At 40.7% G+C, this 144,179-nt stretch overlaps 3 long non-coding RNA genes across 5 annotated transcripts; 2 read left to right on the forward strand and 1 right to left on the reverse strand.

Annotated features, from left to right (window-relative positions):
- Positions 1-10,005: 10,005 nt before the first annotated feature.
- LOC124545415 lies at positions 10,006-37,264 on the reverse strand. Of its 2 annotated transcripts, none has more exons than XR_006967619.1 (3): positions 37,199-37,264; positions 35,640-35,746; positions 10,006-10,120 (listed from the first exon to the last, which is right to left on the reverse strand). It is a non-coding gene; the product is annotated as an uncharacterized LOC124545415 (long non-coding RNA). The 2 variants fall into 2 exon arrangements; XR_006967620.1 differs by lacking the exon at positions 37,199-37,264 and adding an exon at positions 36,752-36,846.
- Positions 23,230-23,982, forward strand: LOC124545416. The gene is made up of 3 exons (XR_006967621.1): positions 23,230-23,421; positions 23,532-23,728; positions 23,847-23,982. It is a non-coding gene; the product is annotated as an uncharacterized LOC124545416 (long non-coding RNA).
- On the forward strand, positions 36,897-118,836 carry LOC124545414. 2 transcript variants are annotated; one of them, XR_006967618.1, is made up of 3 exons: positions 36,897-37,114; positions 52,889-53,116; positions 118,468-118,836. It is a non-coding gene; the product is annotated as an uncharacterized LOC124545414 (long non-coding RNA). The 2 variants fall into 2 exon arrangements; XR_006967617.1 differs by having other exon boundaries at positions 52,899-53,116.
- Positions 118,837-144,179: the final 25,343 nt, after the last annotated feature.

Consider the following 144,179-nt stretch of genomic DNA (forward strand, 5'->3'; position numbering starts at 1 on the left):
TTCGAAAATCCGCCTCGGTAGCTGAGTGGACGCCGGTATGGTAGCTCAGCATGTTCGGTCAGAGCGTTTACCTACCCTCTGTAATAAAAAAACTGAGTGAACGGATCAACGAACGAGCTGAACGAGTGTCATCGTACGTCCGCCACGAACAAATTCAACGAACAATACAGAACAAAATAAGATAACGAAAAAAAAATAGTGGCCAGTGCGGCCGAATGCTGTGCAAAGGCGCCCGGGCTCGATTCCCTGCTGGGTACGAGATTTTCTCCACTCAGGGCCTGGGTGTTGTGTTGTCTTCATCATCACATCATCCCTATCGACGCACAAGTCGCTGAAGTGGCGTCAAATCAAAATACTTGCACCAGGCGACCAGTCTTCCCGACAGGAGGCCCTAGCCACACGATATTTCACTTAATTTTCGTTCCAACATTATGAATTACCTCGAGTAAAACGATCTGTCAGAACAGATGCAGGAAATACCATTCTTGACAAGCACAACTAGATCTTTATTCTCGCGAAATAGTGAGTGCTATTGACAGGGAGCCTCAAGTTGTTTCTATATTCCTAGATTCCCAAATGGCTTTTGACACAGTTCCTCACAAGCTGTTTTTAAACAAATTGCGTGCCTGTAGAGTATCGTATCTGTTCTGTGACTGGATTCATCATTTACTATCACAAATATCACAATTCGTAGTAATTGATGGAAAGTGATCGAGTAAAACAGAAGTGATATCTGGGATCACCCAAGGAGGTCTTACAGGCCATCTGCTGTTCCCTATCTATATAAAAGGATTAAGAGACGATCTCAGCAGCCCTCTTAGATTGTTTGCAGATTGTGCTTCATTTAACGTCAAGTAAAGTAATCAAAGGAACAAAACTATTTGCAAAGTGATTTATACAAGATATCTGTATGCTGAAAAAAGTGGCAATTGATCCTAAATAAAGAAAAGTGTGAGGTCATCCACATGACTACCAAAATGAATCTGTTAAATTTTGGATGCACGATGTTACTGTGAATTCAACTACGGGTCTAGGAAATGCAATTATGAAAAACTTAAATTGGAATGATCATATAGACAATGTAGTGGGGAAGGCAAACCAAAAACTGTGTTTTCTGGGCAGAACACTTGGAAGACGAAACAGGTCTAGTAAAGAGGCTGCATACACTGCACCTGTCCACCCCTGTACGAATATTGCTTTGCAGTATTGGATCCGTACTAGATAGCACTGATGGAGGATATTGGAAAAGTCAAAACAAGGGAACCTCATTTCGTACTATCGCAAAGTAGGGGAGAGAGTGTCATGGATATGATATTCGAGAGTAGTAGGAGAAGGGTGGCGTCAGTGCATTTGGTTAATGTGGTTTGTCTAAATCAGGGGCAAGGATGCACTCAGGGGCAAACTGATTGTTCTCCTATGACTAACAGGTCACTAACCTACTGTTCTGCTAACAGGATCCTTCCTTTTGATTCACAGGCCCTTAACCTATTGTTTCCCGGCAGCTCCACCGAGTCCTCCCCAAAAACCCTCAGGAAACCCCCAACCCATCCCCTCCCCCTCGGCCGGCCAGAGTGGCCGTGCAGTTCTAGGCGCTACAGTCTTGAGCCGAGCGACCGCTACGGTCGCAGGTTCGAATCCTGCCTCGGGCATGGATTGTGTGATGTCCTTAGGTTAGTTAGGTTTCATTCGTTCTAAGTTCTAGGCGACTGATGACCTCAGAAGTTAAGTCGCATAGTGCTCAGAGCCATTTGAAGCTCGCTGATGCAGGTACACTTTTAGCTCCCAGTTATTCGAATAGCCTCCTCTCATTCTTATCAATTGACTGACTACTTAATTAAACTGATCAATTAATTAACCTCTCCCCCTCTGGTAAACCCCCACATCCCTCCTTCCCCCTCTCCCTGCTCCACCCACAGCTGGAAATTGATGGCTCTGCGGCAGAGAGAAACGATCTCATAACAGGAAATTCAAGGGTATATTCTTTATTTATAAGAAATTCTGTTTGCGGGGTTGGATTTCTCTTGCTCATTGTTCTCTGCTGTTTGGGAAGATGCAGGTCTTGTAGGAAGTATTTCATCAAATGCTTTCCTCATTTTTTTTCCAATCATGCAAGGAATACTGTCATGAAACACTTACGACATGTAATTACACTGGTAAAAATTTTTCAATCGCGAAGCATGAACCATCCACTGGACCACGCAGAATGCCACCGCACGCACTGCCAGCAGTCAGGGTGCACTGGCAGCCCCTGCAAACGCGGCGAAACAAGTGTTTTCCTAGCCACCAAAGCTGATGCATGGCTTTCATAGCTGCAGGTCCAGTACCGATCGAGATGTTTGCATAGAGGCTCACCCTCACAGATGCAGCTAACAGGTTGTCAGTGTTACACTGACGTCACACGTCTATGTAAATAACACCCAAGTCTCCCTCTGGATATACTCTAGAAATCTGATGCAATGTATTCAGAAAACTTTTACGAAAATATCCCAGAACAACACAGGTTGCATTGTTCCTAGAGATCCTTACAGGATAGCCCATTCGTCACGTGTTACGATGTACTGCCTTCAACAAATATCTCAGAAATGGTAAACATTCTCACCGCTGAAAGCCTTCATCATGTCTGTGCATGGTTGCGAAAAAATCATTTATCATAAAAGCATTCTTGTTATTTGGGAAGAGAGCACTGTCAAAGAACAGATGGGAAATTCAGATGTGGATTTAACTTAATAATTAAAAATCAAATTGGACACCATTAAAACTACATCTAATAAAAATAAGGAAAGAGTTGTTTTCTGTATCTAAAAGTGTATGCTAAAGTGAATGAAGATTTGGTACAAGAATATCTGCTTCTCTTGTTCGCTAATCTACCAAAAATCCAAAGATATCTCCTAAATACAATGATCCATGGGCATGTATTTCAGATGTGGAAAGTGGGTAGCTGATGACCTTGAAAAGTAGTTGAAACTAGGTAGCTGAAAGTATAGTGAGCCCCTTTTCGTACCTATATGAAGAATTTAGCTGTCAATGCAATATGGCGCCCTGTACAAAACAGGTTTGCCACTGAAAGTCTCGTCTGCAGAAGAGAATGGCAAACAGTGCTGCCACACCGGCAGTAATTTGGCGGTTGAATTCAGGAAGAGCTAACCAGAATGCTCCATTCATTCACAAGAATTCCTTTGTGCTGGGACACACTAGCCTCTACAGACTGGTTCAAACGAGATGGGGGCAAGGTATCTACTTAAAGTTCTGAGAGTAATGTGATGTCTTGTTTGTTCAAGTGTTCAAAGACAGGATGAAGCATACCATCCATCCCTGGCAGGATTGTGGCGTTAGGACAACTCCACTGTAGGTCAGAGCTTCGAATTCTGTTTGTGAAATTGTTCTGAATTTCCCATCTTTGCTTAGACAGTGCTCTCTTACCAAACAACAAGAATGCGTTTATAATAAACGGAGTTTTCGCAACTACGCACAGCCGTAATGAAGGCTTTTAGTGGTGAGAACGTTTACCATGTCTGAGACGTATTTTGAAGGCAGGGCAGCGTAACACATGATGAACAGGCTGTCCCATTAGGATCGGTAGAAAGAATGCAACTTGTGTTATTCTGGGATATTTTCATAAACAGAGGGAGACTTGGCTGTTATTTACATAGACATGTGACGTCAGTATAACACTGTCAGCCTTTTAGCTGCACCTGCAAGGGTGAGCCGCACCTATGAGAGCTATGCGTCAGCCATGGTGGGTAGGAAAGCAATTGCTTCGACAGGGATTTCTCATGTGTCAAGTATAAGAGGGCTGCCACCATCTCATGCTTGTGGGACCTAAACAGACACCTGCACATGGCCCGGCAGCTGATAGCCACATCGTTGCTTTGTGGGGCTGCCAGTACACCCTGACTCCTGGCAGTGTGTGTGGTGGCGTTGTGTGCAGTCCAGTAGACAGCACATGGTTCGTGTTTGAAAGATTTTTACCAGTATAATTACGTGTCATAAGTGTTTGATGATGACATTCCTCGCACAATCGGAATAAAAAAAGTAAATCAATCAATGTGATTACTCCAGAATGAGATTTTCACTCTGCAGTGGAGTGTGCGCTGATACGAAACTTCCTGGTAGATTAAAACTGTGTGCCGGACCGAGACTCGAACTCGGGAGTTCGAGTCTCGGTCCGGCACACAGTTTTAATCTGCCAGGAAGTTTCAATGTGATTACTTCTTGCACGGCCTGCATCTTTCCTAACAGCAGAGAACAACGAACGAGAGAAATCCAACCGCACAAACAGATTTTTTTATAAATAAACAATATACCCTTGAATTTCCTGTTATGAGGTCCTTCCTCTCCATCGCAGAGCCACCAATTTTCCGGTAGGGGAAGGGTGGGGAGGGGGGGGGCTGGAGGGATGGGGATGTTTACCAGAGAGGTAGGACTAATTGATCGGTTTAACTAAGTAGTCAATGATATTGAGAAGAATGAGAGGGGACTATTCAAATAACTCAGAGCTGCAAGTGTACCTGTCTCAGTGAGGGGAGGGGGTGGGTTGGAGGTTTCCTGAGGGCTCAGAGGGGAGGAGAGGGAGAGGTGGGGAACAATCTGTTAAGGAACTGTCAATCAAAAGGAAGGATCATGTTAGTAAAACACTAGGCTAATGACCTGTCAGTACAACAGGTTGATCCTGAGTGCCTACTAGCCTCTGATGCAGGCAATCCACACTAACAAAATGCACAGACACGGCTCTTGGCCTACTATTTTTGAGTTGGGGTGACAACCAGTAAAACAATAGCATTTTTCATTGCAGTGAAAATTTCCCATGACATTTCAATATACTGTGTTCTGCTACAAGTGCGAGAATATTTTGTGAACACCCACATTCATAGGGAGAAATGATCATTGTAATAAAATAAGGTCATCAGAGCTTGCACAGAAAGATTGAAATGTTCGTTTTTACCATGTGCTCTTAGTGAGTGGAACGGTAGAGAAATAGTGTGAAGGAGGTTCGATGAACCATCTGTCAAGCACTTCAGTGTGAATTGGAGAGCAATTATATAGATATATATGTCGGATGTCATTTGAGGTGAATAGAGGGTTAAGGTTCTAGCAAACAATGATAGTTTACTTCTTCTTTTCTGTTTAGTGAAGAAAGTGTTCCGACTCTAAATATCGTTCAGTCGACCAAACTTCAGTCTATAGTCTTCCTTCCTTGAAGCAACAATGGAAGGATCGTTGATATTGCGCATCCCTGAGAGCGCTGTCCAAATAATCAATCTCCCTTATTTATTTCCACGCATCGGAAAAAGAGATACTGACTGGGATTCATTTCACATGTGGCGAAGTATCAGATGCTAAGGGGAACTGTTCCTACAAAAACTGTTGAATAAAGAAATAAAGACACTTAACCTAAGTCCCACTGACTGCTGTGGCTTGAATTGTTACCTTGAATAAAATAAATATCTGTCTCCAAGATCAAATCTTTTCCCAAACTGGTTCCTACGAGGTTACTGACAAAAATTTATTTAAAATAACGTTTGTCTGGGAGAGATGAACAAGTCACATAAGACACAACCCTGGGGAAACGAGATCTACATAAATGTTAATTATTTTGCCATAGGTATCTTAGGATGTAGGTAGGTGCTTAAATATACAAATATACAGTATGCTGAACTGTTTTAGATTTTTCTCATGCGTAGTATTAACGTGTCTCACATATAGGCCAACTTCTACAGCTTTTACAATTAAATTTTACTTTCATTTTCAAATCTTCTGTTAATTACTAAAAGCCCTTAAAATATGTAAACGTTTATAAATCGGAAGGGACGATGGTTAAGGTACAGCTGGAAGAGTGGTTTGAGTTTTGTACTTGACAAAACAGTTGGAGGTGTGGAAGTCCTTCCCAGTGTATGAACAGGCGCTGACAAGAGAGGTGGCAGCCTCTTTGCTGCAGGAGCTCCTCATAACACAGACGGCAGACAGCAGAAGCAGATAGCAGGGCCGTACCAGAACAAGGCTGGCCACACAGCCTGCTCATACAGATAGTGACACGGAAACACTTGTCGCATGCACTGTAACACACTCTGACTGTCTTGCGTTTACTGCAGTATACAGTCTAATATTTAAACTTCTCATGTTTCAGGTTCCTCTGGTGGACCTGTATCGTCCTGGATCGGTAAGACCCATTTTAGCTTTTTACTTTTACTTTACATTATCCATAGATATTTCTAAGTACTTTGCCTGGTCACAGGTAAAGTACATTCCTTTTGATTACATTCCTTTCATCATCAAAATTAAACGAGTATGTGGACTTACTCTGAGGCCCCAAATCCCTGACTGTACCAGATGTCAAAGAAATGATGATATGTTCCAGGATGATGTAGGCTTCAGGACTCCAGAATGTGGTTTAGGCCACTACTGGGAAGGGATATCTTCTTCACATACATTTGCAGCAATCCTTGTGTATATACAAGTGCTGTATCATATGAATTTGTCTAGTGCAGAGGGTTGTAATGAAGCTGTGTAGAGTGTAGAGGTGACTTTGTGTCCTTGATGGTCAAAGAGGAAGTGACAGCAGATATCACAGCTAACTCCTTCTTCTCCAGTATCAAACCAGAGGGCAATAAACATGATGTCACAATATGACCAACGAACCACAACTGACACTTTTGTACCCAGTAATTCAACATGTCTCTGCAGAATGCCTGGGCATTGAAACCAGGGCGCAGACATATAGTCTGGTGACCAGAGAGTATGCAAGACTATGTCTGAACATCAGTCTGATGGAAACCTATGGAAACATCTCGTATCATTAGGAATTATACGGAAAAGTCATAGACTGAACGCCTACACATCCTGTTCATAGCTACAGCCGCAGAGGCTGGTTCCAAAGGCGTGTCCAAATTCTCTGAATCTTCATGTATGTAACGTCTATATAGGCAACATTTATAAAATTATTAACAACTTTTTGTCTTTTTGGCCCCGGTTTATTTTCCAGAGAAACACAAATACGTCATACAGTTTTATTTGGAATGAAAAGCTCCTACGTGGAAATGAGCTATACAGATCTCTACCTGCCCTGTGGTCCTCCCGCCCACTGCTGGATGGAGTGTCATTGTATCTTTAAAAACAATGCTTCGTCTAACAGATAGAAGATTCTGCGAAGTCGAACTGCTACCACAACTGGAGTAGATCAGCTGGAGTTATCTCCAAGACATAGACATCTCGCTCGATGCTCTCCCAGGTGTACTTAATAGGACCAGTGTCATATGATATGAAAACTTACACAAGTGGCCTCATGTGTGGGGAGTGTTCCTCAAAGCATTCACACTTAACTGACAAAAGTAATGAATTGGACTCCTGAAACTACAAGTCAACACTGGGCGCTAAAGGTGGTGAAACAGATTTACGCACTTATAATCAAACAGTAGGTTAAGGTACTGATGGCCGGGAGAAGATGATAGTAGTGCATCAAACACCTCTTTTCATCCTGCGTACTGAACATGTGGCTTGAATGAATTTGATCACTGCCATTGGCGTGCACCAACTTATATCGTGACACGTTACTCCTGATGTGTATTTTCCAAGCTTATAAGGCAAATATTCTTCCGATCTCCAACACTTCGACCACTGTCGGCAATTCAGAGTACACTTCACACCTCTTGATAAGATAGTTGGGACTGAGCGAGGTGGTGCTGTGGTCAGACACTGGACTTGCATTTGACAATACAGAAGTTCCAGCTCCATCCCTCACAAACCTGTCTTGGGGTTTCTGTGATGTCCCTAAATAGCTTACGGTAAATTTCTAGATGATTCCCTCAGAAAGAAAGCAACCAGTTTCCTTACCTGTCCATCCCCATCCTTTCCCAATCCAGCCTTGTGCCCAACCTGCAGCACTCTTAGCATCAAGGGGACATAGAACCATAACATTTTTCTTGTGCCCACAGCAATTTCGGTGCTTGTTTTGTGCAGCGAGTGTAGGTACACATGTGGAGCGATGAATTGTCTGCCACAGGGATATGGCGATATGGCTGTTGGCAGGATGCTGTCGTCCAGCATTAAAATGGCTAATAGTCGCTGCATTATTATCCATCAATCCACAGTCACAAGCCACGACAGTTGACAATAACAAATTACAGTATAAATACAGTGTTCACATGTGGACGAAAGGCTGTAGAGGTAGTGATTTTTCTTGAATCGGTGCTGTGTCCTCACAACATTGGCTAAATGGTGACATATGTACTGATATCACAGATCCTATGCCATGTATGCTCTTCTGTTCAGTGTATCCCAACCATGGGTGCCAAGACGAGTGGTATGATTTATTTTGCTGTGTCCAGAGAGTAAGTTTGAATGGAGTGTCATTCTGTGGACCCAAGATGGCAGACAGCCCAGATATGTGACTGCTGTGAGTGCCACTGTGGTCGAGCTAGTATCGAGCATGTATGGTGGTATAATGAGTCAGCTGCAACTAGAGGAACCAGCAATGTCTTCCAGCACAATCACCAATTTTTATGAGGCGAATAAGCCTACAGCGAAGAACCGGCGGCCAAAATGTCATGGTGGCCAATGTGTCCATACCGTGGGGTGGACCTGAAGATGTTGGAGTTACTGAGCAGCTACATGGAGACGAATGTGCAGGTTCTGGGCAGAATTGTTCCTGAGGAACTCAAGAATTTGATGCACTACACTTCTGTCACCTGAATGTCACTACAGTCTGTGAGGGGCATGGCCGCTGTGTGGACACAACAACTTGGTGGAGTGGTTGGTGCCTGTTCACAGCCAGATGGACAGTGATCCCAGTTGAGGCAGAGAACCTGGCTTCGGCATATCAAGAGGAGCACTAACTGAGAACTTTTGCAGCTGACAGTTGCATGCTGGTGACTTTGTGGTTGGTACAGTGTATCGTGTGGTATACTAGCTGTACATTGGGTACATCTGATAGCAAAAGCGTTCCACTTGCAAGTCTGTGGTTGTTGTGTGACAAGGTGTGGTTGGTTATTGATTGCACATAGAAGTGTGTGTGTGTGTGCAGTGAGTGAGAGCACTTTAGTTTGTTAACTACATGATGTGAGTGTGATTAATTGTTTTGATCCTAAAATGTCAGCTTAAATTATGCTGTGAACATAACTCTCTTGTTGAGAGAGCTGCTGTGCAAATGAACCTTTACAGAGCATAATGTGTAGTTCGTTGTGGTATTATATGGTGACAGTGTTGGTAGTAAACAAATACGCAGTTTTGTGTTATGATCCTAGTTAGGTAATAGTGTGTTTTTATATTCTGTCTTTTGCTACTGAAGTTGTCTCACATATAATTACTCGTTATGTGCCAAGCATTGTAAATTTTTGTCATTGTTAGCTGTGTACGATTGTCCTAAGGTAAGGTTATTTGATGGAAGATACTTTTTATTGGTTGTTTGGAGCCCAGTGTTGGGATCTTTATAGGCTACAGAAATATCTTACTTAAGGAAACTGTATTTCTAGTCTGTTGATGTTAAACAAAATAAATTGAGTCCCACACGTACACAGCTCTCAGTCCAAACGCCACTTCATCTAAATCCTAGGCCACACATGTGACTCACTTTTTTCTTCAATAGCATGTGTCAACACAAGTAATCTGGAAGGCAAGCGTTAAAAATTCCAACCACTGTTAAGGAATGCTTCGTCAAGATATAACGCTAGCAAACAGTCCTAGAACTAGAGTGGAAGAACCTTAGGGAAACTAGTCTGAGAACAAGCTAGGCCAAAGACATTCTTCAAAATTAGGCAGAGCACTAAGAGCTTTTGTTAGCTGTGCTAATCTAATGAGCATGACTCTCTTTTTTATTACCAGGGTGTCCATAGTAGTGGAAGTTGTAGAAACGTTAGTCAATGTGCAGTCTGGTCATATACTGAAGCATGTTTCTCGTCCTTGCAGCAAGTCTGATGAACGGGTAGCGAAGAACGAAGATTGGTCTGGGCCACCTGCTGCACCACCACCACCACCACCACCACCAGCAGCAGCAGCAGCAGCAGCAGCAGAGGAGGGTGTTGCAAGAGAGATGTCCGTGGACACCCTGAGCCTTGTCGCTGGTAAGTGGGGCAACTTCTTGTATGCAATTTAGTAGGCGCCGCTACTTCCTGCACACCTGTACCACACCCTGGAAAAGTCACAAACGTTCATGTGAGGCAAGCACTGTACTGTTTAGACCCAATCCTGTGACCTAGCCTTTGCTTCAGTCTGCAGAATTTTGCCAGCGAATGCAAAAATTATGGAAACCGTTTTGAGGAACTTCAGAAGTTTCATCCAAAGTCTATGATCGTATATAGCTATAGGTCTCAGAACTCTAGTTGGCTTCATGGAGCTGTGAAGGTTAGATAGATTCTTACACTTTTCTGTGCCGAATAAGCGCTTCTGATGAGGTTTCCTCGATACCTCTGTCTGAGTAAAGAACTTATTCGGCAGATGATAAAATTGTCGCAGGTTCTTTTTTTGTGCTCCGGTTTTGACCCAAGCACATAGTGAATTAAATCAGAAACGAGCTTTGGTTAATGCGATAGCAAAAGTATAGTCAACCGCCCCACATTAAGTAGCATATGATTTTTGTGCCAATCTTAATGAAGTTCTGCCACTTCAATCATTAGCAAAACGGTATTCACCATTTTCGCAAAACTACTGTTTTAAGTTCACTTTTTTTTCTCCAGGGAGTAGTGATTGATCCATGGCTAACCTACAGAAATTCATCTTTGCTGAGAGACCTGTGAACTGACTTTGAGCTTTTTAAATGCACTTTTGAAGTTTCTCCTTAGGGCATTTCGCTTCTACATTCGCAACATTGAACACCCATTTCGAAACTGGTTCTTAAGATAAAAATTCATTTCCTGCGAGATGTCTACCTTTCTTTCTTTCTTTATTTATTTATTCCTTTATAGTATTTTGATTCCCCCCCTCCCCCCAGAAGGGGGGCAGGCTGGCAGCAGCATAATACGCCGCTCTGCAGATTACAGATAAATTTAAAAAACATAATTAGATGATATAACAGTATAAAGAGGTGATAAAATGGTGACTGTTTAAAACTTGTACATGGCAAAAAAGTTGTGAAGAAAAATAAAAAGCAAAGAGGTCAGTGAGGCTGATTAAAAACGCTTAGGAAACAGACAGGCACAATTAAAAAACATGGTGACAGTCTGGTTTCTGTTCACAACACTTTAAAAAGGGGACGTACAACACTGAACACTCATGGAAAATACTGCACTATAGAGTACAATGGCATATGGGTATGGAGTGGTGGGGGTCGGGGGGGGGGGGCAAATAAGGGGGAGGGGGAAGCCAATAGAGGAAGAGGGCACAGAAAAAGGGGGGGGGGGGGGCCGAGCAGGGCGGGCGCGACAAAGGAGTTGGGAAGACAGTGATATCTACCATTCCATCAAACTGTAGAATCTTAATGCAGTACTCTTCCACTGCGATATCAACAGTTAGGTCGACAGATAGTTGACAAAGCACATATTTAACAAAATCACCTCCAAACTGACTACAAATTATATTGCCTGAAAATAAATAAATTAATTAATGAAGCACCCAGAAGACTTGGCTGGATGTCAAGTGTGACTTTGTATACCTGTACACCATCGATGGTAAGTAAACGATTAGAGTGGCAGTTCTCTGTGACTGGTAGAATGGCCCACCAGAGTGCCCTAGTGTTAGAAATCTTACAGACATAGCTACATACAGGCATTGTATTAAATCCAATGGCGACATGTGAAAATTTGTGTTGGACCAGAACTCGAATCCGGATGCTTCACTTCTCTATAGCAGTTCCTTTAATCACTTAAGGCACCTGAGCACAGCTCCTGCCCTGCCCAAATTCCTACATGCCACACACTACAGATGTAGTGTCCTCTGTCCATTATCACCCATCACATGAGTCGCACAAGTATTCAGACAAGTAAGTGCATCCCCACAGAAGATATTATTTTGAGGTGTCTGTTCTTTTGGATATGTTAGAAAGAACAGACACCGTACATACATACTTGCATTACTGTTGTTCATATTTAGTGTTGTTACTAGGCCTGGTAAAATTATAAGAGGCAAAACAGTGTCAACATTAAGTGATGACTGTGAAGGGCACAGAGACTCTGTGAACTGATGTGAAACGGAGTTATAGCGCCTGACAGAGATTCAAAGAGTCCTCATGGCAGGTGTAAGTTTTTGAAACATTCAGATGTGACAGTGGCCCGGTGGTGGACTGCAAGGGAATATGAATGTGAATAAAATGTGTGTGAAATCTTATGGGACTTAACTGCTAAGGTCATCTGTCCCTAAGCTTACACACTACTTAACCTAACTTATCCTAAGGAGAAACACACACACCCATGCCCGAGGGAGGACTCCCACCTCCACCAGGACCAGCCACACAGTCCATGACTGCAGCGCCTTAGACCGCTCGGCTAATCCTGCATGGCAGGGAATATGAGGGCAGGCATACTCATCATCATGATTCCAATGAAACACTTATGATTACACCACAAGGGAGATTCTCCTTATTGTGCACAAAACATATTGTAACCCTTAGATATCCTTGCCTGCTATCTGAGAACAGTTAATGGACTCCCTCTACATTCTGTGTCATCCTGCAACATTGGTCAGAGACAACCAGCAGCCAGACTAGGGGATTACTATGCCATGTGTGGGCTGGCATTAACACTACAACACAAAAGGCTGCATTTGGAGTATTACTGTATGATTCTTCCAGTGTAGGGAAAAATCGGGTATCACTTCCGGTCATGGCTGGTATTGACCAAGGGAACTCTGACAGCACAATAGTATGTCACTTACATCCTGCATTTTCATATGGTGCCTTCTATGAGACAGTATCATGGCGCCATTTTTCAAGAGGACAACGATCGCCCACATGCAACATGCGTCCCCATCAGCTCTCTGTGTTATGTTTAGTTATTAGCTCTGTACCCACTAGAATATATGAGACATCATCTCGTACGCCATCTCAATCCCAGTGAAACTATCCAGGATATCAAGGACCAGTTACATCAGCTGTGGACTAGCTAGCTTGTGTCAGGACTGGGTCAACAGTTTTATGACACAATTCTGTACTGAACCAATACATGCACCCAGTCCAGTAATCTGGCAACCCCTTAAAATTAACCCACAAGAGGTGCACTCCTTTGTCTAGAGTTGAGATATTTACGGCGAAGTCTTAGGATGCTCTTGCTCGCACTGTTTCATGGTTTACTCTCATCGCAGGCAGCTGGGGTACACTGATTCCATACCGGAGGGGGGAGAGGGGGTTATGGGGTGGTGGCAGGAAAGTAATCCGGCCATCCCATAAAATTAACCATGACAGTTCTGTACTAAACACTGCCAACCCTGTGCATGATGCAGAACAAAGGCAGTCTCAAAAGAAGAAGAAGTAATTAATGAATAAAAGTGAAAAATTCATATTCATGAAAAGTCAGTTGTCAAAATGAAAAGATGTAAGGACAGAAACGTCTTCTGAAATGTTACTTTCACTGTCAATTGATGCTGAAAGAAGCCAATTGCATTTACACATGCAAATACTTTCATTTCCAAATAAGTTCTTGTTAGTTCCCTTTCTATAAATATTCATCACAGAGGAACTAACACCATTGATAAAATTTACTGTTTTAGATACACTTCCTCCAATGGCCCGAAACAATATTTTTGTCCCTTTTTGCAGGTAGGATAAATAGTCATCCTAATTGGACTAACATGGTTGAGAGGTTAGCGAAATAAGAGATTATCAGGAGCAGTCAAGAGTACGATGAGATCCAGAACATGTCATCTGTAATCGAAATAAAATGAAGCATTAAGACACAAACGGATAACATCTTCCTCTATCAGAGGACATCGCTGTAGTGGAGTCCAAGTTGCACTGTTTGACTAAAATAGAGAAATGCCCAGAAAAGGCGGAGGAGACAAAATGAAATTTCATGAGTTGAGAGGATACATGATGCTATTTCAGTGATTAACACACTGAGTCAAAATTACTTCATTTATCAGAAAGATGCTGAAATCCCTCCTGCCTGGATGCATGATCTAAATTGGTTAGAAAGGGTTTCTCCTGAGGTATCCCAACCCACAACAATTGTAATCGAACTTGGTATTCTGGATACAGGAATGACGACGTCGTTGATGTTCGAACTGGTCTAAATCATGCACCATCAGAGATAGATCTAGGGATCTTGCAGGCCATAGGGGTATCTCAGTTACGCAGACAGGATATATGTCCATGTGTAGATAGGCATTGTGCTGTTAAAAAAATGCAACATGATACTGTCACATGAGAGATAATGCATGATAGTGCAGCATGTCCATGTCAAACCAGTGTGCCATCACAGTTCAGTTAATCTCTACCAGCCATGTCCTGAAATGATATCTGATAGCTCCTCTCAATATGAGACCAGGTGCAAACAAATTGTGTCTATCCAAACCAGTGGATGAATGGGACCACTCCCCATGCCGCCACCACACTCGTTGACCATAGTCGTCAGGGTAACGTAGAACAACGATTTATTGCTGAACTCAGTGCAAAGCCATTCGTGAGCAGTCTGTACTTCCCAGTCATGGCATCACTCCAGATGGATCCATTTGTGTTGTAGTGTAAACAGTAGCCTACGCATGTGTGTGTGTGTGTGTGTGTGTGTGTGTGTGTGTGTGTGTGTGTGTGTGTGTGTGTGTGTTCAATTTTAAACCAATGTGACATCTTGACACTGCATCATTTGATCATCCAACCCAATGGACGCCCATTGTGAGGCTACCTTCAGTCCAGTCAGGAGCTGGTAATGCTGTCTCTCATGTGTACGCAGCATATCAATGTCATTTACAGTGACCACTCAACATTTGAAGCTGTTCACGTTTCTTATATATCCTACCAGTTCTGGTACAACACCAAACATGAACACCACTAACACAGTTTGGTGGCCATTCTGTCTTAGAGAATTGCTACACAAATTTTTTAGAAATACGTGGATTCCGAATGAGATTTTCACTCTGCAGAGGAGTGTGCGCTAATATGAAACTTCAAGACTTCGAGTCTTCGTCCGGCACACAGTTTTAATCTGTCAGGAAGTTTTAAATGCATGGATTGTGTGAACATAGACGCAGTTACATTGTTATCTGACCATGGTTTCTGGGAGTTTCACTCTTTTTTTATAAGGCAGTGGATATACGACAACTCCACATGTATACTAGGTGAACTATAGTGCAAGGTGCTTATGAAGAGTTGGCACTTCTAAAATTCAAGCAATAACAATTTAAACCACATGTTTACATAACTAGGAGAGTGGGCTCACTATATCGCAATACAGAGTGTGAGATGACGTTAACCACATCGTGTTTGCCTACCAGCAGCGACGGAAATACGGAACATGCATACTACTTCATCAGATTCTGTATGTGGGATACAAGAGACCTTCCACCATCTCACCGCTTCTGCCTGATACCGATGTCATTGCCTTGAACCTATTATCGAGCATCCTCATTGCAGACAATATGGAAATAAGACAGTTATTCCTCAAAAAAAAAAATAAACCCACTGTGATGACCTATGCAGTCAGCAACTCTGAAATTAATGTGTGTTTGTGTGTGTGTGTGTGTGTGTGTGTGTGTGTGTGTGTGTGTGTGTGTGTGTGTGTGAGAGATAGTGTAGTCGAGGGATGAAAATTTTCTGAACTTATGCTGCAAAGATAGAACTGCTTGTATGGTGTGTTGGATGGCTGTATGACTGTCTTAACCAGCATAAAATAAAATAAAATTTACAGCAATGGATAAAATGCTTACTATCCACTCTCCAAAACACTACAAAATTGCTCCACCACTGCTCAGCATGTAACACAAGAACTAAGCTATTTGCTGTAGATACTCACGCGACATTTGTGTTTTGATCATAATAACATTTTACCTGATGTTTTCTACACTGTAAACTTACAGCTCTCTTGGTGTAAACAGTTGAGATTAAATTTACTGCACAGCTAACTAATCAGTTTTGTAAATTTTATTGTGTTCTTACACCAGTTTATATTTCTTACCTTTGTAAACAAGGGTGCATTTTCATGAAAGTTAATCTTTTTCTTTACAGTGCACTCAGGCATGTCAGATATACAGGAATTTGTTTTGCCCGAAGTGGAGCCGGCATTCTGCTCGCTGGAGGTTGAGCATGAGAAGTAGACTGGTTAGTATACAATCAACACTGCTGTGATATTGCGTTCATAAACTTGTTTATATTGTTTTAGCTCTGTCAATTTGGGTACATTTTGATAAACTTTATCCCTTTTGTTCGCAGCCTTCTCAAGCATGTTAGCCGGGAGTGTGCCAATTTTGGCCCCAAAGAACACCTCTTCTGCACACTCCACAATACGGCCCGCAGGGCCAGCACAACTCAGACCTGTAGGCCGTGAAGAAGCTGGATTTAGTCCAGAGCAGCAAGTATTCCGCTCACCACGCGAAACGCCATTCAGGCTAGAGCACAATAACTAGGATGGTGAGTATATGATCCAGTCTGCTTGATATTTTGTACACATACTTGTTTATATTTTTTACCCCTATCGATATGGGTACATCATGATAACATGTAACCTTTTTGTTCACAGTCTACGCATTCCTGCTGGACAGAAGAGTGACTATACTGACCCAGAGCAGCAAGTGTTGTGCTGAATAAACAAAACACCCTTCAGGACCAAGCACTGGTCTGGGCTGTTGGCCTGAAAGGATCAGACTACAGCGTGGAGCAGCAAGTCTTCTCAAGCATGTTAGCCGGGAGTGTGCCAATTTTGGCCCCAAGGAACACCTGTTCTGCACACTCCACAATACGGCCCGCAGGGCCAGCACTACTCAGACCTGTAGGCCGGGAAGAAGCTGGATTTAGTCCAGAGCAGCAAGCATTCCGCTCACCACACGAAACGCCATTCAGACTAGAGCACAATAACTAGGATGGTGAGTATATGATCCAGTCTGCTTGATATTTTGTACACATACTTGTTTATATTTTTTACCCCTATCGATATGGGTACATCATGATAACATGTAACCTTTTTGTTCACAGTCTACGCATTCCTGCTGGACAGAAGAGTGACTATACTGACCCAGAGCAGCAAGTGTTGTGCTGAATAAACAAAACACCCTTCAGGACCAAGCACTGGTCTGGGCTGTTGGCCTGAAAGGATCAGACTACAGCGTGGAGCAGCAAGTCTTCTCAAGCATGTTAGCCGGGAGTGTGCCAATTTTGGCCCCAAGGAACACCTGTTCTGCACACTCCACAATACGGCCCGCAGGGCCAGCACTACTCAGACCTGTAGGCCGGGAAGAAGCTGGATTTAGTCCAGAGCAGCAAGCATTCCGCTCACCACACGAAACGCCATTCAGACTAGAGCACATTAAGTAGGATGGTGAGTATATGATCCAGTCTGCTTGATATTTTGTACACACACTTGTTTATATTTTTTACCCCTATCGATACGGGTACATCTTGATAACATGTAACCTTTTTGTTCACAGTCTACGCATTCCTGCTGGACAGAAGAGTGACTATACTGGCCCAGAGCAGCAAGTGTTGTGCTGTCTAAACAAAACACCCTTCAGGACCAAGCACTGGTCTGGGCTGTTGGCCTGAAAGGATCTGACTATAGCGTGGAGCAGCAAGTCTTCTCAAGCATGTTAGCCGGGAGTGTGCCAATTTTGGCCCCAAGGAACACCTGTTCTGCACACTCCACAATACGGCCCGCAGGGCCAGCACTACTCAGACCTGTAGGCCGGGAAGAAGCTGGATTTAGTCCAGAGCAGCAAGCATTCCGCTCACCACACGAAACGCCATTCAGACTAGAGCACATTAAGTAGGATGGTGAGTATATGATCCAGTCTGCTTGATATTTTGTACACACACTTGTTTATATTTTTTACCCCTATCGATACGGGTACATCTTGATAACATGTAACCTTTTTGTTCACAGTCTACGCATTCCTACTGGACAGAAGAGTGACTATACTGGCCCAGAGCAGACAGTGTTGTGCTGTCTAAACAAAACACCCTTCAGGACCAAGCACTGGTCTGGGCTGTTGGCCTGAAAGGATCTGACTATAGCGTGGAGCAGCAAGTCTTCTCAAGCATGTTAGCCGGGAGTGTGCCAATTTTGGCCCCAAGGAACACCTGTTCTGCACACTCCACAATACGGCCCGCAGGGCCAGCACTACTCAGACCTGTAGGCCGGGAAGAAGCTGGATTTAGTCCAGAGCAGCAAGCATTCCGCTCACCACACGAAACGCCATTCAGACTAGAGCACATTAAGTAGGATGGTGAGTATATGATCCAGTCTGCTTGATATTTTGTACACACACTTGTTTATATTTTTTACCCCTATCGATACGGGTACATCTTGATAACATGTAACCTTTTTGTTCACAGTCTACGCATTCCTGCTGGACAGAAGAGTGACTATACTGGCCCAGAGCAGACAGTGTTGTGCTGTCTAAACAAAACACCCTTCAGGACCAAGCACTGGTCTGGGCTGTTGGCCTGAAAGGATCTGACTACAGCGTGGAGCAGCAAGTCTTCTCAAGCATGTTAGCCGGGAGTGTGCCAATTTTGGCCCCAAGGAACACCTGTTCTGCACACTCCACAATACGGCCCGCAGGGCCAGCACTACTCAGACCTGTAGGCCGGGAAGAAGCTGGATTTAGTCCAGAGCAGCAAGCATTCCGCTCACCACACGAAACGCCATTCAGACTAGAGCACATTAAGTAGGATGGTGAGTATATGATCCAGTCTGCTTGATATTTTGTACACACACTTGTTTATATTTTTTACCCCTATCGATACGGGTACATCTTGATAACATGTAACCTTTTTGTTCACAGTCTACGCATTCCTGCTGGACAGAAGAGTGACTATACTGGCCCAGAGCAGACAGTGTTGTGCTGTCTAAACAAAACACCCTTCAGGACCAAGCACTGGTCTGGGCTGTTGGCCTGAAAGGATCTGACTACAGCGTGGAGCAGCAAGTCTTCTCAAGCATGTTAGCCGGGAGTGTGCCAATTTTGGCCCCAAGGAACACCTGTTCTGCACACTCCACAATACGGCCCGCAGGGCCAGCACTACTCAGACCTGTAGGCCGGGAAGAAGCTGGATTTAGTCCAGAGCAGCAAGCATTCCGCTCACCACACGAAACGCCATTCAGACTAGAGCACATTAAGTAGGATGGTGAGTATATGATCCAGTCTGCTTGATATTTTGTACACACACTTGTTTATATTTTTTACCCCTATCGATACGGGTACATCTTGATAACATGTAACCTTTTTGTTCACAGTCTACGCATTCCTGCTGGACAGAAGAGTGACTATACTGGCCCAGAGCAGCAAGTGTTGTGCTGTCTAAACAAAACACCCTTCAGGACCAAGCACTGGTCTGGGCTGTTGGCCTGAAAGGATCTGACTATAGCGTGGAGCAGCAAGTCTTCTCAAGCATGTTAGCCGGGAGTGTGCCAATTTTGGCCCCAAGGAACACCTGTTCTGCACACTCCACAATACGGCCCGCAGGGCCAGCACTACTCAGACCTGTAGGCCGGGAAGAAGCTGGATTTAGTCCAGAGCAGCAAGCATTCCGCTCACCACACGAAACGCCATTCAGACTAGAGCACATTAAGTAGGATGGTGAGTATATGATCCAGTCTGCTTGATATTTTGTACACACACTTGTTTATATTTTTTACCCCTATCGATACGGGTACATCTTGATAACATGTAACCTTTTTGTTCACAGTCTACGCATTCCTACTGGACAGAAGAGTGACTATACTGGCCCAGAGCAGACAGTGTTGTGCTGTCTAAACAAAACACCCTTCAGGACCAAGCACTGGTCTGGGCTGTTGGCCTGAAAGGATCTGACTATAGCGTGGAGCAGCAAGTCTTCTCAAGCATGTTAGCCGGGAGTGTGCCAATTTTGGCCCCAAGGAACACCTGTTCTGCACACTCCACAATACGGCCCGCAGGGCCAGCACTACTCAGACCTGTAGGCCGGGAAGAAGCTGGATTTAGTCCAGAGCAGCAAGCATTCCGCTCACCACACGAAACGCCATTCAGACTAGAGCACATTAAGTAGGATGGTGAGTATATGATCCAGTCTGCTTGATATTTTGTACACACACTTGTTTATATTTTTTACCCCTATCGATACGGGTACATCTTGATAACATGTAACCTTTTTGTTCACAGTCTACGCATTCCTGCTGGACAGAAGAGTGACTATACTGGCCCAGAGCAGACAGTGTTGTGCTGTCTAAACAAAACACCCTTCAGGACCAAGCACTGGTCTGGGCTGTTGGCCTGAAAGGATCTGACTACAGCGTGGAGCAGCAAGTCTTCTCAAGCATGTTAGCCGGGAGTGTGCCAATTTTGGCCCCAAGGAACACCTGTTCTGCACACTCCACAATACGGCCCGCAGGGCCAGCACTACTCAGACCTGTAGGCCGGGAAGAAGCTGGATTTAGTCCAGAGCAGCAAGCATTCCGCTCACCACACGAAACGCCATTCAGACTAGAGCACATTAAGTAGGATGGTGAGTATATGATCCAGTCTGCTTGATATTTTGTACACACACTTGTTTATATTTTTTACCCCTATCGATACGGGTACATCTTGATAACATGTAACCTTTTTGTTCACAGTCTACGCATTCCTACTGGACAGAAGAGTGACTATACTGGCCCAGAGCAGACAGTGTTGTGCTGTCTAAACAAAACACCCTTCAGGACCAAGCACTGGTCTGGGCTGTTGGCCTGAAAGGATCTGACTATAGCGTGGAGCAGCAAGTCTTCTCAAGCATGTTAGCCGGGAGTGTGCCAATTTTGGCCCCAAGGAACACCTGTTCTGCACACTCCACAATACGGCCCGCAGGGCCAGCACTACTCAGACCTGTAGGCCGGGAAGAAGCTGGATTTAGTCCAGAGCAGCAAGCATTCCGCTCACCACACGAAACGCCATTCAGACTAGAGCACATTAAGTAGGATGGTGAGTATATGATCCAGTCTGCTTGATATTTTGTACACACACTTGTTTATATTTTTTACCCCTATCGATACGGGTACATCTTGATAACATGTAACCTTTTTGTTCACAGTCTACGCATTCCTGCTGGACAGAAGAGTGACTATACTGGCCCAGAGCAGACAGTGTTGTGCTGTCTAAACAAAACACCCTTCAGGACCAAGCACTGGTCTGGGCTGTTGGCCTGAAAGGATCTGACTACAGCGTGGAGCAGCAAGTCTTCTCAAGCATGTTAGCCGGGAGTGTGCCAATTTTGGCCCCAAGGAACACCTGTTCTGCACACTCCACAATACGGCCCGCAGGGCCAGCACTACTCAGACCTGTAGGCCGGGAAGAAGCTGGATTTAGTCCAGAGCAGCAAGCATTCCGCTCACCACACGAAACGCCATTCAGACTAGAGCACATTAAGTAGGATGGTGAGTATATGATCCAGTCTGCTTGATATTTTGTACACACACTTGTTTATATTTTTTACCCCTATCGATACGGGTACATCTTGATAACATGTAACCTTTTTGTTCACAGTCTACGCATTCCTGCTGGACAGAAGAGTGACTATACTGGCCCAGAGCAGCAAGTGTTGTGCTGTCTAAACAAAACACCCTTCAGGACCAAGCACTGGTCTGGGCTGTTGGCCTGAAAGGATCTGACTATAGCGTGGAGCAGCAAGTCTTCTCAAGCATGTTAGCCGGGAGTGTGCCAATTTTGGCCCCAAGGAACACCTGTTCTGCACACTCCACAATACGGCCCGCAGGGCCAGCACTACTCAGACCTGTAGGCCGGGAAGAAGCTGGATTTAGTCCAGAGCAGCAAGCATTCCGCTCACCACACGAAATGCCATTCAGACTAGAGCGCAATAAGTAGGATGGTGAGTATATGATCCAGTCCGCTTGATATTTTGTACACACACTTGTTTATATTTTTTACCCCTATCGATATGGGTACATCTTGATAACATGTAACCTTTTTGTTCACAGTCTACGCATTCCTGCTGGACAGAAGAGTGACTATACTGGCCCAGAGCAGACAGTGTTGTGCTGTCTAAACAAAACACCCTTCAGGACCAAGCACTGGTCTGGGCTGTTGGCCTGAAAAGATCTGACTATAGCGTGGAGCAGCAAGTCTTCTCAAGCATGTTAGCCGGAAGTGTGCCAATTTTGGTCCCAAGGAACACCTGTTCTGCACACTCCACAATACGGCCCGCAGGGCCAGCACTACTCAGACCTGTAGGCCGGGAAGAAGCTGGATTTAGTCCAGAGCAGCAAGCATTCCGCTCACCACACGAAATGCCATTCAGACTAGAGCGCAATAAGTAGGATGGTGAGTATATGATCCAGTCCGCTTGATATTTTGTACACACACTTGTTTATATTTTTTACCCCTATCGATATGGGTACATCTTGATAACATGTAACCTTTTTGTTCACAGTCTACGCATTCCTGCTGGACAGAAGAGTGACTATACTGGCCCAGAGCAGCAAGTGTTGTGCTGTCTAAACAAAACACCCTTCAGGACCAAGCACTGGTCTGGGCTGTTGGCCTGAAAGGATCTGACTATAGCGTGGAGCAGCAAGTCTTCTCAAGCATGTTAGCCGGGAGTGTGCCAATTTTGGCCCCAAGGAACACCTGTTCTGCACACTCCACAATACGGTCCGCAGGGCCAGCACTACTCAGACCTATAGGCCGGGAAGAAGCTGGATTTAGTCCAGAGCAGCAACCATTCCGCTCACCACACGAAACACCATTCAGACTAGAGCACAATAAGTAGGATGGTGAGTATATGATCCAGTCTGCTTGATATTTTGTACACACACTTGTTTATATTTTTTACCCCTATCGATATGGGTACATCTTGATAACATGTAACCTTTTTGTTCACAGTCTACGCATTCCTGCTGGACAGAAGAGTGACTATACTGGCCCAGAGCAGCAAGTGTTGTGCTGTCTAAACAAAACACCCTTCAGGACCAAGCACTGGTCTGGGCTGTTGGCCTGAAAGGATCTGACTATAGCGTGGAGCAGCAATAGTTCTGCTCGCCATGCAAAACGGCCTTCGAAATTGACCAAAGGAGCTTAAATGGTGAGTATACAATCCAGTGTCCTGTGATAATGTCTTCTTACACTGGTTTATATTTTTCACATTGATCAACTGGGGTTTATTTTCTTGAAACATAGTTTTGTTGTTCACAGTTACTCAGGCCTGTTTGCTGGCAGTGTGCTGATTTTGGCCCAAAGCAGAAACTGTTCTGAACACTTGACAAAACGGCATTCAGAGCCAACCACTACTCAGATCTATTGTCCGTGAAGAAGCTGATTTCAGCCCACAGCAGGAAGCATTCTGGTCACCAGGCAAGATTGTGTTCAGACTCGACAACAGGAAGTAGGATGGTGAGTACATGATCCAGTCTGCTTGATATTTTGTTCACACACTTGTTTATATTTTTTACCTCTAACTACGTGGGTACATTTTGATAAAAAGTAACCGTTTTTGTTCACAGTCTACTCAAGCCTGCTGGCTGGAGGGCGACTATATTGGTCCAGGGCAGCAGGTATTCTGCTCGCTAACAAAACAGCCTTCATGGCCAAGTACTACTCAGGCCTGGTGACTAGAAAGGAGCTGAATTTGGCGCAGAGTAGCAACCATTCTGCTCACTAGATAAAACAGTCTTCAAACTCGAGCGCAAGAGATGGGACTGTGAGTACATGTTTCAGTCCGTTGTGATACTGTGATCTTATATTCTTCTGCAATTTTACCATGATCTATAAATATACACTTTTATGAAATGTAACCAGTTTCTTCACTGTCTAATCAGGCCTACTTGGCGGCGAGGAGCATTTTGGTCCAGAACAGCAACTACCCTTCTAGCTAGACAAATTGGCCTTCGGTGTCTACTACTACTCAGAAATGTTGGCCGGGAAGGAGCTAATTTTACCTTGCAGAAATCAGCATTCCGCGCACCATGCAGAACGGCCTTCAGCCTCGAGAACAAGGAGAATGGTGAGTATATGTTCCAATCTACTACGATTTTGCGATCTTACACTTGGTGATTTATTTACCTTCATCGACAACAGTGCAGTTTGATGAAACTTAATGCTTTCATTCACAGTGTACTTAGACGTGTTGGGTGGGAAAGACTTTTTGTTGACTCCAGAGCACACACAGATTAGTGTCAACGTCTTCCCAACTACGTTGGACTATTCTTATTTCCTCCCATATCACCATTCTACATTTCTAACACTAACATGCGATCACACATCTTAGTAAGCACCTGTAGACCATTCCGTTTTTTGTTTCTCATTGCTTAACTTTTCAGTTCGGGCTAAACCTACAGAGTTGCTCATTCACAAATTTGGTCCGTTTTTCACCACAGTTAGCGATGTTACAGATAGAAATACTTCATTACAACCTTTTCTCTCTCAGATTGTCACTTTGTGAAAGCCACACTAATAGACACAAACCGTTATTTACCGGTAACTTCCGACTGTTGTTTGTGTTAGCTACCTGTGTTCTACTGATCAACAACATTCATTGAAATTTCAACTTAAACTGTAACAAAGTTGACCTTCTCTCGGTTATTTTGTGAACATAGTTTATCAATTTGATGTTAATACAAATAAATACATTGGACTGCACTGAGAGAAAGAACCAAGGCAATACACAGCACGGTAACGTATTTCGGAACAACTTGCATGTGACGGTAACCGACGATCTAACAGGAGTGCAGGATTTCATTGTCGTAGAACTACGTTGAGTGACTGCGAGCCTTAAGTTGGGAGAGAAACTTATGTGGATACAAAACAATCCCATTGTGTCATATTTATTTACTCGTAGATAACCTTAAAATCCCTTTGATGTTGTGCCATGTAGCTCTTAGGAAAGTTTTGGACTCTGCCTTCACACGATTTCTTCAGAACAAAAATCACACCAACAACCTAGACTCAACCACACGGCCATCTTCGACATCTTGTTACAACAATGAGCCAGTATACCAATGAAGCCCTCAACCCACTGACCGACAGTTGGTTGAGTCATGATGTATGACCTCCCATATGCTTTGTTCACTTAAACTACCTCCATCTAAGTCTGTAGATATTGCCACCAGGAAAAATAAATATTGAAACGGCAACTAAAAAGATTGCCTATGTGATTGAATCTATTTAGTCTTATTTAATATGAAATGGGCAAATAGCATATGATGTAACCATGGCGGATTATAGTCCGAAGTAGGTCCGACATCAGCCAGGTCCCAAGGCGCTTTCTTCCATTCAATGGCCTGTCTGTCTTACTTAGTACTTTTGAGGCTGCTGTGACATCAGGCAAGCCACTTTATCAATTATTTGTCTATAAAAACTGCAGTGTCCCATATTGGTTTCTCCAGTGGATACTCTTTAGCAGCACTCTCTGAAAAATTTTCACTTCATCTTTATTGTCTTAAAATGCGTTTTTCGGAAGTAGTATTTTTTTTCCTTTGTCGTCCATTCCTTGGACTCGTCCGTTCGCTGATTTCCAAGGGATATCTGCCCTCAAAAATTCAGTCTTACGAATTGTTTGTGCCTTAGCGAAACCTTGTGTCAGCTCTCCGAAACTTTCTGCAACTATGCTCTCCTGCCTGCCCTAATGACATGGTGCCCTTGTCCCCCCTTCCCCCTCCCTTTCCTCTCAATGCAACAATGGTACCTTCTTCCTTTCAGGTGGTCCTACAAATTCTAATTTCAGTGCTTAGTTGAAATTGATATATCTTGAGATCTAACACTCAAATCACAAAGCATGTTTTCACAAGGCCCTCTCTAATCAAATTGTATGTACATCATCCTGTGATTGCATATACTAATCACTCTCCTTCATTATTTTAATTTATCTACAGATTAGCTATGAGTGTGCTGAGCATGCAAGAATCTACCTCTGCCATGTCTCAACCTTCTCATATTGTTTTTGAAACATTCATGAGCACTGAATATCGGTACATGATAAACTTCACTTTCCTTTATTTCTACGACATGTAGGTATATTTCATTTTCTCACATTTTCTCCTGCCCCCAACTGGTCACAGCATTCAATTCTGGCCTTTTCATGTCCTTTGCAAGTCTTACCAGTTTTTAGAACTCCCCCCCACCCCCACCCCCAACTTTTAACACTATATATTTTAAAGAAAACATGCACTGATAGTTACATCATTTTATTTGTCATGAGGATACATATATAAAATTTTTAAGTTAATTCTAATACAACAAATTTCAGTAAGAGTATCTCTTTATGCTATGTATGTAGTGTTATCACAGTTACTTTGTCGTACCACTTAACACTTCACATCTAACTTCACCACACAGTTTCACATGCTAGTGCTGGTGTGTTAACCTATAAGATATGAGGTAAGTGGTTATGATCCTCCACCTTGAAATCTAACCTTAGGCATGGGACAAAAGAGAGTATTGCTGTCCACCATGTCTCCCATGACACCTTCTTCCTCATCAACACCATGGTCCACTCCAATCCCTACTCCAGAGCCATCTTTCTCTAATGTGAGATAAGTTCATAAATCTCAGAATATAAGCCTCACAATGACACCTGAAGGCCACCATTTTCCACACCATGTAACAAAGTTTGTAATCTAACTACACACAGATTAATTTGTTACACTACTTTTTCCAAATATTTTCAGAATAATTTTAGTCATGACTTCAGTGATGGAAGCTTACCATTATTACTCATAATGATTTACTCTGTCCAAGGAATACCACTCATGACTCCATAGACTTTTCCCTGTCCATTATTGTACTTTTTTGGTTTTCGTACACTGAAAATCATACTTTCTTGATTGCATTTGCTACATTTACTAAATCATTGTACCTTTTTATATTTATACTTCTAAGTCCACCTTTTCTGGTGCTCCACACTGCCCAGTCTCTTATTTCCTTAGCCAATTACATAAAATATACAGATCACACACCTGTTTGTGACACAAATCACTAATCTTCTTAACATCAGATTCTTGCCCTCGTGTATATTACACATTCCGCACTGTTACCTTAGTTCCAAGTTACAGTTCTATTATATTTATTCCTCTTGTAACCTATTTAACTTAAAACATAAAGACACTTTTCATACTTGTATATCACAGAGCGTTACTTCCAATATCATGGTTTACCCAGAATTTGGTCTTGTTTTCACTTCATGTCCCTCTTGTTATTTTCTCTGTATTTCAAAACTCTATTCACACTGTTCTACTTTCAGGATTTTACGTTTATCATGATATCTTCATGACATCCTGTATCCAACCATTGACTTACTTCACATATTCTCTTGCATTTCAGTAACTTCCTCACTTCTCAGTTGCCTCTATGTACATACTGAAGACTACCAGCAATAGATTAAACAAAAGGGGAAGAGAATAGAACAAGGAAAGAATGCATTGTTCTACCCAGCTCAAGTACGCACAGTCGCCTCGCTGTGAAGTTTCCCATAGAGCAGCAACCCTCATACCCTTTTTAATGTGCCTCATCTACCATCCCTTCGTCAACTTTCCACGCATCTGTTTCTGGTCCTCCTTCCAGAGGATAACTCTTAAGTCCTTTTTCTGCTTCCCTTTGAACTCTAAAACGATATAAACTTATATTTCATACTTCTTTTTCGTTAGAACCTTTGGTCTTACTTGGAAGTTCAAAATTTCCCAGAAATGGCTCCTTTTGCTACAAAAATTGTGTTACTACTGCCTTTTCCTAACTAGACTCTGCGTGAACAGGCACCATGAAGTTCTAGCGGTACCGACTGGGCGCCATGTCATCCTCAGCCCACAGGCGTCACTGAATGCGGATGTGGAGGGGCATGTGGTCAGCACATCACACCACTGACCGTTAGTCAGTTTACATGACTGGAGCTGCCACTTCTCCATCAAGTAGCTCCTCAGTTTACCTCACAAGGGCTGAGTACACCCCACTTACCAACAGTGCTCGGCAGACCGAATGGTCACCCATTCAAGTCATAGCCCTGTCTGACAGCGTTTAACTTCGCTGATCTGATGACTGCCTTTTACTGCATGCTGAGGTTTTGTTAGAAAACGAATATTTGCATACTTGGAAATACACATGGTTTATTAGGTACTGGTTCAACACAAAGCACATACAACAACAACAACAACAACATACAGAGAAACCACACACAGGTGCGTATTACCAACCACTGAACATGAAATACTGACTTTAGTTATTTAGCTATTAAAGAACACCAAAGATGTGAAACACATTAACGCTCTTCCTTATTTAATAACTTGCGAAGTCTACTCTTATTACATAAATACTGATATCTAATGTAAAACAGTGGCTTTTTTAGTATATCAGCAAGTTGTTATACAGTGTCTACTTTTGCAACTGTGATTTCATAAGCGTCGACTAGTTCACGGACAAAGAAATGCCTTATATGAATATGCTTCATTCTTCAGTGAAACTCAGGATTCTGGGCAAGCCAGATAGCAGTTTTGTTGTCAGCCTGCAGAACTGGTGTTGCCTCCAATTGGTCCATTTCTGTCAGAAGCTTCTTGATCCAGACAATTTCCCAACCAGCTTCACTGGCAGTCACAACCTCAGCTTCAGTTGTGGCTATGGCAACAGAAGATTGCCTTTGACTAATCCAGGAAATAGGTGCCCCAAAGTACAGACAAAGGACACCATATGTTGAGAGCCCAGAGCCAAGATCACCTCCAATGTGGTCAGCACCACTAGAACACTCTAAAACCTGCTTCTTAGAATTGTTTTTATATAAAAGTCCATAATTTGTTGTGTTTCTCAAGTATCGTAAGATTCGTTTAGCTTTCACTACATCACAATCTGTTGATTTCATGATACAACACTGGCAGCATATGCAATGTCAGGACATCTCCCACACATCAGAAACATCAGTGCTCCAACAGCTTGGCTGTATGGAAATTCAGAGTTACGAGGACTTTCTTCTGTATCATTGTCAATTATAATGGGTGTAGTTACAGCCTTGCAGTTCTTCATGTTGAAATGCTCTGGTATTTTCCTGTGTAATGAGTCTGACTTACACATACAGTTCCACATTCTTGTTGGTCAATTTCCAGACCTAAGAATAATGATGCAGGCACTGAAGTAATTTTAAACTCTTCTCTTAAATCACTGACAATGTCTTCAAGTTCCTGTTCACTGTGAGCTGCAATCAGACTGTCATCAACATAAAGCACAAGGAATATTTTCTTACAGCCTTACTGTCTCACGAAAAGACAAGGATCAGCTTCACTCCTCAGAAAGCCCAATTTAGTGAGATGATTACTGAACTTCTCATTCCAGCAATGCGGAGCCTGTTTCAGTCCATATAGACTTTTCTTCAAGTGACATGCTCTCCCAGACCCATCATCACATCCTTGAGGTTGTTGCATATAAATGGTTTCTTTTAAATCATAATAAAGAAAAGCAGTTGAAACATCAATTTGTAAAAGTTTCATGCTCTCACTTGCAGCAACACTTAGTAGTGCTCGAATGGTAGACAGTCTAGCCACAGTACTGAAAGTCTGGCCATAGTCAACTCCTTTCTGCTGCGAATTACCCTTAATCACCAATCTTGCCTTGAATTTATTGACTGAGCCATCAGCATTTGTTTTGACTTTATACACCCATCTATCAGGAATGGACCTCTTTGCATATGGTAGGTCAACCACAACCCATGTTCTATTTTCTTGAAGAGCTTTTATTTCAGAATCCATAGCTTCCTTCTAGATATCGTGATGAACAGACTTCATGGCATCGCTGTCTGTTTCTGGCTCTTGGAAAGATAGTGAGAGGTACATTACATAATCATTAAATTTTTGTGGAGGTCTGAGGGTTAACCAATCACGCAGACATGGTAAAGCTTCTCCACTTGTGGCTTCCTGATCTTCCTCCTGAGGGTCTTCATCTACATCCGAGGAACTGCCATCCTCTTCACTTTCACTATCAATACCATTGGTCTTCAGTCTGAGGTGCTGGATCCTGATGATTGAAAACATTCACTGGAAGAGTTGAACTTTTCTCATTCTTCAGTGGCCTCTCCTCAAAGATGACATCTCATGACCTAATGAGTTTGCACACCTCTCCACAATAAATTATGTAACCCTCATTGTGATCATATCCAATGAAGACACCTTTCAGTGCTTTTCGGTCCATGTTCCTCCTCTGTTGTTTTGGAATATGAGCATAGCAGGTGGAGCCTATCACCTGCGGATGTTTCACTCTTGGCTTCTTTCCATACCACAATTCATATGGAGCCGTTACTACAATACTGGAAGGCCCTGTTCAGATAGAATGTAGGTTGTGGTGTTCACCATCTCTGCCCAAAGTTCCTGTGGAATGTTTGAATGTGCATGCATTATGGCTCTGGCAGTTTCCACAACTGTGCAGTTCTCTCTTTCACTGCACCCATTTTGTTCTGGAGTGTAAGGCATTGTGAGGCGTTGAATTACACCCTCTTTGTGAAGAATCTCTTTTGCTTGTTTGTTGTCAAATTCTTTCCCATGACCACTCAGAAGTTCCTTGGTGGTATGCCCAGGAGCTTTTGCTTCAGCTATGAACTGCCTTAACTTTTCTGCAACTCCAGACTTTTCTTGTATGAAATGTGTTGCCCTAAACTTTGTATAATCATCTTCGAAAAGAATAAAATACCGGTGCCCTGACACAGAAGGTACTTGAAACGGAACACATACATCAGCGTGAATAAGTTCATCTGGTTCTGCTGTCCTCTTTCTGTTGCCAAATGGTAAACGATGAGCCTTGCCATAAATACAGCCTTCACAAAGTTCACTGTCCATTTCCACCTCAATATTTAATTCGCTACAAAGTACAGACTTCACATCGCGCTTGTATAGTTTCCGAATCTTTCGTGATAAAGCTGCAGCGTATTGTCTCTGCTAGTGGTGTTAACTTCGCTGAGGGAGCTAGGTTTCACATTTCTTACAGCAAGTTTAAAAAGGCCTACAAAGCGATCGCTGTCACCTACCAATCTAGTGACATTATCAATCTTAAGATGACAAATTTCTGCGCTTGATGTGAATATACTTTCTGGACGTTTATTCTGTGCTGCAAGAACAGAGAATAAATTCTTGTGAATCTGAGGTACATGCCATACATCTGTTAAGGTAATTCTGTTCCAGTTTCCTCCAACTGCTGCTTCATTGTCTATTGAACCTTTTCCAATAGCTTCAGTAATGTCACCATTAGCTATAGTAACTGAGAGTTTTGTTAGAAAAGGCTGAAATGTTTTGAAACAATTCCTATCATATGTAATATGACTTGTTGCACCATTGTCTATATACCAGTCCTCATTTCTACATTCAGAGTTCATCACAGAAGATGTCACAGAAAGAAGTAGCATATTTGTATCTGTGGTAGCTGGTTTTGGAGATTTGCCATCCACTGCCAGCTTTCAGCACACTTTAATTATATGGTTGGGCTTGTTGCAGTAATTACATATTAATTTCTTTTTCTCCATTGGATTTACTTGCTGAAATGACAGACTTAATGAGTCTGTAGTGAGGGCTTCTTGTTTGCTAAAATCATCTTCCTTTGTCCTCAGAGCTTTCTCATATGCACACAATTGATTTGTTAAATTATCAATTGTTATGTCATCTCTAGACGTTCCGGTTAGCGTCCAACTAGATTTAAACGATAAATAGTCTCCTGGTAGAGTACTTAATATTTTACAAATAAAAAACAAATCAGGCATTCTTGAATTATTTACGATATCTTTAGTAATTTCCTGTTTCATTTCACTTCACAAATTTTTCAGTTTGGAAGTATGTGTCGGCAATATCGTCTTCAGGAGCCTTTTTGTAACTAAAGAACTGCAGACAAAGGTTGTAAACTTTGTCTTCAGAGACACCATCAAATATTTTGTGTAATTCTGTCCACACTTCACTCGCAGTATGTAGGCGCATTATTTTCTGCAAAGTTTTTTCCGACATATTTGCAGTCAAAACAGGAATTCCTCGTAGACAAATACTTACTATGTATTTGCAAGTGTTGCAATTTGTTTTGCCTTCCGCAACTCCGATGTTGATAATTCTTGTTGAATCCTTCGATGGTTGCGTGGAATTAACAACTTCAAAAACGTCTTCTTGTAGATAACTTTAAAAACCTTTTGCACAGAGCTACGTCATTATTTTCGTACAAGTGTCCTTTTAACACGCACCTGGGCCCATAACCCGCTGGGATTTTGTTAGAAAACGAATATTTGCGTATTTGGAAATACAGATGGTTTATTAGGTACCGGTTCAACACAAAGCACGTACAACATAAACAACAACTATACATATACAGAAAAACCACACGCAGGTGCGTATTACTACTGCTACTGAACATAAAATACCGTCTTTCGTTATTTAGTTGTTAAAGAGCGCCAAATACGTTAACACTGTACGTACATTATTATAAAACACCACTCGACAATTACAACACAACAACTCATATTAAAAAATTCGATACTTGTGATCATGTTAACACTGAGTTTCTGAATTCTCTAACTTGTGTAATTCTGTGACCACAACTTTGAAATGCAAGAGTAGTTTGATTTCATGTTGGACTGTTTTTGGACACCATTCCTGTAGCAACAAAAATTTGACGTTGCAGATCAGCAGTAGTACTGTGTCCATTTTGCTGGGTGAAGACACTGAAATGTGTGAACAGCAGTCAACCAATACCTCACTTTCTAAGCCACCTACTGCTCCTTTTGCAATCGGATTGACATCAGCTGAAACATAAAATACCGTCTTTCGTTATTTAGTTGTTAAAGAGCGCCAAATACGTTAACACTGTACGTACATTATTATAAAACACCACTCGACAATTGCATCACAACAACTCATATTAAAAAAATCGATACTTGTGATCATGTTAACACTGAGTTTCTGAATTCTCTAACTTGTGTAATTCTGTGACCACAACTTTGAAATGCAAGAGTAGTTTGATTTCATGTTGGACTGTTTTTGGACACCATTCCTGTAGCAACAAAAATTTGACGTTGCAGATCAGCAGTAGTACTGTGTCCATTTTGCTGGGTGAAGACACTGAAATGTGTGAACAGCAGTCAACCAATACCTCACTTTCTAAGCCACCTACTGCTCCTTTTGCAATCGGATTGACATCAGCTGAAACGGGCATCAGCTCTCTTCCACAAAACAACTCCTTTATTTTGGCTTTTTTTTTTTTACCAAACTCGGTCACAGGCATCCAATTTCTGTTTTTGCTCTTCCTATGCACCAATCAGCCTGGGAGTCTAAAACACACTGCATGAGTGCTGTCCAACCTTGATGGCAGTTCATATTTGGAATCTCCATCAAATACGAATTTATAAATCATATTAGTTTCGTCCAGAGGCACTCTTGCGTTTTATAATGAACAAGCTTGTTTGATTTCTCTCGCTTGCAGTCCAGAAGTGCTTGCTTCTTTGCAGTCTTCTATATACTGTTCTGGAGCAAGAAGTCCCCACACTTCCTACATCAACGAATTTTTATTTCTTATTGTTCCTGTTCCAGTCAGTTGCTTTTTATCAAAGTGTCACACTATCCCAATAGTACCAACAGCGTTTAATTCGTCAGATATGTCATAATAATAACTGTTGTTGCGTCAGGTGACTCTTCACACACACTCAGTGGTGCAGGAATGTCTCCCCCACTCATTAGTGTCTCCATTCTTACAAAGTTCAATAGAACTTCCCATCAGCTGCCCAACCAAGCTATTCAGCAATATTGTTCCCCCACTGAGTGCACCTCCTCGCCACCAAGGTCACCTGTGGCAGCTGCTATGCACACTTAATTTATGTTCCTCACTATTACTTGCCAGTTTTCTACTTAAAACTGGTCATCAGAATGATTGCTATTCTGTTGCCTGTTGTGCACATCATCATAAGTGGCACCAGTCTTCCACCTTCCTGCAGCTGCTGTGTTATATTTTGCACTATAATGTAACGGCCATGAGAATATTAGACTCTTTTGAGAGAACGTTCATAATTCTCGTAATTGTCATGGAGTGGTGCTACAAGTTCTCACCAAACACAGAATGGTAACAAAAGTCTTATACCCACAGTAACAACTGCACAGCCACCTCCTCATCAGTACTTACAGAATGCCTCCATTGTTCCCTGACCAGATTGGTACTAGTCTTCGGTCCAGAAATCTATGAGCAGTTCTTGCTGAATTGCTGTAGACCAATATTCTTTCAAAAATTGGACCTTGAGAACTTGTAAATGATTACAGTACTTAGTTACATCATTCACCTGTCTAAAGACATCATCTTTGAATTGCTCTGCTGTAAAAGAAACAGACAGCAAATGAGTTGTAGAAAAGGTAGTAAGAGCACCTTGACTTTCCGCGAGTTGTATCCAAGGCTATATCCTCAAAGTCCTATGTGGATGGGCTTAACAGCAGCTGGTTCCATGGCTAAATAAAAATGAGGACAGCAACCAGGCAACAGTCGGTTACTGCTTCACAGTGGGCTAATAGCAACTTGTCCAGAAACACATGGAAGTATGACTTCTTGACGTGGCTGGAAGTACGAGAAGATTGTACTGAAAGATGTTGGGCGATTAGCCAGTTTCATCCATAGCTAGTTTCACATCCCTGGATGTCATGGTGCAACTTAATGGTATAAACAGTAACAAACTTTATGAGCACATTGAAACAAACAAAAATTAAGAAAATATAGGCACTAGTAACTTCACTAGCCAAAAATTTGTCGAAGTATCATTGACCACAAAGCCACATGACAAGATTAAAATGTGAGGATGTCCCTAATATAACTATAAAACCTAGAAACTGTAGCTTATACGTTTGAAATCCGTGGTAACAGCTAAAGAGGCGAAACTTCTGAAATATAATAATTGTTTCCAGTTTAATATTTGTTTCAAGCTTGGAAACTGACTCCTTTTGATGAACTGTTCCTTGTGATATGCACTTCCCTCTACTCTTTATGTGTAAGGTCTATGTGTTTTGGCATACAACTTGAAATTTGACATTTCTCTCGTGTGGCATAGACACCAGCACTTAAATCAGCGTCTTTGTTGTCCACAGGTGTGCTCGGTTGTCTTGGACAGGCCTAATGTCCCCTGTGACAGGTCAGCCAGCAGCGACAAAGTCATTATTATCGGGGTGCACACCCACCTTCCAGGCAACGGGGACAGCTCAACACCGACGATGTTTTCTTTTTCTATTGTGGTGGGCATCTGACTACTGTAAGCGAAGCCAACACACTAGCAGCACCATGTGCTGTCGTCATGGATGGTGACAAGACACCACCTATTGGCTGGAGACGCTGTGGTACTGCTGCTATCACAACAGAAGTGTTATGACATTGTGAGGCTAACATCAGTACAGTCAGAAATGTTTGCCTGGCGTTTAAAACTGATTTTTGTTTACAATAAACAAATTATTTGAGCAACATGAGAATACTCATTGAGTGTAACTATTGTTACCTTTATACTAGAGCGTTAGTTACACAACGGTACATGCATTGGCCTATTCACTTTCATTCAGCATCTTGTTCCATCAGAAATGTAACAGCATTGTTGAATGCATTCACTGCCAACGACTTAGCCTATCTGTAGCAATTGTATGTTATGCATCACCAACCTTGCAATTTCTTCATGGCACAACTCTCAATACAGATCAAGTTTCCAGAGCTTCATGTTTCCGAAGCCATCTTCAGAGTATAAGAGACCCAGATCAAGAGATAATGCCTGAGAAAAGAAACTTATAATAGAGAAGAGTTTATCTGTGGTTGTCACAGACACAGCTACAAACTAATAATCCTGACTTTTTTCCCATGGAAATCTTAACTCTTAAACATCCCTCATGACATACTCTGCCTGAGAAATGGGCACGCCAATTTAGTTACTGCACTGTGTTCATTCGTTTCGTCACATATATTTCACGTGGTAAGTCATAATAAAAAGGAAATAATTTCATGCTTGGCAGAGCGAGTGCACCAGCATACATCATTGGTTCAGGAAATGACGTGTTGCAGTCACCTGAGTGGACATTGGTCCCTATCAGCCGACTTCCATGATTGGTGGCCGGAGTCTGGTGTGACAAACTAAACTCTAGAGCACAGTGTTTTGAGCTGGACCACAGCCAACAGCTCTTTCACACAACATTTTTGGATCTTTTTCTGTTACTGAAAGTCAGAAAGTGAAATACATTATTTTTACTCTTCCATTGCAGCAAACTGATACTTTTAGCTTACAGGGGAATGTAAATTCATGTCAAGTATTGCGCATCACATAGTAAATATCGACTCCTGTACCAAAACACTATTTCTGGGAAGCTGTATCTTCCCCCATGTGGCGAGAGGTAGCCTAGTAATTGTTAATACATTCAGGAACATTGTCGAACATGATTGTTTTCGTGGTGCAGGTGTTAATGGTAGGCAAAGGCATAATGTTACTTGATCGAACTGACCTCCGCACCCCCTGTCATCGTTATTGCGACACTGTACTTGTTTCCCTCGTTTGTCTTTCCGGAGGTGCATTCGGCACTGGCTTCAGTTTCATTCGTATGTATTATTTCACAACTCAACATCCCTCTTCAAGACATTCTAATCGCACAGAGATGAACGAGGCATCGTTAGAAAATTTTTAATTGTTTCTCATACTGCATATCGAGTTTGCGCTAAAAACTTACTGTTTGTCGAAAATTTTGAACTATCATAGGGAAAAGGGCATCATGGATGCCCGGCATCATACCTGTATTTTGTGAAGCTAACCTCTTACTCACGAACAAGAGACTCACTTTTCATATTATCTTATTACAAATAACTCCTTATTAACTAGATAATTTGTATACAGCAGCGTCACTGATAATAACGGTGACCACTGCAGTAGTCATTATCTCTGCCCGTCGTACAGGTTGACTTTTCTCAACGAATATACGTTTCGAAACGACATAGAGTAAATACTTAATACGAAACAACAAAGGTATTGGTCATTGTCAACATAAATTGTGATTTACGTATTGCTGCTACGGATTAACGTGCTTACATGAAGTAATAAATGCAATCAAAGACCCAAAATACAGTTAGAATTTACTGAGGTCGTAGTGAATATCAGGTAAGAAGCGAATTGAAATTGCATTTGCTGTCGCTATAAGCAAGTCACAGGGACAAAAGTTTCAAAACGCAGGATCATATTTACCTTATCCATTCCTTACTTGCAGGCAGTTGTATGTAGCCATTTCAGGACTAACTAAATCAACTAACATTTTCGTATCCCTTAAGGAAAATCAAAAATAAAAAGTCCATGAAGCTCAAATTCTTATACGATGTATCGTTTACAATGAGGTATTCTAACGCTCTGGAAAGAATTTCGTTCAAATTTTCTTTGTGGAAATATATAGAAAAGGGTGCGTCATAAAATGATGATTATTATTTCGCTTTTTTGGTTTATTTTTAAAGATTTTTTTCAGTTCACACAACTATCCTTATCCCAACGACATTCTTATCCCAAATACTGTCGTTATTTAAAACTATGAAAGCGCTAAAGTTTCGTACAAGGCCCTTGATGAATAATAATGCCCAGTCGCATCGAAAAGCACTGTTGGGGGTTCTCTTGCAGTGAGAGGATATTTGGCGAATGGGCTGGCCTGTCCGTTGTCGTAACGTAAACCTCATCGAACATGTGTGAGATGCATTAGGGAAACGTATTGCAGCATATCCTGCTGGTAGATGAGTCAAACGCCCTGGCCTTCATAAATCGGCATAAACAACGAAACCTGTAACGTAAACACACGTGTTCACATCGAATGTAACGAACTCAATTGTGTCGTTCACCCACAAAACGTAAAGCAGTTTCATTTGAAAGGTCTTTTTTGGTTTCAACAGTTTGTTTCGTAGATGTATCAAATAAGATATCGACAAAATCAGTACCTACTTACATGAATACGATACTTCGCAACGATGTGTCAGTTTAATGAAAGGTAGACCTATCATTACATGACAATTCTTCCAATCACTTATTTATACCTAAAAAATCGTCTACTGAGTAGGAGCTGTCATTCATAGATTCTTTTAGTTTGATTTTAAATGCTGGTTGGCTATCTGTCAGGCTTTTAATGCTTTTTGGTAAATGACCAAAGATTTTTGTAGCAGCATATTATTTATCCCATACATTACAGCTTATTATCTGGAAACTAACATAGGCCATACAACTACCTTTTTGCAAATGGTATTCAGTATCTGTTTCTGATATTCGTATGTTTTGTAACTGGGAAGTACAAAATAAAACTAAACTCTGATGAGAAATCAAACCCCTAACTTGTTTTTGCAAATTGTTCTTTAAAATAATAATTCACCCCTTTTTTGTACCAAAGTCAGATTTAATCCAGGATAGCAAAAATCATCCTTTCTTCTTATGTAGTAGCAATGCACATTGCCATTGCTTTTGGAGTGGGAAGGGTTATTGGTAATAAATATCTCTCTCTCTCTCTCTCTCTCTCACACACACACACACACACACACACACACACTCTATATATATATATATATATATATATATATATATATATATATATATATATATTCTTCAAAGTGCTTCGAACAGGTGCGTGTGTGCGCAGTAGGCTTGAAATCTTTTCGTTTCACTGCCTGTATCCACATCTGCCTGCGCCCTTCGTCCTTTGGAAACCTATACGGAAGAGAAAAAGCAGCTTTGTAGCTTACCATTTCAAGAAATATATACAATTGCAATGTACGCCTGGAAACACACACAGCACTTCAAACCGCCAATTTACGTAACTGTGGCGTTCTGGGTAAGGATATGATACACACAATAGCTTATCAGTATTCAAGAAATGCCGCTAAATTAAACTAATAATACTTACACGTGAAATTTAATGTTACTTCCCTTCACAAAACGATCAGTACAACCATAAGCACCACCATTGTTTTGCCAATAGTCACGTGGTATAGCAGTAGAGATGTTGGTGCCACGAAATATACGTCATGACCAGTCTACCAATATCTATGGTCGAAGGCCCTGGCACAAAAACTTATTACCAACCTTACGGTCAGCATAGGGGGACGCAATAGGGCATGCACTGTCATCAGTGATGATCACACATTCCATTAAGAGCCATGTCCCGCCATTTGTAAACCTGGGGACCATCATGAAACGCGGACACTTTAGTCTACATTCTACTTTGAAAGAAATTGTTGTTACTGGTCTTCTCATTGCGCAGTTCTTTCACTGACCTCCACTACACTGTAGCAGTTCTATATATGAGTGGCCCACATTTCATTGAACCATATTACTTGGCAGAGACACATCTCGCAAAAATTACGAACTTTTTGTCCATGATGTTTGCACAACAGCTATATTGCCATGACTTGATACACAAATAGCCAAGATATTGCAAAACATCATTCACAATAAGATTCTACGCAGCTTTTATGTTTCCCCGTTCAATTGCGATCACAAGGCCATCTGCAACTATCTACCACAACACCAAGAATAGCCCATACGCAGTCATATAGTGATGATAGCTCTACGTACAAGTCCTGTTGTGAGACATGACACAGGAGTATGACATAATTTTTGTTCACCTCATCGCATCTGGACCCGCAGTTATCATCATGATTCAAAATTAATTTTTGTACATAAAATACCTCCTACATGATAGTACATCATTTTATTTAGCAACATCAGTTGAAGTAACAATAAATCTCATTGCACCTCTGAGGTAGTGTCACCTTGAGCTACACCTGCATGAATACTCTGTAAGTCACCTTTAAGTGTCTTGCAGAGAGTTCATCAAAACACTTTTACTATTCCTCTACCGTTCCACTCTGTAACAGTGAATGGGAAAAACGGACTTTGCTGAAAAGATATCACTGCTCTGAAAAACAGTTTTGTTTTAATGAATGGAATCATTAGTCATCTATCATGTCCATCACTCTCTCCCCGAATTTTTGATAATACCAAATGAGCTGCCCTTCTCTGAACTTTTTCAATGTCCTCTCGTCAATCCCATCTGGAAAGGGTACCATACTGCACAGTCATACCATAGCAGAGGATGGACAAGCATAATGTAGGCAATCTCCTTAGTAGACCTGTTGCATCTTCTAAGTGCTCTGCAAGTAAAATGAAGTCTTTGGTTTGCCTCCCCCAAAATATTATCTATGTGATCATTCCGATTTCAGGAACATTGCATCATAATTATGAACAACACAGGCACTGCAATATTGTAACCATCCACCGACACTTAGCACGTGGCTTTCAGTTAAAAATGTCACCCCTGTATGGCAATATACATAGTTAACATATGAATGCCAGTTGCAAATGCATGGCTGTGGGTCACACTCAGATAGCCTAATTATAAAGTGACCACTCCTGATAAGTGGGAAATCCACATTTGAGTCCTCGTACAGCACAAATTTTCATTATTGTCATTCAGTTATACAGCTGATGGTTGTCCATGCTGTGCCTGTTCCTTTTCACATGCGTGCATGTCTAAAGGAACATGCATTGTACTTCAGAACAACAAAGCCACTGCAATATTTTATTTATCCACCAATACTGGGCTAGTGACTTTCAACTAAAATATCTCTCCTGTATGGGAATATACATAACAGATGAACAAGTGCAGATTGACGACATATGGAAGTTTGGGTCTAGCCATGGAGAATGCTTGGGTAGCCTAATGGTAAACTGACAGCTATTAATAAGCCAGAAACCTGCCGCAAGTCTAGGTCAATCAAAAAAAATTTTTCATTGTCATTCCATTATACAGCTAATGTTTGTCAATATTTGCAACTACAAATACATTTCATGTACTCAGTTCTATCCTATGGTATAATCTGCAACTTGTTGAAGTTTAAATGAAAAAAATATTATTGCTACAGAAGTTGAAATAAGAACATTTTGTCAAGTTGACAAGTAAATTTCTTTAAGAAGCCTCTTCAGGGAGCTAAGAATTCATATACTTACATGTCAGTACATATAATCCATACTGGTATTTCTGGTTCATGATAAAAGTTAATTTAGGATGAATTCATAAATTCACTAACACAATATTAGAATTAAATACAATTCTTATATAGATTACATATCAATCTCTAGTATTCAGAATGGAGCTTATTTATTCTGGTGCAAAAAGTTATAATTGGTTATAAATTGACTTATGACAAGAAAATGAAAATATTCAAATATTTACAGTCAAAATAAAAGAATGTAGTAGCCATTCTATGTGCAGTATACTCAAGGGTACTCAAGAATATGCAATAATATAAGTTGTGTTTATGTTTGCAAGTATGTAGGCAGCAGGTTGTGGTCTGCATAAAGTTGCTGAAACACTCTGTTTGAAGTGTTAAATTAAAACACTAGCTAATTAATGTATGGGAGAAGTGGTTTCTCTTTTTTTTTTCTTTTTTCCAAATAGTCGTTTCCCTCCTAACAAGAGAAGAAGAGCATAATATTCTAATTCCAAAGAAAGTTCGTGTTGATAGGTATGGATATTACCAAAAAAAAAAAAAAAAAAAAAAAAAAAAAATGGCTCTGAGCACTATGGGACTCAACTTCTGAGGTCATCAGTCCCCTAGAACTTAGAACTACTCAAAAACTTAACTAACCTAAGGACATCACACACATCCAAGCCCAAGGCAGCATTCGAACCTGCGACCGTAGCGTTCGCGCGGTTCCAGACTGAAGCACTGAGAACCGCTCGGCCACACCGGCCAACGGATATTACCAAACAGTACATTCAATAAGTGAAATATTAACATGAATTCTTTGTCGAAGAATGAAAAAAACTGGTTGAAGCTAACCTTGGGCAAGATCTGTTTGAATCCCAGACAAATGTAGGAACATGTGAGGCAATATTGACTCCGTGATATTTCTTAGAAGATAGATTAAGGAAAAGCAAACCCACATTTACAGCATTTGTAAACTGAAAGAAGGCTTTTGACAATGCTGTGGAATAAAATTGTGACAGTGGCACAGCTAAAAAACAGGAATCCAAAAGTTATTTACAACTTGTTCAGAAACCATATGTCGATTATGAGTCAAAGGGTATGAAAGGGAAGCAGTGGTTGAGAGAGAGTGAGATGGGGTTGTAGCCTATCCCTGATATTGTTCAATCTGTATATTCAGTAAGCAGTGAAGAAACCAAAGAAAAATTAGGAGCAGGAATTAAAGGCCAAGGAGAAGAAATAAAAACTGTGAGGTTTGCTAGTGAGATTGTAATTCTGTCAGAGACAGCAAAGAACTTAGAAGAGCAGTTGAACAGAATGGACAGTGTCTTGAAAGTAGGTTAAAAGATGAACATTAACAAAAGCAAAACAAGTATGAGGGAATGTAGTCAGCTGATGCAGATGGAATCAGATTAGGAAATGAGGCATTTAAAGTATTACATGAGTTTTGCTGTTTGAACAGCAAAATGACTAATGATGAGCAAAGTGAGAGGATGTAAAATGTGGCTTGGCAGTGGCAAGAAAAGTGTTTCTAAAGAAGAGAAATTTATTAATGTTGAATATAGATTTAAATTTTAGGAAGTGTTTTTCTGGAAGTATTTGTATGGAGTGTAGCTCTGTATGTAAGTGGATGATAAACATTTTAGACAGGAAGAAATAGAGGCTTTTGAAATGTGGTGCTACAGAAGAATACTCAAGACTGGATGGGTAGATCATGTAACTAATGAGGAAATACTGAATAAAATTGGAGAAAAAAGAAATTTGTGGCACTACATGACTAGAAGAAGGGATTGGTTGATGGGACACATTCTGACACATCAAGGGATCACAAATTTAGTATTGGAGGGAAGTGCGAGGGGTACCTTATAGAGGGAGGTCAAGAGATGAATACAGTACTCAGCTTCAAAAGGATGTAGAGTACAGCAGCTATTTAGAGATGCAGAGCCTTGTATGAGATAGAGTAATGTGGAGAGCTGCATCAAACCAGTCGTCAGGCTGTGTGTGGATTTTCATGGTTTAACCATGGACCCAGGACTTTGGTGTTCCTCAGCAGGCCAGAGGCCATGGGCGATGGATTTCAGGAATTGCGACTGTCTCACTGCAAATAAATTGAACAGTGCAGCATTTTATAGACATTTTGTTTATTCTAGTACATTTTGGCACTTCTAAAGTAGTTTATATATTAGAAAGTATGGATGATAAGAAAAAGAAAGTTGTGGCAATCGCTGCAGTTTGTATGCTATATACTCATGTATTTCTTGATAGAAAAATCACACAATACCTGTACAATAATTGCCATAACACAGTGGATAATAACTGACAATAACAAATGTAGTAGAAGCAACATTTTATTGGCAGGCACTTATAGTGTTGGTTTACACAACTCTTCCCCAACTTACATATTTCCTTCAAGAGGCTTACTTTTTTCTGAGGCTATTTCTGGAAGTAGTGAAGGTATTTTAAATCTGTCTTGCAACTCCAGCAAAATGCCTATTTTTGTCATCAAATGTGTTTTGCTTTATTGAAATAAAGTAACATCAGTGGTCTTAATGAAACATATATACCATTTTGCTTGCTTTCTCCATCTAAAAACAGTTCATTACAAAAGATGTTGATGTTAGTACTTAACATTTTTGTTCAGAAGTTTAGAAATGCGAAAGTCCTTACATTTTTTATCAACTTACGTCTTTCCTTACTTTTGAGATCAAAATTTGTCAGGGAAAAATGCTAAAACTTATCTGGAAATCAGAGAAATATCAGAGAATTTCACTTGAGGAAACTTGTGGCAACCCTGGAGAGGTATTAAGAAACAGTTGCCTCGATAATTCAACAGTCTGCAAATGATTACAATCTACATAATTCAAACCCCCTTGGACAAAAAAGGATATGGGAGGGTGATCATTTGAGTGGGTCAGACTTCAATATGGGATTCTTTTTCGAATAGAGGATTAATTATGTAACATAACAATTATTTTACCATTGTCATTACACACATACCTTGACCTTTCAGAATCATCCCCAATAACTTGGATCTTCTATAAATCTTTAAAATGCTTAAAACACCTCACTCCAGTTTCGTAATGCAAAACTTAACAGTCCAGCAGAACAGTGGTAAAATAATCAAAATTTTAAATATCCTTGTGTGGTTTGCATGATTAGGCTCATAAATTTCAATAATACATTAAGCAACCAAAAGTGTTGTAATTTCTGTCCCAAGTAAGTTATCCGAAAACATCTCTACAGACAACACCTTCAGTTACTTCCAAGTTGCAAGCATAATAGATTCAAAAACCAAGAACATCACGAAACACTCAAACTAGAACAATTTGACATCAACAGACAGAATTAATTTCTTCACCCTCGTAGGCATACCACTTGTATTGTAGTGCTCTGGGGCTGCTTTGGAGCTCAATCAACATGGCCACTGCTTCACGGTGGGACATGTTGCACAACACCACAGGATCAAATCCAGCCCACTCCTTCACAGTCTGTCACTGAGACCAGTGTTACATCAACACCGATTTATAAACTTCTACAACAGAAAACTTACCAATTAATAATATGCCAATTAAGGATCCTCTGACTGCTGCAGTGCCAGCTTCTAGACATGTAGACTTGCTAAGGTGAGTGCAACATTGCACAACATCAGGAATGAAGGGTCAACAATGTCTTTCATTAACTGGCAATCACAGGTCAGTGACAAGGTTCATATTAACCCACTTGTCTTAACCTAAACAAGCAAAACAAATGTCAAGGAATAAAGTTCATCTCCTCAGCAGAGCTGCATGGGTACCAGATAATTCTATCAAATTGTCAGACAGTTTAACAGTCAAAAGTTGCCATAATTTAATCAGTACATCCACTCGCCTGAAAAGGAATTTCAAACAACAACACTTCACAGCAGCTCATGTTGTGCCTTTGCCTGATGGAAACATTTACACCGACTGGCCCATTAGTCAAATGTACTCTGCTCCCCTCCCACTATACTGGTGTTGGCTGACCACACTGTTTTGATCAGCGCCCTCTCTCCATAGCTATCAGACCTCCAAGAGAGATTGCAGCTCAACAATTCACATTGCTCTAAAAGCCTGCTGCTTGTGTACCCACTCTGGGCCAAGCACATAGTCTTTGGACCTGTGATACACTCATTGGAAAATTGATACAGCTTTATCAGTAACACATAGTGAAACTTTACATTTTGTATATCGCCTGGATAGGCAGTGTGTGGATCTGCTCCTATGAACTGCTTCTGTAATATAGGCCGAGAGGGAACTAATACAAAGTCTCAATACCAAGCTAGCCCACTTTTTATTAGAAGCAGTATTTCCAGACCATCTGCTCTTGATGAAATGGGCCAGAAATCAAGACGGCACTCACTGAGCCCCACAGTGTCGGCCAGAGGGCTCTGTGGTCGGTCTAGTTAGTCTTCTCTTGTAGTGCCAACTTACGAGCGTGTGCACCTGCATTGTGGCATTGTAACTATCGATGCCACACCCCTCCCCCCTGAAACAGTGAACCGTCATGGCATAGGGCTTCTGACAGTGGGGTAAGGGACCCAGGGGTGGCAGAATTGAGGGGGCGGACAACTGAATTGCAGGGACGGCTGCCCACCTGCGTCCCCGAATTGCTTGCGAGGGGGAGAGGAAAATGCCCCTTGCAAAACCTGCCTGGGACACGCACCGCCACTGGGTATGCTCAGACAAAGAGTCGAAGCAACAACCTCCATGGACGACAGTGTCGGCGTCATGTCAGCCTCAGCATCCATTGGCCCAGGCACCGTGGAGGAACACGTCAGCAATGGCAGCTGGAGGTGGGGCCATGGCGGTGACAGGTGGCACCCGTCCGGCACAGTAGACCGGACCGTTGGCGCAGTCAGGGGCGCCCGCACCTTAGGCACAAGCAACAGAGATGCCATCAGTTGAGTCATGGGCTGTGGCAGGAGAAGCTGCAAAACATCCAATTCTGCCAGAAAAGAACCAGCAGCAAAAAACCGAGGACGTCACAAACAGATCTGGTTTTGGTGTCGCTTGACAGTGCCAGAGGGACCAGAAATCACAAACAAGACACGGCCAAGCTGGCGAAGAATGCGCCCCTGCTCCCAGTGCTGCCTAACAGAGAAAACACGATAGAAAACCAAATAATGTGGCGCCCAGCCATAACAAGGCAAAGCAAAGGGAGCTTCCAGCGGCGGGTGCAACACCTGAAATAGCAACCGATGTGTGCAGCCATGTAGCAGTTGCACTGGGGAATGGGTGCCACACAGCTGGGAGCGCTTGCGAGAGTGTTTGGCATGCAGCTTGTTCATCTGCGACTTAAATGTATGCACAAAGTGTTCAGCCTTGCCGTTCAAATGGAGGTGGAACTGGGCTGAGGTCAGATGGCGAATGCCATTAGCAGTGCAGAACACTTAAAACTCAGAGGACACAAATTGGGGGGCCATTGTCAGAGACAATGACTTCAGGAAGGCCCTCAATGCAAAAAATAGACATCAAGGTCTGAATAGTACTGGCAGATGTGGTACAAGAGATAGGTACAACAAAAGGAAAGTTGCTGTAAGCATCAATGACTAGCAACCAGTGGGTGCCCCAGAAAGGAGCCGCAAAATCAATATGCACATGTTGCCAATGTGCAGTAGGAGTCGATCATGTGAATAAGCACTGGCAAGGAGCAAATTGGTGCTCCATGCAAGAGCGACAGTTAGCAAGCAAATTCTCAATTGGTTATCAATACTGACCCAAGTGCAGTGACAACGCACTAATTGCTTCGTCCTCATTATTCCCCAATGACATGCAGTAAGAGGAGGATTTCCGACTGCAATGAATGAGGTATAACCACACAAGACTGATCAGTGTCAGTTCGTAACAAAATAACATCTTGGTGTGCAGACAAGTTGAGATGTTGCGCAAAGTAATGTCGAACAAGGGGATCACTAATCCGCATAGCAGACAGAGGCCATTGAGTTTGAATGTACTGCAAAGAAGCGTCAGCGGTTGTCGCAGAAGCAATGCAACAAAAATCCATCGGAAAACCATCATTGAAATCCTTGTCTTGCGAATCAATGAACGTGCATGGCAATTCGGTAGAATCAAACACTTCGTCAGGACCGATAGGTAGATACGACAAAGCATTGGCTGTAGGCCAAAACAAAATTTCATAATTGTAGTTAGACAAAAACAAAGACCAACGTTGCAACTGTTGTGCAGTATGGGCTGGAACTGGCTTTGACAGGTGAAACAAGAACGTCAAAGGCTTATGGTTGGTGACCAAATAGAACTTGGGACCGTACAATAAATCATGAAACTTGGTCACTCCATATACAATAGCTAAAGCCTCTTTCTCAATTTGAGAATAGTTTTGCTGGGCAGAATTGAGCAATTTAGACGCAAAAGCGACCGGGCACTCGCCAGAAGTAATGCGGTGGGACAGAATTGCCCTGATGCCATGAGAAGATGCATTGACAGCCAAAACATCTGGTTTGCAGTGATCAGAAGGAATCAAACAGTGATCACTCAGCAGAGCAGATTTAAGGTTGTGGAAAGCAGCATCACAATCTGAAGACCAAACAAAAAGAATGTTCTTAAATCGAAGGCACTGCATTTGGTATAAACCAAACATAATATGTGAATCTGCCTAACACAGACTGAAGTTCTTTCAAGTTCCTGGGTGTTGGCAAGTCCCTAATCGCATGGAGATGTGATGGTGAGGGGTGGATACCCTGTCCGTTAATCATATGCCCTAAATACCGAATCTCAGTTTGAAAATATTTGTACTTGTCTCTGTTACACTTGAATCCTGCCTGCAAAAGTACAGTAAATAAAGCCCCAAATTCTGCAGATGTTTGTCAGGGGTGTGACCTGATACCACAATATCATCCATATAATTGGAACAACCAACACACAACTGCTGCAAGCAAGACTGAAAAATAGCAGGAGCCGAAGCACAACTGAATGGAAGGTGGAGAAACTTGAACAATCCAAGGTGGGTGTTGATCATAAAATATCGCCACGACTGTTCGTTGAGTGGAATTTGAAAGTATGCATCCCGCAAGTCAATCTTGGAAAAGAATATACTCACACCAAGCTTAACAAAAATGTCTTCAGGATGTGATAAGGGAAATGTAGCTCCCACTATCTGGGGATTGACTGTAGACAAAGTCAGCACAAATTCTGAGACGACCATTTGGTTTTTTCACACACACTATAGACAAAGCCCACTGCAAAGCAGAAGCAGGTCCAATGACACCACTGTCTTGCAAACGCTGAAGTTCAGCAGCCACGGCGTCGCACTGTGCATGTGGTACCAGGTGTGCGCGCCGGAAGAATGCCATGGCATTGTCTCTAACTACAATATGCGCTGCAAAGTCTGTGGCATAACCAAGGCCCTCAGAAAAGAGTTCAGCAAAATCATCCCATAATGTGGCCACACTGTCTGCATGGCCACAAGCATTGTCGCAAAGTACATTGTCCTGAACTGCGAGGTCAATATGTTCAAATGCGTCCATGCCAAAAATGTTCGGAGCATAACTAGAGTGGAGCACAGTTACCGTCATCACACTATACATGGCTTGCAAACTATACACGCCTAGCATTGAAATTTCCTGTCCAGGAAATGCAGTCAGCATGGAATGCGAACATCGAAGTGGGGACAAACCAAGCATGTCATAAGTTGATCTGTTGAGTAAAGAAACAGACTCACAAATGTCCAACTGTACACGAACAGAATTTCCACAAATGTTCAAAGTCACAAAAAGTTTATTCGCATTGCGCTGAATGCAAGAGGAAGCGTCTGGCAAAGCTTATTCATGCACACTACAAGCTGTAGAAGCATGTGAAGCAGAAGGCCTTGAAGAAATGGCATTAATGTCCATAGGCTGATGATGGGAACTATGATCATGGCAGTTTCCATTGTGGTGACCCCCACTCGAAACACACCAATGTGAAACAGTCTGAGAATTAGAGTGCCTCTTACTACACACAGCTTGCACATGTCCTTTAATACTGTGCATGACAGGATGGGCAACTGTCCCGTGGTTGGGCATGATAGCAATTCGGAGAAGATTTCAGTTGCTTAGTGGGTGCCTGGTTGAAAAATTGTTTACTTGCATGCGAGCGGTGCGGCGTAGCTCCGTGTGCCGGGGCAGGGCTGGAGGACACGTGTTGTGCCTCGCTAACAGTACTCACACCCGAGGTCACGTAGAATGTGGAAGTAGCCATACATAATGTATCTTGTCTGTCTAGCAAGTGTACTACTCACAGCAAAGACGGGTTTTTAAATCTTAGGAGTTGTTTGTGGATGCAGTGATCCACCACATTCTGCGTTGTAGCATCCCGAATCATGATATCCACATAGGAGAGTCCACAGGAGCAATTAAAGTCACAATCAGATGTTAGGTCAGCTAACCACAAATTATTTGACTGAGTAGGACCATGCAGGAGACAGAAAAATTTGTAGCATGCAGCCACCACATTTACACTGTCACAGAAGTGGGAGTTTAAAGCTGCTATCACTTTGGCAAAAGTTTTATTTTCTGAGCGGGTGGTCGGAAACAATTTTATGAGCACAGGGTATAACACAACTATGACATTAGCAATGAAAAAGGCAAGCTGCTCTGTACCTGGTATGTTGTATGCAGTGAACTGAGCCTCAAGCTGGGCAGTGTATTCTGGCCAGCATTCAGAGTCCAGATTGAAGGCACGGAATGGCAGCACGGTATGCGTCATCTGTGGCACAGGCGGGGCATCGGAGATGCCGAGGCAGCTGCAATTCGTAGTGTGACAAGTCTATTCACATCAGCAAGCAGTGGTGTCATTTGCTGAGCCTGAAACCGTACAATATCGAACAGTGAAGCCTGTTCCTGTTGTGAAGCCATCGTTGACACAAAATGATTTCTTAGAGGGAATGGTGGGAGTGCACATGCACTCAGTCACACGGAGACAGCACAAAAAAGATAAAGCAGTACCAAACAAAATATAGGCTGAGAGTGAAGGAGCAAGTAGGAGCAGGAGAGGTGAAGCACTTTGGTACTGCATGTAACTTTAGCACTTTTAATAGAGTCAAAAACACAAGTAAATATTGAATTCATACATAACTTTGGACAGGATGAGCACATAGGTGTGAAGACATCTAATCCTGTGAAGTTAGGATGACTGTTTTGCATAATCTCAAAACTAACAAATACTTGTTGCTGTCCAGACTCTAACTGAACATAACTAATACAAAGCCTCAATAGCAAACTAGCCCACTCGGTAGCAGAAGCGATATTTCCAGGCTGTCTGTTCTTGATGAAAAACAGCCAGAAATCAAGACAGCCCTCGCTGAGCACCACAGCGTCGGCCAGAGTGCGCTGTTGTCGGCATAGTTAGTCTCCCCTCGTAGTGCCTACTTACGAGAGCGTGCACCTACGTTGTGGCATCGTAACTATCCACGCCACGTTACATAACATCCAAAACATTGAGAATATGTGTAGTACAATACCACACTAATTTCATCATCAGTATTCTAAAACTACAGAGGTACTGTTCAGTTTTGTAGACAAACATATATATTGAGGTAATAGAAATTTTGAAGCAAATGTGATTTATTTTACAACTATTTTTCCTTAAATTCTTGCTGACTTTTTTAAAAATTTTATATGGCTCACTGTCCAGCTGAAATCTCTTTAAATCTACACATCATTGTGCACTCTGTCCACCCATTTTGAAGTCCCAGAGTTTGGCTGCGGTACTGCTGTCAGTGTCGTCAGTTGCACTTTTTCTCAGCACATACATATAGGGAGAAATACATAAAACATCCTGTTTTAGTAAAGCAATACAGCTTACTTCTAAGCCTTTACGAAATGATTAAAATCCAATTATGTATCAAATACAAGATTTCAGTTGTATATAAAAGCTTTTTACAAAATAATGAAGAAAAACTAAACTCTGTCTAAATATGTTGTGGAAGACCCAACACTACCAACCAACCACACCAGTCATAAGACTGATGACACAACTTTAAACACGGCACCCATTCTACCTCATCAGGGTTCCCTCTCCTTCCTTTCCTCATATTTCTCTTCACCCCTTTTTTCCTTTTCCACCCTATTTACCTAACCCACCCCCTCTTCCACCTGCACATTTTAGCCTCAACGATACCGCCATCTCCTCCCCACCCCTTCTCATTTCCCAACAACCACTCCTATCTCATCGATACCACGCACATGTCTTTCATCCTTATGCCACTGTGCTCCTGTCCTCCTCCATGCCCAACCTCCTCCTCTTCACCAATCGCCTGTTCCACCAATCCTGTGAAGGGCACCATAGTGTGAAGGACAAGATATTTCAAAACATTGTGGAAGCTGTTCTTCAAGTCTCTTTCATTTAAACTAAAAATTACTGGTTTTATTAAACTTTACTCATTGTTTTTGGAAATTACGGTTTTATTATGATCGTTTCTGTCAGAACACCCACATTTACTTCATATACAGTAATTGGCCAATTATCAGAACATATTTTCATTCTGTGCATGATTACATGAAACTGCTAGTACCAAAGATATAAATAGGAAATTTTCAACATCATAGAAAATAAGCTATGTAGTAGTATTTAGTTTACATTAATATTTCATTCAGTTTATTATGTAAAGTGCCATAAATTACACATACAGTACCAAACATTACCTAGACACACATAGATACTTTACCATATTGTAATCATATTTCCCTTTATGTAGTTGACTTTATTATTTGCTTATGCCTGTGTTTTCATTAATTACTTTTCCTAAGAAACCTTGTCAACTGAAAGAGTGTATTGGCAAACACAAAATAGTATGAAGACTGGATAATGTTACAGATCCTCATTGTCTCTATTGCATATAATATAACTCATATTTACCATATTTTGTCACTTTATTTATGTCACAGCATTTTGTTGATTCCTTACTCCATTGCCATTGATACATTTCTACATCATCATATAATCATTTAATGATAAAAATCCATGCTGTGTTCCTTTTTTACAAAACTGACTATACAAAATCACATCTACAGCAATAAACCAATCCCATTACCTAACACAGCATCTCTCTCTATTTCTTAAGAGATAAAAGCTTGTATATTACATTTCATTAGCTTAGGTAATGAGATTGTTTTACTTTTAAAAATATTTTTTTTTTTTCTCATTGTGCCTGATTGACTTTTTTTATCACAAATGCTTCTCATTGTCCTAGTTTAGGTAACACTTTTATTTCATCCCAAAATTATTTATTCTAGCATGAACGGCAAGGTACTGATATATAGCTATGAACACTGACATATTGTGATAAACTGATTTTATTTCTGTCAGAACAATAGTAAATTTACTGTTGCAGCTGCTGCAGTAGCCACCAGAAAGATCGCGGGAGGCGCACATCGGCACAGCGCATCACGGACGGTAGTTGCCGCAAATAGAGTCCCGTCCACCAGAGGGCACACGAGAATTTGGCCGCGACCTCTGCCAGCGGAACAACAAGAACAACTCAGACAGCATGGGCCGGGCCCAGTGAGTTCACATCGGGAATGCCTATGAGACAGTTCCCGGTCTACTCAGAAGTGCGACGGAAAACGTGAACTGTGTTACTACAGAATTGGGGCGTGTCGATGTGCGCCTCCTGTGATCTTTCTGGTGGCTACAGCAGCTGCTATATTATTTGCTGATTGCACACTCAACTTCAGACAGTAAAATCAAAGATATCTTGCCATTATTTTCCCAAATCTCATCAATATTACTAATCGCCCAAACATATATAAGACAATTTTGCATCACATTTTTTCTGAAATAACTTTTAAACATCATTTGCTTCCATCTTCTGATATCTTATTTGTATACTCAAGATTTAGAAATTCTGTCATGTAATGTAGGCTGTATACAGTGCTTATAATTGTGTTATTCAACAAATGACTAAGCATCCTTCAGGACAGAAACTTATACAGTGGTAAAGATGTAGAAGATGGATGACCAAAACTGAGAGAGAATTCTAGGACAGAAAAGATGTAGATGTTGGATAACCATCCTGGAACAGAACCGTAGGACAAGAAAGATGTAGATGATGGGTGACCAAGCTGGGACAGAATGCCAAGACAGGAAAGATGTAGAAATGAGTGGACCAGGAAGCAAAGAATCATTACACCAAGGTAGGGAAGGATTACAACAACATAGTTTATTCACTAATTTACAGTAAACCCCTATTTAATTACTTTAATCATTGTCCAAAGCGTTTTCAATTTGGCAGCTGACACCACTTTACGTGGGGTCAACAATGATGATATGTGCAAGGTTGGAGTCCCTTGCAGCACAGAACTATAAATTGTGTTACCTCTACCTGAAAATGTGACATCTTGTTACTGGTGAAGAGACAATAAACATTTCATGTCTCTTTGTAGTCACAAGAAAATAGTGAAAGGTACCAGGTTCGAATCCCTGGCACGCAAAAATCATTTGTATTGTCATTTCAGGTTCCAGTATCATGCTATTGGTGAACATACTTAATATCTGACACCTGATCAATTCATATAGGTACTGAGTTTTACTCCTCGTCCATCACCACAACTTCACTTCATGGGGTTACGCACTTGTGTGTTGCACTTTATTACATACCATCTGGGGTTATTTCTCAGGCCCAGTGAAAGCGTCATGGGGTTGCCGGTGCAGTGTGAAATGTATTGTCATTTATCTCCAAGTCTGGACATTTAGCCTCGTAAACCAATACTGGTGAACACTTCGATAGTGTATGCATCTTAATTGCCTAGTCGAGTCTCAATCAGACATGCAAGCTTTGTTTGGTTAACAGTGGGTTCAAATTCGTATCACGAACGACAACACATGTCATTTAAAGAGCAGGATAAGACTTCTGAAGTGTCACATATTCTAATGAAGTTTAATTTAAAAACGTTAGGGACTGTCTCATCTATAATAACTTGTTTTCTCTCACCATACAGTGAAGATGCTGAGTCGAAGATAGGCATGACAAAAGGACTGTCACAATATAAGCTTTTGGCCAACAAGGCGCTTGTCGAAAACAGATAACACACACACACAAATGCAACTCTCACAGACATGACTACAGCCTCTGGCAGCTGAAGCCACACATATTGTTACGTTCCACCATGGATTTTCTATTGTTTGATACTTGTTTTCTAATATTTATTGTATTGTGGTATTATTTGTGGTATTATTTTACATCTGGACTGACTGCCGTAATGAGCAGTGGTATCCAGTGGTCTCTTGTGGTAGTTGCTGTGTATAGTCAGGTGGCTAAACCCCACAGGATTTCAGCATTCAGAGGAGCTGCAACATAGCTGTGTTACATTGGTTGTATTCAGCAATGGCCCACTATTTTTGCTGTCAAGTGTACATCATGTTAAGTGCAGCTTTAAATGTCAACACATCACACCACCATGGTTTGCAAAGGTCAGGTTATATGCGGAACATGTGGTTCAGCTGCCCATGAATGATGTCCTAAATGAATACCCCACACATGTGTGTAAATTACCATTCATTTTGGAGGAAGCAAAATGGTAATCCAAGAAGAGCACAGAATCCAGGAGATAAAGTTTACCAATGCTTCTCTTACTTTGAAGTGAAGAAGACATAGGGCCACACAGCCACCTACTTCAGTGAAGTTATTCATCTCAAAACTATACCAGCCTGTACAAAAGACTTGTAGTGGCAACCAGACACTAACAGCTGAACAGAGCCAAACCTACACTTATATATGTACCCTTGAACTTTCCACTTACAACTGAAGCAATGGTGGCTGCAGGACATATTGTTGGGAAGAATAATACACCTTCATGTCAGAGAGAAACAGAAAAAAAAATCTGTTAAAACAGCCTTACCAATGTCCCAAAACTTGAACCTGAGGATGAAAAACAACAGGCTAGAAAAAACGGTCCAAAACCATCAGTCCATGCGATCTTCATCCTATCTGATGAATCAGATGATGACCATGTTATAGGTGGTATCAATGATGATGTCTGCCTTGGAGATCAGCAAGTTCCTCTCACCCTCCCTTGTTGCAGACTCCCCACCAAGGAGGAATAACAATGGGAAAACAGCAGAAAAACCTCACTGCTAAGGCGGCTTTCATACTACAATGGATAATCAACTGGTTTTGGGCACATGTGGTGGGTCTATGACTATTAAATCAGGGAAGATCAAAGTGTGTAATTTTTCAGCAGATACATTTTAAGCCATATGACACCCTTGGACTACATGGTTGTGGCTACCACAAAAAAATATGTCCTTATGACAGAGAAGGCTGAAGAAGGAGTGACTATTCTCATAAACAACACAGCCCTAAACAGAGGGTGGAGCATTCACTGCAGCAGTGCATTAGTGTCGTTCATTCTTCTTTATCTTTCTGTGTGCTCTCCATCCCACATGCCCACTGCTCAGTGGAAAATGGTTGATGACTTTTACTGGTGATCACTTCTTGATCTAGATTCACCTTCCACACAGAGTGGTGCCCAGAATAAAACTGGCATTACCGGTGCTCCGTAAGGCAAACACGAAAGGGGTACAGTTTACAAAAGTCACCCAGAACTAGATTTCTGGATGACGTTTCTAAACTATACCCCTTTCCATTAATCTCTCCAGTCCTTTCCCTTCACTCCTCTTTCTTCCCCTTCAACTCTTCTGCCAGAAGGAGGAGCCACTGGCTCCAAAAGCTTGATAAATTGTCTGACCTAGAAAGCTATGCACAATGGGCCAAAATCATGCAAAGCAAAATCCCTGTGGTTATTAGTGTCAGTGAGGTGGTGTTTTAGGTTAGCAAAAGATTCAGGCAACCTGTTGTGAAGGAACTTACTAGTATTCTACAATATTGTAGAATATTACATTGGTGTCACATGTGTCTTCATTCATAATGTATAAAATATTCTACCAAGAACTCTCATAACAGTCCATCAATGCAAATGTTTAACAATGCATAGAAAAATAATGTTAGCTCCCTTCATCAGGACATTAGAGGACTGAGTAATAAGGTAAAAAGGATCTTCATCTCCTTCATAAAGTTAGTGAGAGCTGAGTTTTGTGCCTATCTGAATAAATGACATCACAGTTAAAGCAGTTATATATAAAGGTTGCACTCTGGCATCTTACTTATGTAGAACTAATGTGCATGAAGGTTAAGGTTCTACATAATTATATAAACACAGAACACAAGTGCAAAAACATTGAAATGAGTAGTTTCTATAGAAATCAACATGTAGAAGTGAGTGCTTGTTCAATAATACTGAATAATAGTTCAGCCTTAATTGTAACTGTATACAGATTTCTACTGGGCAATTTTGATCTGTTTGTGGGGCATATGGATTCCTTATCATGCTATCTATGAGACAACAAGAAGCAGTTAACAGTCTGTGGTTATTTCAATGTGCATTTTGTGAATATAGAAAAAGACATCTGGACACCTTATTTGGTATTCATAGTTTGATATGTTGTTGTTGTTGTTGTTGTTGTGGTCTTCAGTCCTGAGACTGGTTTGATGCAGCTCTCGATGCTACTCTATCCTGTGCAAGTTTCTTCATCTCCCAGTACGTACTGCAACCTACATCCTTCTGAATCTGCTTAGTGTATTCATCTCTTGGCCTGGAAATGTCTTAGAATTTAAAACATGGTTCTTAAATCTCTGTCTTACCATTATATAATCTATCTGATACCTTTAGTATCTTCAGGATTCCGCCTATACAACCTTCTTTTATGATTCTTGAACCAAGTGTTAGCTATGACAGTTTGATGCTGTCATTTTGGAAATTTTATTATTGATATCATCACAGTTTGATATCAATAATTAAATTTCCAAAATGACAGCATAAAGACAGTAGAATAATGTTCAATAATTGATCATGTTTTCTTTGATGAAGCTCAAAGCTAGAAAATAACTGTACACTCTATGATCACGATGCACAGTTAGTTAAGATATACATGGTAGTGGCTTACCGTTTATTCTCCTCAGTGTAAATCAGTTAGAATATTTAATGTTTCTGAGACAACAAATTTTAAGAATAGTTTACAACACATGACCTGGGAAAAAATTTATAGTGAATTAAATGGTGAAATAAAATTTAATTTATTCCATGATAAAGTCATATTGTTGTTTGAAAACAGCTTTCCTCATAAAATAATCAAAAAGGACATTAAACATCCAAGTAAAGAAACATGGATCACTATCTGGTTTAAAGCATAATGTGAAAGGCAAAGAGAAGTGTATCTGTTGGCAAGAACAGGTAAAGATCCTGCAGTAGTTGCATACTCCAGAAATGACTCAAAATGACTAAGAAAGTCATTTGAAAACCAATAAATGTTCACCTTACATCAAAAATCATTGCAACAATAGACATAATCCATATTGAATGTAGTCCTATATGGAACGTAGTGAAATGAGGGACAGGACAGCATCATTGTTGATTCAAATGGAGGGGCTATACATGATCAGTCCTAGGTAGCAGGTATGTTTTTAATCTACGTATGTTTGCAGATGGGGATATTCAGCTGGAAAATAATTGTTAAAATTCATCGTGGACCTTCATCTGCACAATTCGCTTCACTACTAGTTTCGGTCAAATAAACGTTATGGAGCATAAGCTGCCATAAACAGCTGGAAAGTTATACCCTAATAGGAGTAATTTGCTCTTTTGAGCCCACCATAGTAGTGAAACAATTTCTTTTCAATAATGGCTGTGTACAATAGTTTTCATGGAGAAGCAAAGCTCACAACAGCAACTAACACACTGACCGATGTACATTATACTACATAACATCACAGGTTGGCATTTTGCATGACCTGTCTAAGCTGTTTGATTGTGTAAATCACAATATCCTCCTAGATAAAATGAGGTTTTGTGGAACTGGCAGTAACAGTCAACTGATGAATAAAAAGTTCCAACACCAAGAAATAATAACTGTTGAGTAATGAAATTTCAGGAACACATTTTTTCTAGGTAACATATTTAAGTGATTAATGTTGAAAAATCACTGGTTAATGTAAACATGAGAAAAACCATTGCAAATGTGAAATGTTGGTACATTAATAACTGATGTAACTGCCAGAATGTTGAATGCAAACATGCATTCATTTTGTTGTGCAGGTACTGGATATGAGTTTGTGGAGTGGAGTTCCATGTCTGTTGCACTTGGTCAGAGTCAATACAGGGATAATTAATGCTGGTTGTGGATAAAGCTGGTTGTCATCTGATGATTTCCCATACATGCTCGATTGGAGATGTACATGGTGACTGAGCAGGCCAAGGCTACAAGTCAGCATTGTTTGATGTTCAGAATATTCCTATCTCCCAACTGCGGTGACAGGCACTGCACTCACATGAGATTTTATTTCAGTTAGCAGAACACTGTTCTATTCTGTGCTCACTTGTTTCACAGCAGTGTTGACTCAGTGCTGGTCATGATGCTGCAGGACTTCCACAAAACTCATGCTTGCGTATGCAGTTGCTACTCATAGTCATTCATTGATTCTGTCATGAAGTGCAAAGCAAGTGTGTACTCAAAATCTGAGTTTCAGGTCTGGAGGGAGGGGGGGGGGGGGGGGCAGAAAGATAGTAGATGTTAATTTTTGGACAAATGATGAAATAGTTTTGAGATATCACAGTAAATGATTCTGGGTGCACTTTCTCTTAATGAATATTCACATGTTGTGGCATCTGTCTGCTTGGTTAGGAATGGTGCAAGTTTGATTTGTGGTGATTTTTTGTAGGCAAGAAGAGAGGGGCAACTACCTTCGCCTGCCCCTTAATGGCTACATCTTTGATACAAAGTATTGCATACACCTGATATTTAGCCTTTCTTAATCTAATATGTTTAGCTTGAATCTAGCCTTCAAGACGTTCTTTTGTAACCATAATTTTCAGCCCTTTAAGTGCTCTTATGACCAGATTATATTGTCACTGCCAGAAACTGAATACAGTCAGGTGAGTTTACATTAACCACAGTTCTTTACTTTCCTCCACTTGCGAAATGAACTGAGCTGCTGGGAAATGGCCTTCTGTTATTAGTTATTCAGTTTTATTGGTGTATCTTCAATGCAATTTATTTTCAAAAAAGTATTACCCATAGACCATATGGTATGAACATTTATGCATTCAGGGCATAAATTTGCTATACATGCTCATTTGAGGCATGAAAAACATATTTATAATAAAAAATCGCTTTCTAAATTCAGTGAACTTAGGCTTTTAACCACTGTAATCAAACCTAAATGTCTTATGAATCAGAAACTTTAATTTTAAATGGAAAGAGGGATACTGAAGAAATTCAAAAGAAAGAAATTTCATGAGTAGATCCTGACACAGTGAACAATGCCCTTCTTTTAATGATAACCACCCCAGTTGACATACGTCAATAGCACTCTCTCCGCTATTTTGCAATAATACAAACTCAGCTGCCCTTCTTGAATTTTTTTGATGTCTTCCACCAGTCCCAGCTGATGTAGATCCCACACCACACAGCAGTACCCCAGAAGAGGACAGGCAAGCATGTGTAAGCAGTCTCGTACACCTGTTGCACTTCCTAAGTGTTCTGCCAATAAACTGCTGCAGTTCTTGGTTTGCTCTCTTCTCAACATTGTCTATGTGATTGTTCCAATTTAAGTTATTTGTAATTGTGATCTCTAAGTATTTAGTTGAATTTATGGTCTTTAGATTTCTGTGACTTATCGTGTAATCAAAATTTAGCAGATGTCTTTTAGCACCCATGTGGATGACTTCATACTTTTTTATTATTTTGAGTCAGTTACCACTTTTTACATGATATAGATGTCTTGTATAAATCATTACACATTTGGTTTTCATCAGCTGATGACCTTACATGATGGTAAATGACAGCATCATCTGCAAACAATCTAAGAGGGCTGCTCAGATTGTCTCGTACGTCATTTATGTAGATCAGGAACAGCAGAAGGTCTATCACATTTCCTTGGGAAATGCCAGTTATTACTTCTGATTTACTCGATGACTTTCTGTCAGTTACTATGAACTGTTATCTTTCTGACTGGAACTCATGAACCAAGTTCACACAACAAAAGCAAAACTCATTACGCATAGAATTTGTTTAGAAAACAATTGTGAGGAATGGTGTCAAAAGCCTTCTAGAAATCTAAAATATATGTAATAAGTCTGACATCTGCTGTTGATAGCTCTCATTACCTCATGAGAATAAAGAGCAAATTATATTTTACAAGAACAGTATTTTCTGAATATATTGTAGCTATTTGTTAATAAGTCATGTTATTTGAGGTAATTCATAATGTTCAAACGTCGTATATGTTCCAAAATACCACTGCAGATGACTATTTTATATGCCATGCTGGATCACTTCTCTGCTAGCTAGGCTATGGAACAGCTGACAATTCTTGTTACCCTTGCTTGTACTGCTCTCACTATAACACATGCTATACAGTTGCAAATCATGGGCCTGCGATGCAAATTTTTGTTAGTGACACTGGGCGTTTTCAACCTTTATTATCATCATCTTGTGAAGTTATGATCTGAAGATGGTTGTGAAGAACAACCAAAACTAGTCACTGTCCTTTAACTATGAATTGAAAATTGTGGTCTATGCGTTAAAAGATATTACATTAAAATTTTTTGTTCAGTAAATTATATTAAGACTGCCACCTCCTCCCTGACATCTAGCTTCACTAATAATTAGGTTTATTTCCAGAGTGTTTTGTTATTAGTACCTCTGAATTTCTAAAGGCTTGTAACAGAGTAATTTGCTATTCAGCATACTACTTGAGAGATCTTTTTCTCCATATTGTAATAAGAATACTTTCCAGATCACTGCAAATGGATATAATACACAATGTGTTTCACAGTACACACTGTTGACATTTTAGTTAAATAAACTCTCAGAATCTCAGGTATTAAACCTGGTGCCATCATCCAAATGGTCCAATATTTCAGGATGCTAACTGTCCATTTTCAGGTGGCCATGGCCATCCGCACCACATACTATCATCTGCCAGGAAAGCCTAAAAACACAAATGAATTCTTGCTTCTTCAGTGCCATGGTTGACCTTTAAAAAATTTAGGACGCTGTCATTTGTTCAGCAACAGGTAGAATTAACTTACTGAACGATGGTAATTGTAGTAAAAATCCAAACAATTTTATCTCTCTCTCTCTCTCTCTCTCTCTCTCTCTCTCTCTCTCTCTCTCTCTTTTTCTCTCTCTCTTCCCCACCCCAACCTGCCACCTGACCACCTCTCTCTCTTGATACTTCCAGTTTTCCCCAAATATTATTCAGTAACACCCATGAAACATCGACCTTGCCTTTGGTGGAGAGGCTTGTGTGCCTCAGTGATGCAGATAGCCGTACCGTAGGTGCAACCACAATGGAAGGGTATCTGTTAAGAGGCCAAACAAATGTGTGGTTCCTGAAGAGGGGCAGCAGCCTTTTCAGTAGTTGCAAGGGCAACAGTCTGGATGATTGACTGATCTGGCCTTGTAACATCAATCAAAACGGCCTTGCTGTGCTGGTACTGTGAACAGCTGAAAGCAAGGGGAAACTACAGTCCTAATTTTTCCCGAGCTTTACTGTGTGGTTACATGATGATGGCATCCTATTTAAAAAAGACTTCAGGTCAGGTGAATACATGGTTATAAATCAAATATGGGTAATCCAGTGGTATGCCAACTACATCCACAGATGATGAAGAAATTGAAGAAATGTATGATGAGATAAAAGACATTATTCAAATAGTTAAGGGAGATAAAAATTTAATAGTCATGGATGACTGGAATTTGACAGTAGGACAAGTTGTAGGTGAATATGGACTGAGGGTAAGGAATGAAAGAAGAAGCTGTCTAGTAGAATTTTGCACAGAGTGTAACTTAATCATTGCTAACACTTTGTTTAAGAGTCACAAAAGAAGGTTGTATATGTGGAAGAGACCTGGAGGCACTGGAAAGTGTCAGATAGATTATATAATGGTAAGATAGAGATTTAGGAACCAGGTTTTAAATTGTGAGACATTTCCAGGGGCAGATGTCAACTCTGACCACAGTTTATTGGTTATGACTAAAGGTTAAAACTGAAGAGACTGCAGAAAGGTAGGAACTAGAGGTTGTATGAAGTTTCAGAGGGAGCGTTAGGGAACAATTGACAAGAACAGAGGAAAGGAATACCATGAAAGAAGAATGGCTACTTTTGACAGACAGAATAGTGATGGCAGCAGAGGATGAAGTAGGTAAGAGGATGAGGACTAGAGGTACTGAATTTAATTGATGAAAGGAGAAACTATAAAACGTAGTAAATGAAACAGGCCAAAAGGAATACAAATGTCTCTAAAATGAGATCAACAGGAAATGCTAAATGGCTAAGTGGGAATGGCTAGAGGACAAATGTAATTATGTAGAAGCATATATCACTAGGGGTAACATAGATGCTACCTATGGAGAAATTAGAGAGACCTTTAGGGAAAAGGGAACCACCTGTATGAATATCAAGAGCTCAGATGGTAAACAAGTCCTAAGCAAAAAAGGGAAAGCTGAAAGGTGGAAGAAGTACATAGAGGGTCTATACAAGGATGATGTACTTGAGGACACTATTAAGGACACAGAAGAGGACATAGTTGAAGATGAGATGGGAGATATGATACTGCGTGAAGAATTTGACAGAGTACTGAAAGATCTAAGGAGAAACAAGGACCCAGGAGTGGACAACATTCTGTTAGAACTACTGATAGCCTTGGGAGAGCCAGCCATGACCAAGCTTTTCTATCTGGTGGGCAAGATGTATGAGACAGGCGAAATACCCTCACACTTCGGGAAGAATAAAATAATTCCAATCCCAAGGAAAGCAAGTGTTGGCAGGTGTGAAAAATTACTGAATATCAGTTTAATAAGTCATGATTGCAAAATACTAACACAAATTCTTCACAGATGAATGGAAAAACAGTTAGAAGCCAACATCAGGGAAGATCAGTTTAGATTCCATAGAAATGTTGGAACACACAAGGCAATACTGACCCTATAACATACTTTAGAACATAAGCTAAGGAAAGCAAACCTACATTTCTAGCATTTGCTAACTTGGAGAAAGCTTTTGACAATGTTGATGAAATATACTCCCTTTCAAATTCTGAAGGTGGCAGGGGTGAAATACAGGGATCAAATGGCTATTTTAAATTTGTTCAGAAACCAGATGGCAGTTATAAGAGTTGAGGAGCATGAAAACAAAATAGTGGTAGAGAAGGGAGTGAGAGAGGATTGTAGCCTATCCCTCATGTTATTCAGTCTGTATATTGAGCCAGCAGTGAAGAAAACTAAAGAAAAATTCAGAGTAGGAATTAAAATCCACGGAGAAGAAATAAAATCTTTGACGTTTACCAATGACACTGTAATTCTGTCACAGACAGAAAAGGATCTGGAAGAGCATTTGAACAAAATGGACAGTGTCTTGAAAGGAGAATGTAAGATGAACATCAGCAATAACAAAATGAGGATAATGGAATGTAGTTGAATTAAATCAGGTGATGCTGAGGGAATTGAATAAAGAAATGAGCCACTTAAAGTATTAGATGAGTTTTGCTATTTGTGAAGCAAAATAACTGAGGACGATCAAAGTAGAGAGGATATAAAATGTAGACTGGACATGGCAAGGAAAGCGTTTCTGAAGAAGAGAAATTTGGTATAGATATAAGAGTGAGGAAGTCCTTTCTGAAAGTATTTGTATGGGGTATAGCCGTGTATGGAAGTGAAACATGGGCAATAAATAGTTTATACAAGATGAGAATAGAAGCTTTCAAAATGTAGTGCTACAGAAAAATGCTGAAGGTTAGATGGGTAGATCGTGTAACTAATGAAGAGGTACTGAATAGAATTGAGGATAAGAGGAATTTGTGGCACAACTTGACTACGAGAAGGGATCAGTTGGTAGGACTTGTTCTAAGGCATCAAGGTCTCCTCAATGTAGTATTGAAGGGAAGTGTGGAGGGTAAAAATCATATAGGGAGCCCAAGAGATGAATATACTAAGCAGATTCAGAAGGATAGAAGGATGTAGGTTGCAGCAGTTACTTAGAGATCAAGATACTTGCACAGGATAGAGTAGCATGGGGAGCCTTCAATCTCCCCCCCCCCCCCCCCCCCCCCCTGCCTCCTTCCTGATTCCAATTTATTTTCCACATTAAACAATGTCCATCAAAGTCTTTTATGATGGTTTGAGAGGAGCAAAGCTTACAATAAACTTTCTAGTTTACTTAGCTTGTCATGTTGAGTTGGCTCCAGTTGTTCTTGTCTAGGGTTCTGATTGTTGAAACTGAAAAAATCACATCAGGTCCTCAAGGTTTGTTTGAATTAAATAAATCTGAAGATTGTTGTTGCTGCTTTTTTATGCAAATATATTTTCTCATATTTTAGTATACCATACAGTATTTTTATTTTTCATGTTAACAAAGCTGGAATTACATTGTTCATGCAAAAATACATCTGATCGCACCTCAGAGACATATTTAGGACTATCACACTGAGTGGAAATAAAAATATTCTTAAGGGCTTACAGTTTTTCTTATCAAATGAATTTCTATTAGTTTCTGTTACATTATTAATTTCAATTATTATATCATAAATGAATCCAGAAATAAACATACTAAACAGTACAGGATTGTGTAATTAATAATACAAAATTTAAGTGTGCCAATAATTCGTAATTTCACATGTTTCAAAGAAAATAATTTTAACTGTACTTACAGGTTATAACATCAAAACTAAAATATTTTGTTAAGTAATTCCTTTTCTTAAATTTTATCTTGAACTATAACATATGGTATGCTACTGTGTATAAAATTATATGGAAGTTTTCAGAAAAGCAGCTGAGACATTATTGACCTGTCCAAAACTCAAAAAATAAAACTTCAATCAACAACTACTGTTGAGGAAAAGTATATCTACAGCAGTAGTTGCCATTACAACATCCCCCTCATATAATATGGAAATAATGTGTTTACAATATTTTGTGACCTACTGTAAGGTTTGCCAAATGGAGCACAAAATAATGCCAAAAGGTAGAATACAGATTCTCAAAGTTAAATTCTGAAATTACAAGAAAATTTAAGGTTGAATGATCATCACTTCCCTATGAACACAAGTATAGGTTAGCTTACAAAAAACTGCAAAAGGCATCTGACAAATTTCTGCTTACAATAAACAGAGTTCTTGTTGCATACAATTTGTCTATAGTCCAAATAAGTGTGAAACCTGAGTAGTGAAATGGTAAAATTAACATATGGCAACAATTTCCAAAATTGTGGGCAAAATTCACATGAAGTTGCGCAAAACATAACAAAAATATCTACTATGCACGTCACAATCTATACTTATGTAAGGACATTGCATTCAGATTTTCAGACCTATGGAACATTCTGTTCCATAACAAATTAAACAAAGTCAAAACTGCAACATTGCAACACTAAACTATAGAAATAAGTGCAGAGACAACTTGATGTACTAGAATTAAAAATTGCAAGTTTACATCTATGAAGTTACACCTTCAAAATCATCAAAAGAGAAGAAAAAATTTCGGAGTCTAAGTGTATGATGAGTGAGCCAGCTCAAAAACTCTCAATGATGGGTACTGCCCAGAAGAATATACTTGATCACAAGTAGGAGTATAGCACAAAATTAATCAGGTACATAAACCAGAGTATGTAAGGATATGTTGGCTCATGAGAAGAGAAAATAATGAAAAATATTAGGGCTTATGCTTACAATGTGTGGACTGACCCATGTATCCAAACCAAACCGGGTACACACCGGCAGAAATGTTACAACACTATAAAATGAATAAAGTTCATAATCATATATCAATAAGTTCAATAATATGTAAAGAATAATTAGAGGAGGCACTGTTGCACTTTGTGATACCGCTTCTAGGCTTGATAATGTCCCCAATTCAGCACGGAAAAGAGTCAACAAGTTTTTTGACTTACGGCGTGTCCAGGTGAAAGCTAAATAACTCAATCTTAGTACCACTGAAAATGCCTGGGGCTGGCTGGATAAAAAAGGTGAAACGAAGGGATCAATATCCCTGCATACCCTTGACTCTATGGAACCTAATCCGTCAGGGGTTTCACCTGGACATGGCGTAACTGAGAAAACTTGTTGACTCTCTTCTGTGCTGAATTGAGGACATTATCAAGTCTAGAGGCAGTATCACACAGTGTTAACATAATGTCTCCTGGGACTAGTTATCTGCCTGGTGCTCTGAAGTTCAGTTGAGCTGCACTCCACATATGTGTGTGGCTATCTCCCTTATATCATGATTGGCCTGTGACACTACACAGCTACGTTGGAAGCAATGTGCCTAGTGATTTTTGTTCTGACAATCCTGATGCCATGGTGCAATTTGTATCACAAATCTCTTCACCTTTTGTCACTTACTATATCAACACTATAGACAATACAAGGAGGGAAGAGAGTTGTAGCTGAAGGATAGTACACCTGACTGGTCGGTGACTGTGACTGATTTTAGAATCATGTGAAGGTATACACAGTAGGAAGCACTATCAGCAGTTTCCATCATTTTCTACAGTTTCTGTTGGAGTGAGACATGAGGCTATGTGTTGGGCAGCATTTGCCAGTATTACAAGATCTGCACATTAAGGGCTGTGAAATACATTTAAGCTATTTGGAGTGTATTTTAATTATTCAGTTACATACTTTCATTGCTCGTAAAATTCAGTGTAATTTTGAAACTAGTTACGTAATGTGTAGGCAGTGAAGCCATACTTGGTCAGTCGTACACTATATAGTAAACTGAAACAGAAGAAGTTTTTCAACAATGAAACACAAAATATTTGTAAACTAGCTGAGTCCCTCTGATTTCATAACAATTTTCCCTGTCTTGAAAATGGAAATACATTTTAACTGCCAATAGGCTCTATTTAAAATAGATTTTGACTTGAAAATGGTTTCCAATAATACTTCTTAATTTGGTATCACTTAGTGGTTATTGGTGTACACTATAATAATAATAATGTAATACAAGCTATTTGTGGTGACCTTAGAAGAGTTTAATAAATTATATTACATGTCAGATCATAACAAGAGAAGTGAGCTGGATACCGTATGCAAGACAGCCTGCGTGCATCATAGAGGAGAGCTGAATGGTATATCGAGAGCAAATAATACTCCACAAAGGAGCTGCACACTATTTGCTTTTTTGAGGCTGGTCAAACACGTGAACAAGCAGAATACTTGACATCTTACCAACGGTGCAGGGGGTCATTGTCAATGGAATCATACAGAACTTTCCACAACACGTAATGGAAGAACCTCACGTACGATATAGAGAGACAGTCAAGAACTAAGGAGATCACATGTCATGGGAAGGTTTCAAAGGAATGATCCAGAAAGAAATTAAAGAGAGCTGTGTGCAATCAGAGTCAATTAATAACATTATAAAAGAGTCCTGCAGCAGTGAGTAGGGAGGTTCTCAGTGTCAGTACAGAGCATTCAGGGGGCACTGATGCTCTGCACCAGCACCCAATGGAGCTGTAAACACTTCATCTAGTGTAAGGTAAGATGGTGCCAGACTCTGGTGAACACACAGCAAATATAAGCTAAGTAGTGCTGTACAACATTCATTGGAATAGTGCTGAACAGAGACACTCTCTCTCACTCTCTCTCTCTGTCCCAAAAAGTTAGACTAGTGGAATTTCATCAAATACCAGGACCAAGTTATTGCTTGGTACCTGTCACTTGTACAGTGGGTGAAATGGCTTGTAAGTACTAGTGATGCAGTTCCCAGTGTTGATTGATTAGTTAGACCGAGTGGCCAGCAGTTAGCAGACTGAGTGACAACCAAACACTTGTCTCTGAGAGAGATCCTTTCTAATAATTATTGAAAGCATCTGACACTCTGATAAGTGGTTTTGGTCCAACACCTCACTGAGCAAATGTGTTCGTTATAACAATAAATTGGTTAAAAAAGAGTAATATCTTGCCTCTGCAGCAAAAATCTCTACCAAATCCACGAGAATTATCAATCTTCTGTAACCTAGCCACCCTACAACCAAGGAGATTTTCTCCCTCTCATCTGTGCTCTAAAGGTTCATAACACAGCAAACTAACCCACAATGATATTAACATTCTGATTGCACCAAGAAAGGTAAGGAACCAGTGCCAGGTTGCGATGTATTAAATTAGTACAGACAAGACTATTTAGCGAGAAGAAAATCAGAATATGTATCTCTCAGAAATACGTCAATCCCTGAATCCCTACTCCAGAAGCTGTCTTAATTACCACTCTAACAACCATGGAGAATGCATATATGCATTCTGTTATTTCAAAGAATAAACGCGCTAGAAAATACTTTGGCGTCGTCTAGCTGTCGCCGCATTTGTTACGAGAAAATCAGATCAGATATTTTTCCAAAGTGAATGAATGTGGATGGTTTGATTGACAATGATTAATTGGTGCGTGGTAGAGGGTATTTTCTGTGGGGACGTTACAATGCCCCACGCAGCGAGCGAAGTTTGTGAGCCTAATTTTGATTTAACGAACACACTTCGCGAGCTATCTATTAGCGTGGGTAACCCGGAAGTGATGAGTGTCAGTCCTCCGACTGAAAAAGATTAATTATGTTTAAGACAGACGACGAAAATAAACATTGGAAACAGAAGAAATGAAGAGACAGGTACCGTGGCTTTTATGTGCATCAAGGTGTTATGTTTGCTGTGCACAACCAAGGAAGATGATCTTTCATGAGACTGTTATCAGGGTCTACCCATTCGGGAACTTTCTTAAGCAGGGAAACCTTGGAAAATCTCTTAAGCCTAGACGCCCAGCCTACGATACATAGAAGATAGGAAAGCCTACAGAAGAGAAAAAATAATTTTGAAGTTGATCTCTAAAGGAAAGATAGGGATCGATTTATATAACGATTTGGAGAAGAGTGATTTGTGCCTCTAGCAAAAAAAATTTACAATAAATAACTCGAGTTTCTTTATTTTACAATCTTGTTCCCAGGACAATATCTTGCGATGCTGAAACTCCCCCGGATCTTGCATGTCCCCGACATCCACATTTGTAGTCTGTCTTCTACGCGGCCCACAATGGGAAGAGTAGAAGGAACAGGGATACCAGATTTCACATGCAACAATCATTCCAAAAGAATTAGCAATGACCGAAAGGGAAACTCTTCCTGTAAAAGAACTGGTTAGGTTCCACCGTCCAAGATTCTCCTTTTTGAAAACAAAATCCCTATGGCTTCATGCATCCTTTTTCTTACGATGTACTGCAAGGAATTTAGCCATTGACTTAAAGTTTCCATTTATCCATTGACTAATGCTGTTGCCGAAAATATCATAATAATTACTCTAGTTTGAATTTTCTTTTGGACTTCGCATCACCATTTGTGCTTGTAAGTCCAAAAATTCTGACACATTTCTGTCAATGATTTGTTCTTCGTAATTTAAAGGATTCATGCAACTTGCAGTAGATTTTGGATTCAAATCATCGAATAATGGAAAGTGTGGTTCATTTTATACAAAGACATAATCCATCATTTCCTTGAAAAGTCATATCATTTATCTATACTCATAAAAATTTTATCCTAAATACCTATATTTCTCCGCTTGATTGCTGTAATGTAAAAGTTATTAGTAGTGAGGAATGTGGATTCTCTTCTTTCATTTATTCTCTAATTCATCCGGCATTCATACATGCACATATATGGAAATGGATTTTCAAACAAAATTCCAAAGTGAATAAGACCCATTAAATAACTACTAATTCTATGAATATTACTTTCTTTTGACATTCAACAATAAATCAAGAACTCTTAACGTCTAATTATGACACTTTTTTGAAGTTCAGCATCAATCAGTTTCCCCTCGCGTTTGATGCGAGTCTCTTACAAAGCATATCTGTGTCGTCTATATCGATTCTAACTCTCCCGCCGGCGTCAATTGTTTTGCGCGGGAAATTATCTTTTCGGCATTAACCTTCACTCGTGATCCACTGCCTAAACGCATCACTTCACACGTTTACACATCTAAGCGTGCACTTGAAATTATATATGAACATTCACTGGGAACCTCTTTTGAATATGCAGCGTCATTTTTGGAAAACATTTCTTTCTTCTTGAAGGTCATTCAGATCCTTTATAAATCTTGATGACATTAGCAATGCTAAAGTTCCATGTTTACCCAAACACAGGTGAAGCCTATCTCCACTGTCTTCTTTGCAGCACTCGATAGTAATACTCAGTCACTATTTCTACAATCTGTCTCACTGATTAATTATTTCAGTTTAAAGTTTTCTAACACTAAACACACACAGTTTATTTTTATGTTTTTTCGAGCGTTCATCTCTGTCACTCGCAACACCATTCCTCCCTATCTTCTAATCTTCATTAAATTTTTTCAAGTCGTTATGGGAAAATAACCCTTTAATTTTGTTATATCCTGGGTATGCTAACAGATAAGCCCCAGGGTTCGGAATTTGTAGAATGATGTATGGGCCAGTATATAATAACTCCCATTTATTTATACTCTTCTTTATTAAGGATGATTTGGTATGTCTTTTGACTAGTACCTTCTCTCCGACGTGGTAAGCCTGTACCCTTTTTATTAATTTGTCATATTGTTGTTTTCTCTGATCAGCCTTTTGTGTCATATTTATGATGGCTTGCCTTATTTTTTCTTCCCAAGGCATCTCAGTTTCCTGAGTTTTGGGCATATGTTCAGTCCAGAAGTTTTCTTCTTTTGCCTCAAACATCAATTCATGAGGTGTATATCCAGTGGAGGAGTGGGGCATGTTGTTGTATATCTGTTCAAATTCTTCCACATAATTTGCCCACGCAGTCTGCTTATTATGGCAATAGGTCCTCATAAATCGATTGAACTCTCTAAAAATTCTCTCAACCAAATTACCTTGTGGGTGGTAAAATGATGTTAGTATGTGTTTCACACCGACTTGAGACAAAGCCTGTTTCCATCGGAGTCCCGTGAATATCTTAGCATTGTCTGTCATTATCGCCTTAGGTATACCAACACATGGAAGATAATCCCTTATCAATCTTAATACAATTACTTTGGCTGTAGCCGCCTTTATCAGGTAAAGCTTTACGTATTTCGTACACACATCGAGAAATGCCAACACATATCTAACACCTCCTCTTGAAGTAGGTAACGGTCCACACAGATCGCACGAAATTAATTCTTTTGGTTCTCGGACTAATATAGAGCATAATGGGTGCTTACTCCCTTTTGAATCCGGCTTTGCTTTTTGACAGATTATGCATTTCTTCAAGACTTCATGCACTCTGCGCTTTATGCTGGGAAAATAACAGTACACACTTATCTTGTTTGCACATTTTGTCGCACCGAAATGTCCCCAGGTTAAATGGGTGAGCCATACAAGTTTCTCTATTTGCGCCTCAGGTATACAAACACACCATCGTACTTTGTTTGGCCTTCCACAGCGGAAAAATAATACGCCATTTACCAGCTTGTAATAATTTGCCATCTGATCCGAAGGTTGCTGTTGTAACCTTTGAATGACACTTCCCCATTGAGCATCTCTTTTCTGTAACTGTGCCATATGCGCACACAAATTGACATAGTACATCTTATATGGATTTTCCTGCAGCAGCAACACAGGGAATTCTGAGTTATTATTTACTTCAATCTCTTTGGTCAAACCCTGTGGTGACCTTGATAGAGCATCAGCAATAATGTTTTGCTGTCCTGAGACATGCACGATCTTAAATTGCTATTGTTGCAGAGCGAGAGTCCATCTAGCCAGTCTGGGGTGTAACAGTTTACACGTTTGTAAAAACATTAATGATTGATGATCACAATATACGATAGTCTTTGACCCATATAGATAATAATGAAATTTTTTAAATCCCCAGATGACCGCAAGAGCCTCTAATTCTGTCGTCGTGTAAGTTCGTTCACAGTTGGACAAAACATGACTAGCAAACGCAATAGGACAGAAGGTGAGTTTTCCATTTATCTTGCGTACTTGGAAAAGGCACGCTCCAATACCCACATTCGAAAAATCTGTTGACAAGTAAAATTCTTCTTGCATGTCCGGATGGTACAAAAGCGGTGCATTTACTAATTGCTTCTCTATCTCTTTGAATGCTTCTTGACACTCTAATGCCCAGAGCCAGGGCACATCCTTCTTCAACAGATTATTTAGAGCCGCTGCGTTCATCGCCTGATTTGTTATGAATCTTCTAAAAAATGAGGCAAGGCCCATAAACCCTTTTAATTGCCTCCTATTCCTGGGTGTTGGAAACTTACTAATCGCAATTAGCTTCTCCTTGGTTGGTAAAATTCCCTTTGCGTCAATTATATGCCCCAGGAACTTGATTCTGTTTACTGCAAAATGGGATTTCTGTAGGTTAGCAGTTATTCCCATGGTTTTGAACACGTCCAACACTCGGTTCAGTAAGGTAATATGCTCCTCCCAAGTTTTCGATGCAATAAACAAATCATCAACAAACACTGTTATCCTGCTTCTGAGTTCTGGGCCTAGTGCATAATCTAGAGCTGCTATAAAGATTCCGGCACTAATGTTGAGTCCGAAAGGAACTACAGTAAATTGGTAACTTCTTCCGGAATAAATGAAAGCCGTATACTTCCTTGATGACTCATCCAGCTTGACTTGCCAATAAGAGCTCTGCAAATCAATGCTCGTCAAATATTGAGCATCCTGGAACCGTTGTATAAGTTCATCTATGTTTTCCGGTTGTGTTCTCACTGGAATTATGATTTTATTTATTTCTCTGGCATCGAGTACCAGTCTAACCGTCCCATTTGCTTTTGGCACGACTAACAATGGGGAGCAGTATGGGCTTGTAGAGGGTTCGATCAAACCCCATTTCAACATGCGATCTATTTCCTTTTGAACTTGAGCCTTTAACCTCCAGGGAACAGGATAGAAAGTTCTACAATACGTTTCGTGCGGCTTAACGTAGAGACGGCATATGTATCCCTTAATAACTCCTGGCCTTTCATCAAAAACGTTTTCATATGTTAATAATAATTCATTGAGCTGCTTCTTCTGATCTTCGATAATGCAGTCGGATTCATTTGACTTTTCAAACACTACTTGACCGAAATATTCTTTGACTTGGAACTCATTAATTACATGCTCTTTCGAATTTTGGGCCGTCCTGATTACTTGCACACTGATCCCACAATTATATTTTCTCGTAAGGCTTTTGTTTCTCAATTTCTTGTTTATTAACATTCAACCAAATTTTTCCTGTTTTAAAATCTATTCTGCATCCGTATTGACGTAGGCTGTCGACTCTGATAATGCAATCTACCACCAAATTTTTCACAACAAGGAATGTGCTTAATATTGCTACATTTCCGACTTCCACACCAAGTAGTGACTGCACCTTTACATTAGCCGATCGAGCCCCAATGGCGCCTATTATTCTGCAATTTTGAACTGGAAAAATTGGTACTCGTCTTATATTTCTGATCCTGTTGAACAGTGCCTCCAAAATAACATTTGTGGTTGCAGCTGTGTCTAAAACCGCCACTATGGGTACGGTCTCCATAATGACTTGCACTTCGGCTACTGCCACCTGTTCCTTATCCTCATCTTGTGGTTCTAAGTCCTCGGTCAGTTCATCTGCCAGTAATCATCCATCATTGTACGTTAACATGGGTACACATATCCTGTTACCCCTCAACCAATTGTTGACCACTCCTCCGGGGCACGAGTGGGTCCTTACAAGTTTGTTGGATTTTGATTTGTCTGCTGGTTGACATCATCCGTCACTTCGGTAATTACCGGTTGATTCATAGATGTCCGTCCCCACTGATGTTGGCTATTTGAATTCATTTCTCCCGGTTGATTCCACTTCCTATTATCGTTATTATTCCAAGCTTGGGGTCTGAAATTTCTTTCGTTCCCCCACACGGGATTGTATCTTTTCCCGTTCCTGTTGTTCCTTGAATGGCCCCTCACAAGACCATTGCTGGGATTACTATTGAGATTTTGAGGGGTTTCTCCATTACTTAACAATCTCTGTTCATTCCTTCTAAGTGTCGATTGATCGCCATTGGCATAACACATACTTCCACCTTGCCTACCGTTTGGCGGAGGTTCTATCTCCCTATATTGGAATCTGTTATTATGGGCTTTCTGGTTGTTCTCTTCGATAATATCTATATGGTCTAACGTCGTGAGGAATGACTCCAAGTCTTTGTCGTTGCCATAAATCAATTGATTCCGGATGCTAGTTGGTAGTCTTGCCTTAAGTATGTTTATTATGTCTGGCAAAGGCATAGGTCTGTCCCAGTATCTTGTTTTATTTATATATTTTTCGAAATACTTTCTAAGGCTTCCTTTCAAAAAGGAGAAAGGCTCTGGGTAGAGCACCTCCTGCCTTAGGCGCTCCTGTACCCCTTCTGACCAGAACTTTGCTAAAAACGCCTTCTCAAAATCGTCATATGTCGAGCAAACAGAAGTCATGTCCGAGGCCCAGATTGCCCCGAACCTTGTATATATCCTGTAACAAAACTGATCTTCTGCCACTCCGACCAATTTCTGGGTAACACGGCTCTGAAACTTCGAATAAAAACAATTGGATGGACCCCCCTTTTGTCAGGGTTAAAAATCTGGAATTGCCGATGCTTTATCATTATTTCTTCGGCATGGCAAAGACTTTCGTAATCTCCGTTAGATAAGACTTCACGCGAACAGCCAGCTTGTGGCAATTTAATGTTTGAATTACTTCCACAAGTTGGTATTGTGTGCGAATGGGTAGTAACGGGCTCTATAGTCGCTGCCAACTTCTGCTGCTGCCCTGTATTCATTTGTTCTGAGCTTTGTTGTGAAGCGCGCATCGACTCTTCTATCGTTTGTTTCCAATGCTCCAAATCAGCACCTAACTGGTGTCGCACCTCCTCAAGTCCTTTCGCAAACAAATTCTCTTCCTGTTTGCCAGATACACTCTGGAATGCTGCCTTAACATTTTGCTCAACGTTTTCACACATTAGCCTTTTGTTTTCTAATGTGATTTCGGATAATTTACCCGTTAATACGTTAATTTGGTGGTCTATAACTTCTTGACGCTCTGTCAGATGTTCAACACTTTCCTTTAGGTTAGCCTGTGTACGTGCCAATTCAGGAAGTTGTGCAATTGCACATGACATGGCGTCTTGCTTTTCTATTAATTGCGGAACCATTTCCATTTGTTCCCGTACAGTATCTATCTTAATAGCCACATACTCCTTCATTTCGACACGTACGCGGTGAGTAGATTCCTCACATTGTACTTTCACCAATTCTAATTGTGCAGTTAATTTTCGTTCCGTCTCTTCGGCCTGATCTTTGAGTTCCTTAGTCTTCGCCTCTATCCGCTGCTCTAATTCGGAAAAACTGTCTTGTAACTGCTGCTTAATCTCAGTCTGGACTAATTTCATTTCTTCTTGTGTTTGAGTGACTGTCACTAATTGTGCTTTAATATCGGTTTTCAGATTTTCCTGCCCTTCAGTAACTGAGGCTAATTTCGTATTCAAATCATTTTGCCCTTCCGTAACTGAGGCCAATTTCGCGTTAATGTCGGTTTTCAGATTTTCCTGCCCTTCAGTAACTGAGGCTAATTTCGTATTCAAATCATTTTGCCCTTCAGTAACTGAGGCTAATTTCGTGTTAATATCGGTTTTCAAAGTATTCATGCTCTCGGTTATCATCTGCATCTGTCTCATGATAATTACCAATGGATCTAATCCCTGCTGTGTACTTGCTGTTACACCTCCAGCCGTGTCTACAGGGCATTCTATTGCGCTATCTGTAGCCATCGGTCCTACAACACTTCTTACTACATCATTATTATCAGTGCTAACAGCTGAAGGCTGTTGCGTGCTGCTTTGCTGTGCTTGACTCATCCTAAACATTGCCCTAGTTAAAACCATATAAATATTCTACAGTCACTATATGTAACTCCCTTCTACTGTCACTATATGTAACTCCGTTCACACATAAGTACTTCTGTGTCTACCTTCTTAATGTACATATACAGATAAATGCAACTGGGACAGGTCAATGAAAATACATCTAACATGAACAGAGTTAATCAATGTTCAAAAATCCAATAATACTAAAGAAAAAAGCGTATACTTCAACTATACTAGCAAGCTATAATAATAAAAATATAGATCTGGCCTTTTCTCTGCGCCCAGCGTCCTGTCTTTCAGATTTATTTGTAGATCCAATTATATCACCTGCGAGTCTTTCCTCTCTTTTCCAAGCATCAGTTAGGTTAGCTCGTTGTAGTTGACATGAAACAGAGAACAAAATTATTTTAGCAACGTCCAAAAACGTGTCCTGTCACGGATTGGCCATTTTAACAAGCTAATAATATTAAGTTGTCTCTTCCTCTATGAATAGATGATGAACGCAGTTAGCCGCTAACTTTGTGTAATGTCTTGTCTGTATAGACGTGTATCTGTTGTCTTTAAGACCCTTTCACCTTCACACATAAATCTATACAGTAATGTAAGGGCCTCCCGTGTCTTGGCTGATCCGTGATATGACAGCCGAAAAGTTATACTAATGGAGGATTATTAATATTATCTCTATTTTCATTCGCTCTCTCTCTTTCTCTCCTTTATCTATCTACAGTTTTTATTATAATATTTTATTACGTGAAATCAGCCAAATAGGATCTTTGGTGGAGTCCTTCGTCTTGGTAATCAGCGGCTGGCTTGCTGTAAAAGATCTTTACATTTATTATTACTGTTAAACACTGTATTCAGTCGGGAGAATCAATCGTGTGGACAATTTGTTCCTTTTACGAAAGATTGCGAATTCCAGATGTGTACGAAGCCTTTTTGGACGATTTAACACAGACTCAGTGATTGCAGGCTCTCTTCGACACAGCTGAAACTTCCCCACTAATTACAGGGCCAACGTGATCATCAAATGGTTCAGAAAAAAACTCATTCGTTCATTCACTCCGGAACAAAAAGACACAAACCTTATTTATGAAGGAAATTGTGTATTAAATCCATCTCCATTACATGTCCAGATCTCCGGTGATTCCTCATCTTAATTATTTTCCGTTTACACTTTTTATTTATTTTTTTATTTATTTATTTATTGTTCCGTGGGACCACATTTAGGAGAAGTCTCCATGGTCATGGAACGAGTCAATACATGAAATTATAACATGATTGTAGAAACAGATAAAATGAAACAAGTCGTTAGTTTAAATAAAGAAAATCAAGAATGTAACACTGGAATTTGCTTAATTTTTTATCTCTTCCAGGAGCTCCTCGACAGAATAGAAGGAGTGAGCCATGAGGAAACTCTTCAGTTTAGACTTAAAAGTGTTTGGGCTACTGCTAAGATTTTTGAGTTCTTGTGGTAGCTTATTGAAAATGGATGCAGCAGAATACTGCACTCCTTTCTGCACAAGAGTCAAGGAAGTGCATTCCACATGCAGATTTGATTTCTGCCTAGTATTAACTGAGTGAAAGCTGCTAACTCTTGGGAATAAGCTAATATTGCTAACAACAAACGACATTAAAGAAAATACATACTGTGAGGGCAATGTCAAAATTCCCAGACTATTGAATAGGGGTCGACAAGAGGTTTTCGAACTTACACCATACATAGCTCGAACAGCCCGTTTTTGAGCCAAAAATACCCTTTTTGAATCAGAAGAATTACCCCAAAAAATAATACCATATGACATAAGCGTATGAAAATATGCGAAGTATACTACTTTTCGTGTTGAAATGTCACTTATTTCAGATACTGTTCTAATGGTAAATAAAGCGGCATTTAGTTTCTGAACAAGATCCTGAACATGGGCTTTCCACAACAGCTTACTATCTATCCGTACGCCTAGGAACTTGAACTGTTCCGTGTCGCTTATAACATGCCCATTCTGTCTGATTAAAATGTCAGTTCTTGTTGAATTGTGGGTTAGAAACTGTAAAAACTGAGTCTTACTGTGATTTAGCATCAAATTATTTTCCACAAGCCACGAACTTACTTCATGAACTACATTATTTGATAATGTTTCAATATTACACACAAGATCCTTCACTACCAAGGTGGTGTCATCAGCAAACAGAAATATTTTTGAATCACCTGTAATACTAGAAGGCATATCATTTACATAAATAAGGAACAGCAGTGGCCCCAGCACAGACCCTTGGGGAACGCCCCATTTAACAGTGCCCCATTGGGACTGAACATCATTACCACTCTCAATATTGCGGAGGATTACCTTCTGCTTTCTGTTCTTAAAGTAGGAGGCGAACCAATTGTAAGCTACTCCCCTTACTCCATAATGTTCCAACTTCTGCAGTAATATTTTGTGGTCAACACAGTCAAAAGCCTTCGTTAAATCAAAGAAAACACCTAACGTTCTCAACCTTTTATTTAATCCGTCCAAAACCTCACAGAGAAAAGAGAATATAGCATTTTCAGTTGTTAAGCCATTTCTAAAACCAAACTGTACATTTGACAGCAAATTATGTGAATTTAAATGCTGCAGTAACCTTGTATATACAAGCCTCTCGATAACTTTAGCAAACACCGATGGCATAGAAATAGGTCTATAATTGTCAACATTATCCCTGTCTCCCTTTTTATAAAGTGGCTTCACTACCGAGTACTTTAATCGGTCAGGAAACCGACCACTGCTAAAGGAAAAGTTACAGATATGGCTAAGTACTGAGCTAATATACGTGGAACAATACCTCAGTATTCTGCTAGATACCCCGTCATATCCATGAGAGTTCTTGGTCTTTAGTGATTTAATTATTAACTCAATCTCCCTCTTGTCAGTATCATGGAGGAGCATTTCAGGTAACAGTCTCGGAACACTTTTTTCTAAGAGCGCTATATGATTCCCTGTTGGGACTAGGTTTCTATTTAGTTCACCTGCTATATTCAGAAAGTGATTATTAAGTACTGTACATATATGCGACTTATCAGCAACACGGACATCCCCACTACGCACTGATTCTATATCCTCGACCTGTCTCTGCAGACCAGCCACTTCCTTTACGACTGACCATATGGTTTTAATTTTATCCTGAGACTTAGCTATTCTATCTGCATACCACATACTTTTTGCCTTCCTAATAACTTTTTTAAGCACCTTACAATACTGTTTGTAATGGGCTGCTGCATTTAGATTTTGACTGTTTCTAACGTTTTGATATAATTGCCACTTTGTTCTACAAGATATTCTTATCCCTTTAGTCAGCCACCCAGGCTGCCTGTTTGTGCTAGTACCCTGTTTTAAACGTTCTAACGGAAAGCAACTTTCAAAGAGCACGAGAAAAGTCTTGAGGAAAGCATTATATTTATCGTCTACTGTATCAGCACTATAAACATCTTGCCAATCTTGTTCCTTGATAAGGTTTACAAAAGTCTGTACAGCAACTGGATCAGCTTTCCTAAAAAGTTCGGTAACTATATTTAACATGTGTTGAAGCACAAAAATCTTTTAGACTTAAAATTTGTGCATCATGATCTGAAAGGCCATTCACTTTTTTGCTAACAGAATGCCCTTCTAATAATGACGAATGAACAAAAATATTGTCTATGGTTGTTCTATTCAAACAAACCGCTAGTGGCACACAAGTTAATTCTCTCGATTTAGTGAGAAGAAAATCAGAATATGTATCTCTCAGAAATACGTCAATCCCTGAATTCCTACTCCAGAAGCTGTCCTAGTTACCACTCTAACAACCATGGAGAATGCATATATGCATTCTGTTATTTCAAAGAATAAACGCGCTAGAAAATACTTTGGCGTCGTCTAGCTGTCGCCGCATATGTTACGAGAAAATCAGATCAGATACTTTTCCAAAGTGAATGAATGTGGATGGTTTGATTGACAATGATTATTTGGTGCGTGGTAGAGGGTATTTTCTGTGGGGACGTTACAGCAGCTCATTCAAGCGTGCGCGCGAACACCTGCTCATTATCTTGATGGTGAATTAGTTGAGCTGGCAAGCATAACACCTTCCAGACAATGCTCAGTTTAAACTCGAAAGTACTGCTTGAACTCCACGTCACATGCAGATGACCTTGTGAACATCTACCATAAATGCTGCTGCCGAGCTTTCGTTAGAGGTATCACCGTGTGTCAGTTTCACATGTGAACAGTTTCCTCGCTGTCCCACAAGACTCACTCACCTTTGCATTCCGTGGAGGTGCCAAGACCACGAGCCAATGCACATACAGGACTTTAAAGCCTCATCACATGCCTCGCCACCGCCTAGAAGGCCGCTGGGGTAAACGTTACCAAGCGACGCGGTCCTGATATCTTTGAATATCAGTAGTGGACAGGCTCAGTCACCACCTTTTAATACAAAACCTTTTATTTCTTTTTGTAAAGCATTCTCCACTGCACTAATCTATTCCTAGAAATACATGTTACCACCAGAAGTTGCTTTCAGTTAACAATGCATTTTTGTAGACTACTTTCTGCAGGAAGTACCATTTTCAAGTCAACGTATGAATACATTGTAATAAAAACATTGTGGTAATTAACATTTATTTTGGTCAAGAAAATTTACATCAAGACTTTCTGTACCGTACAGAGGTGAACAAAAATATGAAAATACTGAAAATACAACACATTACCACACCAGTGTCAGAAAACTGGTGGCATTCGAAAGAAATTTCCATTCATCTTGCAATGGACAAACACAGGTCCTGTATGGGTATCAAGGAAATATTATAACATCCTTCCTGCAAAATTGTGGCAAATTCAGGAAATCGTTATAGCTGTGGATAGCAACCAAACTTCCTTCTCTCAAAAATCGACCCCAAAGCCTCAATAATACTGAGATCTGGTGGCTTTGGTGGCAAGAGAAGTTTCATTCTCATGCTCATAAAACCAGTCCTGGACTACACAAACAGTGAGAACAGGGGCGCTGTTGTCTTGCAACACAGCATCACTCATTTTACCATATGATGGACCTGATCAGCTGAACGAGATTAGTTGTGCGGTCTAAGGCGCTACAGTCATGGATCTTGCGGCTGGTTCCGGCAGAGGTTCAAGTCCTCCCTCGGGCATGGGTGTGTGTGTTTGTCTGTAGGATAATTTAGGTTAAGTAGTGTGTAAGCTTAGGGACTGATGACCTTAGCAGTTAAGTCCCATAAGATTTCACACACATTTGAACATTTTTTGGACCTGATCAGCCAAACTGGTCACATAATCCATGACAGTAACGAGACCTTGCAAAGTAATTATAGGGCTCTTGAAATACCATAATACGGCTGCTCATATCATCACCATATGCCCATCGTGTTCACTCTTGGGAAGTAAACTCAGCCAAGTTGGAAAGAATGTGAAATCTGAGTCACCAGACAAAATGACATTTATCCGTTGCTCCATAATCCAGGTATTATGTCTTTGACACCAAATGTTCATGCTACGGGCATTTGCATCACTTATGAGTGGTTTTGAAATTCTAGCTTGCCCTCCAATTCCCTGCTTATGTAACTTCCATCATGTTGTTTTTATGCTGTCAGAGTTCGTGAGAGTGACATTCAGTTTTGCACTGACTTTGCAGCTGTCATCCTCTTACTTTTCTTCAAAATCCCCTTCAAAGACCACACATCATGATCACTCGACACACACTTATGTCCATGTTGTGACTTGGCAGAAGGTGTTTTTTCACTTTCCCTGTATTCGGTACAAAATATCTTTGATACGGTGCCTCTCGAAACACCAAACACTTCACCTCCTTTGGTTATGGAAGTACCCAACATAACAGCACCAACAATGTTACCACATTTGAATTTAGTTAGCTCTGACATAATGCACCAGACTGTGAATCTTGTAACGAATGGAGGATATTGCACAGGTGCAGTTCGTGATCAAATACAGTATTGCAGTCTGCAGGCTTTACTACAATCTGCATTTGTGTTCAAATATGCATACCTCGCACTGTTTCCATATTAAGCTCTGTACATTCTACACGCCACATAGCATCAAAGGGCTGTCACAGTTGTATGATGTACATCAGTAGGAAGCGTGGATGATTAGAAGACTTACAACAGTCCCAGTGATCAGACATAATACATGCTGGGCATGAGAGTGAATACCAACGTAAGATCATCACATAACAGTCTGTCAAACTATTGTACTATTTCACTTAAGCCATACTGAAATCTTACCAAGGACTTGATTCGTCAGAAACTGTTTCTCACACAAGTGGAATAATTTTCACAGACTGTCAAAAAGGTGAAAGAATGATATGTGTGTTTGCAGTTTTTCCCAATGATACCAACATGCTAAGCGCTTGCAGACCTGTACCATAAGTCGTGATGTGGATGCCTTCAATTTTGTAATGTGTTACAACAGTGAAACTAAACACTTTAACAGAAATCACAGACATGAAAGATTATTTCAAAAAGATGCAGAAGCAAAGAAGTTACAAAATATATTTTAATCCAGACTCTAGTCCAGACAATTTTCATTGCCTTCACAGTAAATCCTGGTTACTCAGAAATGTAGCATCCTGTGGGATTAAAACTGGGAGGGGAGAAAGTACAGCAGTAAACATAAAAAGTTTCTGTATTGTGCATCCACTTAGTATTCATAGTTGTCGTCCACTAAGTACAAAAAACTCTCACTTAATGAGGTTTTCGACCCTTCATTCATGACGATACGGTGTAAAATTATATAAGAAACACAACAGGGAGAATTGTCTCTGCATCATAGCTGTGACGAAACATAGGTACAGGCACAGTGAATCTTGTAGACTGAAGAAGAATTCTATTATACTATCTGCATCATACTGCTGAACATTTTCCTAATGTGACTGAACCAGTCATAACAGACGGTGTGCGCATCCCGATCTGTGGCAGTGCTAAATGATGGCAGCACATGTTCCTCATTATCCACTCACACTGCCCACATGATTCAGAACTTTCCATGGGAAAACCAGCCGTCAGTTCACTTTAATTACATGGGGAACAAGAGTAATGTTGTTGTTGTGGTATTCAATCGAGAGACTGGTTTGATGCAGCTCTCCATGCTTCTCTATCTTGTGCAAGCTTCTTCATCTCCCAGTATGTACTGCAACCTACATCGTTCTGAATCTGTTTAGTGTATTCATCTCTCGGTCTCTCTCTATGATTTTTACCCTCCACGCTGCTCTCCAATACTAAATTCGTGATCCCTTGATGCCTCAGAATACGTCCTACCAACTGATCCATTCTTCTACTCAAGTTCTTGTCACAAATTTCTCTTCTCCCCCAATACCTCCTCATTAGTTATGTGATCTTCCCATCTAATCTTCAGCATTCTTCTGTAGCACCACCTTTTTAAAGCTTCTATTCTCTTCTTGTCTAAATTATTTATCATCCACATTTCACTTCCATGCAGGGCCACACTCCATACAAATACGTTCAGAAATGATTTCCTGACACTTAAATCTATACTCAATGTTAACAAATTTCTCTTCTTCAGAAACACTTTCCTTTCCATTGCCAGTCTACATTTTATATCCTCCCCACCTTGACTATCATCAGTTACTTTGCTCCCCAAAGAGTAAAACTCATTTACTACTTTAAGGGTCTCATTTCCTAATATAATTCCCTCAGCATCACCCGATTTAATTCGATTACATTCCATTATCCTCGTTTTGCCTTTGTTGATGTTCATTTTATGTCCTCCTTTCAAGGCACTGTCCATTCTGTTCAGCTGCTCTTCCAGATCCTTTGCTGTCTCTGACAGAATTACAGTATCATCAGTGAAACTCAGAGTTTTTATTTCTTCTCCATAGATTTTAATTCCTACTCCAAATTTTTCATTTGTTTCCTTTACTGCTTGCTCAGTATACAGATTGAATAACATCGGGGATATGCTACAACCCTGTCTCACTTCCCTTCCCAACCACTGCTTCCATTTCATGCCCCTCAACTCTTATAACTGCCATCTAGTTTCTGTAAAAATTGTAAATAGCCTTTTGCTCCCTGTAATTTACCCCTGCCACCTTCAGAATTTGAAAGAGACTATTCCAGTCAACATTGTCAAAAGCTTTCCCTCAGCCTACAAATGTCAGAAATGTAGGTTTGCCTTTCCTTAATCTATTTTCTGAGATAAGTTGTAGGGTCAGTATTGCCCCACGTGTTCCAACAGTATGGCTTCTACCAGTTTCTCCATTCATCTGTAAAGAATTCATGTTAGTATTTTGCAGCCATGGCTTATTAAACGGATAGTTCAGTAATTTTCACATCTGCCGATAACTGCTTTCTTTGAGATTGGAATTATTATATTCTTCTTGAAGTCTGAAGGTATTTCGCCTGTCTCATACATGTTGCTTACCAGATGGTAGAGGTTTGTCAGGGGTGGCTCTCCCAAGGCTATCAGTAGTTCTAATGGAATGTTGTCTGTTCCCAGGGCCTTGTTTTGATTTAGGTCTTTCAGTGCTCTGTCAAATTCTTCACATAGTATCATATCTCCCATTTCCTCTTCATCTACATCCTCTTCCATTTCCATAATATTGTCCTCAAGAACATCACCCTTGTATGGCATCGCAGATTTTATCAGTAAGAAAAATTGCGTTCATCAGTGTTTCAAAATTCAATAAAAGACTGCAGCAGAAACCATTAGATGGTGATGGCTTTAACACCATGAATTTTTCCGGATTTTATAAAACAATATGTAATAGAAAACTCTGATTTCTGTTTTGCAGATATTGCCATATAGTTGTGGAAAACTGAAGAATCCTCCCTCCTGGCTCCTCTCTTTCAGGCGCTACCTATCAAATATAATTCAAGCTGAGGAGACAAAAGACTGTGGTGACGGAAGCTAGAGGGTTTTAGTTCTCCACTAAGAATAGGTGTGTATGAATTTTAACCATATGCGTCATCTTTATAATGTACAGGATATGAGTCTGGGAGACACCGTTCTCAGTTTCAGAGTATAAGAGCTATTCCTCAGTCCCACCTTTTATGAGAAACCAAGCTAGTTAATAAACTTAAAATTCTTAAAAAAAATTAAGGTTCTGAGTGTATTGAATTCCTCTGTGGCAAGACAAGGGGTACAATCATGTTTTCCCTTTTATTGCTTTGTACAGCCTTTCTTCAACCCCAGGTGCACCACCACTGTGTGACTCTGGATCAACATAGACCATATCTAACAACGTTACATAGAATCTATGATGGGGCATTTGGTGAGATACACGTGCTTGAAGAACTAGCCATACTGTTAGCATTAAGTACCAGAGCTGGCAAGCCATCACTCTCTGCTCTTTGAAAGTTCCAACACGCTTATAATATGACGTTCCATCAGTTATTTGTATTTAATCTAGTTTCTTGAATATCAGCTGGACATGCCTTCATAGATTATGGAGCAGGAACTAGACCCTTTCGAATTCAGTCAGACAGACACCACACAAACTTAGGCATGATGGAGATGAACGTCCAAATCCAGAGATGGCATTAATAACCCCCATGGCTATTCTCTCATGGCTTTTAAAATAATTAACATTGTATTTGAATTTGACAGAGTACAACAAATATGATGTTCCACATCATGTATTTCAGTTATTTTTCAGCAACCAGACAGATTACATGCTACCATATCGTACCTCAGAAGAACACTTTTATGCTAGCGCAAGAACGAATGATAGGGCATACAAACCAGCGAGATGCGCCAGGGGAAGACTTGTTACTAGGCAATAGTGGACATCTTTCCAATCTGTCTAAGAGAATGGAATGGAACTAACATTATGCAGCGTCCCATAGCACATGACCCTTTCCAGCATGAATGAGATATGCCGGTTTGTGGTGTCTGTGACATACCTGTTGCTGTTAGCAACATCTTGACAGATTCCATTCTGTATTCAGAACAAGAACACAAATTTGTCTCAATGTTATCCTACCATCTGTTTTGGGAAGCAATGAACTGAGTGCCCAATAACTCTTTTCAAGTTTTGCATCTTATCTAGTGTCCCACGTAAATAGTTAAACACAACTGATAGCTGCAATGTTTTATGGAGTAGTTGATTATTGAAACTTCTGGTTAACGCAGCTTAGACACTAGCTTTCCCAGGATAGCTACTAGGCACAGAGTGAAGTCCCACTACGTGCACTGATCTCATTACAGAAACGTAGAGTCCTCTCTGTCTGGCAAGAGGAGTAGCTGGCACTGGGGACTACATCGAGCCATTAGTGACATCATATTCCCAGCACGGCTGCTCCCAGGCACTGGCTAAACCACATTCTTGCCTGTCACCTCTGTATAGTGCACTCACTTGTCAATGCACATGGGATCCTTTTTTCATGAGAGGGCCTGACGCCTTTGTGAGCGAACTACATGTCTTAGCTTTTTTTACAGTCCCTATTCTTGTTTTACGTTTCTTTTGTAAATCCTTTAATCAAAATACTTCATACACAATTTAGCATCTGCAGGTCATACTGTATACATGTATCTTGTATCATATCATATATTAAACTATAAATGTTGGCAGCGCCAAATGAGGTGGTGCCGTGATTAGCACATTGGACTTGCATTCTGGAGGATGACGGTCCAAATTTCCTTCGGCCATCCAGGTTTAGGCTCTCTCTCATTTCCCTAAATTGCTCCAGGAAATGCCGGGATGGTTCCTTTGAAAAGGACTTGGCTAATTTCCTTGCCATCATTTCGTGGTCCAAGCTTGTGCTCCTTCTCCAATGACCTCACTGTTGACAGGCCATTAAACTCTGATCTGCCTTCCTTTCCATTCGATTACAACAAAAACATTGGGATGGGAATGATACACTCTCATGCATCCTAAATTAAAATCCGTCATCTGTCCATGCATGTGGCAGCTGGTTTCAAGAAACAACATACAGACTTCTTACAAGAACCTTACAAATATTTTTGCACATAGAAAACTGTAAATGCTGCTAAATTTCACAGACTTGTCTTGAGTGTAATCTAGTATGCTAGTGTTGTAGAAACTCTATGGACTACACGTAAAACTTTGGCAGTTAATGCCTGCTCCTCTATGTTTTGTAAGATCATTTGATTGTTGCACCTTTTTGCCATTACTGTGTTGATAAGTCTTTGAAATTGCTTGGATCTTCTCTATCTCTTCTATCAACCCTATCTGGTATGGATCCCACACTGCTGAGCAGTATTCAAGCAGTGGGTGAACAAGCGTACTGTAACCTACTTCCTTTGTTTTCGGATTGCATTTCCTTAGGATTCTTCCAATGAATCTCAGTCTGGCATCTGCTTTACCGACGATCAATTTTATATGATCATTCCATTTTAAATCAGTCCTAATGGATACTCCCAGATAATTTATGGAATTAACTGCTTCCAGTTGCTGACCTGCTATTTTATAGCTAAATGCTAAGGGATCTATCTTTCTATGTATTCGCAGGACATTACACTTGTCTACATTGAGAGATTCAATTGCCATTCCCTGCACCATGCGTTAATTTGCTGCAGATCCTCCTGTATTTCAGTACAATTTTCCTTTGTTACAACCTCTCGATACACCACAGCATCATCTGTAAAAAACCTCAGTGAACTTCCAATGCCATCCATAAGGTCATTTTTGTATATTGTGAATACCAACGGTCCTATGACACTCCCCTGCGGCACACCTGAAATCACTCTCACTTCGGAAGACTTCTCTCCATTGAGAATGACATGCTGCATTCTGTTATCTAGGAACTCTTCGATCCAATCACACAATTGGTCTGATAGTCCATATGCTCTTACTTTGTTCATTAAACGACTGGGGGGAACTGTACCGAATGCCTTGTGGAAGTCAAGAAACATGGCATCTACCTGTGAACCCATGCCTATGGCCCTCTGAGTCTCGTGGACGAATAGCGTGAGCTGGGTTTCACACGACCGTCTTTTTTGAAACCCATGCTGATTCCTGCAGAGTAGATTTCTAGTCTCCAGAAAAGTCATTATACTCGAACATAATATGTGTTCCAAAATTCCACAACTGATCGACGTTAGAGATATAGGTCTATAGTTCTGCACATCTGTTCGACGTCCCTTCTTGAAAATGCTACGCTCTTCTAGAGACCTACGGTACACCGCTGCAAGAAGGGGGGCAAGTTCCTTCACGTCCTCTGTGTAAAATCGAACTGGTATCCCATCAGGTCCAGCGGCCTTTCCTCTTTTGAACAATTCTAATTGTTTCTCTATCCCTCTGTCGTCTATTTCTATATCTACCATTTTGTCATCTGTATGACAATCTAGAGAAGGAACTACAGTGCAGTCTTCCTCTGTGAAACAGCTTTGGAAAAAGACATTTAGTATTTTGGCCTTTAGTCTGTCATCCTCTGTTTCAGTACCAGTTTGGTCACAGAGTGTCTGGACATTTTGTTTTGATCCACCTACTGCTTTGACATAAGACAAAAATTTCTTAGGATTTTCTGCCAAGTCAGTACATAGAACTTTACTTTCGAATTCATTGAACGCCTTTCGCCATAGCCCTCCTCACACTACATTTCGCTTCGCGTAATTTTTGTTTGTCTGCAAGGCTTTGGCTATGTTTATGTTTGCTGTGAAGTTCCCTTTGCTTCCGCAGCAGTTTTCTAACTCGGTTGTTGTACCATGGTGGCTCTTTTCCATCTCTTACGATCTTACTTGGCACATACTCATCTAATGCATATTGTACGATGGTTTTGAACTTTGTCCGCTGATCCTCAACACTATCTGTACTTGAGACAAAACTTTTGTGTTGAGCCATCAGGTACAATTTAATCTGCTTTTTGTCACTTTTGCTAAACAGAAAAATCTTCCTACCTTTTTTAATATTTCTATTTACGGCTGTAATCATCGATGCCATAACCGCTTTATGATCGCTGATTCCCTGTTCTGCGTTAATTGTTTCAAGTACTTCGGGTCTGTTTGTCACCAGAAGGTCTAATATGTTATCACCACAAGTCAGTTCTCTGTTTAACTGCTCAAGGTAGTTTTCAGATATAGCACTTAAAGAAATTTCACTGGATTCCTGCCACCCGTTATGAACGTTTGAGCCTCCCAGTCTATATCCCGCAAATTAAAATCTCCACCCAGAACAATAACATGGTGGGGAAATCTACTCAAAATATTTTCCAAATTATCCTTCAGGTGCTCAGCCACAACAACTGCTGAGCCAGGGGGCCAATAGAGGCATCCAATTACCATGTCTGAGCCTGCTCTAACCGTGACCTTCACACAAATCATTTCACATTTCGGATCTCCATCAATTTCCTTCGATACTATTGCACTTCTAATCACTGTAAACACGCCTCCCCCTTCACTGTCCAGCCTGTCTCTGCGGTATACATTCCAATCTGAGTTTAGGATTTCATTACCGTTTAACTATTGTGGCGCAATGTGAATTTGCCATGTATGCACTGATCTCCCTGCAGAGACACAGAGTCCTGGCTCTCTTGCAACAGGAGGGGATTCCAGTGGGGGACTGCAATCAGCCATCAGTGCGGCTGCTCCCATGCACTGGTAAACCATGTATGGGCACTCAACTGTGTTTGAGCATGGGACCATTTTTGGGCAAGAAGGCCCATCAGTATGAGGTGCTTGTGGTTTATGGCCCTCAGTAGGCCACACTTTGGAAGAGAAAATCCGATTTGATAATGACAGGGATGTTCATAACTCAGCTTTGGGTATGCCCTTTTTATTAACTGAGCGCGCTGGTTGTGTCAACCCCTCAACATTTTTGTTCATCGATTTGACTTATTTCCAGTGTTGGGTAGGGTCATTTAACTTCAATATACAGCTGTTTTCTCCAAAATACACATTCTCATTTTAGAAGTTGTCAAATATTTCTACATGGTTGCATTTTTTCATTTCCTTCATTTGCCGGTTAATTTTCTGCTCGTATGTCATGAGACCTATAATTAATTGTAATCATATAGTCTGCTGAATCAGATAAGCAACTAATGATGCTGATTCATGTCTAAAGTCTCAGTTTTCCACAAAGACAGAGGTCAACCGATGTAACTTCATGTCATTCATATTAGGGGCACGGGCTGTTGGAACCCATGTCTTGCTATGTAGACATCAGTTTCCTTAATCATAAAACCCACAAGTTTGGCCAACTTTTACAAACTCTTTGAATTTCATCCAGACTTCAGTAGCAGATGCTGTTAATAGTTCCCACAACAAAACTCAGTTTTAAATCCTGGTAGAAAATCCAAAGAGATTCTAGTCGCATTTTAAGTTGACCAATGACAATATACAATCAATACTTTCACTTTGTGATAACAATGGTAATGTTACCGATGAAAGCACCACTAAAGCTAAGTTACTAAATACAGTTTTCCAAAATTTCTTTGCCAAAGAAGATGAGGTTAATATTCTAGAATTCGAATTAAGAACTGCTGCCAACATGAGTGTCTTAGAAGTAGATATCCTCGGTGTAACGAAGCAACTTAAATCATTTAATAAGTTTTCTGGTCCAGACTGTATCGCAATAAGATTCCTTCCAGAGTATGCTGATATAATAGCTCCTTACTTAACAACCATGTAAAATAGCTCACAACGCGAAAGATACATTCCTAAAAATTGGAAAGTTGTGTAGGTCACACTATTACTGAAGAAAGGAAGGAGTAATCCAATGGCTTACAGGTCCATATCACAGACATAGATTTACAGTAGGACTCTGTAACATATACTGCATTTGAAGGTTACTGTGAGGAAAACAATCTGCTGACACACAGTGAGCACAGATTCAGAAAATGCCGTTCTTGATAAACACAACTATGTCTTTATTCTCACAAAGTAATGAATGCTACCAACAGGGAATCTCAAGTGTTGTTTCCATATATCTAGATTTCCAATAGACTTTTGATACTGTTCCTCACAGGTGGCGTCTAAACAAATTGTGTCCCTATGGAGTATCGTCTCTGTTGTGTGACTGGATTTGTGAATTCCTGTCAGAAAGATTGTAGTTCAGATTAACTGATGGCAGGTCATAGTGTGAAACAGTGGTGATTTCTGGTGTTCTCCAAGGAAGTCTCATAGGCCCTCTGCTGTTCCCAATTTTTACAAGCAGTTTAGGAGACAATCCGAGTAGCCCTCTTGGGCTGTTTGCAGATGATAGTGTCATTTAGTGTCTAGTAAAGTCATCAGAAGACCAAAATCAAGTGCAGAATGGTTGAGACAAAATATCTCTACAGTGCAAAAACTAGCAATTGGCCCTAAGTAATAAAAAGTATTGACATGATTACTAAAAGGAATCAGTTAAATTTCGGTTACACTATAAAAGAGACAAAATTGAAGGCTGTCAATTTAACTAAGTACTTACAAATGACTTAAATTGTAATAATCACATAGATAATGTTGTGAGGAACAAACCAAAGACTGCATTTTATCTGCAGAGCACTTAGAGGATGCAACAGCTCTGCTAAGGAGACTGCCTAACTACGCTTGTTCATCCTCTGCTAAGAGTACTGCTGTGCAGTATAGGATCCTTACCAGATGGTATTGACGGAGGACATCAAGGAAGTTCAAAGAAGAGTGGCTCCTTTTGTATTATTGCAAAATAGGGAAAGAGTGTCATGGATATAATATGCGAGTTGGCTTGGCAATCATTAAAACAAAGGCATTTTTCACTGATTTGAGATCTTTTGACAAAATTTCAATCTACAACATTCTCTCCAATGTGTGAAAATATTTAGATGACACCCACCAACAGAGGGAGAAATGATCATTGTACCAAAATAAGAAAAATAGAGCTCACATGAAAAGATTTAAGTGTTCGATTTTCCTGTGCACTGTTATATAGTGAAACATTAGAGATGGCGTGTGAAAGTTGTAAACTGAACGCTTTGAGCAAGTACTGAAGTGTGGAATTCCAGAGTAGTCATGCATATGCAGAATATCATTTGGGGTGAATGGAGGGTTGGGTTTTTAGCAGACACCCTGGTCAGTTACTTACTTTTTTCTGTTCATTGAAGACTGAAAGTCTTTCTTGATGCAATAGTGGAATGATGGTTGATATTTTGCATCACTGAAACAGTAGGAGCATTGTATTCCAAATCTCAGCCTCCCCATCAGTTTCTATTCAGCTCAAAAGGAGATATTGAATGGCATTCATTTTACCTGTGGGCAAGTATCAGACTCTGAAACTGAATAAATAAATACATTTAGATTTACAGCAGGTTGACTGCTGCGACTAGCATTGTTACTTTTTTAAAGAATCTGTCTGCCACATCAAGCCTTTCCTCAAACTATTTCCTCAGAGGTTCTTGACAAAAATTCATTAAAAATAACTTAGCTCTGGAGAAGATGAATAAGGCTCATCCATATGGACTCGAGACTATTTTTTACACTGGATATGAAAAAAAAAATGATATGGTGCTATCATGAAAAACTTTTAAAACAAGCAAACACAAGAAAATGTTTCTATATACATAAGCACTGCGTATGAAAACTTAGCACAGTTTCTTGCTCATTTATATGGTGCTCTTGGTTTTCTCACAGCACACCGCATGTGAATCATAGCTGATTTAATTAGAGGCCTAACCTAATCAAACAAAATAAACTTAATTTGGCACAGAAATATGTTGCATATCTGATTGCAAATACACTTACATGAACGGTTAGGGCACAGAGTAACACATGTTGACATTATAAGATTCTGTTCAATTTAAGTGGTTTTAATCAAATCATTGATACTCTAGACCCAGATAAGTTTCAGACAAACAATATCAATACATGTTCAATTTGCAGTTCAGCCCTTATATGACATATTGTTTATGATAGTAGTATTTTTGGTTTACCAGTAGTATAATTTAAAAAGTTTTGTAATCATTACCTATAAAGATCTAAGTCCATTAAAAATTAAAGTTTTCACCATATCATCCAGTACTCCACTGAACTCAAGTCATCAAGATGCACAGTTTGATTTCCTCATGTACTTTACTTTTACCACTTCTGTATGTAATTATCATAAATAATATATTGTCACTGGAAAGTGACATTTCACCAGTCAGCCACATATCTATAGCTGGCTCAAACACCACAATCCTTTCAGGAATTTCAGTCCACTTTCTGTAGTAGCGTAGCTTCGTACTCAGCATCCTATAGTGATCAAGTGTATGGAACTCCACCTTGTTCCTCTGTTGGTCTCCCACACCAAGCCAGGAGGCAATCAGGCTTCTAAACTCAAACATACTCCTTCATAACAACAAAAACCCAATTCTGTAATGTTTTAGGATTCGTGATAGTAACTCATATGATGCAGATGCTAACTTTGAGCCTCCTTTTCAAGTCAATGGGAGACAAGATTGAACCACCACTGCAAGGACTTTATCTAGGACTTATAGCATACCGTCTACTAATCAAGCATGAATCTTTACGCTCTAAATATGGCCAGCAATGAACTTTCAAACAAGTATTTGTTGCTATGAGTAATTTAGTAGAATGGAATACTCATCCTATGTTTAGCAACCCTCCATGTAGAATGCAGGGTGTAAATCTCTCTTTGCAGCCTGAATAATCATAATTTTTGTAATCCAGGCTTTCTAAAAATTAACACCATTTTACATCTCCTTGGTATTTATTGTGAATTTCCTCCACTCCACAACAGTAAATAACAAAACTCTCAACAACTAATATCTCTCACCTCCTGCCTCTGCAGCTGACAGATATAAACATATTCTTAATAATCAAGTAAACAAAATAGTAATTATTGAAACAGTCAAATACAATACTTAAAGTTAAAAAAATTAATTACAATAGTTCTTGCTGCAACAGTTATACATCAAACAAATTGCCAGATAGATATTCTGTGGTTGAAATTGTGAATTTTGTATTTTAGAGTGTAAAATAATCTTTTATTTCTGACCCAATAATGCAAAGTATAAAATATTGATCTTATTCTTAATTACAAATTGGCTTTTGTTGATAATGTTTTCATGAACTCCAATGTGTTGCTTGATATCCATAAATAGTAATGATTGTCTTGGATTTTGTGATTTTCTGTACAAAATAGTGTTTTATGTTGGATACGATAACTGAAAATATATAATGATGATTTCCTTTTTAATTAAAGTTCAGATGTTGTAGTTAACATTTCCTTAAGATTCAAATACATTACTTGGTATTATCGTTAACTTGTTTCTTTATTAAATAAATAGGTTGTATCAAAATATGAAACTATGTTGTTTGTTTAAAATTTGCTCAAGAAATTACTTTCGAAGTACCACTCTGTTACTTAATTAGCTAATCAAAGCTTTACAGGTGTCATTATTGTTGCAATGATGGATATAATTTGTTGTAATACACTTACGTAAAGTATACAGTGATGTGAGACATTTGGTATCAGGTCGTATGCTAATGTGTGGTGCTGTAATATTCAGTTGATGTAACTTGGTTTTTCCCAACACAGACTGACTGTGAGATTTCTATTTTGCGTCCTAATTTTAACATGGAACTGACATTGGCACTGTTGAAATATAAATATGTTGTTGATTAACATTATTAAAAGTGCATCTTTGGTTTCGGGATTGATATACATTCTACCTGTATTCTTTCCCACTCCTCCCAAAGTGGTATTCCACCATCCACCACAGCTAAAAAATATCTTGCTCCATCATTATTCTACTTTAAATACAACCCATCTCCAAATGGATTCTGTTCCTTCAAAAAACCCAGGTGCAAGATCAGTTCTAAGTTCTTACCTAGCACATAACTTCCCATTATCTTCCCAGGCATACCTTATCCTACCTGAGGCAGAGCCACTAGTGTGGCAGTCATACACCAGCTGTACTGTAACTTTTGCACTGCCTTTGAAAAAAATTATACTCACAAAACTGCTGATAAATAATTCATTATTTACTATCAGTTTTGACTTTCTGGTTATTAACATTTGGTAATTTTATGGGGTGCAAATCACTGAGTGAGTCATTGCCACTGTGTAGATTAAAAACTTCTGTTCAGAACAATACTGTCATATAGAAGAAGGTGTACTTAGATGAATGATGAACTCTAACTTCACTTAATGAAGGTTTATTCAGCACTTCTACATATAAGAGTGGGGAGAGGACTGCCTCCAGCTAGAACACATACAGTATATGTACAACTACAGAACATTCCAGTACAGTGATACTTGACATTTGTGGATACTTCTAGAATGTACTCTAACCGAATATAGAAATTAAAATGGTACAATCCAGATGAGTTATGAACTCAGCACCCTCCTTTCAACAGTTTAGTATCATAACCACTACACCACAGTACTACTCAGCTTGTTCTGTGATATTGCTCCCTCCTTAAGAGAACTGCATCTCTGTGTTACGTTGTCCTAGTCCGGGAACGAGTCATCGATACTGCACACCCTGACCCTCGATGACTGATGCTTACCCTGGCGGTGATCTTCTTAGAACTTCTTTTGCCACTCTGCTGTTCATCGTGTTTCTGCTTGTTGCCTGTCACCAGAACTTTGAATTTACCCTGGGTAGCATGATCCTTGTAGGGCTTCATTTGAAGGGCCTGGACCGTATCTCTGATCTTTCTTAATCTTGCGTCGGTGTCAAAATCTTCAACTTAAGTAACATCAGACAACTGTCTTACAACATTATAAGGTCCAAATTAGGGCCTGAGGAGCTTCTCAGAGAGACCAACCTTCTGAACCAGAGTGAAGATCCAAACGAGGTCACCAGGCTGGTAGACAACAGGGCGGTAGCTCACATCATACCTTAAGCGATCATTTTCTTGAGCCTCCAACATGCAGAGTTGAGCTAACTGCCAAGCTTCCTCAGCTCTGGTTAACACCTGGCTGATGTGGTCATCGTCCACACCATAAGATGTAATGGAAACACAATGTCCATTGTCATAGTCGCCTCACGCCCATGCACCAGGAAAAATGGCGTAAATCCTTTGGTGTCTTGTTTTGCGGTGTTGTAGGCAAACATCACGAAAGGTAGCACCCCCTCCCAGCTGCTCTGCTCAACATTAACAAACAATGATAGCATGTTGTCCAAGGTCTTATTAAGGCATTCAGTAAGCCCATTAGTTTGCGGATGGTAGGCAGTCATCATGTGATGATTAATGTTACTGACGACTTATCTCTGTCACAAGATTCGATTGAAAAACTTTCCCTCGATCTGTAATTAACGACCTTGGGTCACCATGTTTTAATACAGTGTCTTCCACAATGAATTTGGCTACCTCGGATGCTTCAGCTGTTTTCACAGCTTTTGTAATGTTATAGTGTGTCAGATAATCAGTGCAAACAATAATCCATCTATTTCCACTAGCAGACGTTGGAAATCATCCAAGGAGGTCAATCCCAACATGCTGGTAAGGTGTTTCGGCTGGTGGAATTGGTATGAGTTGGCCAGATGGTTTCTGAGGAACTTCCTTTCTCCTCTGGCACTCTCTGCAATACGATACATAGTGACGGACACTCCTAAATAAACCTGGCCAGAAAAATCTCTTGCGCATTCTATCGTATGTCTTAACAAATCCTAAATGTCCAGCCTCAGGTGTGTCATGGAATTTCTGTAGAACATCTGAGCACAGGTGTTCAGGAATCACTGGTAGCCACCTCTTTCCAAACAGATCAAAGTTTTTCTTGCAAAGTAATCCATTAACTACCTTAAATTGTCCTTTCACATCCTCTGACTGATATAGGGCAAGCGTAATTTGAGATATATTGGCGTCCTTCTTCTGCTAAGCAGAGAGATCCTGAAGTGTAGTGAGACAGTCACTATCTTCACCAAGCCTTGATGGTCTTGCACAGGGTTTCTTGAGAGGCAGTCTGCATCTTGGTGTTTTCTTCCACTTTTGTACACTACGGTAATGTCATACTCTTGAAAACATGGTGCCCACCTGGCGAGTCATCCTGTTCGATTCTGTCAACCAACAAAATGAATGATGGTGTGTAACAACTGTGAATGCCCTTCCATAGGGATACTGTCAAAATTTGCACATGGCCCAGATCACAGCAAGTCATTCTCTTTCTGTAGTTGAGTAGTTTCTCTCAGTTTTTGTAAGTGCCCTAGAAGTATAGGCTATAACCTTTTCTTTTCCATCCGAAATTTGCACCAGAACAACACCAAGCCCATAACCGCTGGCATCTGTGTGTAGTTCTGTAGGTGCTCTCTCATCATACAGACCAATTACAGGGTCAGTCTTCAGAACTTTTCACAGCACATTGAAAGAATCTTGTTGAGCACCACCCCAGATAAATTTAGCATCAGCTTTTAACAACTCATGGAGTGGCCTGGCTTTGATACAAAAGTCTTTGATAAAACAATGGTAATAAGAATATAATATGAGGAAGCTTCCCACATTTCTAATACTTTTAGGAATAGGAAATTCCATTATAGATTTCACCTTTTCTGGGTCTGGCCACACACTGTAGTTTGACACTAGGTGTCCAAGTATTTTGATTTCTTTTGCTCCAAAGACAGACTTTGAGTCTGCCTTGTTGGAGACACTTACGAACAGCCCTCAGTCTTTTGATATGTTCATCACATGTCTCTGAGTACACTATAATGTCATCTAAATAACAAAGACAAATCGTCCACTTCAGGTGACGTAGAAGGTTATCCATCATCCATTCAAAAGTTGCTGGTGCATTACACAAACCAAATGGCATTACCTTAAACCCATACAGGCCCTCAGGGGTGATGAATGCAGTTTTCTGATGATCAGGTTTATCTACTTCAATATGCCAGTATCCCGGGTACATGTCCATGGTTGAGAAAAACTTAGCCTCCTTCAGACCATCTAGTGTATCATCAATTTTTGGAAGAGGGTAAACGTTCTTTTTAGTTATCTTATTAAGCTTACTGTAATCAACACAAAAGCACCAACTGCCATCCTTCTTCCTGACAAGGGCCACTGGTGATGACCATGGGCTCTGCGAAGGTTGAATGAAGTCATTTTTCGTCATTTTCTCTATCTCATCGCAAATTATTTGACGTTCAGTTGCTGACACATGGTATGCTCTCTGGCTTATTGGTTGATAGTCTACAGTGCTAATCTGGCCGTTCAAACTTCTTGCATGTAATTCTTTTTTGATGCATTGTCTCAATATACTGGCATCATTTTATAAAGTCGTCTGCTGTCGAAACCTCCTTCAGGAGTAGGGCTTGATACATGTCCTCAGCAACACCCTTCATGATATGTGCAACCTTATCTTCCTCCTTCATTCTAGGATCCACTATTTTACACAGCTCGAAGCTGTCTTGAATGTAGGATGCAGTAGTTTCTTGTGGATGCTGTGCCCTGCACTTTAATTTATCATCAGCCTTGCCTTTCTGTCACTGTGTGTCACTGAAATACTTGCGCAGTTCCACCCAGAATACTTCGCAGCTTGTTAACTTCTCCTCGTTGTTCTCATACCACTGCTTGGCAGTACCCTCCAAGTAGAAAAATACGTTAGCCAAACACACAGTGTTATCCCATTTGTTAAATTTGGCCAAATGCTCATATACCTTCAGCCACTTGTTTGGATCTTGGCCATCGTCACCAGAGAACCCAGAAGGATGTCTCATGTGGTGGCACACAGTCGCTGTCATTGTAATATCCTCTTCTTCTTCTGTCTCCGGTAGATTGCAATCTGTTGAATATGGCCCAAACTCAGGTTTCTCGCCACATTAACGGTGGCTCTGTTGTGGCCTGATGGGAGCAACTGTGTCGTCACAGGTTCCAATACCCAGCATCTCCACCAGAATAATGTCATGTAGAAGAAGGTGTACTTAGATGAATGATGGACACTTACTTCACTTAAAGAAGATTTATTCAGCACTTGCACGTACAAGAGCACAGAGCCTTTGGCCAAAACACATACAATGTAACTTACCAAATGAAAGCATTGGTATGTTGATAGAGACACTAACAAACACAAACACACACACAAAATTCAAGCTTTCGCAACCCACGGTTGCTTGATCAGGAAAGAGGGAAGGAGAGGGAAAGACAAAAGGATGTGGGTTTTAAGGAAGAGGATAAGGAGTAATTCCAATCCCGGGAGCGGAAAGACTTACCTTAGGGGGAAAAAGGGACAGGTATACACTCGCACACACACACACATATATAGAACATTCCAGTACGATGATTCTTGACATTTGTGGATACTTCTAGAATGTACTCAAACTGAATATAGAAATTAAAATGGTATACTGCAGGTGAGTTTTGAACTCAGCACCCCCCATTCAATAGTTTAGTATAATAACCACTACACCACAGTGCAAGTCAGCTTCTTCTGCGAAAAAGTGATTAAAAGTGTTACTTGAAAGCAGACTTGTTCTGTGATAATTATAACTAGAATTCTGTAAATTCAAAGCAAGAAGCAGTAATAAGAGAACTGTGGTATTAACAATGGTTTCTTCCCATAAAGTAGAAGCTTTCCAGCTAATCTTTAATGTTCATCTTAACCTGTGCAAGCACAAATAGAACTTAATAATTTGATAGGTAATTTTCAATAAGTGTGCAGTGTCAATTTCTCATCTACTTCTGTTGTTTATGAGCACCTCAAGTTGTTTCACAACTGTGAAAGTTTTATTTCAGTACAGCAAGTATAAACACAATGAAAAGAATGAATGGACTAGTAAGCAATGACACATTCACTTCATCTGTCAACCTCAAGTAAAAGCATTTGCCTTTGTTTCAAGGTATCTTTCTTCAGCATCTAGTGTATCCTACATTGTTTTTCCGTGATCTCTCTCAGCTCTGTATGTTGCATTAAGTGTTGGAAATTCCAGCACTTGCAAGTGAAATGCTACTAAGTAAACAAAATGAGTAGCAGACCAGAATCCCAAATTCCATGCCCCTGATCAAAATGACACTAATAGGTTATCAACTTTATGTGACTTCACACATGAATGCATTGCTGTTACTGGGATGCATGCTGTTAGCATCGGTGTAGGGCATTAACTCTGAATGCATAACCATGTAAGAAATTTCAAAAGTCATTCAGTGCAAGACAAGCACATCTGTCTCTCAGAGAAGTGAAAGCCTTAACTAATTTCATTGCATACCACATCCAATATGACCTCTGTCTATGGCAGACACTGCATTTCTGCAAAGCCTCAGAGAAGCAACAGTGGTGTGCATTAATAAAAATCAAACAATCAATGTTTGTAAAATTGTTGATGATGCTAATTTCTGTCTCATTAAAAAATAGTGAGCAATGAGGCTCTGAAATAATAAAAACCCATTTTGCAGAGAATAGATTCTTAATTATTATCATGGCCTCTGTGACCAGCTCTCCAATGAAACACAATTAGGTGGTTTGAATCCTGTCTATGCTGACAAGTTTCCAAAGATCAATGAGTTTTATCCAGTGAGTGTTTCGACATAAGCAATCATTGGTATCTAGTGACTCATTACAGAGTATTTTCTTTTGCATGCTGTTCCAGTTGCCTTTGTCAAATGTTCTACAATAAATACATTCACAGCAAAGCTAATGCATCTACTGTGGAAAATCTTAAAGGCTTGTAAAGAAACTGCCAAAGTTGTCCTGTAGTATTTGCTGATGTCAACATGCATAAATGCATTCTTGCTGTATCACCCATATGCTTTTATTGTATACTGCTCAGGTTTGTCTCATGTTTTGTTCCCAGCAACCTTAATTGTGTAAATGTAGTGACACAGTGAGATTACATTTAAAACATACAGTTGAATAATATATACCTCATATATTGGGACATGGAGTACTATTGATGAGGGGCACAATGACACAATGAAGAGCTGTTCCTGCACCAATGTCTTCTTTACGTCAGTACCTATTGGTAACTATTATTTGAGGGATAGATGTTATAGGCCTTATGACACATGTGAGAATGGCCTGCCTTGGAGAGGACATAATGAATTCTCACTGTGCAGGAGAGCAAGAACTGATCTGAGAGTTCCTGTGGAGTAAGGCTGTGTGCCAGACCAGTACGTGAACCTGGAACTTTTGTCATTTGTGGGCAAGTGCTCTACTGACTCAGCTATGCAAGCACAACTCATGATGGCCCCTCATAGGTCCATTTCCAACAGTACCTCATCTCCTACCTTCCTACATGCTATATGGATCTTGGGTGTATAGAGGCAAGAAGGCATATATGGTCAAGTTTAAAGCAGTTGGCTGCTGACAACTAGCATGCTGCACTGGTATCGCCTCCAGCGCACCATTTGGAGCTTGGCATTGTCATATCCCACTGTTATCATTTCCGCTGCCCAAAGCTTTATGACTGCTAGTTTTCAAGAAGTTAACTTTTACAAACAGGAAAATTTCAGCAGTTTCAACAAGTTTAATGTAACACTGGGTGTGTTTAAAAATAAGAATGGATTTTTACTTATTTACAGACATAAGAGAATTTACACAGTATGTGAATTAAACAAATTTTTGTTTCATGCTTGTTAAGAACTAAAAACTGACCTTCTCTCGGTTATTTTGTGAACATATTTTATCAATTTGATGTTAATATAAATAAGTACACTGGACTGCACAGAGAGAAACAACCAAGACAATACACAGTACGGTAACATAATATGGAACAACTTGCATGTGACGGTAATTGACAATCTAACAGGAGTGCAGAATTTCATTTTATCATAGACCTACGTTAAGAGACTGCATGCCTTAAGTCCAGCAGCACAATCCCTACCTATGAGGCAGTTCTTTTTATGCTGCACTCCAGTCTGCACACATCACTGAATCTTGCATGACTACAATAACACTCGGAAAAGGGTCAGTGTACCAACACAGAAAGAACAGACTATGTGATAAAATCAACTATTTTGTTGAGGCCCCTTACTTGCCAATGAGGTTGACATTAAGAATGCACAACATTTATGCAAAATTGAGAACAGTACTTATCTGAATTCAGGGAGTTTGGGAGACAAACTTATGTGGATACAAAACAATCCCATTGTGTCGTATTTAGTTACTCATAGATAACCTTAAAATCCCTTTGATGTTGTGCCATGTGGCTCTTAGGAAAGTTTTGGACTCTGCCTTTAATAAAATCACATGATTTCTTCAGAACAAAAATCACACTAACAACCTGGACTCAACCACACGGCCATCGTCAACATCCTGTTACAACAATGAGCCAGTATACCAATGAAGGTCTCAACCCACTGACCGACAGTTGGTTGAGTCATGATGTATGGCCTCCCATATGCTTTGTTCTCTTAAACTACCTCCATCTAAGTCTGTAGATATTGCCACCAGGAAAAATAAACATTGAAACGGCAACTAAAAAGACTGCCTATGTGGATGATGTAACCAAGGCAGATTACAGTCTGAAGTAGGTCCGACATCAGCCAAGCCCCAAGACATTTTCTTCCATTCAATGGCCTGTCTGTCTTACTTAGAACATTGGAGGCTGCTGTGACAGCAGACAAGCTACTTTATCAGTTATTTGTCTATCAAAACTGCAGTGTCCTATATTGTTTTCTCCAGTGGATACTCTTTAGCCTGCATCTCGTGGTCGTGCGGTAGCGTTCTCGCTTCCCACGCCCGGGTTCCCGGGTTCGATTCCCGGCGAGGTCAGGGATTTTCTCTGCCTCGTGATGGCTGGGTGTTGTGTGATGTCCTTAGGTTAGTTAGGTTTAAGTAGTTCTAAATTCTAGGGGACTGATGACCATAGATGTTAAGTCCCATAGTGCTCAGAGCCATTTGATACTCTTTAGCAAAACTCTCTGAAAAATTTTCGTTTCATTTTTACTGTCTTAAAATGCATTTTTCGGATGTACTATTTTTCTTTCCTTGATTGTCCTTTCCTTAGACTCATCTGTTCACTAATTTCCAAGGGATATCTGTCCTCAGAAATTCAGTCTTACTAATTGTTTGTGCCTTAGCGAAACCTTATGTCAGCTCTCCAGAAACTTTCAGCAACTATGCTCTCCTGCCAGCTCTAATGACGTGGTGCCCTTGTCCCCCCTTCCCCCTCCCTTTCCTCCCTATGCAACAATGGTAGCTTCTTGCCTTCAGGTGGTCCTACAAATTCTAATGTCAGTGCTTAGTTGAAACTGATATATCTTGAGATCTAACTCTCAAATCACAAAGCATGTTTTCACAAAACTTACTGTAATCAAATTGTATGCCCATCATCCTGTGACTGCATATACTTATCACTCTCCTTCATTATTTTAATTTATCGAGAGATTAGCTATGAGTTTGCTGAGCATGCAAAGTGGAAGAATCTACCACTGTCATGTCTCAATCTTCTCACATTGTTTTTGAAACTTCCATGAGCTCTGAATATCGGTACATGATAAACTTCTCTTTCCTTTATTTCTACATCATGTAGGTATATTTTACTTTCTCACATTTTCTCCTGGCCCCAACTGTTCACAGCCTTCAATTCTGGCATTTGCATTTCCTTTACCAAGTCTTACCAGTTTTTAGAACACCCCCCAACATTTAGCACTATATATCTTAAGAAAACATGCACTGATAGTAACACCAGTTAATTCCAATACAACATATTTCAGTAAGAGTATCTCTTTATGCTATGTATGTAGTGTTATCACAGTTACTTTGTCGTACCACTTAACACTTCGCATCTAACTTCACCACACAGTTTCACATGCTAGTGCTGGTGTGTTAACCTATAAGATATGAGGTAAGTGATTATGATCCTCCACCTTGAGATGTAACCCTAGGCATGGGACAAAAGAGAGTATTGCTGTCCGCCATGTCTGCCATGACACCTTCTTTCTCATCAACACCATGGTCCACTTCAATTGCTACTCCAGAGCCCTCTTTCTCAAGATGTGAGCTAGGTTCATATATCTCAGAATATAAGCCTCACAATGACACCTGAATGGTACCATTTTCCACCCCATGTAACAAAGGTTGTTTTCTAACTACACACAGATTAATTTGTTATGCTGCATTTTCCAAATACTTTCAGAATAATTTTAGTCATGACTTTAGTGATGGAAGCTTACCATTATTGCTCATTATGATTTACTCTGTTCAAGGAATACCACTCATGACTCCATAGACTTTTTTCCCTGTCCATTAATGTACTTTTTTGTTTTTCATAGACTGAAAATGATACTTTCTTGTATGCATTTGCTACATTTACTCAATCACTAGATCTTTTTATATTTACACTCCTGAGTCCACCTATTCTGGTGCTCCACACTGCTCAGTCTCTTATTTCCTTAGCCAATCACATAAAATATACAGGTCACACACCTGTCTGTGACACAAATCACTCATCTTCTTAACATCAGATCCTTGCAATCGTATATATTACACATTCCGCACTGTTACTTTAGTTCCAAGTAACATTTGTATTATATTTATTCCTCTTGTAACCTATTTTACTTAAACCATAAAAACACTGTTCATACTTGTATATCAGAGTGTTACTTCCAATGTTGTGATTTACCCAGAATTTTGTCTTGTTTTCACTTCATGTCCCCCTTGTTATTTTCTCTGTATTTCAAAACTCTATTCACACTGTTCTACTTTTGGGATTTTACATTTATCATGATATCCTCATGACATCCTGTATCCAACCATTGACTTACTTCACATATTCTCTTGCCATTTTAATGACTTCCCCACTTCAATTGTCTATATGCACATACTGAAGATTATCAACAATATATTAAACAAAAGAGGAAGAGAATAGAAGAAGGAAAGAATGCATTGTTCTACCCAGCTCAAGTACGCACAGTCGCCTCACTGTGAAGTTTCCCATAGAGCAGGAAGCCTCATACCCTTTTTAATGTGCCTCATCCACCATCCCTTGATCAACTTTCCACGGATCTGTTTCTGGTCTTCCTTCCAGAGGATAACTCTTACATCCTTTTTCTGCTTCCCTTTGAACTCCAAAACAATATAAACTTATATAACTTATATTTCATACTTCTTTTTCGGTACAACCTTTGGTCCTACTTGGAAGTTCAAAATTTCCCAGAAATGGCTCCTTTTACTAAAAAAATTGTGTTACTACTGCCTTTTCCTAAGTAAACTCAGCATGAACAGGTGCTATGAAGTTCTAGTGGTACCAAAATGGGCGCCTTGTCATCCTCAGCCCACAGGCATCAATGAATATGGATGTGGAGGGGCATGTGGTCAGCACATCGCACTCCTGACCGTTAGTCAGTTTACATGACCGGAGCTGCTACTTCTCCAACAAGTAGCTCCTCAGTTTGCCTCAAAAGGGCTGAGTACACCCCACTTACCAACAGCGCTCAACAGACCGTCCAAGTTCTAGTTCACTCTGACAGTGTTTAACTACGCTGATCTGATGACTGCCTTTTCCTGCATGCTGATATTTTGTTAGAAAACGAATATTTGCATACTTGGAAATACACATGGTTTATTAGTTACTGGTTCAACACAAAGCACGTACAACAACAACAACAACAACATACAGAGAAACCACACACATGTGCATATTACTAACCACTGAACATGAAATACTGACTTTAGTTATTAAAGAACGCCAAAGATGTAAAATACATTAACACTCTCCCTTATTTAATAACTTGCAAAGTCTAATCTTATTACATAAATACTGATATCTAATCGAAAACAGAGGCTTTTTTAGTATATCAGCAAGTTGTTCTACAGTATCTACTTTTGCAACTATGATTTCATAAGCACTAAATAGTTCACAAACAAAGAAATGCCTTATATGAATATGCTTCGTTCTTCAGTGAAACTTGGGATTCTGGGCAAGCCAGATAGCAGCTTCATTGTCAACCTCCAGAACTGGTGTTGCCTCCAATTGGTCCAATTCTGTCAGAATCTTCTTGATCCAGACAATTTCCTGAGCAGCTTCACTGGCAGCCACAACCTCAGCTTCAGTTGCGGATATGGCAGCAGAAGATTGCCTTTGACTAACCCAGGTGATGGGTACCCCAGAGTACAGACAAAGGACACCAGATGTTGAGAGCCCAGAGCCAAGATCACCACCAATGTGGTCAGCATCACTAGAACACTCTAAAACCTGCTTCCTAGAATTGTTTTTATATAAAAGTCCATAATTTGTTGTGCCTCTCAGGTATTGTAAGATTCTTTTAACTTTCACTACATCACAATCTGTTGATTTCATGATACAACACTGACAGCATATGCAATGTCAGGACGTCTCCCACACATCAGAAACATCAGTACTCCAACAGCTTGACTGTATGGAAATTCAGAGTTGCAAGGACTTTCTTCTGTATCATTGTCATTTATAATGGGTGTAGTTACAGCCTTGCAGTTCTTCATGTTGAAATGCTCTGGTGTTTTCCTGTGTAATGAGTCTGACTTACACATACAGTTCCACATTCTTGTTGGTCAATTTCCAGACCTAAGAAAAATGATGCAGGCACTGAAGTAATTTTAAACTCTTCTCTTAAATCACTGACAATGTCTTCAAATTCCTGTTCACTGTGAGCTGCAATCAGACCATCATCAACATAAAGCACAAGGAATATTTTCTTACAGCCTTACTGTCTCACAAAAAGACATGGATCAGCTTCACTCCTCAGAAAGCCCAGTTTAGTGAGATGATTACTGTACTTCTAATTCCAGCAATGCAGAGCCTGTTTCAGTCTGTATGGACTTTTCTTCAAGCAACATACTCTCCCAGACCCATCATCACATCCTTGAGGTTGTTGCATATAAATGGTTTCTTTTAAATCAATATAAATGCTCTCCCTTGCAGCAACACTTAGCAGTGCTCTGAATGTGCTCTGAATGTCTGCTCATAGTCAACTCCTCTCTGCTGTGAATAACCCTTAATCACCAATCTTGCCTTGAATTTATTGACTGAGCCATCAGCATTTGTTTGAATTTATACACCGATCTATTAGGAATGGACATCTTTGCATATGGTAGGTCAACCACATCCCTCGTTTCATTTTCTTGAAGAGCTTTTATTTCAGAATCCATAACTTCCTTCCAGAAATCGTTTTGAACAGACTTCATGGCATCGCTGTATGTTTCTGGTTCTTGGAAAGATATTGAGAGGTTCATTACATAATCATTAAACTTTTGTGGAGGTCTGAGGGTTAACCGATCACGCAGACATGGTAAAGCTTCTGCACTTGTGTCTTCCTGATCTTCCTCCTGAGGGTCTTCATCTACACCCAAGGAACTGCCATCCTCTTCACTCTCACTATCAATACCATTGGTCTTCAGTCTGAGGTACTGGATCCTGATGACTGAAAACATTCACTGGAAGAGTTGAACTTTTCTCACTCTTCAGTGGCCTCTCCTCGAAGATGACATCTCATGACCTAATGAGTGTGCACACCTCTCCACAATAAATTCTGTAACCCTCATTGTGATCATATTCAATAAGGACACATTTCAGTGCTTTTCGGTCCATGTTCCTCCTCTGTTGTTTTGGAATATGAGCATAGCAAGTGCAGCCTGTCACCTGCGGATGTTTCAGGCTTGGCTTCCTTCCATACCACAATTCATATGAATATGTTCCTGGAATACTGGAAGGCCCTTTTCGGTTTAGAATGTAGGTTGTGGTGTTCACCATCTCTGCCCAAAGTTTCTGTGGAATGTTTGCATGTGCATGCATTATGGCCCTGGCAGTTTCCACAACTGTGCAGTTCTCTCTTTCACTGCACCCGTTTTGTTCTGGAGTGTAAGGCATTGTGAGGCGTTGAATTACACCCTCTTTGTGAAGAATCTCTTTTGCTTGTTTGTTGTCAAATTCTTTCCCATTATCACTCAGAAGTTCCTTGATGGTATGTCCAGCAGCTTTTGCTTCAGCTATTAACTGCCTTAACTTTTCTGCAGACTTTTCTTGCATGAAATATGTTGCCCTAAACTTTGTACAATCATCTTTGAAAAGAACAAAATACCAGTGCCCTGACACAGAAGGTACTTGAAACGGACCACATACATCAGCGTGAATAAGTTCACCTGGTTCTGCTGTCCTCTTTCTGTTGTCAAATGGCAAACGAAGAGCCTTGACATAAATACAGCCTTCACAAAGTTCACTGTCAATTTCCACCTCATTATTTAACTCGCTACAAAGTACAGACTTCACATGGCGGCTTGTTCTGGTTTCCAAATGTTTCATGATAAAGCTGCAACGTATTGTCTCTGCTAGTGGTATTAACTGCGCTGAGGGAGCTAGGTTTCACATTTCTTACAGCAAGTTTAAAATGGCCTACAAAGCAATCACAGACAACTGCCAATCTAGTAACATTATCAATCGTAAGATGACAAATTTCTGCAGTTTATGTGAATTTACTTTCTGGATGTTTATCCTTTATTGCAAGAACAGATAATAGATTGTTGTGAATCTGAGGTACATACCATACATCTGTCAAGGTAATTCTGTTCCATTTTCCTCCAACTGCTGCTTTAATGTCTATTGAACCTTTTTCCAATTGCTTCAATTATGTCACCATTAGCTGTAGTAACTGACTGTTTTGTTAGAAAACGCTGAAATGTTTTGAAACAATTCCTGTCATTTGTAATATGACTTGTTGCACCATTGTCTATATACCAGTCATCATTTCTACATTCAGAGTTCATCACAGAAGATGTCATAGCAAGAAGTAGCATATTTGTATCTGTGGTAGCTGGTTTTGGAGGTTTGCCATCCGCTGCCCACTTTCTGCACACTTTAATTGTATGGTTAGGTTTCTTGCAGTAATTACATATTAATTTCTTTTTATCTGTTGGATTTACTTGCTGAAATGACAGCCTTGATGAGTCTGTAGTGAGGGCTTCTTGTTTACTAAAATCACCCTCCTTTGTACTCAGAGCTTTTTCATATGCACACAATTGATTTGTTAAATTATCAATTGTTCTGTCATCTCTATATGTTAGCATCCAACTAGATTTAAACCAAAAATAGTCTTCTGGTAGTGTTCCTTATATTTTACAAATAAAAGACAAATCAGGCATTTCTGAATTATTTACGATATCTTTGGTCATTTCTGGTTTCAATTCACTCCACAAATATTTCTGTTAGGAAATATGTGTCACAATATCATCTTCAGGAGCCTTTTTGTAACTAAAGAACTCCAAACAAAGGTTGTACACTTTGTCTTCAGAGACACCATCAAATATTTTGTGTGATTCTGTCCACACTTCATACGCTGTATTTAGATGCATTATTTTCTGTTAAGTTTTTTCCAACATATTTGTAGTCAAAACAAGTAGAGCGTTGCTGTCTACTTTGTTAAAAGCTTCTAAAGCACTTTTATAGATCGCCCTTTGTTCAACGGTAGCACTTTCTGAAATAATACTAGGTTTCACTGTCCTGCCTTCCACAACATCAAGTGCACCAGGAATTCCTCATAGACAAATACTTATTTTGTATTTCCAAATGTTCCAATTTGTTTTGCCTTCCACAACTCCGATGTTGATAATTCTCATTGAATCCATAGTGGTTGCATGGAATTAACAACTTCAAAAATGTCTTCTTGGAGATAACTTTAAAAACCTTTTGCACAGAGCTACGTTATTATTTTTGTACAAGTGTCCTTTTAACACACACCTGGGCCCATAACCTGCTGAGATTTTCTTAGAAAAAAAAATATTTGCACATTTGGAAATACATGTGGTTCATGGTGTGGGTTCCTGTAGTCATGTCCTAGTTCATGAACCACGGGCAACGTATGAGTGGCCAAGTAAGTGGTCCCGACAGTCGGGATACCAGTTACTTTGGAATAAGGCTGGGCATCTCGGACATATTCTGAGTCGTGGTCACCTTTGTGCTCATACGGCAAAGACTACTAAATCCACCAGTTAGTCCCTCAGCGGTTAGGGGTAAAACCCAATGGGACTCGGGGCAAGTAAGGCTAGCAACCTGCTTCCCTGGTACTTTAAATATGATGCTGGCAACAATCAGAGCAAAATGCCTCGGACCTTTGGAGGTGACGGAGTCCCACCTCTAACTGACAAACCAGGGACTCCAAAGATACGACTTGGCAAACAAATGGTAATGAGATGGGGAGCTATTAATATCAATTGGGGGCTACTCTGGGAAGAAGGTAGAGCTGGCAGAGGCTGCAAGTAAGATGGGGCTGGACGTTTTAGCTGTTAGTGACATTCGGGTAAGGGGTGAGAAAGAAGAGGAAGTGGGAGAATACAAGGTCTACCTGTCAGGAGTCAAAGCAGGAATAGCACAATGGGGTGTAGGGCTTTACATCAGGAAAGAAATGGAACCCAGCGTAGTTGCAATAAGGTATGTAAACGAACGACTGATGTGGATAGATTTGACAGTGTCTAGCAAGAAATTAGGATTGTGTCAGTATATTCGCATTGTGAAGGGACAGATCAAGATAAGATGGATAGTTTTTATGAGGCACTCAGTGATGTAGTTGTTAGAGTAAAGGACAAGGACAGTGTTCTGCTCATGGGTGATTTTAACGCCAGGATTGGAAATCGAACAGAAGGGTATGAAAAGGTTATGGGTAAATTTGGAGAGGATATGGAGGCCAACCCCCCCCCCATGAACCATGGACCTTGCCGTTGGTGGGGAGGCTTGCGTGCCTCAGCGATACAGATGGCCGTACCGTAGGTGCAACCACAACGGAGGGGTATCTGTTGAGAGGCCAGACAAACGTGTGGTTCCTGAAGAGGGGCAGCAGCCTTTTCAGTAGTTGCAAGGGCAACAGTCGGGATGATTGACTGATCTGGCCTTGTAACAATAACCAAAACGGCCTTGCTGTGCTGGTACTGCGAACGGCTGAAAGCAAGGGGAAACTACAGCCGTAATTTTTCCCGAGGGCATGCAGCTTTACTGTATGATTACATGATGATGGCGTCCTCTCGGGTAAAATATTCCGGAGGTAAAATAGTCCCCCATTCGGATCTCCGGGCGGGGACTACTCAAGAGGATGTCGTTATCAGGAGAAAGAAAACTGGCATTCTACGGATCGGAGCGTGGAATGTCAGATCCCTTAATCGGGCAGGTAGGTTAGAAAATTTAAAAAGGGAAATGGATAGGTTGAAGTTAGATATAGTGGGAATTAGTGAAGTTCGGTGGCAGGAGGAACAAGACTTCTGGTCAGGTGACTACAGGGTTATAAACACAAAATCAAATAGGGGTAATGCAGGAGTAGGTTTAATAATGAATAGGAAAATAGGAATGCGGGTAAACTACTACAAACAGCATAGTGAACGCATTATTGTGGCCAAGATAGATACGAAGCCCACACCTACTACAGTAGTAGAAGTTTATATGCCAACTAGCTCTGCAGATGACGAAGAAATTGAAGAAATGTATGATGAAATAAAAGAAATTATTCAGATTGTGAAGGGAGACGAAAATTTAATAGTCATGGGTGACTGGAATTCGAGTGTAGGAAAAGGGAGAGAAGGAAACATAGTAGGTGAATATGGATTGGGGGACAGAAATGAAAGAGGAAGCCGCCTGGTAGAATTTTGCACAGAGCACAACATAATCATAACTAACACTTGGTTTAAGAATCATGAAAGAAGGTTGTATACATGGAAAAACCCTGGAGATACTAAAAGGAATCAGATAGATTATATAATAGTAAGACAGAGATTTAGGAACCAGGTTTTAAATTGTAAGACATTTCCAGGGGCAGATGTAGACTCTGACCACAATCTATTGGATATGATCTGTAGATTAAAACTGAAGAAACTGCAAAAAGGTGGGAATTTAAGGAGATGGGACCTGGATAAACTAAAAGAACCAGAGGTTGTACAGAGATTCAGGGAGAGCATAAGGGAGCAATTGACAGGAATGGGGGGAAATAAATACAGTAGAAGAAGAATGGGTAGCTTTGAGGGATGAAGTAGTGAAGGCAGCAGAGGATCAAGTAGGTAAAAAGACGAGGGCTAGTAGAAATCCTTGGGTAACAGAAGAAATATTGAATTTAATTGATGAAAGGAGAAAATATAAAAATGCAGTAAGTGAAACAGGCAAAAAGGAATACAAACGTCTCAAAAATGAGATCGACAGGAAGTGCAAAATGGCTAAGCAGGGATGGCTAGAGGACAAATGTAAGGATGTAGAGGCCTATCTCACTAGGGGTAAGATAGATACCGCCTACAGGAAAATTAAAGAGACCTTTGGAGATAAGAGAACGACTTGTATGAATATCAAGAGCTCAGATGGAAACCCAGTTCTAAGCAAAGAAGGGAAAGCAGAAAGGTGGAAGGAGTATATAGAGGGTCTATACAAGGGCGATGTACTTGAGGACAATATTATGGAAATGGAAGAGGATGTAGATGAAGATGAAATGGGAGATATGATACTGCGTGAAGAGTTTGACAGAGCACTGAAAGACCTGAGTCGAAACAAGGCCCCCGGAGTAGACAATATTCCATTGGAACTACTGACGGCCGTGGGAGAGCCAGTCCTGACAAAACTCTACCATCTGGTGAGCAAGATGTATGAAACAGGTGAAATACCCTCAGACTTCAAGAAGAATATAATAATTCCAATCCCAAAGAAAGCAGGTGTTGACAGATGTGAAAATTACCGAACTATCAGTTTAATAAGTCACAGCTGCAAAATACTAACACGAATTCTTTACAGACGAATGGAAAAACTAGTAGAAGCCAACCTCGGGGAAGATCAGTTTGGATTCCGTAGAAACACTGGAACACGTGAGGCAATACTGACCTTACGACTTATCTTAGAAGAAAGATTACGGAAAGGCAAACCTACGTTTCTAGCATTTGTAGACGTAGAGAAAGCTTTTGACAATGTTGACTGGAATACTCTCTTTCAAATTCTAAAGGTGGCAGGGGTAAAATACAGGGAGCGAAAGGCTATTTACAATTTGTACAGAAACCAGATGGCAGTTATAAGAGTCGAGGGACATGAAAGGGAAGCAGTGGTTGGGAAGGGAGTAAGACAGGGTTGTAGCCTCTCCCCGATGTTGTTCAATCTGTATATTGAGCAAGCAGTAAAGGAAACAAAAGAAAACTTCGGAGTAGGTATTAAAATCCATGGAGAAGAAATAAAAACTTTGAGGTTCGCTGATGACATTGTAATTCTGTCAGTGACAGCAAAGGACTTGGAAGAGCAGTTGAATGGAATGGACAGTGTCTTGAAAGGAGGATATAAGATGAACATCAACAAAAGCAAAACAAGGATAATGGAATGTAGTCTAATTAAGTCGGGTGATGCTGAGGGAATTAGATTAGGAAATGAGGCACTTAAAGTAGTAAAGGAGTTTTGCTATTTGGGGAGCAAGATAACTGATGATGGTCGAAGTAGAGAGGATATAAAATGTAGGCTGGCAATGGCAAGGAAAGCGTTTCTGAAGAAGAGAAATTTGTTAACATCCTGTATTGATTTAAGTGTCAGGAAGTCATTTCTGAAAGTATTCGTATGGAGTGTAGCCATGTATGGAAGTGAAACATGGACGATAAATAGTTTGGACAAGAAGAGAATAGAAGCTTTCGAAATGTGGTGCTACAGAAGAATGCTGAAGATTAGATGGGTAGATCACATAACTAATGAGGAAGTTTTGAATAGGATTGGGGAGAAGAGAAGTTTGTGGCACAACTTGACCAGAAGAAGGGATCGGTTGGTAGGACATGTTCTGAGGCATCAAGGGATCACCAATTTAGTATTGGAGGGCAGCGTGGAGGGTAAAAATCGTAGAGGGAGACCAAGAGATGAATACACTAAGCAGATTCAGAAGGATGTAGGTTGCAGTAGGTACTGGGAGATGAAAAAGCTTGCACAGGATAGAGTAGCATGGAGAGCTGTATCAAACCAGTCTCAGGACTGAAGACCACAACAACAACAACATGGAGGCCAACAGGAACGGGAAACAACTCTTGGATTTCTGTGCCAGTATGGGCTTAGTAATCACAAACTCCTTTTTTAAACAGAAGAACATTCACCGGTATACTTGGGAATGGAGGGGAACCAGATCTGTCATTGACTATATAATAACAGATCAGGAATTCAGGAAGGCTGTGAGGTACACACGTGTATTCAGGGAATTCTTTGATGACACTGATCATTATTTAATCTGCAGTGAAATTGGGATTGTGAGGCCGAAAGTGCAGGAGGTCAGGTCCATATGTAGGAGGATAAGAGTGGAGAAACTTCAGGATAAGGAAATCAGGCACAAGTACATAACAGCGATCTCAGAAAGGTACCAGTTAGTTGAATGTAGTCAATTACAGTCATTGGAAAAGGAATGGACAAGGTACAGGGACACAGTACTAGAAGTGGCTAAAGAATGTCTTGTAATAGCAGTGTGTAAAAGTAGGGTGAAGCAAACAGCTTGGTGGAATGATACAGTCAAGGCAGCCCGTAAAAGGAAAAAGAAGGCGTATCAAAAATGGCTACAAACCAGAACCCAGGTAGACAGAGAAAATTATGTTGAGGAAAGAAACAAAGCCAAACAGATAATTGCAGCATCAAAGAAGAAATCGTGAGAAGACTTTGGAAACAGGTTGGACGCTATGGGTCAAGCTGCTGGAAAACCATTCTGGAGTGTAATCAGCAGTCTTCGAAAGGGAGGTAAGAAGGAAATGACAAGTATTTTGGACAGGTCAGGAAAACTGCTGGTGAATCCTGTGGATGCCTTGGGCAGATGGAGGGAATATTTTGAAGAGTTGCTCAATGTAGGTGAAAATGCGATCAGTAATGTTTCAGATTTAGAGGTAGAATGGGATAGGAATGATGATGGAAATAGGATCACATTTGAGGAAGTGGAAAAAATGGTCAATAGATTGCAGTGCAATAAAGCAGCTGGGGTGGATGAAATTAAGTCGGAACTCATCAAATTCAGTGGAATGTCAGGTTTTAAATGGCTACACAGGATAATTGAAATGGCCTGGGAGTCGGGACAGGTTCCATCAGACTGGACAAAAGCAGTAATCACACCAATCTTTAAACATGGAAACAGAAAAGATTGTAACAACTATAGAGATATCTCTTTAATCAGCGTTGTGGGTAAAATCTTCTCAGGTATTGTTGAAAGGAAAGTGCAAGTATTAGTTGAGGACCAATTGGATGAAAATCAGTGTGGGTTTAGGCCTCTTAGAGGTTGTCAGGACCAGATCTTTAGCTTACAGCAAATAATGGAGAAGTGTTATGAGTGGAACAGGGAATAGAAGTGTTATGAGTGGAACAGGGAATTGTATCTATGCTTTATAGATCTAGAAAAGGCATATGACCGGGTTCCTAGGAGGAAGTTATTGTCTGTTCTACAAGATTATGGAATAGGAGGCAAACTTTTGCAAGCAATTAAAGGTCTTTATATGGATAGTCAGGCAGCAGTTAGAGTTGATGGTAAATTGAGTTCATGGTTCAGAGTAGTTTCAGGGGTAAGACAAGGCTGCAACCTGTCTCCACTGTTGTTCATATTATTTATGGATCATATGTTGAAAACAATAGACTGACTGGGTGAGATTAAGATATGTGAACACAAAATAAGCAGTCTTGCATATGCGGATGACTTAGTTGTGATGGCAGATTCGATTGAAAGTTTGCAAAGTAATATTTCAGAGCTAGATCAGAAATGTAAGGACTATGGTATGAAGATTAGCATCTCCAAAACGAAAGTAATGTCAGTGGGAAAGAAATATAAACGGATTGAGTGCCAAATAGAAGGAACAAAGTTAGAACAGGTGGACGGTTTCAAGTACTTAGGATGCATATTCTCACAGGATGGCAACATAGTGAAAGAACTGGAAGCGAGGTGTAGCAAAGCTAATGCAGTGAGCGCTCAGCTACGATCTACTCTCTTCTACAAGAAGGAAGTCAGTACCAAGACTAAGTTATCTGTGCACCGTTCAATCTTTCGACCAATTTCGTTGTACGGGAGCGAAAGCTGGGTGGATTCAGGTTACCTTATCAACAAGGTTGAGGTTACGGATATGAAAGTAGCTAGGATGATTGCAGGTACTAGTAGATGGGAACAATGGCAGGAGGGTGTCCACAATGAGGAAATCAAAGAAAAACTGGGAATGAACTATATAGATGTAGCAGTCAGGGCGAACAGGCTTAGACGGTGGGGTCATGTTACACGCATGGGAGAAGCAAGGTTACCCAAGAGACTCATGGATTCAGCAGTAGAGTGTAGGAGGAGTCGGGGCAGACCGAGGAGAAGGTACCTGGATTCGGTTAAGAATGATTTTGAAGTAATAGGTTTAACATCAGAAGAGGCACCAATGTTAGCACTGAATAGGGGATCATGGAGGAATTTTATAAGGGGGGCTATGCTCCAGACTGAACACTGAAAGGCATAATCAGTCTTAAATGATGATGATGATGATGATTGGAAATACATATGGTTTATTAGGTACCGGTTCAACACAAAGTACGTACAACAAGAAAAACAATATACAGAAAAACCACACACAGGTGCGTATTACCAACATTAGCACTGCATGTACATTATTATACAACACCGCTCGACATTTACATCACAACAATTTATATTAAAGAATTGATACCTATGATCATGTTAACACAGTTTCTGAATTCTCAAACATGTGCAATTCTGTGACCACAACTTTGAACTGCAAGAGTAGTTTGACTTCATGTTGGATTGTTTTTGGACACCATCCCTGTAGCACCAAAAATTTTAACGTTACAGGTCAGCTGTAGTACTGTGTTCATTTTGCTAGGTGAAGTCACTGAAATCTGTGAACAGCTGTCAACCAGTACCTCACTTTCTAAGCCACCTACTGCTACTTTTACAATCGGATTGACATCAGCTGAAATGGGCACCAGCTCTCCCCCACAAAACAACTCTTTTATTTTGGCTTTTTTTTTTTTACCCAACTCAGTCACAGGCATCGAATTTCTATCTTTGCTCTTCCTATTCACTATTGAGTGTGGGAGTCTAAAAGCACACTGCATGAGTGCTGTCCAACCTTGATGGCAGTCATATTTGGCATCTCCATCAAATACGAATTTATAAATCATATTAGTGCTGTCCAGAGGCACTCTTGTGTTTTGTAATGAACATTCTTATTTGAATTCTCTCCCTTGCAGTTCAGAAGTGCTTGCTTCCTTGCAGTCTTTCATATACTGTTCTGGAGCCTGAAGTCCTCACACTTGCCACATCAACGAATTTTTACTTCTTATTGTTCCTGTTCCAGTCAGTTGCTTTCTGTCAAACTGTCACACTATCCCAATAGTACCAGCAGCATTTAATCCATCAGTTATGTCATAATAATAAATGGGGTGCAAGTCAGGTGACTCTTCTCACACGCTCAGTGGTGCAGGAATGTCTCCCCCACTCATTAGTGTCTCCATTCTTACAAAGTTCAATAGAACTTCCCATCAGCTGCCCAACCAAGCTATTCAGCAATCTTGTTCCCCCACTGAGTGCACCTCCTCCCCACCAAGGTCACCTGTGGCAGCTGCTATATACACTTTATTTATGTTCCTCACTATTACTTGCCATTTTTCTACTTCAAACTGGTCATCAGAATGATTGAAATTCTGTTGCCTGCCATGCACATCATCATAAGTGGCATGAGTCTTCCACCTTCCCGCAGCTCCTGTGTTATATTTTGCACTGTACTGTAAGGGCCATGAGAATATTAGACTCTTTCAAGAAAATGTTCATAATTCTCGTAATTGTCATGGAGTGGTGCTACAAGTTCTCACCAAACACAGAATGGTAACAAAAGTTTTATACCCACAACAACAACTGTACAGCCACCCCACATCAGTACTTACAGATTGCCTTCATTGTGCCCTGGACAGGTTGAACTAGTCTTCGATCCAGAAATGTATGAGCAGTTCTCACTGAATTGCTGTAGACCAATATTCTTTCAAAAATTGGACCTTGATAATTTGTAAATTATTACAGTACTTAGTTACATCATTCACTTGTCTAAAGACAGCATCTTTGAATTGCTCTGCTGTAAAAGAAACAGACAGCGAATGAGTTGTAGAAAAGGTAGTAAGAGCAACTTGACTTTCTGCGAGTTGTATCCAAGGCTATATCCTCAAAGTCTTATGTGGATGGCCTCATCCGCAGCTGGTTCCATGGCTAAGTAAAGATGAGGACAGCAACCAGGCAACAGTCGGTTACTGCTTCACAGTGGGCTAATAGCAACTTGTCCAGAAACACATGGAAGTATGACTTCTTGACATGGCTGGAAGTACGAGAAGATTGTACTGAAAGATGTTAGGCGATTAGCCAGTTTCATCCATAGCTAGTTTCACACTCTTGGATATTATGGTGCAACTTAATGGTATAAATAGTAACAAACATTATGAGCACAATGAAACAAACAAAAATTAACAAAATATAGGCACTAGTAACTTCACTAGGCAAAAATTAATTTATATCATTACCTTTGTCAAAGTATCATTAACCATAAAGCCACATGACAAGATTAAAATGTGAGGATGCCCCTAGTATAACTATAAAATGTAGAAACTGTAGCTTATACGTTTGAAATCCGTGGTAACAGCTAAAGAGGCGAAACTTCTAAAATGTAATAATTGTTTCCAGTTTAAAATTTGTTTCATACTTGGAAACTGACTCCTTTTGATGAACTGTTCCTTGTGATATGCACCTCCCTCTACTCTTTATGTGTAAGGTCTATGTGTTTTGGCATAAAACTTGAAATTTGACGTTTCACTTATGTGGCATAGGCACCAGCACTTAAATCAGTGTCTTTGTTGTCCACAGGTGTGCTCGGTTGTCTTGGACACTCCTAATGTCCCCTGTGACAGGTCAGCCAGCAGCGACAAAGTCATTAGTATCGGGGTGGACACCCACCTTCCAGGCAACGAGAACAGCAGCTCATCATCGACGATGTTTTCTTTTTCTATTGTGGTGGGCATCCGCATACTATAAGCGCAGCCAATACACTAGCAGCACCACGTGTCGACGTCACGGGCACAGAGAAGACATCACCTATTGGCTGGAGACGCTGTGGCTCTGCTGTTACCACAACAGAAACATTACATCATTGTGAGGCTACATCAGTACAGTCAGAAATGTTTACCTGGCATTTAAAACTGATTTTTGTTTACAATAAACAAATTATTTGAGCAACATGAGAATACTCATTGAGAGTAACGTATCATTGTTTAATAGTTCGCGTAACAACCTTCACTGAGATCAGTTTAGGGCATCTGTTTTAGCTTTGTACTAGAGCGTTAGTTACACGACGATACATGCATTGGCCTATTCACTTTCATTCAGCATCTTGTTCCATCAGAAATTTAACAGCATTCTTGAAGGTGTTCACTGCCAACCACTTAGCCTATCTGTAGCAGTGTATATTATGCGTCATCAACCTCACAATTTCTTTATGGCAGAACTCTCAATACAGACAAAGTTTCCAGAGCTTCATGTTTTCGAAGCCATCTTCAGAGTATAACAGTCCTAGATCGAGAGATAATGCCTGAGAAAAGAAACTTATAATAGAGAAGAATTTATCTGTGGTCGTCACAGACACAGCTACAAACTAATAATCCTGACTTTTTTCCCATGGAAATCTTAACACTTAAACATCCCTCTTGACATATTCTGCCTGAGAAAGGCCACACCAGTTAAGTTACCACACTGTATTCATTCGCTTCATCACAGATATTTCACATGAAAAGTCAAAATAAAAAGGAAATCATTTCATGCTTGGCAGAGCGAGTGCACCAGCATACATCATTGGTTCAGTAAATGACGTGTCACAGTCACATGACTGGCCATCGGTCCCTATCAACCGACTTCCACAATTGGTGGCCAGAGTCTGGTGTGACATAGGCAAACTCTAGAGCACAATGTTTTGAGCTGGACCACAGCCAACAGCTCTTTCACACATTTTTTGATCTTTTTCTATTGCTGAAAGTCAGAAAGTGAAACACATTATTTTTACTCTTCCATTGTAGCAAAATGATACCTTTAGCTTTTAGGGGAATGTAAATACATGTCAGGTATTGCACATCACATAGCAGATATCCACTGCTGTACCAAAACACTATTTCTGGGAAGTTGAATCTTCCCCCAAGTGGTGAGAGGTGGTAATAGCTAATGCATCCTGGAACATTGTCTAACATGATTGTTTTCTTGGTGCAGGTGTTAATGGTGGGCAAAGGCATAATGTTATTGCGACATTATACTTGTTCCCCACGTTTGTCTTTCCAAAGGTGCATTCGGCACTGGCTTCTTTTTTATTCATATATATTACTTCTCAAGTCAACATCCCTTTTCTTCAAGACATGCTAATCGTACACAGATGACTGAGGCATCATTAGAAAATTTTTAATCGTTTCTCATACTGCATACCGGTTTTGTGCTAAGACTTACTATTTGTCGAAAATTTTGAACTATCGTAGGCAAAAGGGCACCATAGATGTCCGGCATCATACCTGTAGTTTGTGAAGCTAACCTCTTACTCACGAACAAGAAACTCACTTTTCATTTTATCTTATTACAAATTACATCTTATTAACTGGATAATTTGTATACATCAGTGTCATAGACTATGACGGTGACCACTGCAGTAGTCCATTATCTCTGCCTGTTGTACAGGTTGACATTCCTATACGAATATGCCTTTCGAAATGACAAAAATATTAGCCCCTGCCAACATAAATTATGATTTACGTATTGCTGCTATGGCCTAACGTGCTTACATGAAGTACGAAATGCAATCAGAATCCTGAAATACAGTTAGAATTTATTGAGGTCTTAGTGAATACCAGGTAAGAAGCGAATTAAAATTGCATTTGCTGTCACTATAAGCAAGTTACGGGGACAAAGTTTCAAATCGTATTTACCATATCCATTCTTTACTTACAGGCAGTCGCATGTAGCCATTTCAGGACAAACTAAATCAACAACATTTTCGTATCCCTTAAGGAAAATGAAAAATAAAAAGTTCATGAAGCTCAAATTCTTATACAATATATCATTTACAATTAGATATACTAAAGCTCTGGAAACAATTTCGTTCAAATTTTCTGTGTGGAAATATATAGAAAAGTGTGCGTCATAAATTTATGATTATTATTTCACTTTTTTGGTTTATTTTTAAAGAATTTTTATCAGTTCACAAACCATCTGTATCCCAACTACATTCTTATCCCAAATACTGTCATTATTTAAAACTATGAAAGCACTTAAGTTTCGTACAGGGCTCCTGATGAGTAATAATGTCCAGCCACATTGAACAGCTCTGTTGGAGGTGCTCTTGGAGTAGGAGGATATTTGGCAAATGGGCTGGCCTGTCCCGTGACGTAAATTTCATTGAGCACGTGTGAGATCCAGTAGGAAAACGTGTTTCAGCATATCCACATTCACCAATGACCATCCAACAGCTGTCAGTCCTGCTGGTAGATGAATCAAACGCACTGCCACAAGAACTTACTACCAACCGTATGGTCAGCATAGGAGGACGCAATAGAGCATGCACTGTCATCAGTGGTGATCACACATTCCATTAAGACCCATGTCCCGCCATTTGTAATACCAGGGGACCATCATGAAACGCGGACACTTTAGTGTAATTCGACTTTGAATGAAGTTATTTCTGTTCTCATTGCGCACTTCTTTCAGTAACCTTCTCTAATACACTGTAGCAATTCTTTCTATGAATGGCCCACATTTCATTGAACCATATTACTTGGCAGAGACACATCTTGTGAAAATTACGAACTTTTTGTCCATAAGGTTTGCACAACAGTTGTATTGCCATGACTTGACACACAAATAGCCAAGATAGATATTGACGATAGTGCAAAACACCATTCACAGTAAGATTCTACACTGCTATTATGTTTCCATACTCAATCGCAATCACAAGGCCACCTGCAATTATCTACCACAACATCAGAATAGCCCATACGCAGTCAGATAGTGATGATAGCTCTACATACCGGTCCTGTAGTGAGAGATGACACGGGAGTATGACAAAATTTTCGTTCATCTCATCACATCTCCTACACGATAGTACATCATTTTATTTAGCAACATCAGTTGAAGTAACAATAAATCTCATTGCACCTCTGAGGTAGCGTCACCTTGAGCTACACCTGCACGAATACTCTGTAAGTCACCTTTAAGTGCCTGGCAGAGGGTTCATCAAAACACTTTTACTATTCCTCTACCGTTCCACTCTGTAACAGTGAATGGGAAAAACGGACTTTGCTGAAAAGATATCACTGCCCTGAAAAACAGTATTGTTTTAATGGCTGGCATCATCAGTCATGTAACATGTCCATCTCTCTCTCCCCTATTTTTTGATAATACCAAATGAGCTGCCCCTCACTGAGCTTTTTCAATGTCCTCTCGTCAGTCCCATCTGGTAAGGGTACCATACTGCACAGTCATACCCAAGCACAGGATGGACAATTATAATGTAGGCAATCTCCTTAGTAGACCTATTGCATCTTCTAAGTTCTCTGCCAGTAAAATGAAGTCTTTGGTTTGCTCCCTCAAAATATTATCTATGTGATCATTCCAATTTCAGGAACATTGCATCATAATTATGAACAACACAGGCACTGCAATACTATAACTATCCACCGACAATTAGCAAGTGTCTTTCAATTAAAAATGTCACTCTTGTATGGCAATATACATAATTAACATATGAATGCTGGTTACAGACACATGATTGACAACATACGGAAATTTGGGTCTGGCTCAGATAGCCTAATGGTAAGGTGACCACTCGCGATAAGTGGGAAATCCGCATTTGAGTCCTGGTCCAGCACAAATTTTCATTATTGTCATTCAGTTATACAGTTGACGGTTGTCCAATGTGTGCCTGTTCCTTTCCACATGGATGCACATCTAAAGGAACATTGCATTGTACTTCAGAACAACAAAGCCACTGCAGTATTTTATTTATCCACCAATACTGGGCTAGTGACTTTCAATTAAAATATCTCTCCTGCACGGGAATATACATAACAGATGTACAAGTGCAGGTTGGCGACATACATGGAGAATACACAGGTAGCTAATGGTAAACTGACAGCTATCAATAAGCCAGAAATCTGCCACAATTCTAGGTCCAGCACAAAAAATTTTTTGTTTTCACTCCATTATACAGCTAATGTTTTTCCATATTTGCAACTACAACTACATTGCATGCACTTGTCTGACTCAGTTCTGTCCTATGGTATAATCTGCAACTTGTTGAAGTTAAAATGAAAAAAAAAAAAAAATTGATTGCTACAGAGGTTGAAATAAGAACATTTTGTCAAGTTGACAAGTAAATATCTTGAAGAAGCCTCTTCAGGGAGCTAAGATTTCATATACTTACATGTCAGTCATATGCTCCATACTGGTGTTTCTGGTTGATGATAAATGTGAATTTAGGGTGAATTCATAAATTCACTAACACAATATTAGAATTAAATATAATTTTGATATAGATTAAATATAAATCTCTAGTTTTCAGAATGGAGCTTATTTATTCTGGTGCAAAACGTTATAATTGGTTATATATTGGCTTATGACAAGAAACTGAAAATATCCAAATATTTAAAGTTGAAATAAAAGAATGTAGTAGCCATTCTATGTGCAGTGTACTCAAGGGTACTCAAGAATATATGAGGCACTGAGAGCACAAGCGGACTAACCCCGGAGAAGTCAATATGGAGGAAACAGGTCTCATAATACGGGCCCACAAATAATGTATGTTTGTGATACATTGCAGCCTTGTAACATGCATATGATGTAACTGTGGTTTTATTGAACAATATTTTGACATAGATAAATTACAAACGTACTATATAGTAGAATATTAGCAGTTTTGTTGTGGCTTAGTCCATTTTCGCTCCAAGTAGTTGAACATTCTCAATGACAGGTCCGTTAGTACGCTGATGCATGTGACAATAGTATTCATTACTAGTATACATTGTACACATTACATGTACCATTTTACATTGGTTTCTGTAATGTTACGCATTGTGTTACATTTCAAAATCATCCACAGGCAATGTTTCTACAGCATTTGATGACGTTTGTAAAGTTTTGTAGAAATCATGATGAAGTGGAGGTACATACGGAAGCAAACTTAGCAGATCCTTCTTTTTTGCCTCTGTAATTACATTTCCATTAGGATAAAGCAGTTCGAGATTGCTGATGCATGTGGATGTTCGTTTGGCCACATCAATTTCCTGAAATGGCTCTTGGTTTTGGTTCGAGTATTTATACAATATTTTGAATCTGTTGGTTGCTTCATACCGCAGCCACTGTATGTTCAACCATTGTACTTTACAATTGCCAGAAGACATTTTTCGATTCGTGATGTTTCTTTCGAGTTGTTTTGTTGAAAAGAAACATTCCGCATTCATATTAATTACCTTGAATGGATTCCTTTTTCTGGCACTCACTACCACATCATTCCAGTGTTTAGGACGGTAAATATTAGGAAAATACTTTTTTCGTTTCTGAACTAAGCCAAAATCCTGATCACAGGGCAGGTACGAGTGTCCGCTAACTAAAAATTTATGGTCTATTTCCTTCACAGAGAACTCTGAGCTGTTGACAATGTATTGGCACAGTACAGCAACCTTTATGTTTCTATTCTGGCCTCCGCACTGATCAGAGTACATAATTAGTTTTTCAGTCCTGACAAAATTGTGTATGAAGTACAGCAAACAAGAACCAATTTCTTGTGGCCCTCTCGACGCAATGGATTCATGCCACAGAAACATGTATACATCATCATTGTGCATATTGTGGATGCCAAAGCAATATGTCCACAACTGACGTTTGTAATAGCAAACTCCAGTTGAGATGATCGGTGTAGGCAAAGTTTTCATCAAATCAAATGTTATCACTGTAACGTTACCATCTGATTTGCTAAGCAATGTATCACTATGTAAACCTGCCCGTGCATACTCAGCTTTTTGCTGATGGAATTCACGTTCTGCAATTAACTCCGTCCTCTCCTTATCATTATCGGCAGCTGTTATTTTTACCTGCAAAGCATCACATGTTCGACAAGAGTCGGACACTGGTGGATGAAATGACAAATTGAAGTTTTCGTAAAAAATTTTGCGGAAAATAAAATGAGAAACGGGCATTTGCTCCTCTGCATAGTACAGTGAATACATGACTGATAAATTTAAATCTGGTCATAAATACTTTCTACCGTTATTTTTATGATACGCATAATGGCTTTCATACGCCGGGAATTTTTCTATGAAACGTTTTACTACATCAACTTTGTGGCGAGGTGTTTTATTACCAGGTTCACCTTTACCTCTACCATCACGAGGAGGGGTGGCTTTTTCCCCTTTATTCTTGAGTACCCTATCGATTCTTCCAGCAGATACGGCTAAAGTATTCTGAAAGAATCTTTTGCACACCCTCGTTTCAGACCCATTTGAATTGAGCAAGTAATACAATCTCGTCTTCTCCCTACGTGAATGTTGCTGACCTACGTAAGACCGTGCTTTATCATCGACTTTAATCATGGTAAACAGGAAAGCCGACTGCAGATCGTGGCTGCCTAAATTATAAAACTCATTGAACACTTGTTCCTGCTGTTCTTCGTTGATGTGTTTGTGGCACTCATACCGGCACGTACACTCGCTGATTTTCCGCAATTCCTTTCGAGGTACAAGGTTACCCTTACGGTTTACATACTCTTGACCTAGAGCTCTCCGTTCTTTCCTAACGTTACGAAGCCATTTATCTTCGTTTCTAAGGCACTTCTTTCCTCGGCTCCGTACCACGGCATCGTCGTTCGTCTCTGGCACGTCCTCTGGAACAGTTGTTGCTGCAGCCGTGCTCGCTCTCGCGTCTCCCGGCACTTCCCCATCGGACGCAAACATCTCTGTAATAACAATATCCATCCCTCAATGTAATATTAACTACACTACAGTAATGGTCAACGTGTGCATTGGTATCCACAGGCGAAGCAATTGCTCAACACAACTCGGCGGGCGGTAAAACATTGTTGTACACATAACATTACAAGTGATCGTTACTTGATTACACAAAATAGCAATACATAAAGTATTGTTTGTATGTCATTCTGTTTTCGTATGGAAAACAACCTGCATTTTCTGAACAAAGTCACCATTCGAGATACGGTACATCTAGACGTGTTTGCATATGAACGCGTTAGTGTACAATCGACAATGTTATCCGCAAAAAAGGAATGGAACACAATACAAACTAACCTTCCAATTGCTCCTCCACACTTTTTGCAGGGGCTGCCATGCTGATCAACTGAAATACACGTCCACGTGGTCACTGGTCCAATACGTTGTTCCACACTAAATACACAAGTCTTTCGTTCGCCGGCGTCACGCGCAATGGCAATGGACGGAGAGCATAGAGCACAAATGGACTATGACGCATAGTCCACTCCTGCTCTCAATGGTATCTATCGGCGGTTGAGTGCAACAGCAATGTTTACGTTGCTACATTAGACAAACCTTCAGATAAACAAACAGATCAACATGCATTGCATAATACTCGTATACTGTTATCACAACATGTCAATACCTCAAATTCACAAAAAGTGTGGGTTGGTCCGCTTGTGCTCTCAGTGCCTCATATATTGTGTTTATGTTTGCAAGTATGTAGGCAGCTGGTTGTGGTCTGTATAAAGTTGCTGAAATGCTCTGTTTGAAGAGTTAAATTAAAACACTAGCTAATTAATGTATGGAAGAAGCAGTTCCCATTTCTTCTTTTTCTTTTTTCAAAGTAGTTATTTCCCTCCTCATTATTATACAAATTTTCATTCTCCTTCGATTTGGTCAGGGGTATGTTGTTGCTGTAAAGGTTATCAACTTCCCTTGAAAGTTTTTTGAGCTCAGTGAGCAGCCAAACTTCAGGATTATCCCCGACATAACATTTGTAGCAGTTAAGACTGGAATCATATGACGATACAGTTTGATACACTGCCAAATGGTACGTGTTTTTCTGTAAATGTGAGGCTGTAGGGTTACCTCCACAGTATGTCACAGGAGCGAGGAGGCATTCAAAGTTGACATACACTACAAACAGGCATTGCGCCTGGCGGTGAGCATTCTTAAACTTTTTGAATTTGTTTTCCTCAGTAGGCGTGATAGCACCTACCGGGCCATTGGAAATGCAGTCTGCTAGGTACGCCACTAATAACTTGTCTGAGGAGAAATAATTCAGACACCTTAAGAAAATACGCTTTTTATGTTACTTTTTCGACAACTGGCTGTAAAGGGGTCAAGACATGTCTTTGATCCAAACATAGTGATAATTATCACCTTCAGAGAAGATCAGCATGTTCACGTGCAGCTCACGCTCACCTGCAAATTTTGAGAAATGAAAGCGCCTGGCAACAATGTGCTTGTCTCGCTCATCTGACTTGCTTTTCTTCTCCAGGCCATAAACATGAACCAATATTCCAGTATTTTGTGCCTCAAATTTATGTATGTCCTGCATCTTGATGGGGAAATCGATACCATCAAAGTTATAACACCCATGAATATTATCACCTACATGGTGTGTACTGGGATACTGAGGATGATCTATGTAATTGTAATTTCTCTCACAAGCCAGGACTGATCATGCGAAACAAACCTGGTTGATTTTATTTTCAACATTATTGCATGCTCTCTTGTTAGCTATATCATTAGGGAGCTTAATATAGCTTGACCCTCCATTTACCAGATCATAGACATCTATATGGATGTCCAGGTTGTAATGGTCGCCTAGTCGTTGATATAGCTAATTGCTGTAATCGCACTATTTCACTCCCGTTTACGGAGCTTGTTAGCACTTGATGTTTGGTTGGCGCCATTAAAATGCGTTGTAGTAATCGCTGCTGCTTGCTGGATTGCTGCTGTGTCTCGATGCTGATGCTGGCTCTAAATCTGGTTGTCTAGGGTTAAAAACATGAGGTCCGTGTTTTTTATGTGCTTTTGATGATAAAGAACGAGCAAAACCAACAAATATGTAACCTTCATATATTTATTACTCTGGTGGCCATCTTAATTCCACTGTCCACCAAAGACCATGACACAACACAAAGTAGTACTTCCTTTACATGATCTTTGCATTGTTTATCCACCTCAGACAATAACACACAAACACACTTTACCAAAGTGACATTCCGACTGCCTCCTCGACCCTTCTTGCTGCTTGTATTTATAACATTGTCAAAGAACTACTAAAAAGAGATATAGTTTATAAATCACATGTACATCTGTTATCATAATTTGTGCAGATAAGTTATTAATTTGCATCGAGTGACATAATTTAACATGTTATGAAAATGACAGACAGATTTGTTGACTTGACAGAATAATTCTCTGTTACAAAAAGGCCATTTTTTAGAAGTTTGTCAATTGACTTCTTTAATTTGCATAAATAAGTAACATGAATTATTAAGAATTACATTGGTTTTCGTCTAAAATAGGATTGATTACGTGAATACTGAGTGAAAACGCTCCTAGTGAACAAATAGGTTTCACTGGGTGATTTTTATTTAAGGAGATCCAAAATACCTAAGTTGGCTACTATTTTTCGTACTTCATATTAATTATTTAAGATAAACTTAGTGTTTTTACATGATGACATTTGCTGTATCAGTGATCAAGTGATATTAACTTTTGTGTGGGTCAGTTATTCAGTATAATTTAATGGGTTGACTGTTTATGGAGACATGTTGTGCAATCATTGTTAACGTACACAATAACTCTTCTATAATCATAAATACTCGTTAAACTGGTTGAATTTGGAGGGTATCACATACTTCATTAAAGTAAAGCCTTTAATATGTTCCGTTACAAGGTGTAGTATTCAGCTGAGTGCTTTAGCTGACCCTCCGACCTCCATCTCGGAAAACCGGGCCAGTATAGCACTCAAGGTGGATTTACGAAACCACCCGGCAATTGACATGCCCCGCATTTTCATTCTGAGTCCACCCTGTTGATGATGGTGTTGAGGAGGGGCCAGTCGGTATTCACCAATCCATTTGCTTTTACACCGATTCTGACAAGGCTCATATGATGATGATGATGATGATGATGATGATGATGATGATGGAGGAGGATGCTGCAGTGTTACCAGGTCAGACTGATGGGAACAGCCAGGCTGCGGTGATGGTTCTCAATGCTGTTGTTGCTGCTGCTGCTGCTGCAGAACTGACCCAATAACTTGAGGGGTGGTGGCTCGTTGCTTGGCTCATGGACGCCAGAGCGGTGGTGTTTTGGGCAGCGGTGGCTGCAGTTCCCTCGCGGCAACTAGCGGCATCCTTATAGGTGATGCATGCCTTACGGGGTGCCGCTTTGGGGATGAAGAAGATTTAGCCACCATTGGTATGTGCGCCACACTGTGTTGTGGCTGCGAAGACGGGACTGCTGTAAAAGAAGAAATAAAAAAATAATAGTTAAGTACATTGCTTACCGCTGCTGGCACAGTGAAAGAAAGAATACTGACGATCTCAAGGTTATAAGCAGAGTGAGTGATTACATTTTTCGCTCTGGCTGCAAGGCATTAACACTTCATCGGAAATCTCCACCACAACCTCAAAGAAGTCATCATCATCATCATCATCATCATCATCATCATCATTTAGCAGGGCCAGATTACATCTTCCTCTGGTTCAATGACCCTTTGTCTGTCCCATTCAGGCATATCACTGTCCTTGTCAGAATCGGCATCAGGCAATTGGTTTGTCTTGTCTTGCTCACAACAACAAAAAGCAAGATGCATAAATTGAAAAAAAAGTATGAAATAAGAAGATTTTGAATCACTACTATACAAGAACAAATTACAAGGAAAATTATACTCATATGGCAATGCTAGCTGTGAACCCACCATGGATGGCTGGACGTTGAGAGTCTGCCAAGGTCCAGCCCCCTCCTGTCTCTCCTCACACTCCAAGATAAATTCCTGGAGCTGTACTATAACAAGGAGACGGAATTAATAAAGCAAATTTAACATACACACAAAAATTTACACTCAAAATACCACTTATTTACTCAGTTGGTAATCCTGTCTCTAGAACTCTACGCCTCTTGCCGCTACACTCTTCATCTTGGAGAATAAAACACACGCACACACAGAGGGGTGTGGTTGGTTGTGGATTTATATATAGACTGAGGTGACCAGTGAGAGAGCTTCATTTGGATGGGTAGATAATGAGAAGCTTTTATGGAACGTCACTATTTCCTGGAAGGGATTGATGCGACCATTGTCTCTCTTTCCAAATAACAAGAATGCTTTTATGATTAACAGTGTTTTCAAAAGCATGCACAGGCATGATGAATGCTTTTAACAGTGAGAATGTTTACTGTTTCTGACACATGTTGAAATCAGGACGTCACGATTTCCAGGAAGGGAACACGTGATGTGCCATTAGGACCATCAGTGAGAATGCAGTTGGTATTATTCCGAGCTATTTTCGTAACCAGGTCCTGTTAGAACAAGAATTTCCATGGAGGCAAGCTCAGACATCACGAAAGCTCTTACGACAATAGCGACTGTTAACTGTTTCTGTGACACTTTACGATTTACGTGCAGGGACTGATATGTAATGGATCAGCTGCCCTGTTAGAATTGCTAGGAAGAATGTATCCTGTGTTATTCTGGGAAGCACTTCAAAAGGTTTCTATAGCACGTCAAGAGGGAGATTTGGCTGTTATTTACATAGACTCCTGATGTCAGTGTAACCCTGACAATCTTCTAGCTGCACCTGCGAACGTGAACTGCTGTGCAAACATCTCTTGCTCGGCACTGGACCTGCAGCTATGCATCAGCCACAGTGGCCAGGTAAATATGTGTTTTGACAGGAATTTCGCAAGTGTCATTTATGAAAGGGATGCCAGAACCTAATGCTTGCAGGACCCGAATGGACACCAATTGGCCCATCAGCTGATGGTTACATCGTCACTTTGCAGGTCAGGCCATACTGGTGCACAAGCGCATTGGACCTCTGTAGGGAACAATTCACTGATATACTGCAGTAGAATTTCTTAACAATAGTTCAAAAGTGATTTCACGTGCAGTGAGTGGCTGCGCACTGCATTATTTTCAGCTGTTTAAGTGTTGTGAGCATGTGGGCTGAGTTCTATATACGCATTGACAATTTTATGTGTAGTGAATGTGTCTGTTGCATTATTTTGTGAACAGGTCTGTAGGCTGGGCAAAGCATTATTTCAACTGTTCATAATTAGTGAGAATGTCTGCAGAGCGTTTTACATGCATTACTTTGACAATGTGTCTGTACATCAATATACTGCATTATTTCCGTGATTTATATGTAGTTTGCCGCTCTGTATGCTGTGTATTGTGACCCCAAACACATCAGTGTAATAAATAAACTCCGTGAAATCCATCCCTAAATAAATTGTTCCAACTTCCCACTGAAAATAAATAAAGTACAGTCTTTCCTCTCCAGCAGCCCAGTGCAGGATGAGTCCTTTTCCCGGCAATTCCAAGGAAGAGGTGGTGGTCCAATGACTTAGGTTAGTGGAGGTAGCCCAAGTGGCCTATTTTCCTGCCAAACTTTTCCAGCAATTTTCTTAGGTACAGCATTTTATGGGGGAGAAGGGGAAAAAGGTTAGGTTAACGGAGGTAGCTCAATTGACCTGCTTTTCCCACAAAAATTTGAACTTCCCACCATGATGTCATTACAAAGTTGCCGTATCTATCGGCGCCATTTTGAATAAATTTGGCAACAATGCAGAGGGGGGTGACGCCGCCCTTGTTCCACTACTGGTGAAGTGGTAGCAAACTATTATTGCAATTGGGGGGGGGGGGGGGGGGGGAGGTGGCTAAATTTCCCATTACATAACCACATTTAAACTTTTAAGACACTTTCTGGTGTTGTTGCTCTAGTAAGACCTCTGCTACTTTCCAACCTCAACTTTCCTCAGCTGGAACTGGTTCTTCATCTCTCATCAAAGGGACATTAAACACCAATATTTCTACCTGTAGTAGCGGTGTGTTTACAGCTGTCATGCTTAAGTGTTGTACACTTTTCTTTCATATTAGTGTAGCGTCCCACATATGTTCAAAAGTAATATGCGGGACTGTTATATTTGTAGTTTCAGTAGCTAAATAGCACACTACAGGTGCAGACGTCATGGTATCGACTCTTGGGCAGTACTAAGAACTTTTTTCAGTGACTTTGTTGTAACGGCAACTGGAACAGTCACAGGGTTGAAGCTACGGAAACACAGTGGGACCCGCGGAGCAGCCCGCGAATAACAACACAACGGGAGAGAACAGACACGACCAATGAAGGACCTCACGACAACAACAAGAATGGACAACAGAGTCAAGAAACCGAGAAAAGACAACCACGTCCACTCGTAAAGAAAACACGAAAGTAAATACACTGTCCAATGTGAGACGATATATCTGAGACGTATGCAAGGTTAGACTGGCAGGCTGAGCTTATTGTTTTTTTTTTTCTTTATTGTCATTTTACACCTTATACAAGGTGGGCTGGCAGCGAAACAGTACACCGCTCTTCAGCCACAGGCAGTACAAGAGAAAACAATGGAGACACAGAATGAACATAACGTTGTTGTTGTTGTGGTCTTCAGTCCTGAGACTGGTTTGATGCAGCTCTCCATGCTACTCTATCCTGTGCAAGCTTCTTCATGTCTCAGTACTTACTGCAACCTACATCCCTCTGAATCTGCTTAGTGTATTCATCTCTTGGTCTCCCTCTACGATTTTACCCTCCACGCTGCCCTCCAATGCTAAATTTGTGATCCCTTGATGCCTCAGAACATGTCCTACCAATCGGTCCCTTCTTCTTGTCAAGTTGTGCCATAAACTCCTCTTCTCTCCAATTATATGCAATGCCTCCTCGTTAGTTATGTGATCTACCCATCTAATCTTCAGCATTCTTCTGTAGCGCCACATTTCGAAAGCTTCTATTCTCTTCCTGTCCAAACTATTTATCGTCCATGTTTCACTTCCATACAAGGTCACACTCCATACAAATACTTTCAGAAACGACTTCCTGACACTTAAATCTATACTCGATGTTAACAAATTTCTCTTCTTCAGAAACGCTTTCCTTGCCATTGCCAGTCTACATTTTATATCCTCTCTACTTTGACCATCATCAGTTATTTTGATCCTCAAATAGCAAAACTCCTTTATTACTTTAAGTGTCTCATTTCCTAATCTAATTCCCTCAGCATCACCTGATTTAATTCAACTACATTCCATTATCCTCATTTTGTTATTGCTGATGTTCATCTTACATTCTCCTTTCAAGACACTGTCCATTTTGTTCAAATGCTCTTCCAGATCCTTTTCTGTCTGTGACAGAATTACAGTGTCATTGGTAAACGTCGAAGATTTTATTTCTTCTCCGTGGATTTTAATTGCTACTCTGAATTTTTCTTTAGTTTCCTTCACTGCTTGCTCAATATACAGACTGAATAACGTGAGGGATAGGCTACAACCCTCTCTCACTCCTTCTCTACCACTATTTTGTTTTCATGCTCCTCAACTCTTATAACTGCCATCTGATTTCTGTACAAATTGTAAATAGCCTTTCGCTCCCTGTATTTTACCCCTGCCACCTTCAGAATTTGAAAGAGAGTATTCCAGTCAACTTTGTCAAAAGCTTTCTCTAAGTCTACAAATGCTAGAAACATAGGTTTGCCTTTCCTTAATCTTTCTTCTAAGAAAAGTCGTAAGGTCAGTATTGCCTCACATGTTCCAATATTTCTATGGAATGCAAACTGATCTTCCTCAAGGTCGGCTTCTACCAGTTTTTCCATTCGTCTGTAAAGAATACGCATTAGTATTTTGCAGCTGTGACTTATTAAACTGATAGTTCGGTAATTTTCACATCTGTCAACACCTGCTTTCTTTGGCATTGGAATTATTATATTCTTCTTGAAGTCTGAGGGTATTTCACCTGTCTCATACATCTTGCTCACCAGATGGTAGAGTTTTGTCAGGACTAACTCTCCCAAGGCCGTCAGTAGTTCTAATGGAATGTTGTCTACTCCCGGGGCCTTGTTTCGACCTAGGTCTTTCAGTGCTCTGTCAAACTCTTCACGCAGTATTGTATCTCCCATTTTGTCTTCATCTACATTCTCTTCCATTTCCAGAATATTGTCCTCAAGTACGTCGCCCTTGTATAGACCCTCTATATACTCCTTCCACCTTTCTGCTTTCCCTTCTTTGCTTAGAACTGGGTTTCCACTTGAGCTATTGATATTCATACAAGCGGTTCTCTTTTCTTCAAAGGTCTCTTTAATTTTCCTGTAGGCAGTATCTATCTTACCTCTAGTGAGATAAGCTTCTACATCCTTACATTTGTCCTCTAGCCATCCATCCCTGCTTAGCCATTTTGCACTTCCTGTCGATCTCATTTTTGAGACGTTTGTATTCCTTTTTGCCCGCTTCATTTATTACATTTTTATATTTTCTCCTTTCATCAATTAAATTCAATATTTCTTCTGTTATCCAAGGATTTCTACTAGCCCTCGTCTTTTTACCTACTTGATCCTCTGCTGCCTTCACTACTTCATCCCTCAGAGCCACCCATTCTTCTTCTACTGTATTTCTTTCCACCATTTGTGACAATTGTTCCCTTATGCTCTCCCTGAAACTCTGTACAACCTCTGGTTTAATCAGTCTGTCCAGGTCCCATCTCCTTAAATTCCCACCTTTCTGCAGTTTCTTCAGTTTTAATCTACAGTTCATAACCAATAGATTGTGGTCAGAGTCCACATCTGCCCCTGGAAATGTCTTACAATTTAATACCTGGTTCCTAAATCTCTGTCTTACCATTATATAATCTATCTGATACCTTCTAGTATTTCCAGGATTCTTCCATGTGTGCAACCTTCTTTTATGATTCTTGAACCATGTGTTAGCTATGATTAAGTTATGCTCTGTGCAAAATTCTACCAGACGGCTTCCTCTTTCATTTATTTCCCCCAATCCATATTCACCTACTATGTTTCCTTCTCTCCCTTTTCCTACTACCGAATTCCAGTCGCCCATGACTATTAAATTTTCGTCTCCCTTCACTACCTGAATAATTTCTTTTTTCTCATCATACATTTCATCAATTTCTATCATCTGCAGAGCTAGTTGGCATATAAACTTGTACTAGTGTAGTAGGTGTGGGCTTCATGTCGATCTTGGCCACAATAATGCGTTCACTATGCTGTTTGTAGTAGCTTACCCGCACTCCTATTTTTTTATTCATTATTAAACCTACTCCTGCATTACCCTATTTGATTTTGTATTTATAACCCTGTATTCACCTGAGCAAAATTCTTGTTCCTCCTGCCACCGAACTTCACTAATTCCCACTATATCTAACTTTAACCTATCCATTTCCCTTTTTAAATTTTCTAACCTACCTGCCCAATTAAGGGAACTGACATTCCACGCTCCGATCCGTAGAATGCCAGTTTTCTTTCTCCTGATAACGACGTCCTCCAGAGTAGTCCCCGCCCGGAGATCCGAATGGGGGACTATTTTACCTCCGGAATATTTTACCCAAGAGGACGCCATCATCATTTAACCATACAGTAAAGCTGCATTTCCTCGGGAAAAATTACGGCTGTAGTTTTCCCTTGCTTTCAGCCGTTCACAGTACAGCACAGCAAGGCCATTTTGGTTAGTGTTACAAGGCCAGATTAGTCAATCATCCAGACTGTTGCCCCTGCAACTACTGAAAAGGCTGCTGCCCCTCTTCAGGAACCACGCGTTTGTCTGGCCTCTCAACAGGTACCCCTCCATTGTGGTTGCACCTACGGTACAGCTATCTGTATCGCTGAGGCCCGCAAGCCTCCCCACCAACGACGAAGTCCATGGTTCACATAACGTAACGGTGGACAAATAACAGTAGATGCAGTAACGAAAAAACACGAAGCCGTTCACACGCAAAGAAAAACAAAGAAACTGTTAGCACTGTACACAAACACTGATGATTAAGACAACACACGTGAACGATTGAGCGTGGGTGGCGAAAAACACTGAAGCACAAACACGACAGTACACACACACACCTGATGGAGATGACCTTCAAGCGCGCTAATGTTGACGTGACATCTGCGAGTTCGGGGACCTACCAAAAGGCAACAAAGGGAGGGGAGGGGGGAGAGTGGAGATGCCAGTGGCAGAGGAGATGGGGGGGGAGGAAAGAAGGTATGGGGGGTAGGGGAAGCCTGGGGGAGGAAGGGAGGAGGGAGAGAAGAGAGAGAGGGTGCCCTAAGGAAAAAAACACAGGAAGTGGAAGGGGAGGATCAAAGTTGATAGGAGGGGTAGATGGAGGGGATGAAGGCATCATAAGGGAGGGGGAGCTGGTGGAAGCCACCTAGGGAGAGGGTAAGGAGACTGGAGAGATGGAGAGCAGGTGGGATGTGGGAATACAGGCGCGGCAGCGAAGGGGTTGGGAGAGGATGGGAGAGAAAAGCGGGTGAGGGGGATCAAGTTTACAGGAGGTGTAGAGGATCCGCATCCATTTGAGGAAAAGGAGGAGGTGTGGGAACAGAATAAGGTTGTACAGGATCTGCGTGGGGGAGGGGAGACGTATGCGATAGGTGAGGCAGAGAGCAGGACGTTCAAGGATTTGAAGGGATTTGTAAAAGGTAGGAAAGGCGGAGATCCAGGCAGGGTGGGCGTACATCTACATCTACATTTATACTCCGCAAGCCACTCAACGGTGTGTGGCGGAGGGCACTTTACGTGCCACTGTCATTACCTCCCTTTCCTGTTCCAGTCGCGTATGGTTTGCAGGAAGAACGACTGCCGGAAAGCCTCCGTGCGCGCTCAAATCTCTCTAATTTTACATTTGTGATCTCCTCGGGAGGTATAAGTAGGGGGACCAATATATTCGATACCTCATCCAGAAATGCACCCTCTCGAAACCTGGACAGCAAGCTACACTGTGATGCAGAGCGCCTCTCTTGCAGAGTCTGCCGCTTCAGTTTGCTAATCATCTCCGTAACGCTATCAGGCTTAGAAAATAACCCTGTGACGAAACGCGCTGCTCTTCTTTGGATCTTCTCTCTCTCTTCTGTCAACCTGACCTGGTACGGATCCCACACTGATGAGCAATACTCAAGTATAGGTCGCACGAGTGTCTTGTAAGCCACCTCCTTTGTTGATGGACTACATTTTCTAAGGACTCTCCCAATGAATCTCAACCTGGCAGCCGCCTTACCAACAATTAATTTTATTTGATCATTCCACTTCAAATCGTTCCGCACGCATACTCCCAGATATTTTACAGAAGTAGCTGCTATCATACAATAAAGGATCCTTCTTTCTATGTATTCACAGTACATTACATTTGTCTATGTTAAGGGTCAGTTGCCACTCCCTGCACCAAGTGACTATCCGCTACAGATCTTCCTGCATTTCACTGCAATTTTCTAAAGTTGCAACTTCTCTGTATACTACAGCATCATCCACGAAAAGCCACATGGAACTTCCAACACTATCTACTATGTCATTTATATGTATTGTGAAAAGCAATGGTCCCATAACACTCCCCGGTGGCACGCCAGATGTTACTTTAACATCTGTAGACGTCTCTCCATTGAGAACAACATGTTGAGTTCTGTTTGCTAAAAACTCTTCAGTCCAGCCACACAGCTGGTCTGATATTCTGTAGGCTCTTACTTTGTTTATCAGGCGACAGAGTGGAACTGTATCGAACGCCTTCCGGAAGTCAAGGAAAATGGCATCTACCTGGGAGTCTGTATCTGATATTTTCTGGGTCTCATGAACAAATAAAGCAAGTTGGGTCTCACACGATCGCTGTTTCGGGAATCCATGTTGATTCCTACAGAGTACATTCTGGGTTTCCAGAAATGACATGATACGCGAGCAAAAAACATGTTCTAATATTCTACAACAGATCGATGTCAGAGATATAGGTCTATAGTTTTGCACATCTGCTCGACGACCCTTCTTGAAGACTGGGACTACCTATGCTCTTTTCCAATCATTTGGAACCTTCAGTTCCTCTAGAGACTTGTGGTACACGGCTGTTAGAAGGGGGGCAAGTTCTTTCACGTACTCGGTGTAGAATCGAATTGGTATCCCGTGAGGTCCAGTAGACTTTCCTCTGTTTAGTGATTTTAGTTGCTTTTCTGTTCCTTGGACACTTATTTCGATGTCAACCATTTTTTCGTTTGTACGAGGATTTAGAGAGGGAACTGAAGTGCGGTTTTCCTCTGTGAAACAGCTTTGGAAAAACGTGTTTAGTATTTCAGCTTTACGCGTGTCATCCTCTGTTTCAATGCCATCATCATCCCAGAGTGTCTGGATATGCTGTTTCGAATCACTTACTGAAATAACGCAAGACCAGAACATCCTAGGATTTTCTGTCAAGTCGGTACATAGAATTTTACTTTCAAATCCACTGAATGTTTCACTCATAGCCCTCCTTACACTAACTTTGACATCGTGTAGCTTCTGTTTGTCTGAGAGGTTTTGGCTGCGTTTAAACTTGCAGTGAAGCTCTCTTTGCTTTCGCAGTAGTTTCCTAACTTTGTTGTTGAACCACAATGGATTTTTCCCATCCCTCACAGTTTTACTCGGCACGTACCTGTCTAAAACGCATTTTATAATTGCCTTGAACTTTTTCCATAAACACTCAACATTGTCAGTGTCGGAAGAGAAATTTTCATTTTGATCTGTTAGGTAGTCTGAAATCTGCCTTCTATTATTCTTGCTAAACAGATAAACCTTCCTCCCTTTGTTTATATTCCTATTTACTTCCATATTCAGGAATGCTGCAACGGCCTTATGATCACTGATTCCCTGTTCTGCGTTTACAGAGTCGAAAAGATCAGGTCTGTTTGTTATCAGTAAGTCCAAGCTGTTATTTACATGAGTCGGTTCTCTGTTTAATTGCTCGAGGTAATTTTCGGATAGTGCACTCAGTATAATGTCACTTGATGCTCTGTCCCTACCACACGTCCTAAACATCTGAGTGTCCCAGTCTATATCTGGTAAATTGACATCTCCACCTAAGACTATAACATGCTGAGAAAATTATGTGAAATGTATTCCAGATTTTCTCTCAGTTGTTCTGCCACTAATGCTTGAGTCGGGAGGTCGGTAAAAGGAGCCAATTATTAACCTAGCTCAGTTATTGAGTGTAACCTCCACCCATAATAATTCACAGGAACTATCCACTTCTACTTCACTACAGGATAAACTACTACTAACAGCGACAAACACTCCACCACCAGTTGCATGCACCTTTTGTGCCTTTGTAAAAATTTCGGCAGAATTTATCTCTGGCTTCAGCCAGCTTTCTGTACCTATAACGATTTCAGCTTCAGTGCTTTCTATCAGCGCTTGAAGTTCTGGTATTTTACCAATGCAGCTTCGACAGTTTACAGTTGCAATACCGATTGCTGCTTGGTCCTTGCATGTCCTGACTTTTCCCCGCACCCTTTGCAGCTGTTGTCCTTTCTGTACTTGCCCAAGGCCATCTAACCTAAAAAACCACCCAGTCCACGCCACACAACCCCTGCTACCTGTGTAGCCGCCTGCTGTGTGTAGTGGACTCCTGACCTATCCAGCGGAACCTGAAACCCCACCACCCTATGGCGCAAGTCGAGGAATCTGCAGCCCACACGGTCGCAGAACCATCTCAGCCTCTGATACAGACCCTCCATTCGGCTCTGTACCAACGGTCCGCAGTCAGTCCTGTCGACGATGCTGCAGATGGTGAGCTCTGCTTTCATCCTGCTAGTGAGACTGGCAGTCTTCACCAAATCAGATAGCCACCGGAAGCCAGAGAGGATTTCCTCTGATCCGTAGTGACACACATCATTGGTGCTGACATGAGCGACCACTTGCAGATGGGTGCACCCTGTACCCTTCATGGCATCCGGAAGGACCCTTTCCACATCTGGAGTGACTCCCCCGGTATGCACACGCAGTGCACATTGGTTTCCTTCCCCTGTCTTGCTGCCATATCCCTAAAGGGCCCCATTACGTGCCTGACGTTGGAGCTCCCAACTACCAGTAAGCCCACCCTCTGCGACCGCCTGAATCTTGCAGACTGAGGGGCAACCTCTGGAACAGGACAAGCAGCCATGTCTGGCTGGAGATCAGTATCAGCCTGAGACAGAGCCTGAAACCGGTTTGTCAGACAAACTGGAGAGGCCTTCCGTTCAGCCCTTTGGAATGTCTTTCGCCCCCTGCCACACCTCGAGACAACCTCCCACTCTACCACGGGTGAGGGGTCAGTCTCAATGTGGGCAGTATCACGGGCAGCCACAGCCATAGTCCGATCGGGGAATGCGTGGGACGTGCTGGCCATCCCTGATAAACCCCCATCCGGACCCCCACAGTGATGACCATTGTCAACAGCCTCAAGCTGTGTGACCAAAGCCAACACTGCCTGAAGCTGCGGGCAAAGGGATACCAACTCAGCCCACATATGAACACAGCAGTCACAGTCCCTATCCATGCTAAATACTGTTGTGCAAAGAACGTCTGAACTAATCTACAGAGAGCACAAACAGTTCGACACAAAATTTAAACAGTTATTAAAATACAAGACTGCCTAGTAAATGCAGTAATGCTGCTACTTGCGCACTGCTGACACACTGCTTGGCGGCAGAAGGAGATTTTACACAATTCAGGAACTAAAATGCGATGCTACAACTCTCAAATACTATAATACGCCCGAAATTTATTAAACAAAGCAAGTGCCCAAAAACTCGCAAAGAAATTAAGAATTAAACTATGTAACAAGTAAGTGAGCTAAGAGTATACGACTTGCTGCTGGCAGCTGCTTATCCAACGGCGGCAGGGAGCACACTGGCTGTGACCAACCGGCACTGGCGTAGCAGAGGATAGGGCGGATGAGAGACTTAAATGTGTGGAGGATGGTGGAGGGGCCCAGACCTCATGTGCGGCCAGAGAGGAGCTTGAGGAGACAGACTCGTGAGCGTGTCTTGGCTTGGATTGTCCAGAGATGGGGGGTCCAGGAGAGGCGATGGTCAAGGGTGACACCAAGGTACTTAAGAGTGGGGGTGAGGGTAATAGGATGGCCATAAATGTTGACATAGAAGTCGTGGAGACGGAAGAAAGGTGTGGTTTTGCCTACAGTGATCGCCTAGGTCTTAGAAGGATTGTCCATCAGCGACCACTGGTTGCACCAAGCAGTGAACTGGTCAAGATGGGATTGGAGAAGGTGTTGGGAGCGTTGCAGGGTGGGGGTGAGGGCAAGGAAGGCGGTGTCATCGGTGTATTGGAGAAGGTGGACGGGGGGTGTAGACAGCGGCATGTCTGCTGTATACAAAAAGTATAGAAGAGGAAAAAGGACGGAACCTTGGGGCACACCGGTCGAGGGGAAAAAGGTGTAAGAATCCGTGTTATGGATGGTGACGTAGGTAGGACGTTGGGAAAGAGAGGACAGACGTAGTTGATAGGAAGGGTGAAGGTTTGGAGCTTGAAGAGGAGACCGGAATGACAAACCCAGTCATAGGTGCGTTCAAGGTCAAGGGAGAGGAAGATAGTGGAGTGACGGGAGTTGAGCTGTTCATAGAGGAGATGAGTGAGGTGAAGGAGAAGGTCATCGGTAGAGAAAGACGGCCGAAAGCCACACTGGGTAATGGGAAGGAGGCGGTGGTGGCGGAGATGCTGGTGGATGCGTCGGGTAAGGATGGATTCCAGGACCTTGCTGAAGACCGAGGTAAGGCTGATGGGACAGTAGGAGGAGACAGCGGATGGCAGTTTGTTGGGTTTAAGGAACATCAGGATATGGGAGGTTTTCCACAGGTTGGGGTGGTAGCCAGTGGACATGACCACATTATAATGCCTGGCCAGGGTGGAGAGGAAGGAGGCAGGAGCTTCACGAAGGTGGCGATAGGTGACACGATCGTGACAGGGAGTGGTGATGCATTTCGCATGGAGTGTAGTGATGATATCCTGAGTAGTGATGGGGGCATTGAGTTTGTTGTGTGCAATGTTGTCCAAGTACTGGAAACCAGGAGTGAGGGGAGGGACAGAGGTGTCAGTTCGATCGTGGACATCTGGGAAGAGGAAGTAATCAAACTGGGGATCGTCTGGGATGGTAAAGATATCAGAGAGGTAGGAGGCAAAGTGATTGGCCTTACTAAGGTTGTCAGGGAAGAGTTGGTTACCATGAAGGAGAGGGTAGTAGGGGGGGGGGGGGGGAGTTAGAACCGGTAAGGCACTTTTAGCTCATTAAGATAATATATTCTTTATAAAATATGTTAAGGGATGCACAACACAGTATATTACTTTCTTTAGAACATTACACAACATGCCATCTACACTGTCTGATGATTTTAGCTGTTTTACTATTCTTAGGATGAGACTAGAGGAGACCTAGGCGAAGGCACAGATGTGTGTATCAGCCAGTGGTTTACAGACATTTTTGAAAAAATTTCTGATGAACTAATATCATCGACATAAAAGTTTTCTGGGTTTGGTACCGCGTCATAATGTAAAATTACTGCTGCTACAGAAAAGCCAATGATTCGGCCATGATTGCAGCGGCCTCCTTCTGGGTCTAATGGTGCATTCTAGCTATGCAGTGTCCTTTATATTTTGTTGTTAGTGTTCACTGCGCATGCCATTACGTCATAATTTTAAAAGGTAGTTAGTTTATTGATCAATTAAGGAAGAAGGAGAGGGAACTTTATTTTAATAGGTTATTGCGGTGGAGGGAGAAAGTGACCTCTGTTGTCCATTGGCTCTTGTGTTATGTACCATGATTGGTGGTCACCGTTGAATGAGAAGTTTGCTGCTGTTTACCAACTGGTGGACGTCGGCCGCGCGGCGGCAGTTACTCGCCGGTAGTGCTCGTTCCTCGTGTTGACAGTGCGGTCTGTTGGGCTGTGATTGCTGGCAGCCAGAATGGGGCAAGCCTGAGTCCATCCTCCCTGTTCATGTTGTTACAGTGTTTGAGTATTTCGATGGCCTCTCTGATATTGCGTTTCGTCATAATTGGCTGCTTGGCCAACACACACGCTTCGCTGAATTTTATTTCTTTTCCGCAGTAATGGTAGTGTTCTGCCACTGCGGATTCGTTATGTTCCCCTAGACGAATATAACGCTCATGCTCCCGAATGCGCGTTGCTATTGGCCTACCAGTCTCGCGGATGTGTGCCTCTCCACATTCGCATTCCACCTTGTAAACGCCTGCAGTGTGTAATGCATCCACCTTGTCCGTGGTGGAGCCGAGCACGTCCTGGATCCTACGACCACTATAGAAGACAGGCTGCACCCCAACGCGGCAAAGGTGTTTGCCTATTCGGTCAGTAACGTTTTTCACATAGGGTAAGCGTACTGTTGGCTGCTGTTTGTCCATTTCCTGCTTATCTTTCTTGCTTGTGTTCGTCGACAAGGCTGTGTTTATCGACTTGTGGCTGTAGCCATTGGCCAAAGACGTTGTGCGTAACCTTTTAAGCTCAGGTGTGATGTTTTGAGCATCACTAAGGCGCTGCGCACAGATTGCCAAAGAGCGGATGACAGAGTTCTTCTGCACTGGGTGGTGGTAGGATTGGGCGTGCAGATACCTGTCAGTATGCGTAGGCTTACGATATACTCTGTGCCCCAGTGTGCCTTCCATTCTCCAGTACACTTCGACGTCTAGAAATGGAATAGCACCATTCTTTTCTACTTCCAGCGTGAACTGTATCTTCCCGTGCATACTGTTCAGATATTCGTGGAACTTGTGTAGCTCCGTTTCACCATGAGGCCATATAGCGAACGTGTCGCCCACGAAGGATGTGGATAGTTTCATCTACTGGCACGTTCGTAAATAGTGATTTCACGTCAAAGCTGACAATGATGTCCGTAGGTAAAATTGTTTCTCCCTTTAGGCATTCTATAAAGTGTGCCAAGTTCTTCACATAAGAGTCCGTCTTACCAACTAGACGTCTTAGTTTGCAGGCTAGGTACTTTGCCAAATTGTAAGTAGGCGAATTGATCCCATTCACTATTGGCCTCAAAGGACAACTTTCCTTGTGTATCTTTGGAACACCGTAAATTCTAGGAGAGACTGGTATTCTGGGAATAAGACCCTTGGCTGTGTCAGCGTCAATTCTTGAGTCCTTAATCGCGGCCTGCATCTTTCGAATTATCTTTGCCGTAGGGTCCGCCCTTAGTTCTTTGTAGGTGGGATCATTTAATAATTCTTTCATCTTGTATTCATACTGCAAGGTGTCTAAGATGACAGTAGCATTGCCTTTGTCTGCTGTTAATATCACAATTTCGTCATTGTTCTTCAGCTCCCTGATAGCTGCTCTTTCCTCTCTGTTAAGGTTGTGTTTCTGTGGCTTGGCACGTAGTAGAACTCGAACGGTTTCCTGTCTAATTTTCTCAGCTTCAATCGCTGATGTGTGCCGGAGTGCTGTTTCCATGGATTCGATAATTTCTTCCGTGGGAAACCGCTCAGGTGTGACGGCAAAGTTTAGTCCTTTAGCTAGTGCTTCTGGAGCTGCGGT

Source organism: Schistocerca americana, chromosome 8, assembly GCF_021461395.2.
Source record: "Schistocerca americana isolate TAMUIC-IGC-003095 chromosome 8, iqSchAmer2.1, whole genome shotgun sequence".
NCBI classification, from domain to species: domain Eukaryota; kingdom Metazoa; phylum Arthropoda; class Insecta; order Orthoptera; family Acrididae; genus Schistocerca; species Schistocerca americana.